The sequence below is a fragment of the Curcuma longa genome, chromosome 21 (assembly GCF_044706935.1).
Source record: "Curcuma longa cultivar G26 ecotype Majalengka, Jawa Barat chromosome 21, ITB_CL_G26_1.1, whole genome shotgun sequence".
NCBI classification, from domain to species: Eukaryota; Viridiplantae; Streptophyta; class Magnoliopsida; order Zingiberales; family Zingiberaceae; genus Curcuma; species Curcuma longa.
In genome coordinates, this window is record NC_133881.1 from 10,739,131 (window position 1) to 10,883,309 (window position 144,179).

A 144,179-nucleotide genomic window follows, 5' to 3' on the forward strand; every position below is an offset into this window, starting at 1 on the left:
GCTGATTTAAATTACCTTATAATTTTGGTTGCCAACGCTTTTCTCATTCCTGAATGGATGACCACGAACTTTTGTGTCAGGGGTCTCTATGATAGCAAATATGATCGCCCTGCACATTTTTTCAAAGTCAGGGGGCAGGGGGCGACCACCCCCAGGCGCCCCCCTTAGCTCCACCCCTGCTCCAAAACACATGAACATGTTAATTCTAATTGGAAGTATAAAGTATATTGGGCAAAAATTAAAAGAGCACCTCTTTTGTTAAATTGTGAAAAGGATGTTTCATTTTAATAATTTTTTTATTAAAAAGACGTCTCAACCCCTTATAAAATGACGACATAAATATCCTTCGATATACTATTCACTTCTGACACGTGCATTAAATTGGGAGTGTGTTATAATAGTTACGAAATCGTAACTACTATATAATTGTAGCAACTATGAAATCGTAGCTACTACAATGTTAATGTTAGATAAGTAGGTTGAATCTGTATTGTAGCATCTATAAAATCGTATAGTTATTACAACATGTATAAAATTTAGGAAATGAGGAGAGATCGTCATGGACTAATAAGTTTGGAGAAGTCAAACTTGGATTCCTTGGTCTAGCTGGTAGTAGAAACTATCCAAGTAACATACTATGATTAATATGAAAATTGATATGCCAAGCACAAAATGGAATCTCAAATTCAGACGAAAACAATGATGATGAATATTTAATTAAAAAAATATTAAAGGCATTTATTTTTGTTTAGGATTACAAATATAAAAATGAGATGAGCTTGTTAATTAGTATAATATTATTTAAATATAAATATTGATATAATAAGGGATAAAATTTAATGAAACATATTTCATAGAGAATGAAATTTGATTACTGTTGCAAATTTAATGTCTGAGTATCAACTTGACTACGCTCGAGTTATTATTATTTTAGCATTTAACATTCAGAATGAGATACACTCCCTGATGAAGAGCTAGAGCTTGTGATCTTGAAACATGATAATAGTTCCAGAGATGATTGGGAGCATCATTGGCGTCTAGAATGGAAAAACCTTCAACCAGGTTGAAATGAAGGTAATTGTTTATTTTTGGGGCACGATCGATTCACTGCTATCTATCTTAAAGATTTTCACTCTCTATAATATTGTTATTTCTCATCCTTTTTCTATCTTGAGGAGGTTCTTCTTAAATGTTCTCTAGTAGTGATCAATTATAGTTTTTTAATTATCTTTTCATAGATGATCATGAAATTGATTGTGTAGGATCATTAGGGTAGCGGATTACACGTTTTATTGAAGAGAAGCTTCTTCTTGTCTTATTTAAGTTTCTATGTATTCTATAATTTTGAGTATTTTTAGTTCTTATATGGTTGGCTTTACTACAAATTATCCCTTTCTTTGCCACAATCTTTCAAAATATATTTATCACCCTTCTTGCCCTGTTGTCGGCCTCCCTGGGCGGCAAGGGCAGTAGCACGTATAGCTTCCTCGTGCTCAGCCTCTAACTCCACATGGCGAGAGATGTCAGAAAAATTCTTAATGCTCTCATTGTGAGTGAGGATTTGTTTCATGTGAGTCCAAGAGTCTGGCAAAGATCTTATTATAGCTTGCACCTGCTGCTCATCAGTGAGATCGTGACCTGCAGACCTCAAGTCACGGATCATGCTTGACATCATCCTAAGATGCTCAGTCATGGTCTAACGGGGATCTTTTCAGAGGGTCTCAAATTTCAAAACAAGAGCCTTTAACCTCGTGGTAGAGGTTCCTCCAAAAGCAATCTTTAAGTTATCCCACATATCCTTGGCAGTCTTATACTTTTCAAACTCGCCAATCAGATCATCCTGCATGTTGCTTAACAGTGTAAAGCGCGTGCTGCGATCTTTGTTGAACCATGAGTTGTAAGCCTCTTGATCTCTTCGGTGTTGCGCAGTGTTGCCTTCTGTAGGCGGGGTCATGGAGGTAGTAATGTGATCAAGCAACTCTTGCTCGTTCAAGAGATATTGGATTTTTCGATGCCATATGTCATAGTTAGTGCCATCTAACTTATCCCCTTTCGTTAAGTCAGCAATAACATTCTTTGAGGCCATGGGTGAATCACTACATTTACAATAATAATGAGAAGGCTAAATTGACAATTCTACACATCAGTCTATTTGATTCAAAATCTACACTATAAAATTAAATATTCTCCATATAATAAGATCGAAAGTAGACTTAGAGTACTACAATCATCTCCCATTTATATAAGAATATTCAATATTATTAGGGTAATTTCGATCAAATAATTTAAAGGGAGAGGAACTAACATCTCTCAATTAATAAGCATGTATATACTAAACATAAATATTTAAATAAAGAATTAACACCAGCTAATCATGTTCAAAAGATATTCTAATAATTTTGAACAATAATTAAACATTCATGTTCAAAAAATAATTAATCATGCATGTTTCAAAAAAAATAATTCTTTAATAAAGGGTTCAACATATGATTTTAAATTTTCGGATCTTATAAAGATTACCTAAATATAAAGTGCATGAAAAATTTGTATTATAAGATCAAACTAACTAATACAATTTATTGCATGGACTTAAATAAGACAATTTCATAATCAGAAAGCTAATAATGATTTAAAGTAATAATAAAATCATGTCTAAAATTGCAATAACATCATAAAAGCTAAAACAATTATTTGGAGGCGGGTGGGAGTCATATCACGGCGCCAGGGAACATGTCGTATGTGACACCGGACTCGTCGTACTGCCAAATTTTCATTATGGTGGCGATGAGAGATCGGGTCAGCATTCCCTGACTGGTCCACGTCCAATAATGCGGCTAAGTCGAGCTCGACCACGAGGCCCGCTCGACAAAATCACATTAGAGCGGCGTCTTGCAAGACGGTCAAGTTCACGTCGCCGACGAGCTGACGCCCTCACTGTGGGCCTGTTCCACCGGAAAAATGCGTCTGGTCATAGGTGGACCACTTCCGCGCACACCTGCAATAGTGCCTGCGCCACGGTCGCCTCCGCGCTCGCCTGGGCTGCTGACCTCTCTGCGCGCCACTGGGCCACGGACGTCTCTGCGCCTGCGTGCGAGGCGTGCAGGGCCACTGTCGGGGACGTGGTCCGCGGTCTGCGCGGCCTCTGTGCTGGGCCGCTTGGCCACCGCGTTGGTTCGCCCAGCCCGCGTGACGACGGGCGTAAGCGTCCGGCCAACCCGCGTGACCGCGGACTGCGCGACCTCGTGGGAGGCCGCGGTCAGCACGTCCGTGCGCGTTGCCATGGGCCGTGAGACCTGCATGGTCGCGTGAGCGGCCGACATGGTCATGGACGGCGCGCCCGTCCACATGGATGTGAGCCGCGTCCCTCGCAGGCTGGCGAGCAACACCTCCGTCCAGTTCGCGTGAAGCGCCTCCGCCATGCACAGGAATGTTGACCGAGCGAGTCGTGGGAGAAGCGCGCAGTGCTGCAACATAATCCCTTGCAGTCATCAGTCGCCGATATCTAATTGGTGCCACAGACTCCTACGTGGGTGTCGGGCCACTGCCAACCACGCTATCCCCATTGTCGTCGATGGCGATCTCCGTTGGTTCAAAATCATCTTCTTCCATTGCAGCAAGCTCGTGCGCATAAAGATCATCCGATGACATCGAGGAGAGAGAAATGCGAGAGCTCTGATACCAATGTTAGATCTTGATGAAGGTGAGTACCTTGTCCGTTGTGGAATCTCGTAGAATTGGGAAGAGTACAAGAGTCATCTTCGTAGTTTCTCGCTCCAAACGCCCTGGGGATCCGATGGTGATTTCCCATGAGAGAAGTCTCGTACCGAGAGAGGGAGAAAAGGGGAGTCTTGCGCAATTTCTTTCCAAGAGAGAAAACTTGGCTTGCACAATTCATTGAAAAAGGATGATACCTCCATGCCTTTTATAGCAAATCAAAGGTTGCATTTGGCAACCTTGAGGCTAGCTCTCACGGACGGCTTCACCCCCAAGCTATGGTGATGAGAGGTCGTGCCTCGTTGACTAAGGAGCTAGCCATCGTGCCTCGTCGCGTCCAGATCAGGCCGGACAACATAGGGGAAAGGAGAAGAAGAGAGAATCGATAATTACCGACGGTCAATCATATGCTTCGCGAGTTGGAGAGAATTGGCAACAACGTGTGTGTGGGAGAGTTGCGGCAACCAATGTGATTTAGGGTAGGGATCCCTAAATCGTGAATTTAGAGACGAAAATGAACTCATCGCTAAATTCGTCGTTGAACTAGTGATGAATCATTGATGCGTCATTGACTCCACGACGAATCAATGATTCGTCACTAATTCAGTGATGAATCCTAGGTTTCATCATTGATTCAATGGTGAACCCAAGATTCGTAGCTAAACTTAAAAGTAGATCCTTTTGTGACGAATTAAACATTCATCATGAATTTACAACGAATTTTGCGATAATAATATTTTGAACACGGATTTTGTGATAAAACCTTTGCGTTGTTAATTTTGAGATGAAATTTATTTTTGTCGCTAATTTTGTTGTTATTTTACGACAAATCTATTTTCGTCTCTATTATTGTTGTTGATTTACGACAAACTATTTTTGTCGCCAAAATTTATCCCTAAATATATGTTTTTTTATAGATGGATATTATTTTAATGATATGATTCAATATAAATTAATCCATTTTTTATTTTTATTTTTCAATATGGGACTATTCCACATTTCTATTGGAGTCACTTTTCATCTATTTTTATTCACAATTCCAACAATCTACAAATGAATGGAAATTTATTGATATACAAAGAGATATAAGTGAAATGTTCACAATTGAATTTTACACAGTATAGGTAGATTTTATCTTTTGAAACTTTCCTTGTAAAGATCTATTTATTTTATTGATTTCTAGTTGATGCAATGTCCCTGGACTGTTCTCTAGTGCTGCTAAGTGAAGATGTATTTTCTTCAATGAGGTCCAAGTCGAGGGTTCGGCATTTTACATTAGAGTTGTCATCAGCCTTTATTCATATTATTGTCTCAGTCCTGATTTTGGTTACGAGGATAATCTTGATTTCGTTTACCTAGTTGAACAAGGTCTCTCTCGATGGTGGTCCTTAGCATAGTGCAATAGAACCACAGTATGCACCTACAAAAAAACCTTGAATTAGAGACGGATTTAGAGACGGAATTTTATTCCGTCTCTATTATTAGAGACGGAATTTAATATTCCGTCTCTAATAATAAAATTTGCGACGGAAAAATATTTCCGTCTCAAATTAGAGACGAAAATTTTAATATCCGTCTCTAATTAGCGACGGAATATTTTAATCCGTCTCTAATTAGAGACGGATGTTTTAATCCGTCGCTAATTATAGAGACGGAATTTTATTCCGTCTCTAATTTCGTCTCTAAAATCGCGTCTTAACCCTTCGGCGACCCCCTTTTTTTTTTTTCCCCGCGCCTCGTTCTTCGATTAGTCCGATTAGGGTTTTCTCCTCTTCCCTCTTCTCCGGCTGCTCTCTCTTCTCCGCGTCCCTCTCCTCCGGCGAACTCCGCGCGTCCCTCTTCTCCGCGCGGCCCTCTCCTCCGGCGAACTCCGCGCGTCCCTCTTTTCCGCGCGTCCCTCTTTTCCGCGCGGCCTCTCCTCCGCCGAACTGCCAGTTCAAGCTTGTTGAAGCAAGTCATGGAGCAAAGTCTCTCCCTGCAGTTGCGACTTGATACCCGTAATATTCCTTTCAAATTTGTAAATGCTAACTTTTGCTTATTAAATACTTTTGGTTTACTTTTTACAAGCTTTGCGTTGAATTGTACATTCTTACCTCATTATTATCTGCTTTAATCATTTTATATAAAACTGTTGAACTTTGTAGTTGGATCAATGATACAATTGTTGTGTCGGATAACACAATTTGGATGACTGAGAGCTGGAGCAGCAGTCATGAAGGCTATGCAGAAAGCTACGTAAGTATTGGATACTGTTTATTTCAGTAATGCAAATTTGGTCAGGCTTGGTTGTGAAAGGGATGATAAATTTCATGTCTATATATTGGATGATTTACTTTACAAGTGGATACCCAATCAAATCTAATCACTTTAATTTTGTTTGTTTATTACTTAGTCTTTACTTCTTATATAATTGATGTTTGTCATGGCAAAGTATGCTGGAAGAAGGCATAAATCTTATGTTCGATCTTAGTAAACTTAGTCTTTACTTCCTATGTCTTTGCCAGTTATTGGCATGTTGAAACTATCTTGATACTATCATTTAGTGCTTTAGTATAGATTTATGAATGATTTTTGCAATCTATCTGTAGCTTGTTTTTTATTGTTTCCTTGAATTAAATCTTGTAACCTTTAAGTTTCCCCTGTCTAACTCATTGATATTTGATAGATCCATGTATTTGATGCAATTTCATTAAAAGAGGTATCATGTCTTTCTTTTTCTTATCCAGGCAAGGAGCTGGCGACTGCAGCTCATGTGTGGGAGTCATGTTAGAACTTGCTCGTGGAATGTCTCAATGGGCTCGCCGGAGTGATTATTCTTGTATTTTTTTCACTTGATTTATTATGTCGTATTAAAACATTATGCATCATTCATCTTGCAACATCCATGGAGAAGCACTATCAGATTTGTAATAGATCTTGAAGCTATGGGTATTGGTGGAAAGTCCAGTATTTTTCAGGTTATTTAAGCTTATATTACTTCCTTTAGTTTTCTGGTTCTATTGTTCTCAGCCAACAAAGGGATCTACTTTTCATTCTCCTTCATAACTTGGTATATGTTCAGATATTAACTGAGTTAAACGTTCAACCATGAATAGGCTGGTTCGGTACCATGGGCTATTGAAACCTTTGCAAGGGTCTCAAAATATCCATCTGGTTTAGTCATTGCTCAGGTAAGTATTTTATTTTTCTCAAAATAAAACTGTTTTCTTTTCCTTGCTTGTGTCTGTCCTTGAATTTTTGATTTTTCATATGTTTATGCAATCTATATGCAAAAAATAACTATTTCTCCATTGATCTCATCATTGTTTTTGCAGTTGATAAGTTCGTTTAACTTCAAGGGCTTTGCCTCCCTTACAAAGATCCAACGGATTGAATGGAACAACAGGTGAGACATCATATACTTGCATACATCTTCCTCTAGATGTCAGTATTAATTTGAACCACTTTTGCAGGGGAATCACTTTGTGGAAACTTTTCTCAAGGTATCAGAGAAATTGCATCACACACAAAAATTGATGGAACCTCATTTTGAAACTGCCAATACTGTAAGTAGCCAACTAAGAACTATTTTGAAACTGCCAAAACTGCAATCTATATGCCAAAACTGTAAATTTCTAATTTTCCTTCTTATAATCTCTGAAGAAATGGGTTCCAGTCATTAAAGAGCAATGGTTGTTTCTTGTGTCAAGTGCTGAACCTTATGTGCAAACTATGTCAAGTAAAACAGTCGACATTTATCACAAATCTAAGTGTACCATATCCAGCCATGTAGTCAAACTACAAGAAATTTCAGATCCTTATTTCCAGGTACTCATGTAATTATTTCAACTGGAATACTCATAGTAGACATGCTTCTATACCAATGTGTTGGTACATGTTCTAATTTTTTTGTTTTCTGATACACCCAGCTATGGATATGATTGCAAAAGAGATGAAGCAGACAAGATTTTGCTTCGGACACAATTGCGTTGCCAGCTATGGATATAATTGGATACATGCTTGCTCCGAAGGTGTTTCTATTGTTCATTCTTGTTACTATTGTCTTTTGTAATATATGTAGCATAATGAAGATATGTTTGTAAGAAATGTAGAAGAAATAGTTAGTGCAACAGTTGAAAAATATTCTGTTGGAGAAAGTATTGTTTTGTGTAAATATGTATTGGTTGGTTATAACTATTTTCACTTGTATCTAATGATAATTATCTCATTATTATCTGGGTTTACTTGTATTGGTTGAATAATGAGTTATTCAAATTGTAAAAGACGACGGAACTTTAAAGTTCTTTTTTTTATTTTTTTATTTTTAAAAACTAGCGACGGAACTTTAAAGTTCTGTCGTTAATAACGAAATTTTTTTTATTTTTTATTTTTAAACTAGCGACGGAACTTTAAACTAGCGACGGAACCTTATAAATTCCGTCTCTAAATTTAGAGACGGAAATTAAATTCCGTCTCTAAATTTAGAGACGGAAATTAAATTCCGTCTCTAATTTTTTTGAGACGGAATTTTAAAGTCCGTCGCTAATTAGCGACGGAAATATAAATTCCGTCGCTAAAAGTGACGTCAGCGACCGAATTTTTCGCGTCCTCCTCCTCCTCCTCCACCGCCGCCGTCGCCTTGTTGTCTCTTCCCCTCCACCAAGTTAGCCAAGCTGCAACATACAATCTTTTTCACAAGATCTTACCTTTCCAGCAGAAGAACCTGATCTTGAGCTGTCTATAACTAAATAATGATGAAAAACCAGATCTTGAGTTGTCTATAAGTACTAAATAATGATGAAAAACCATGAGTTTAAGGGATGCTAATAGTTTAATAATCTGGTTCTTTTGTTTAATTTTGATAAATATGACATGTTAAATATAATAATGGATTAAAATTAGGAAAGATATTGAATATTTTTATGATATTAAACTATGATTTGCCAATGAAAAAATTTTATGACATAAGATCGATCAATAGTAAAAATTAAATATCTAAATTATAAAATAAATAAATAATTAATAAAATTATTCATTCTATATTAAAAGTCATTTGTTTTTCTATATAACCTTGCTTTGGGCGAATTAAGATTTTATTACTTAAAATGATATATATTTTTTATATATTTTCTCGTTTTAATAAAAAATATAGGATGATTTTTTAATAACTTTTTTTTGACATTTGGTCATTTTATATGACTTATTATGATGATAATTCTTTTATTCTATAATAATAAGGTGGAGTTTGTCATTCCAACGATTTTACATAATCGATCTCACGATCATTTATGATGATAATTCCAAACATATAAAAAGCAGATAAGAATGATATATAAACGTGATTAGATTTAAGTATAAATTATAATAAAAAATAAAAAAATATTTGTCATATTATTTTTAAAAGGAATATTAATTAATTTATTTTTTATACAATTGGCCCACAAAAATAAAAAGGTTGGCAGTGGCTTAAGCAATTGATGAAAGTGGATGCATGCTTTAACATGAAGAAAGCTGAATAGGGTTTCAGTTTGGTCTCTAAATAAAACCGAAAAGAAGACCAATTTAATTCTGGAGCCCGCCCCAGAAATTGCAAGCTCAAGCCGTAATTCTCCCATTAGGGTTCTTAAGGATTCATTTCACACAGTGCCCACCCATAATTCCCACTGACCTGCCCCACCTTTTGCTTTTCAATTCTGTGCTAATTAATATTAATTTTCGATAATATATGTGTTCTTCCTCGAAAGAGTTCGATTCCTTTCAGTTCCGTGTTTGATCCCGTTCCTCCTCGCTGTTCGTTCGTTATCTGTGCGAGATTTCTTCCGGTCCTTGTAAAGTTGGCATTTTTGATCGTCCGAGCACCTAAAGCTGGGATTTTGTAAACCCTATCTAGTGTTTCGGCGCTTGATCCCTTCCCTGTCTTGCTTTAGAGTCAAATTCGAGTCGTTCGATGGCTGTCCACCATCCGGGGCCGGGGTCGGCCTCCGGAACGGCGTCGAGCTCCAGCTCCGGGTTCCACTTCCTGAATTCGCCCTTCGGGGACACGACGTACACGAAGGTCTTCGTCGGGGGCCTCGCTTGGGAGACCAAGAGCGAGACGCTGCGCCGTCACTTCGAGCAATTCGGGGAGATACTCGAGGCCGTCGTGATCACGGACAAGAACACCGGCCGGTCCAAGGGCTATGGCTTCGTGAGTATTCCTTGGGTTTGCGTCCTTATGGGTTCTTGCAGTGTGGCGAAGCGAGATTGCTTTAGTTGTTCTTTTGTGTTTGTTTGTTGTGTTGGGATTAGGTCACTTTTCGAGATCCTGAATCTGCAAAGAGGGCGTGTGCCGATCCATCCCCAGTTATCGATGGCCGGCGGGCAAATTGTAATTTGGCTTCCGTTGGACGGCCACAATCTGTTCTTCCATTTGGCGGTATACCAACTTCGCTTTGCTTTTTATTGGATCATTCTCGCATGTCAAATATTTTTCTTAATGAGAATAGTATAAAAAATCTTCCTATGTAATATGCCAATGCTCTTTTGATTACCAGCCAATTCATTGTTTCTCCCTTGTAGTCAGTCATCTTCCTGAAATACAGTCATGATGCTGCATTGCTACTGACAGTATCTTTTGTTTCTATTGCAATAAGGTCGTCTATATGACAGTTATTTTTGAATTTACTAAGCGCATGTGCCATTTGAGGCAATCAAAATCCATTTACATTTTTAATCTCATTCATGTGAGATCATGCACATTTTTTCCTCTTTTATTCAGCTGCATAGTTGCATCTTGGGTAGCCTTGGTGCAATAATAAAGTTGTTGTCATATGGTCATGGGTTCGAGTCGCAAATATAGTCTCTTGTAATACAAGATAAAATTGTATATAATAGACCCAATGTGGTCCGATCTTTCTCCAGCATCCCCGCATTGGTGGGAACTTCTTGCACCGGTTTGTCATTTTATTCAGCTGCATCTTGGTGTATTGACTTATCAGAAGTTGATTGATGACTTAATTGCACTAATCTATTAAAGTAAATAAAATTGTTGAACATCTTTCACTTGCAGCATGATGATTTTTATTTGAATTTCCACAGAAAAATGTATTTCAAGTTTCAACTGAATCTCTTACCATTTTCCCTCATCATAGTCTCCAAAACCAGATCATAGAATCTCATCCTCTGTCCTTGAAAATTTTGCATTAGATTGGATTTTCTCAGTGTGCTCAGCATAATATGGATAGTTCAGTAGGAAAACTAAACTCGCCAACACATAGAGGAATGAAGATGTAGAGATAATTATGAATTTCACAGTGCATTCATTTTTAAGAAATAATCACCCTGATTATAAAGTTCTCCCCAGCGCACTAGTTATAGGCTGTAAGTAGAAAAATGATCAATTTTCTCCTTATAGAATGTTCTTAAAAGAATTTAGTTTTGTTACTTTGTGTTATTTTTGTCATTGAAGCATGTGCACCATCATGGTGGTCTTTAGTCTTAACCTCATTTTTTATCATCCGGTATTGTGAAGGTGCCTTTCAGGTAATTCTCAACGGTGTATTATTTTAGGGGTAAAACCATCAAATATGATCGGAATGTATGAGTGAGAAAGACCATAAGATGAAAAGAACAGGAAATGAAGAGGAAATGGAAGTGGGTATATAGGAGGAACAGTCATTGTCTAGTTCACATGCATTGCCTTTTGATCTGGTCCTGCTTCTTTTGGTCTAGTAACATTTCATTTTCCATGATGATTAATCCCTTGTCTAAGGACTAACTTTATTTCCTCATAATCGCTTAAGCTAGTAGCTACCTATGCTTATTTTATCAAACACTTGATAATTTTTCCAAGTTTCTTTCATATTGTCTTCTGGTTTCTATAAATCCACTTCCATCAAACAAACAAAATCAAAAGGAGATTATGAGTGAAGTTTAAGAATGTGAAGTATGATGGAATGCATGATTATTTATGTTTTATCATTTCCCCAATAGACGCATGAGGCATGGTATTACTATTTTATAACAAGATCATTGGTTGTTTTCTTCCATTTTTGTTTTAGTTCGCCCAAGGACAGTATCACCCTACATTGGAAGTGTGCCGGTTCAGCAAGGACCATTTGTTGGAAGCCCCACACAGCAATTATTTGGCTACCAACAAGGGTTTTCATATCCTCAATATAGGTTAGTTGATTGCCTAAATCTTCCAAAATCATAATTGGTTTTTGTAAAGGATTTGTCCTTTGAATCTACAGAGCTTGGTTACCTTATGGGATAATTGGTCATAAAGAGTTAATTAGTAAGATGAATGAGTGCTAGAAGCATTTAGACTAAGTTGTGGAGTAGGAAAAAAAAATACTGGTAGTATTCTGTGTGTTCAGATTTTTAAGTTGGAATGTAGTTTTAGAAGGGATATGTCTCTTCTCTGCTTCTATCTTTTGTAACATCTAGGCATCATTAGGGAAGAGGAAAACCTGTTTTGTGCATCTCAATAATTTACATAATGAGTTGAGATATAAGATAGAATCAAATATTATTGTTGCCTGACTATAACAAATTTTTGGAAGATAAATAAACTCTGGATCTTATCAGGAAGTAATAATTTCTTGTGAAGTATTAAGTGAATCTAATCTATCCTGTTTTTTGTTTCATTTTTCTTTTGAACAATTTAACAAAATAATAACCCTATTGCCAAGGTAGATTGAATAAATAAATGATAATATCAAAAGCACCTGGTCATGACTACGGAAGGTTATGTTGTGGCAGATCGTAAGCATGTTAATGGTTGTCATTATCATGGCGAGGAAAATGATGAGGCTAGAATAGTGCAATTTATTATTAGATTTAAAAGAGGACAATGGAATCCAATGGTGGTAGTTGATCTTGCATATTACTTCTATTGCACATTACTTGTCTTGCTATACTTTTATTGTTTATGATCACAATAAGTAGTAAAACCACCTTCTAAAGTTGGAACACCATAACATCATGGAGGTTGCGGTCCATGACCATTACTACCCATGTCATATAAAAGACATCTCTATTATGTTTTGTTTGTTTCCTTGTGCATTAATGTGATTCATCTTTGTCTCTTTGTGTATCATCACCTTTATGGATAATACAATATTATCATAATAAAGAGAAGAAATTCCACCGCATGCAAATGCAACACCATCATTATCTCCATACCTATGGTGAGAGATATTATGTATTGGAACTTCATAATATTGAGGAGGTGGTTGTCCATGATCTCTATTTTGTTTTATTCCTCAACTTGTGCATGATTGTGATTCATCTTTGTCTCTTTGTGTATCATCTCCTTTGTGGATAGTACAGAAATTATCATAATAAAGAAATGAAATTCCACCACAAACAAACCCAACGCCAACATTATTAACTCCACTTCAATGATGAGTGATATCATGTGTTTTCATTAGTCTTGGATTTAGATGCTTTTCACCCTCTTCTTCACAAGTGTGGATATAAGTGTTTATAAACATCTATTTTTAAAAAATTTCTGTGTCAGTTTTTGACATGAATGTGAAGGGATCATGATGTCCAACACTCCAAAGAGCAAAAACCTTAACTATTTTAGGTCAATCATCTTATCAATTTATTGACACTCGATATACAGTTATATCACTTGTAATATTCATCATATCTTTTAAATAACTTTTATTGTGTTAACCAAGTTTTCTTTGGTTTCCTTTACCTCTCACTCCTTAAATTCAATTTCTCTAACTAGTGATTTTATTTGCCATCTTTGGATATGTTTGCGTACCATTTTAGCTTTCCGACCTCATTTTATCATCTACTGGAGATAAAGTTTTTATTGTGAATGTACCTTGTTGATATTCCACCACTTTCCTTAGGTCAATCATTTAAGAGATTTGATGGTTTCCTTGCAGTTACAATCCATATGGACCTGAGTTCTTCTATCCACAGGTTTGGGACATAAATCATGATATCATATTTTTAAACTAGGGCTTCTTTGAAAGTTAAAATAGCTGCATCTCCTATTATTACCTCTTTTTCTTGTTTGTCCAGACTGTATATAGCCCGTACATGGGACATCATTATTTTCAAGTTTATGGTCTTCCTGGAGCTGTAAACCCAGCCATTTATCCACATGGTCAGCTTGGCCAGCCTATCTCAGCTGGGCCTGGTTATATGACAATTCAGGGTTACTCAACACCAGCTCACCAGATTGTGCAATTAGGTGGATCAAATGTCAATGGAATGCCTGGTGCACCTCGGCCGGTGATACAAGCACCCTATCAAGCCGGTACACTTTCGAAATTACTGCATCTTTAATTGTTTGATGTCCATTATTTACTAGTATTATTTCAGTTGACTGGCTGAAATGGAGTGCCCTTGTTCAAGTTGAGCTTTCCATTTCCAGATACCTGAGATTTGTGCGGCATTTTTTGTGTTCAATTTTAACTTAGAGAATTGGTCTGCACCTCATTTTCCTTCTATGTTAATTTGTCATTTGATCTTTATGAATATATCCTAAGGTCAAAAGGAGCTAAAAAAACATCTGACATTCTTGTTCCTTGCTTGTATATATGCAGCTCTTGGGAACTTTCTATGTTTATGTGCACATTCACTAATACAGTTTAACATTATGTTTTATCTTTTTAGGACTACCATCCAATGTTCCAGCTCAGCCACACTTCATAGTTCCTGCCCACTCACCACAGTTTGTGCAGGGCAATGGTTCAGATCAAACAACTGTTTGAAATGTGCATCATGATATCATCTTGAGGTACATCACGGATCCTTCTGTGGTTCTTTCTAGTTTTCTGCGACTCATTGGAACAGTTATTTGCTTCCTGAAACAGGTATCCTTAGATTGCAGCAGGACTAAGAAGAGCAGTACTTCACATTAGTGGCATGCATTCTTGCCTTGCAAACTATCATCTTTGCATTCTAGAGGTTAGTTCTAATTTGTACCAACATTTGTGGGTAATTTGATTGATTTCTTTCCTATTTGTTAGTATTTGAGGTTGTGTTGGCGCAAAAAATTATATATGTTTGTCTTTGCTATGCTAGATTGTCTGATAATTTCTAGTAGCAGCAGCATATACTAGGACCTTCAGCCTTTTACCGTATGTTTACTTCTGGCATGCAAACTTGTAATCGATAGTTCATTTCATTGGCCACTTTTATAGTAGCTTCCTTGTTTATAACTATTTAATGCTCTTGTATATATAATTTCACATTTTTTACATTAATTCAGTAGAATACAATTGAGAAAAAGCACACCAAGAGCATGAATAAGCCAATGAGCTTAAGAAAGTAGAATTTGTGGTTAGTAAAAAGTGGGCACCTGAGTAACGTTGGCAAAAGCAAATTTTGATTTAGTTGCATATTCACATGGTAAGAAATATTAACTGGAATAATTGGGTGTGAATATGTTTAGGGAAGTTTTATTAGAATGATACCACAAGGATGGTTTGATTAGAATGATGCCACAAGGATCTTTGTCAGAATGATGATTTAAAAAATTGTGAAATGAAGGACTTCTTTGTGCCAGATACCTTTTACTATACGAATTAGCTCTGTTTGTCTGTTGTAAACCACAATACAAGGAGAAGATTACCAATCAAAAGGAACAAATACACACGTAATATGTGCATTTTGGAGCAAGTTTTGCTGAAATATTCCTTGTATACACTCTAAGTGGATACCTTTCGTTCTAAGAGAAATCTGGTGTCATTGCTGATGTTAATGATCATCTTCTGCACACCATGCTGTGAGCCTCTGGTAGTTGTACTTCTAAATTAGGCTCCTTTTGAGAACCTTTGACTGGGATCACAAAGATCTGTTTAAACTTCTTCTCATGATGCGAGGCTATGGTTAGTTGAAGACCCACATCCTAGCAGTGGATCAGAAATCAACCAAATGTGGTTCTCTCCATAGTGGTAATAACATTTATTTTAAAAACTTACTGTTACATTAGCCAGCGTACATACGTGCTGCTAAATTTTTAAGAGTGAGTTGATAGCATAGCATCCTAGTCATGAACTGAAGTGTCTTTCAGTTCTGAAACTCTGAATGAACTCACATTACTCTTACTGTCTTTCAATGCTGTAATTGTTATTTAAGACCCAGCTAATTGTTATTTGGTTTAGCATTTGGATGAGGTTCCTATAAAATTTCTTGTTAAGTCACTAAGTTTATAGATGCATTCAGAAGGATGCATCCTGGGTTTCTCTTCAGATCTTAAAGAAGAGTTAATCTTGACTTTTGGGATCAAGGTATTTGTGCAATATGTAACTATCAAAAACAGGACAAGTCCTTGCAGATTCATGTGCACTATTGATCAGAAACACAATGCCCATTGATAAAAGAAAACGCTTTTGCTTGTTAAGAATCACAGACAGATGAATTCTCTTTTTGCAGGTTGTCTTTGTCATTGTCGGTTACAGAAGTCATCGAGTTGCTCCGACGGAGGGAGCCAAAAGCATGAGAGCGCAGATCGCTCTGCGTGCAAGAACCGGTGGATACCTGCCCGCCCGCCGCCCATGTCCTATATGCAGCATATATGCACACGTGAATTGAGGAGTCAGAATTGGAGTCTGACAACTCTTTCCACTTCTCCCTCGATAGGAAGATCGAAGCTGATTCCACTGCCAACTGATTTTGAAATGTTCTTAAATGGTAAGATCATCTTCAATGTAACAGTGAACTTGAAGCTTCATACTCCCTGTGGAGTCTATTATTAGATAGATCAGATACTATTAAACAGTGTCATAGAAATAAATAGCTGGTCCTTGAAGGTGTCAAGATCAGCTCCAGTCAGTGTTCGTAAGTCTTTTCAGATACATTTGCACTCTTACCTGTACCACATTTCCGGACCAATTTAAGTCTTTTTTTCATTATGACAGTTTTTTTGCTCTTTTTGGGGAAAAAATTGCACATAGCGCAGGCAGAATATCACTGCAACATGCAAAAGATGGAATAAACTTACTAATATAAGTAGTAACAAGCGCCTTTCGCAATACATTCAAGGGAGAATTTGGTATGGAAATTTGAATTTCCTGTTAGACTGTGAACCAAGCAGTGAAAATAATGATGTAATTCCAACATCCAAATTGTTGAAAAAGTAATTGAATTACTATGAAATTCTGGAAAGCAAATAAGAATGGGGCTAAAAAGATTGATTACTGCAAGATCCTATCAGCAACAAATGATGAGTACAGTTACGTGAACAAGGTAACCACATCTCTCCTATATCCCCTAACTATCAACAGCCTTGGAACATTCTCCACTAGAAGATCCATATACTCCATGTAAAAGTATGCAGGGTGGTTCGAGGGAGGTGGAGGCAGGCTAACCAGCACAACGGCAGCCATCCGCGAGTATCTGAGGATGGTTGAATTTAGCTTTAGGGTTGTGTAAAGGAACTTGTCAACTTGTTGCTCATTTACAACTACTGGCTTCCCATCAGCCATCAAGGATTTCCCTTCTCTTTCGGCTGTCTCCTTCATCTCAGCAAGATACTCGGCAATTCGATGTTGTGCACCAGAAAATGCCTCTGTGGATTCATCTTGTTGGCCCACATTATCGACATTTGATTCCCATGACTTCATTGTTATGACAATTACCTCAGCTTGCATGCGGAGATCATAAAGGAACTTCTTGACATCAGTCTTGAGGACTTCAGCATCTGTGTCCTCTTCAGCAATGCAGAAGACCTGGATCTTGCAGCCTTCGAAACTCTCTTTTGTTAGTAGGAGCTGGGACAGAAGAAGCATGAGTCCACCGTCTCTCACAATCCAATATAGGTCAATTGTGCCAAATTGTTTCTGATACTCGCCGGGCCACTCATCAAGGCCTTTGACTATCACGACTGCCTTGTTGGCGATAATGCAATCATTAATAATGCTGACAAAAGTAGATGGAATCTGGGTGAGGTTCTCCCGACGCCAAATCTCAGGATATCGCATAACTACGATATTGGGCTTAAGGTTGCCTAGACCCATTGTCTGGACAATTCCACGGAAGCCATGAGCCATTGTAGGTGCAACGATAATCTCTGCCACTGCTTCACAATGTTTGTAGTCTATGTAGGTGCTCAGCTGGTGGCAGGCCGTCTTAGCATCCTCGGCCAGGTCATGATAGTCACCATCAAGAATTGAGACAAAAATTGACATACCACGACCTTTTTTCTTCATGCAGTTAGCAAAATCTGCTAGCTTTGGGTGACAAGGAACATTTTCTGGTAGCTTGCCCCATGGCCGACAGAAGATGAGGGGGATAGGGTACCAGTTCTTTGGATGTACCTGGTTGGCTGCAAAAACCAACAGGCATAAGAAACCAATAATGGTAGTGTTTCACTAGAAAGGCAGCACTAGTATTTCGTAAATACTGTAAGACAATTAGTTATCATTATACAATTGTGCAATAAACTGAGCGATTACACATTCTCCCTCAAAATCATAACAAAACCAAACCTTCATATATATGTACCTCCCAGTGATCGAAGACTTCGCAAGGCTAGTTGAAAATAGGCACTCTTGAACCCGTCTCCCCAGTCACCAGCCTTCCCTTGTATGCTCACATAATAATATATGAGACTAGCAAGGGCCAAAGATACCACAGTGAATGGCCAGGAGATGAGCAACATGATCACTGGATAGATCAAAATTAATCTTAGAAATAAAGCATTTACTGGTCAAAAAAGGATTCATGTCCACTGTAAGTTGGTCTAGAATTGTTACTTTCATTTAGATGGTATATCTTATATAACTAGATGCTTCAACAATTGACACCTTATCTGCATAAAGGAACATACCAACGCAAAGCAATGCCCCAACAAGTGAGAAGCTCCAGTGGTGAAACCTCCATCTAGGGCGCCAGCTAGGAGCATCGAGTAGGTCAAGAAGGAAGCAGGATAAGTTGACTCCAGCATAGCATAGAAGGAAGAACATTGTTATAGTAGGTGTGATCAGATCTAGGTTTCCAATTAAGACACAGCTGATACAAATGAAGGCAGTAAAGAGAGTTGCCAAATGAGGTTCTCCTCCTTCTGTGACCTTGAAATATTTAAGAACAGGGAGGATGTCATCATTTGCTATTGCCGCAAGCAAGCGTGGTGCACCTGTCAAACTCTGAAGTGCAGCACCTAAAGTGGAGAGCACAATCCCAACATATATAATTGATGGAGAAGGCCAAGCAACTTCAGCAGTAAGAAGCCTGCACAAGTTTTAAGATGAGACAGGAAATACAGCCAGCATGAATGTAAAAAGAGATATTGTTTCAGGTCAGACACAGTAAATAGAGCTAAGAATATATTTACGTATAAATCTTTGCTAATCCACTTTAAAAACTGACTCAAGCAAAAGAACATCAATTTATCATACAGATCACCTCTAAATGATTGGTATTAAGAGAATCCATTGAAGAACCATGAAGCTACTGAGAAGAATGAGGTTGGTAATTTCAAGATAGAGAGAGAGAATATTGCCTATTCATATAGGTCCTAACCAACACGTTCATGTTTAAATCAAGCAACATCAAGTGATTCATAAAATCTTATTTTAGTGAAGAAAATGTAAAATATTGTTGCTACAACTTGGTATTGTAATTATAACACAAGTGTGCGGTCCTTGGTTTTATACAACACATGGATTCAGTGGAATCAAGATGAAGAATCCATTTCAAAATGTGATGCAACTATAGGCTAATAATTTCATCCAAACATACACGTTTCTGCAATTTTAGATGTTTTTTCCCTTCAAAGAGATGAATTAACACACCAAGTCTTGTCTGTTTTAACATCCCTTAACTAGGCCAAACCAGGAGGAAGACAAAAAAGTTCTTTAGAATGATGACATTACGTTGATCAAGTAAATGATGTCCTCTACCATTTCTACCCATTCTACATAGGGATATAATTGGTTTAATTGTCTAGTTACAAACACAAGTTTTAATTTACTGATGCATTAACATCCTGTTATCCTAGCTTAATTAAGAGTGGAAGGTAGTAATCATATTAATAAAGTTTTAGGATGAGTAAATCTTAAAGAGGTATGTATAAATTAAGTTAATCATGTCCAGGTTCTTTGTATGGGCCAAATTTATTTTTCCATGCTCTTCCTCTCTGTTTTTTTCCTTCATTGGTTGGTCCTCAGTGTAACAATATACCTCTTTTTTTAAGCTCATAATGGCAACAATATATTGGCCATTCCTGCACAGAATATATCCATATAAAGTAAGATACTTTATGCTGATTTATTTCAGTCATCTACCTAATCATTCCATCTTGTCGGAACACAATTTTTTTGTGCTCGCATAGAAACAGCAATTTGAAACAGTGTTTTGCCAGAGTAAGACAAATAATTCAAGACAACTATATTGTGCTATAGAGAAAATGCTGGTACCGGTTTGTCAGCAACTCTTCTCTGGTGGCCAAGGATCCAAATAATATAACGGATATCAAATACAAAAAGGAGGTAACAAGTGTTGCAGAAAGTGTTCCAACTGGTATGGAGCGTTGTGTATCCTTCAATGATGCAGATCGGTTTGAACCAGCCATAATTCCTGTTACAGCTGGAAAGAATAGACCCACCAATGCACTGCAAAACATAACAAGAACAATACAGATATAAATACTTAGTTAAGTCTATAAAACCTTATAGTTATATATTAGATTTTATAAACATGAAAAAAACAACGGTAGGTTTCTACTTTCTAAGCTAAATGGCAAGCTTATTGACAAAGAAAAAAAAAATCAAAGGGACGCCCCATTATTTTGGAATCATTAATAATCAAAAGAGTACCCCACCTCACCAGCCCCCTGTAAAATGGCAGTGTTGTCCTCCAGTACACTGTTCGACATTATTATATCTTGCCATTCAGTTCCATCAGCCAGTTGTATGAACCGGATATAAATCTACTAAAGTTTCATAGCTGGTACAATGTGCATGATAGGTGAACAAGTCTGAGTTATAGCAACATGATTTCGTAACTGCTACAACATAAATGTTAGATGAACAAGTCAAATCCGCATTGTAACATCTACGAAATCATAACTACTACAATGTGAATGTTTTTGAACATGTTAAGTACTATAACGCAAACTTATCTTGTTCATACAATTGACCAACTGGCTCAAGATTTAATGTGTGTGGTAGGAAAATTTAATGTTGAACAATGCAATCGAGGGCAGTTGGGTAAATACATGAGTTGCTAGTGGGGTAGGGCGTCCTTTTGATTAAAAATAAAAAAGGGATGCCCTTTGATGATTTAAAAAAAACGAGTGCCCTTTTGATTTTTGCCCAGGAAAACATAGCCAACTAGCATAATGATATTTTATCTTTCATGCACACATAATTTTTAATTTAATTTTTAATTTGAATACTGAACCCACAAGTTCTTTCAATCTTTTCAGGTATTAACATACTATTCTACTAAGAAAATGTCCAATTATCTGGTGTACTTGGTTTTGAAGCTTTGATATCGCCAAATGAACAACCACATGTTAGTCTCACAAAGCATGTTTCGGTTGACTATATGAGTCTCCTAGTCTTCATCAAAATTCTATGACTTAATCACGATATTTACTTGTATGTCAGAAAACAAGGAACACTCAATACTGAATTTAACTTTATATTCATCAAATTTGGTTCATTATCAGGGATTTGTCGAGTATGCTCAATAGCCTATGTCCCACTATCTTCTAACCGTGAAGGTTATTTGACATTACCAGAACTTATAATGGGGCTCTAACTAAATTTTCAACACAAGCAACAAATAGGGTTCTTTACAAGATTAAATTATCATACCAGGATGAATAAGCGCCACTATTTTATGTGAAATTTAAAACATAAATATGGCTTACTTAAAATTCCAGTATATAGGTCCTTCTGGATCAGGAATTCCAGCATTTGTAGTAAACTGATAATCAGAACTCCAATTGTCTTTGAATGTTTGTGATCTCAATCCCGTTATGCCACCTGCACCAGGCTCCAAAAAGAGAGCAACATATGCATGAGGCAACAACTAAATGAAAAACTGCGACATGTGACATGCAAAGTGAAGACTGGAAAAAAAAACTTTGAAGTAGAGAGAAAGATCATACACATAAAAGAAGAAAATAACACAGCTAGCTTACTTGAATCATTACTCCTTGAAGATGAAAAAATTCCAATGTATATGCAGAAAAGTGAAAAAAGGACGGGAATTAAGAAAGCCGGAGCTACCCTGTTTATCATCTTTACTCCGCCAAATACAACAAAGCACAGAAGGATAGCCACAATAACTCCATAGACTTGCAGGTCACGCAAGCTTGGAGTCGATACCATTGTTACTACTTCAGTTGTTGTACCATTAGCAGCAGTGCTGTTGCTGACGAGTGTAACAGTTTCTGAAAGGAAGGAATATGATTAATATGGATATGCAAATAAGTAAGAAAACAGATAACTGGAACGATCCTGAATAGCATTAAAAGGAAAATATCCAACCAATGTTTTCTATATTGCAGATATGAAAGCCACCAAAGTATTTTCTATAGACACTTTAGACGCTGTCCTATATTGCAGATATGAAAGCAACCAAAATATTTTCTAAAGATCATGGGTAATGTTTCATGTGAAAATTACTATTATTCAAAGAGACACTTTAGCAACTTCACACATTATCTTTATTCTACTGTATAACTGAACAAATATCTTCATCTTTTTTGCAGAATTCCACCATTGTTTCCTTTCAAATTATTCTTGTAAACTTGAATACTAGCATATGAGGACTTCATATTTGTTCCATTTTAGAACTTCACATTTATTGTATTTAATCAGGTATCATCATAGTCTCATGTCAATTTGTGTCTTTCATGGTTATACATGCTTTTTTACTCTTCCTCCACATGAAAAAATTAAGACATTGGTTTTTGACTATGCATACCATACTATTTTCTCATTTCTTCACGCAATCACAGATGTATTGTACTCCCATATAACGCTCCAGTGGCCATACAGCTATGTTAAGCTTTCTACAGATACCATCATCTTATACATTATTTTCCAGACTGATATGACAGATTCATGCATATTCTCATTCTTATTCAACCTCTACTCTAAAAAATTCCACAAGAAACTAGTCAGAATATCTCAGGAGGATGATAATTGAGAAAGCAACGACTGAGGATTTACAATTTTACATACTGATTGTGCTATTACATTATTAAGGTTCCTTTTAATTTTCCATGTTTCTACATATTGGTTGCTTCACTTCTTATTTCCTCTTCCATTTTACTTTCCATGAATAGGAAATGCATTTTACTGTGGCTTTCTAACCCAAACGTGATCACACACTTTCTTCACTACACTTCACCATTTGTCCTTTCTTTTTCTTCTCAATGGGTACCAAAGCATATCAATAAATGTTTCTAAATTTGTACCAATTTATTAGGACTTCCATTTAATTACAAGATCATGGATAGAGAAGAATATTAGTATTTGAGAGGAAAAATATACTAATCTTTAGGAAATCTTAGGACTATGGTAAGGGTACTAAGGGTAGCCGTATTAAATGTTGACATAAAAGCAGTATGAAACATAAGTGGGGAATGGGATAGATTGTCATGGATAGCAAAGTTCATGATAATTTCTAAAAGACGTTGATGACAAGGATTTTGCATCATTAATATTAGATGCTAGTATATGAAACTAGGAAAGTCAAACATATTTCTGCAAATTTTGGACAGAAAAGAAACAAGGGTCAACATGCCCAAAGGAGAAAAAAAAAACTTTATGAAAACAAATGGCATGAACTTTTACAGATTCAAGGCACAAATGATATCATGCAACTAGAATTTATACTAATCAAGGATGTGTTTCAGTGCTAGTATATATAAGCTAGCACGTGCAAGAATCAGGCTTATTTATGCATTAATTCCTCTGACACGTGCAAAAATCAATCATAATTCCTCGACATGTGCAAAAATCTACATGCTTATCTATGCATTGAATTTAGTTTCTCACGCATTCCATGCTATTATATATATAAGCTAGCATCAGCAGTTGGGATTATGGTGTACCAATTGTTCCTGCAGATAATCCATAATAGTTGCTAAAATTGTAATATCCTAGAAATTTTAGGATTTGCATTAACCAATTTAAGATCAAGACCTAAGTGGTTGAGTTAAATGGGTAGAAACCTAAATTTAGGCAAATCATTTAAGTTAACTAGGTTGGACCTAGAATTAAGTTAAGATTATTTTAAATAAATGGGATGGGAAGATTGGTCTCGCGAAGACAAATCAAACGAAATTAGTTTAGGCCAAATCGGAGATCGTTTGGTCAGTGAACCAAACGAACCAAGATTGAACCAAACCGAACCAAGTTGATTTGGTTCGTACCGAAAGAGATTTTGATAAAATAAAATAGATAAAAAGATTCGTTTTGGAAAGACGAATCCAACAAAACTAGTTTGAGTCGAATCGGAGGTCGTTTGATTGGTGAATCAAGCGAACCAAAGTTAAACCCGGTTCGCTACAGTAACCGGTTCAATAGTTTTAATATATCTTAGGTTTTTAACTTGGTTTAGTCGATAAAAACTTGGTTAACGGCGTTAATTTAGGTTTAATCGGCCAATTTACTGTGCATTCCTCGTTATAAAAGGAAATCCGAAGCCTTTCTTTCCTTCCGATCACGACCCTTCCCTCATCTGCCGAAGCCGTGAGCCTTTCTTCGCCGGCATCTTCCCCTCCTCTCCTTCCGACGCCGGCCTTCCTCCCCCTAGTTGCCACCACCGTCACAGTCCTTGGAGCAGAGCCGCTGTCGACTTCTCCCTGCCCGACGTCGTTTGAAGACTCTGCCGAAGCACTGCCGCCTGCGACGCCTTCTATCGCCCGCCACGAGAAGAACCACAAGCCGCCGCCATCTCCTAAGCTCCCACCGGAGTTCCTCCTTGCCAGCCGACGCCGCTCGATCGAGGTTGCCCTCTGGTTCCTGTGAAGCCCGACGCCGCACCGACCGCCGCTGCTTGCCCGGCTCAGCACCGCACGCCGTCTCCACCACCGTCGTCTCCTTCCTCTGAGTGCTACCGCATGGAGAAGACAAGCAGCCGACGACAACTGCCCTTTCCTTCCCTGTTGTGATTCTGCCGAGCCGTGCTTCGTTTGGTTCCCATTTGATTTCATGATCTTGAACAGGGCTTGATTTGGAACTAATCTTAGAGGTAAGCTCTTGAGTTCAAGTAGTTAAATTTTGGGTTGTTGCCGAGTGGGTTGGATCGGTAAATAGGTTAGGTTAAATTGGTTGTTGAAGTTAGATTTTAATCGGATTAATTGGTTAGGTTGGAATTGGGTGATGCATGCCACATGTTCGATTAAATTCCTCTTAGGTTTACATAGTATTTGTTAATGCAATTTAGGATGTTTAAATTCTACATTGTTAGTTAGGTTAAAGGGGAGTGATACATGGTGTTGATCGTATTTAGGGCCAGGTTAGTGTCTGACTCGGTTAGTACGGTTAATTAACAAGGAACATTGTTTAAGTAGGTAAACAATTAACTTAGGTTAACGGGGAAAGAGGTTAACTTCAATTAACCGAGTCATGCTGAATGGACAAGTTAGTGCTAAACCTTGGATCGGTTAGATTGACTTGTGTTGCTCCTCGTTGATTCGGATTAGGCTAACTAGAGTTAGTTGGAGGTTAAATGGGAGGCTTAGTTTGTTGAAAATCTACTAAAAATAAATTATTTAGAGGATGCTTTGTTTGCAGGACCTTGATGGATACGGAGAGATTTTATTGCGATGATTCGTCATTCAGGTGGGTAATTCCTGTGTTTGGTCAACACAGGTTCAGTTCTTTCCCAGTGTATGTTACTTTCTATCATTGTTAATTATATGTCTTATCGTACTCCTGTTCCTTGCTACTTGGATACCTTAGTTGCACTCATAATTATTTCTTGCTTGACCTTACTTCCGTTGACCTTGGATTAATACTCCTGACTGTGTTTCTACTCTGGATATGACATTTGTGATTTTTATTGTTATAGTTCTTTCCTTATGATACTTGAGATCATTATGACCTATACCTACACTTATTGATTAGCCTGGTAGGTGCTAATGACTATGAAATGAACATCTCATCATGACGCTGGACAACGATTGTAAATCCCAATGATGTGGGTCTATGTTGTCTATAGTTGGCCTTTAGTAGCATATTGATATAGGTGGTTATGGCCCCTACTTCCATCATGTTGATGGCGACTGTATGGCAGTGTACGCAGTCGATGGCTGTATGGCAGTGTACGCAGCCGAGTCGATGATCTGATCCCGACACCGGTTAGGGGTGGTACTCAGAGAGTATTAGAGGACAGATATCGGCCATAGGATATGGGATCACCGGACGCGGAGCACTGATCCCTCGCTTTGGATCACCGGACTACTTTGTTGTAGGGCGCGGAGTACTGATCCCTCGATGCCGGCCATACTCAGCCTCAGATGCTTGCACGAGTGCTGTAGCGTGTGGGGCAGTTGCATCATGCATACGCATATCATGTTATATATATGTATTGGACCGTACTGATCCTGCATTTGATTGCTTATCTGTTTGATACTTGATTGTTGCATTCTGTTTGACATGTCATTCATATGACGCATCACATGAGACTATTCTAGTGCTTACTACCTGCAGAGTTATTTAGGATATCCTGTTGAACTGTGGTATGTATCCTTGTTATTTTATTTATCTCTTCATGCACTATTTGTTTCTATATTACCCACTGAGTTTTGTACTCACCTCTTTGGACCCTGGGATTTTTCTGTCTTCCCAAGTAACAGGTAGGAGCTTACAGATGATGTCAGGGATCTGCCGGATGCTTCCATCTCACATCAGCAGTCTAGTGGGTTTAATGTATTCATTTTATGTAGTAGTTCGATATGGGTTAGACCCGACCACGGGCCGGGTCCAAACCGGACCCGGCCCGGAACCGGCCCGGGTCAACGGGCCCGGTTAACCGTTGACCCGGTTAGCCGGGCCAAACCGTAACCGGCCCGGCAGGATGCCGGGCCGGTTAAGGTTCAGCCCATTTGGAACCGACGAACCGCCGGTTTGGTTTTTTTAATTTTATAATTTTTTAATACATTTTTTATATAAAATATATTTATTTAATTCAATTATAAGTTAATTTGGCATTGTTAGGAATCGAACCGGAGACATTCTGAAACACAAACACATATACTTACCACTGTTCTACAACACTTTTTGTTATAAAATTAATATAATTATATATATACTATATTTATATTTATTTAATTCATTTTTAATACGCCATTGATGGGGAACCATTCTCACCGGTCAAAGACGTAGACACTCACCATTTACCCCTAATGACTTTTATACATAATTTCAATACGATATTATATATAATATAGTTCCATTTACCCCCAATGACTTTTATACATAATTTCAATACGATATTATATATAATATAGTTATATATTTATTTCAATATATATTATAATACGCGATTGGTGGCGATCGAACCCGAGAGTTCTGTATGAAAAATGGATACAGAGACCACTATACTTCTCTGACGTGAGAGAAAGGAATACGCACCACTAAACTACATCAATTTTTCTCTCTTTTTCAATATTTCTTTTATATACATTTTAAAATTTTAATATAATAATCTCGAACCGTGGCGAACCGTCGCGAACCGTGAACCGAACCGTGAACCAGCGGTTCCGAACCGTGAACCGTAACCGTCTTGAGCGGTTAAGGTTAAGGGTCGACCTGCCATGAACCGTCGAACCGGCGGTTCCGAACCGTCGAACCGGCAGTTCTGAACCGTGGTCGGGTCTAATATGGGTGGAATAGCATTTGTTACATTCGAAATGGTTGTAGATAGATTTGATACACTATGGTTCTTGTCGCGATTTTTCTGTTGCGTGATTTTACATCTGACGTGGACTTCGTGTATACGGTTCCTTCGGCTTTCTCGAGGTGCACTAAATTAATTTGATTGCATGTGGCCGTGTAGGCCTAGTATGTAGAGTTTATTAATTATTATGTTTATGTATCAGTGTGTATGATCGGACGTGTAGTCCATATTTCCGGCCGTCTGTGGCCGATGTATATGTATCTGTATTCAGGGAATTGTCATGGATACTGGGGAGGTACTGTCGAAATTTTTCGAATGACTCTCCCGGGTCGTGACAATTTTATGGTATCAGAGCCAGGTTCGGTTCGTTGGGATTTTACATGTAGAGTTTATCTGATACCAATTTAATGGTATCAGAGCATTTCGATTCTTTCGGGATTTGTCATGTGGATTTTTGTTGCATGGTAGCCTATCTGATACCAATTTAGTGGTATCAGAGTGGCGCAGCTTTCGGGAAGCGTATGGTGGACCCATAACCCACGGTTTCGAGCCTAGGTTAAGTGTTTAGGTTTAGAATTTTTCATCACATTAGCTTAGGGTTTAGTTTTAGGTTTAGGTCATTTTCGGATTTGTCGTTGCTTGATCTGTCTGCATTTTGTTTTTTTTTTATGACTTTATGATCGGTTTTCTCGGAGTTAATCGTTGCATGTTGGACTTAGTGTTAGCATTTAATCAGATTTCTGGAGTTACTTGTTCCAGTTGTGAGATGGAAATGGCATGGCAAAGATCTCCAGGCAATTATCGGTAAGTATTTTAGTGTATTCCTTTAGTTTGGTAAAAACTGATACTGATGGTATAGCAAGTACATCTTATTAATTTTGAAGTTTATAATAGTACCAATTAGCATAGATTTTATCATGATACAAAATATCAGTAAGTTCATCCGACGACGTCAGCAGCATTTCAGAATCAGCTCCAGCCGAAGCGGAGGCAGATTGTATTCCCTTCAGATATCCAGTCAGCCAATACAGAATTCGGACACGTTGATGTGATAATTAGAGTGGCGCAGCGGAAGCACAGTGGGCCCATAATTCACAGATCTGAGAAGCGATCATGGGAAGCATAACATCCTGACACTACAATAAGTAGATAGGAAATTTGGGGACCAAATTTTTATTAGTGGGGGAGAATGTAATATCCTAGAAATTTTAGGATTTGCATTAACCAATTTAAGATCAAGACCTAAGTGGTTGAGTTAAATGGGTAGAAACCTAAATTTAGGCAAATCATTTAAGTTAACTAGGTTGGACATAGAATTAAGTTAAGATTATTTTAAATAAATGGGATGGGAAGATTGGTCTCGCGAAGACAAATCAAACGAAATTAGTTTAGGCCAAATCGGAGATCGTTTGGTCAGTGAACCAAACGAACCAAGATTGAACCAAACCGAACCAAGTTGGTTTGGTTCGTACCGAAAGAGATTTTGATAAAATAAAATAGATAAAAAGATTCGTTTTGAAAAGACGAATCCAACAAAACTAGTTTGAGTCGAATCGGAGGTCGTTTGATTGGTGAATCAAGCGAACCAAAGTTAAACCCGGTTCGCTACAGTAACCGGTTCAATAGTTTTAATATATCTTAGGTTTTTAACTTGGTTTAGTCGATAAAAACTTGGTTAACGGCGTTAATTTAGGTTTAATCGGCCAATTTACTGTGCATTCCTCGTTATAAAAGGAAATCCGAAGCCTTTCTTTCCTTCCGATCACGACCCTTCCCTCATCTGCCGAAGCCGTGAGCCTTTCTTCGCCGGCATCTTCCCCTCCTCTCCTTCCGACGCCGGCCTTCCTCCCCCTAGTTGCCACCACCGTCACAGTCCTTGGAGCAGAGCCGCCGTCGACTTCTCCCTGCCCGACGTCGTCTGAAGACTCTGCCGAAGCACCGCCGCCTGCGACGCCTTCTATCGCCCGCCACGAGAAGAACCACAAGCCGCCGCCATCTCCTAAGCTCCCACCGGAGTTCCTCCTTGCCAGCCGACGCCGCTCGATCGAGGTTGCCCTCTGGTTCCTGTGAAGCCCGACGCCGCACCGACCGCCGCTGCTTGCCCGGCTCAGCACCGCACGCCGTCTCCACCACCGTCGTCTCCTTCCTCTGAGTGCTACCGCATGGAGAAGACAAGCAGCCGACGACAACTGCCCTTTCCTTCCCTGTTGTGATTCTGCCGAGCCGTGCTTCGTTTGGTTCCCATTTGATTTCATGATCTTGAACAGGGCTTGATTTGGAACTGATCTTAGAGGTAAGCTCTTGAGTTCAAGTAGTTAAATTTTGGGTTGTTGCCGAGTGGGTTGGATCGGTAAATAGGTTAGGTTAAATTGGTTGTTGAAGTTAGATTTTAATCGGATTAATTGGTTAGGTTGGAATTGGGTGATGCATGCCACATGTTCGATTAAATTCCTCTTAGGTTTACATAGTATTTGTTAATGCAATTTAGGATGTTTAAATTCTACATTGTTAGTTAGGTTAAAGGGGAGTGATACATGGTGTTGATCGTATTTAGGGCCAGGTTAGTGTCTGACTCGGTTAGTACGGTTAATTAACAAGGAACATTGTTTAAGTAGGTAAACAATTAACTTAGGTTAACGGGGAAAGAGGTTAACTTCAATTAACCGAGTCATGCTGAATGGACAAGTTAGTGCTAAACCTTGGATCGGTTAGATTGACTTGTGTTGCTCCTCGTTGATTCGGATTAGGCTAACTAGAGTTAGTTGGAGGTTAAATGGGAGGCTTAGTTTGTTGAAAATCTACTAAAAATAAATTATTTAGAGGATGCTTTGTTTGCAGGACCTTGATGGATACGGAGAGATTTTATTGCGACGATTCGTCATTCAGGTGGGTAATTCCTGTGTTTGGTCAACACAGGTTCAGTTCTTTCCCAGTGTATGTTACTTTCTATCATTGTTAATTATATGTCTTATCGTACTCCTGTTCCTTGCTACTTGGATACCTTAGTTGCACTCATAATTATTTCTTGCTTGACCTTACTTCCGTTGACCTTGGATTAATACTCCTGACTGTGTTTCTACTCTGGATATGACATTTGTGATTTTTATTGTTATAGTTCTTTCCTTATGATACTTGAGATCATTATGACCTATACCTACACTTATTGATTAGCCTGGTAGGTGCTAATGACTATGAAATGAACATCTCATCATGACGCTGGACAACGATTATAAATCCCAATGATGTGGGTCTATGTTGTCTATAGTTGGCTTTTAGTAGCATATTGATATAGGTGGTTATGACCCCTACTTCCATCATGTTGATGGCGACTGTATGGCAGTGTACGCAGTCGATGGCTGTATGGCAGTGTACGCAGCCGAGTCGATGATCTGATCCCGACACCGGTTAGGGGTGGTACTCAGAGAGTATTAGAGGATAGATATCGGCCATAGGATATGGGATCACCGGACGCGGAGCACTGATCCCTCGCTTTAGATCACCGGACTACTTTGTTGTAGGGCGCGGAGTAATAATCCCTCGATGCCGGCCATACTCAGCCTCAGATGCTTGCACGAGTGCTGTAGCGTGTGGGGCAGTTGCATCATGCATACGCATATCATGTTATATATATGTATTGGACCGTACTGATCCTGCATTTGATTGTTTATCTGTTTGATACTTGATTGTTGCATTCTGTTTGACATGTCATTCATATGACGCATCACATGAGATTATTCTAGTGTTTACTACCTACAGAGTTATTTAGGATATCCTGCTGAACTGTGGTATGTATCCTTGTTATTTTATTTATCTCTTCATGCACTATTTGTTTCTATATTACCCACTGAGTTTTGTACTCGCCTCTTTGGACCCTGGGATTTTTCTGTCTTCCCAGGTAACAGGTAGGAGCTTACAGATGATGTCAGGGATCTGCCGGATGCTTCCATCTCACATCAGCAGTCTAGTGGGTTTAATGTATTCATTTTATGTAGTAGTTCGATATGGGTGGAATAGCATTTGTTACATTCGAAATGGTTGTAGATAGATTTGATACACTATGGTTCTTGTCGCGATTTTTCTGTTGCGTGATTTTACATCTGACGTGGACTTCGTGTATACGGTTCCTTCGGCTTTCTCGAGGTGCACTAAATTAATTTGATTGCATGTGGCCGTGTAGGCCTAGTATGTAGAGTTTATTAATTATTATGTTTATGTATCAGTGTGTATGATCGGACGTGTAGTCCATATTTCCGGCCGTCTGTGGCCGATGTATATGTATCTGTATTCAGGGAATTGTCATGGATATTGAGGAGGTGCTGTCGAAATTTTTCGAATGACTATCTCCCGGGTCGTGACAAAAATTGTATCAAGTATAAACCATATCAAACTGAGACCTTGGACATGCTTGCATGAGTGACAAGTGCTACAGGCACATCCTACTGCAGAATCCCCTAATTGAGCAAGTTCTCACATGGTAACTACTAACTACTGTCAACGTCTTTGGACTGTGTATTAAGGTTTGGCTTTAACATCGAACCTTAGTGGAATCAACATGGAAAGTTGCCATGATGATCCATAGGCTAAATGGTATATTACTAAGAATTCAGGCTCAAGGGTCACATGATTGTTGTTAGAGCAAACAAGCCAATCACTCTCAGTTTAGTCCATCAAGTTAAATTTGGTGTAATGGGTCTAATCTCACATTGGTACTTTCAGGTTTAGAGTTATCATGAGTCTTAAATATATTCATATAATAGGTATCATTAATGAAGGGCAATACGATCTCCTCTTTTCCCATAACAAAAATGATAGAATAGGGTAAAAGACAACAAATATTATTTCAGCAGAGTGCAAAAGGAGGAATGGAAAACATAAGATTGGGAGTAAAAACTTTTAACGAGAGGACTGCAAGAGAGGAGCAGTAAAAATAAAAAATAAAAATTGGATAAATCAGGTAAAATGAATAGGTGTGAAGGTTCCATAATGAATTATTCTACATGTATTACAGATTATAGAACTAGAAGAAAATAAATATACAAATTTGGTGCAATAAATAGGTAGACTAGAAGTTTACACAGTCGAATCAGCGCACAAAATATGTTGCTGAAGCTAGCATATACATGAAATCATAGAGGTGACCTAGTGATTAAGTTCAACTGGCTGCTTCCTAAATTTTATTACAGCAAAGGGAAATTAATCTAGAAAACATGTGTTGCTTGCAACATTAGATAACAATATTATTCAAGATAAAATAATATACTGAAGGGCGACAGAAAATATTAAATATAAACAGGGCTGAGGATCCACATATTACTTCTCGATTTTTTTTTAAAATTTAAGAAAAAAAAGAGCAATTGGCATGTCATTCATCGCATGGCTAACAGAGCATATACAGAATGACACAATGAAAAACCTTCCTGTGCAAACACAAGTGTCAGGTTGACCAGAGCTTAACTTCTCAACATAAACTTATTTCCAGTTGGCCAACCCTAATTCGGAAAATCTACAAGTGCATCTTAACATGATCTCCAAACTAACTATTTTCTTTTAACATTACAATTTACTGAAGATGAACTTGAATTCTTGAGTGAAACACAAGGAATCAGTATTTTAATATTACAAAAGTACAGGTCCCTGTTATACATAAAACAAGTTTGCAAAAAAATAAAATTACACAATGGTTACAAATTTAGCTTTATATGTTTAGTCTTTTAGAGTTGCCAATCCAACTAAATGAACATTAAGTTGCAATTATCTTTAAATGCTTTTAATTTTTGAAAGACTAGCACCTAATCAGTCACATAATGATCAATCTGGCGGCTGTGTTATATGTTTAAGTAGTTCCCTAAACCTCAACTTGTGTATCTAACAAAGGGTTTTCTTTTCAAGCTTTTTTCCTCAGCCAGCAAAAAATTTGAAGTGAAACAACCTAAATTTACCTCTAAAGAATCCAGCACCAGGCACGGCATCCAAAAAGGTTTCCACAGCTCCCAAGACATACCTGAAACCATATTAAAAGTGAAGAATTACAGTATGCAAGCAAGAGTTAAAAAGAACATTTGGCTTATTGACCAAAAGGAATAGTATCAAATTATCTTTGGCTTAACTCCTACCATGGAACCTCCAAGTTGATTTATATTTTTAAGGAACGTGCAACATATTCCATGATCCTAAAAAAGCAAATAGTTAATCCATTAATTTGATAGATCTGAAGAACTAACCCAAAACTTCGTGAGACAAGTCAGCAGTCATAGACCCATTTAGGAAATAAGATCATTGAATCAATCAGGAAAATCACAATACCCCCATTAAGTTGATAGACTTGAATAACTATATCCCAAAGTACTTAAGCTCAAATTATAGTAGAATAATCTAGGGCATCAACCCCCTTCGTTAGCCTAGAAGCTCCAATAGAGAAAGTTATTGCCAATCTAGGATAAGTTTGATGGATATAAACACTGCCCAAGGTTTAAAATTTTAAGCCGTACTAGAGTTTTGGTCTCTTATCAAAATGATATGGCTTCGGTACCTTTCGATGCTTATTTGTTGACTAATTAATAATAACAATCAACATTTTATTGTAATTAATTGTTTACTTAATAATTAATTAAATTACTACTACATGCTTATTCTTCTATTTAATTTTTAGCTTCAATCATTTGTAAGCTGCATATTTATTTTGCTTTATAATGACTTACACTTATAATTTATACTTTTTTGCAAGTAGAACACTAGAATGAGCAATGAAAAAAATGAGAGCTTCTCTAGTCCTCTATAAACTGGAAATTCTGTGAAATTGAAGAAATTTCAGATTTGAAGTCCGAGAGGTTTTTATTGTTAAAGTTGTAATTTTTTTAAGAAGTGAATATGTTTTTTACAACAAACAATTGTAAACTATTATTGGGAAATATGAAATTGATCTGCATGAGTATTCAAATTTGCTGCATATTTTGTGATTACCTTACATAACTGAATCTTAGGATTAGAGAAGTGCCCAGACAAATACAGAAATCTGAATAGACTTACATAGCACCAGCAACTGCAGTGCCAAGAAAGAAGCATAATCCAATGCTAACTCCAACTTCTGGTCCCAATGCCCTACCAATGAGATAATATGGTCCTCCACCCTGAGTGTTCAAAGTCAAATGTGGTTTTGAGGATTATTTAACCAATAATCATATACTGAATAGACAGCAAGCATGTATCGAAGCTTGAGCATAAAAAGAAAAATTATCATAGTTATAAATCAAAGAAAGGAATCCAAAATGAACCAACAGAACATCTAAGACATGATATAACATATTCAGTCATGAGTCATGCTTAGGTTGAGTTTCATGCTTCATAAATAACTAAGGCTCAACAAAAAAAATTCACTTTTCCTCAACCAAGATCAACTACTAAGACTCATGTGACTTAGTTTTGAAGCTTTAGTCCTTTTCCACTTAGTAATTTCATGCATATTGAAGAATGCCAATCCCGTAAAAAAAAAAAAACTTATTGGCCTATGTTCCAAAAATGCTTACTGCCCTGCGAATGTAAGTTTGTCAACCAACGAACCCCATGAAATTAGAAAAGAAATGCTTACTTTCATTGCCCCATTTGTTGCAATTGCACTCAGTGATATTGATGTTAAGAAAGTGCAACATCCACAAAATGCAACCAATAGAAGACCCTCACCAATGCCAGCCATTCCTACAATCCTATAAACCAAAGATCGTCATCTCAATAAGTTTAAATGAAACTGAGAACAAATGTATGAAGACTAAAAACCAAAAATAGGCATTAAACAATGTGGGCAATTTCGGTCATACTTGAGCAGGAATAATTAAACAATAGTAAAACAACATCAGAGCAAGTACTATACTCCCACCACTTGTGTGAGCATGATATTTTCAAATTGATTGATGCATCAAGAGCATAGAAATTTCATTCAAGTTGTTCACCAAGCTCAACATCAAATATATATATCTATTAAAAGATCCTCAACTGTTAGAATGACAAGTGTTGTTGCTTTGATTATGCTGATGTCTGCATCTTTGAAAAAAAATCCGCAATGAATCCAAGTGATGCATTAAATATGCATTTAACAAGTGCTAGGTCTGTGAGTATTACCAATGAAACAGTAGCAATGAACTCCACCTTACCTTACATTATCAAAATGAGAAGGTTGATACTGGACAAAACGTGATAGATCATGCAAACTCAGAATCTGAGTACAAAAGTCAGCTACTGTTCATTAAAAGGTGAGGTTTAGGCATCCACCGCAGACCAAGGTCTGTGCAGGAAAGTCAGGTAGAGGGAGAGAGATGGGACAGAGAAATGATGATTTGGGATGAGGAAGAAGGAAAGAGGGAGAAAAAGAAGGGCAACAGAGATTATGGCACAGAACACACTAAAATATGATTGTGTATGTTCACATACAGCTTAAATAACATGTGGATGTAGGCGTTGGGATTTGGATTAAAATAGTACTAGTTGATTATTCTAAACAGGGCTCATGCGCATGTTTGACTTTAAACTGGAGAAACAGATGTAGAATGCCACTTGAGGGCTTTTTATATACCAATATCATAATACAAAAGTCAGCTATCAATTGTTTGCCTCATGTCCGTTGAAAATCATAGCTTATTTTTGCAATGGGAGCACTGATGAAGATAATCATCCATATTCTAAGTCTAATCTATTCTTAACAATATGTTGAGATTGATCGTCTGCTAATAATTTTTGGTCAGTCACTGAATCAGCTGTATTTAATTCTTGTGATTCTTGGATTCGCTAGTTAGATACTAGTAATATAACTATTTTGTAACAATATTGATTATTTATCCAGTAAATTTTCTCATTGAAAAGAAAGTAGTATGATTGTATGATACAATTTATGATGAACTTTACCAGGAAAAACGGATATAGTATATGATTCCCAATATATTCTGCAAGCAAGGAACAAAAACACCCATCAAAGTCCCTGACTTGGGGCCAACAACCTACAAAAAGAAAAATTAAGAACCACCAATATTTTAAAGAGTAATATAGTTGTAATCATCTATAGCTAACAATTCGCCTGATTTGAAATGATGAAGAGTCCACAATGAAGAAGCAGAAAACAGTTGTGTGCATAGATTTCTCAGACTACTATAATATATTACTTTTTTTTTGGCAAAGCACTGCACCTATAAAGTAATCAACAGGATATCACTAAACTACCAAATGGATCATCTTCACTAGAATTAATTTGTAGGGATAACAGAATAGTGAGGTACTACCACCCAAATAACAAAGTAAAAGGTTTACAGGCCATATCAGTGTCATTGATAAAGATAAAAAGGTGTTTGAAAGCTTAAATCATTAAAGAGGAAAAAGCAAGAAAGCAAATTTTCAAAAGAAATTTCTCTCAAAAGATAACCTGCAAACACGGTTCTATTCCAACTGATGTGTTACATGTGTAACAAAAAAATTTCAGGGCAAGCTAAAGATTTAATACAGGACAAAAGACAACTTATGCAAGACACTGAACATTGCCATCAACATTCCCCCACATAGATGTGAATAGATAGGACAGTGTGACCAATGGAGGGGCTAAATGTGGCCAACTTGGATCTGGTGGTGTAACTCTATCCCACCATAACCTCATGCAGCGTATTGATTCTATTCTCCAAGATGTAAACACAGTCCCAATATTTTCGATGATGTTTCTCCTCTAAAGGTGAATCATGTGAGTTGATACAGGACTCCCTGCACTGTCCATGCTACCTTTTTTCTCATGCATCATCAGTGTCGCTTGTGGATGCAGTTCTGTTGATCAACTAACAGAACAATGCTGAGGAGACCTCGTTGCAGCAACAAAAGCACATCGGCAGGACCTACCCTAATACTTTTTGTCATGAAATTATTTATGTCAATAGCATGTGGAGCTCCTTATGTGGATTTGTTTGCCAAAGGGAGTCATTTTCCTCAGGTCCCAAGCACATTGTCTTCAAACAGGAGTCTCCTAGGTCATTGCCAAAAATAAAAATTGATGACCCAAGTGTTTGTGGATGATTAGAGTACTATTACACTAGAAAATAAGTAAGAGACAATAATAGAGTGTTAAGATTGATCCCAATGCACTATTCCAACGATTCACAAGCAAGACAAGGGATAGCCTTTTCGTGGCATTTGTCCTTTACAGCATAATCATGATTTTGGTGAGTCATGACCATGGAATTTGAGTGTTAAGTCGAGTGGAGCGAAGCAAAGCACACTAACTTGTGTGACATGTCTATTGTTACACAAAAACTACCAAAAATGGGCATTTTCTATGCATTACTAGTTTAATGACTTGAGTGGTACAACCACGGGCCAAGATCTTCTTGAATGCATTGTCTGAGAGTTAATACAACAGCTTTGCATTTGAAAGAGTCCCATTAAGCACAAGGTACAGAGGAACCATCTGTTGGGTTGCAAGGGTGCAAACATAGTCCCACATCTAAAACACATGGGAAAGATCATGGGTTTAAAAGGATGGAAAGTATCTCCATTGGGATGAGGCCTTTTGGGGAGAGCCCAAGAACAAAACCATGAGGGCTTAGGCCCAAAGTGGACAATATCATGCCATTGTGGAGATGTGGACATTCATTAGACCCTACAATTGGTATCAGAGCGAGGCCGCTCTTCACCGGACTAACCGCCGTATGAGCCATGATCCAGATCTAACCATGTGGGGACCCTCGAGGAAAACAAAGGAAGTAGGGGAGACTCGGACTATGAGGGACATGGCAGCCGGACCATGAGGACATGGCAGCCGGACCATGAGAAATGGTAGCGGAGCTTCCAGTGGTCCTTTGTTTGAGGGGGGGATTGTTGGGTTGCAAGGGTGCAAACATAGTCCCACATCTAAAACACATGGGAAAGATCATGGGTTTAAAAGGATGGAAAGTATCTCCATTGGGATGAGGCCTTTTGGGGAGAGCCCAAGAACAAAACCATGAGGGCTTAGGCCCAAAGTGGACAATATCATGCCATTGTGGAGATGTGGACATTCATTAGACCCTACACCATCATCGACCAAATATAGTTTTTGCCTAAGAATTAATGTCCATTTAAATTTCATTTTGGCAACAATAATCACCTTTCGCAAATAGAAACTACCTCAGCATCTGCAACAATCAAATGCCCAAACAACAAACAAACATCTTTGGTTCATATATTCTCATGCTTAGGGCTGAGTATTCGGTTAAAACCAAACCGAACTGAACCGAACCGAATAAACCGAAACCGAATAAATCGAATCTTTTCAAACTAACCGAATCGACCAAATTTTCAAATAAAACCCGAACAAATGAAACCGATAAAATATCGGTTAATTTGGTCAAAACCCGAATTAATCAAAATTTTCAAGTATTTAGGAGATTTACCGATTAGTTAGAGATTTATAAGTTCATTTTAGAAATTTACCGATTAATTTATTTATTTTAGTTTATTCAATTTAACTGAATAAATAATTTTAAAATCGAACAGACCGAATTAACTGATATAACCAATTTTTTTTAGAAAAAATCCAAAATTCCGAAATAACCAAACCGAATTTTTAAATTCGATCGGTTCATTCGGTTTGTTTGATTTAACCAAAATTTTGCTCACTTATACTCATGCTAGTCTCCTCAGACTTAAGTGATCACTTCTACAAGTTGCATTCTCCTAGTCACTTTGATCGTATGAGACATGATCGCACACCACTTGTGAGACATGACCAAACACCAACTTCATCCACGTGAGGAGAAAGCCACAGTTTTTTTACAAGCCTCATGTTTTACCTTTTAATTGCCACCATCATTGCCTCCTCCCCTTCACTAACAATCGAGCAAGTCAACATTATGACAATGACATCCATATATCATCACATTATTACACCCTAGACTTTTGTGAATACCTCCAACAAAAAACATAACCATTTTGTTTAGTCATGCTACATCTTGCACATGTAGTCATCACCTCTATCCACTTACAAGTATGATATAAAAATAAGAGCCAAATCTAGCTTAAAAAGATAAAAAAATGCGTCGACCCTCTCCTTCTAGTGGAGTGGAATAGGCTTAGTCTATCTTATGATTTATTCATATTTCAAATCAATTAGATGGCAGTGAAAAAAGTTATTGGGTATAAAACTGAACCCTAAAAACTTGAACAATTTGGTGCTTGAGGATAAGCACCTTATCTGAAAGGGGAATGATGCCAAGTGCTTTCCAGCCACATCAGCAACCAATGCAATGGAAATGGAAGACATGGAGAAGATGGGACTAGACTGATTCAAGAAGAAACATCCAAAGGAGGCTTAAATATATGATGTTAGCAAATGGGCAGAAGCTAACATTTGCATCAAAACTTAGGAATATCCAACCCAGTATTAGGATACACCATGTAATATAAATTCAAAGCAGCTTACCTTTGCATCAAAAATTAGGAACATCCAATCAAAGCATTAGGATACAACATGTAGTCATACCTTCTGCATTACAAACAAGCTTATAAGCATTAGATATCATCAACGAAACCACAATCATCTTCAAATTATTCTACTGAGGTTCTAGAATTCCATCTTCCTGCAAGCTCTAGAAGATGTGTTCTCTTCATCCTACAAATGACATATTTGGCAGCTCAGTTCCTTGCTCTTCACACATGGTGAAATATTTGACAGTGTGAGATTGACATAGATAGTCGATATTTCTGGAAATGTTAGAACATTCTCTCAGGCTGATTTCATACTTAGGGGTTAAAGTGAAAGAAGATCTGTTGCTTTCTTTCAAAGTTATATGGGAAAGGGTTGAATTCACGTTGTCATACTAAGGTTTACTTCATTAGAGCAAGATATACTCTGTTTGAATACCTAAATCTACCAGTACTTAGAAATTATGCTTACAACTTTTCTAGCTACATGAAAGCAAATGCAGAGCAACTATAACCAAAATTCTGGCTTAAGTACCTTTGGGCTCCCAAGAACAACAAATACTTCATCACCATCTCTCGGGCTGGTGGGAGTTGGAACATGTTCCCCTGTCATACTGTAATGAATTAATCAATTAAAAATTGAAGAAAATAAACATCAATGTATTTAATTGTTGATCCAAAGTGTAAAATGTGTATTGGTCAATTTTAAAATACCATACAGACCAACACATATCAGTTCAAAAGGTTTGGTATTAGCAGTGAACTGAAATTTAGACTCTGCTTCAACCAACATATCAAACATACACATGCAATTGTAATTTACAGAAAACACCAATTTGGTATTTTCTTGAGTGTCAAAATTGATGGGAAACAATGTCAATTTTATCACATACCTTTTGAGTCCCAATATATTAACAAGAGAATCAAAACCAAATAGTTCCAACTTTGATTCCCTTGGGAAGTTGTTAGGCACATCAGGATGATGGGAGGGCCCCTCCAATGTATTTGGAACATTCTCTGTATGTGATGCTGTCCTAATTGGCCTACAATGTAAATAAAATGTATGTTTTTCATCAATCAACTCCCAAAAGATCAACAGAAAACTTATGCTTGCCATATACACAGGAAAACTGAAGATACAATTATTGTAGATAAGTTGCTTCTGAAAATCAATATTATGAATAGCACCAAAATTTATTGAAAACACTATACTGAATAAACCAGCATGCAAAAAGGAAATACATTGTTTGATCACAGCACTATATAGGAGAAGTTGATTCAATGGAGAACAATCAAAAGGTCACAACAACAACAATCATGGACGTGTAAGGAATTACCCTAATGACACTAAAATATCTCACTTTAATCCAGGTGAAATGGGAACTCATAAGAAAATTCAAGCCAAAAAAAATTACTAACTCCCAATGAATTCTTGACTTAAGATTTATGAAAATTAAATAATATCCTTTCAGATGGGTCATGGATGGCAACCTGAGCCTAGCCAATGATAACATCAAAATTTAATAATAAATATGGCTTGCAGACACTAGTTATGATTCAAGCCAAGAGATTTCAAAGGGGCACCATTTTCAGCTAAGAATATTCTTAACCTAGAAGGAAAAAAAGAATCACACATTAACCTAAACCAATGGTTAAGGTGAGTAAGCTCACCTGAAATTCAATTGCACCCAACAAGTTAGAAGCTTAAGTGAAGAGCGAAAAAGCATACACTGCATTTGGCAAAATATAGAATCCAAATCACCAAGGTTAAGTCCACTCTCATTTGTCTGTATATTCCTAAAAGAAGAGTTCTTCAAGGATACTAAATACAAAAGTGCTGAAGTATTAGGACAGAACTACAAGCCAGTGAATCAATCACCAATCCTCTATAGAAATAATCCTTGGGCCATAAATATTAGTAGATATGTGTATACACCATGAATGGTTCAATACTGATCAGATACAAAGTGGCATTGCATGTGGGCACTTGATACATATTGTCAATATCAAACTGATACCAGTTTCACATGCTCACATATTCTACATGATACTGGCCAATATTAGTAGAAAAAGGTATGATCAATCCAGTACTTGGATGGAATGATAAATAAACAATGCTAATTATATTACATGTGCATCAAACCCCTCAAATAACAGCGCATCTTGTCCTTATATGCTTATTTGCACACACTTTAAACCATTTGTTGAACTTTAATTATTTAAGACTGGAATCTGAATTGAAATCATAATATGATATAACTTACAGTTGTTGACAGGTTTAAATGAAGGATAATACACACAGCTAACATCACCAGCACTATCCCAATGAAATGGATAGAACCAAGATTCCTGATGCTGCCATAAAGACATACAACATAGTGTACCATATACCATGTTGTGAAAAGAAATTACATCAAAACTACTTTAAACTAAATCGTGTTCATCAAAATCATGCAAGTTTCTTGTTGAAGTTTACCATTTTAACTAATATCAATAAGTAGAGAGTGAAGCCAGCCATTCTGAAATGAATGAGAGAATTAACGAAAACAATAATAATTGCTAAATGAGGAACTCACTTCAAAGGTATCTCTGGGAGAGATCCCGACTCCATGGACTGTATCTGGACAGCAGATCCTTCATGAGAAACAACAGGTCTATACTGCCGTCGACCGAGCGAAGGCATTTCATCATCTGCACTCTCAATTTCACCATCCTCTATCATCCTCTTTATTGAATAATAATTTACCAGCCCTGAAGCACATAAATAAATCAGGAAACTAGACACAATAATATCAAAATCAACTATTTTTTCTAGCAGAAAAAAAACAGAGAAAATATGCAAAGAATTATAAATACAAAGAGCTTGTCCAAGTCAAGGATCTAGGTGTGCCATGCAGGTTGTACTTCATTTGATGAATGAAATTTGGTTATCATGTTGTCAAAAGGGCATGAGCCTCATACCATGCAGCAAGCCACAAGATGAACTGAGGCTACCCAAGAAGACTGAGCTATTGTGGTTCTATGAATTGTGCATAAGAAAGTGGCTGCAGTCACATTTTCAAAAGATCAGGGGCTTGAAAAGCATTGATCCACAATCTGGTTTATGTTATTTTACAGAACAAAATATTCTACAATTGTCTAAATTCAAAGACAATGCTTCATATATGGACAAGACCATATAAGATCACCTATTGTCCAACTCCAATGCTTACCTTGTCTAAACACGAGAGATAACAAATTTAGTCTCATTGAAAAAGGAAGTGACTAATATCTATTCACTATTTTTTTATTAATTCTTTTCTGAAACCTTCTTTCTCCAATTTATCTGGCCCATAACTCTCAGATTGAAATGATACAAGATGTCAACTAGTACTTTTGTTTATTTAAATTCGTTTACTTATTCCACCACTAGAAGCACATTGCCTTGTGTCTTAAGTTTTCTGAGATGTTGGTCATTTCATATTTCTTAAGCTTTGTTATCACTTCCCCATAACTTAATGTGTTTATGTAGCATATCTCTGACAAGCAAGTAGCTTCAACTAACATATCATCAATGAGTAGTATTCAGCCAAACTCGTGTACAAATATGTCGAGCATATTAACAGCAACTTAGAAGCAAAGTCAAACTTATTCCAAAACAAAAAAAATAATATTAGGATTGGTTAAAAGAAGGATCTGATTAACGATGCACACTTGGAACGGCTATTAATATCTATCAAAACATTCACTTTCCAAATCATAACAAAATCTTCATCATCATCTTAACAAACTCAGTTGTCTTTGTCAAGCTGTCCAAACTGGGTGGTAGTGATTTGCACACAGACCTATATGTGTAATTCAAGGAAGTAACATAATGAAAATCAGTTCAGTCAGACCAAAGGTTTATTGTTCATTGTAGCTTCTTGAGTTCTTGTAACCTCGACAGGATACCCGTGTGCTAAAACAGTTATGTAATTCATTGAACACTTAGCTAACAACACATGCTTTTGAAACAATAAAGTTGCCTTATTGCAAATCTGAAGACAAAAAGGAATTAAATGAATTAAAATCCTTGTAATCATGCAACAAGCAATACTCACTGCTAAAGGAACACAAGTTACATGTCAGCAAAGGAATTCAAGTAACTATAAAATTTTCAACCATGTGCGCTAAAGAATTCATATTATATCATGATTTAATAAATAAAATTTTGTTTAAGATATTTAGCTGTAAAGTGCTAATTACATTGGTATAATTTCAAATTTTAGCAACCACTATCAATTGATATTTACTAGCTTCAAGGTGCACTACAGTTGAGTTCAGAGTAAATGAAATCGAGAGGACAAACGATTGTGGATTATATTTTGATTTTTGATTATCAAATTTCCTTCATGAGTGTTGCAATAATCAATAGATCTTAATACCCTTCAAGAGACTTCATCGACGATTAGGAAATGGAATGTATTCCCAGTGAAAGTCGTTCAATCCGGATCCGGATCTGATCTGAGAACACTAGATCATCATCAAAAGAAGAAAAAAATAATCGTTGACGCATCTTTGTCCATGATTCTTTCATTCTAAAGGGTGGAGGAAGAAAAGGGAGGCGAAGGAAGGATTACAGTGGAGTCCAGAGTAACCGTAACTGAGAGGACAAAAAGTCGTGGTTTCTTGAATCTTACCTAGGAGCTGGAACGTGACCGGATCTCCCTCAAACAGGAGGCGCCGTCGTCCAGATTCCGCAGTAGAGCCGGCGGCGAGGAGGACGAAAGACCGCCTGGATCGGCTTCGGGAAACTTGGACGCGAAGAAGGTAGCGAAGTGTGAGACGGCGGAGAATTATAACTATCAACGCGCCCGATGTCGTTCGATCCCTGAACCCGATTCGACATGATGCGGATCAATTTAACAATGGCGGTCTCCGAACCCGACCGTGTTGAATTCAATTTGAATCTTAGGGGGCGCTTGGTATACATTTGGTAATGGGAATGGATATTATTTCCATTGAGGGGTTAATGGCAATGGGAATGATTACCGAATTTTTGGTGCTTGGTATAGATACTGGAATGGGAATGAGAATCAGTCCAACGAGTTCGCCGTCGATGTTGTTGTACTTGAAGTCGTCGAGCACGGTGACGCGGCAGTCGTGGGAGGAGAGGAGGCGGAGGTGGAGGGGATGGGCGAGGAGAAGCAGGTCGCCCCATCCCTTTTTCTCCCACATGTACTCCACAGAGAAGGGTCGGGTGAAGAAGGCTTCGTCGAAGATCGGATAGCAAGCGCTGAACCGATCGAGGACTGGCTCATAGGCGGGATCAGGGAGAGCTGCGAGGCGCACGACGTCGACAAAGCCCGGGGTGAAGAGCAGCGAGTTGCCCTGCTGCGCGAGGAGTAGCAGAGGAAGGTCTGGCCGCTGTTGAGGAGGAGAGTGTGCTTGGTGAAGGAGGCGTTGGCGGAGACGTCGATGAAGGCGTTGACGGAGGAGATGGAGATCGCGGTGGCGGCGGTAGTGGTGGAGCAGGTGACGAAGGGGCTTCCGCGGACGAGAAAGAAGCAAAGAGAAGGGGGAAAAAGTTGCGCAGATGGGAATGAGTTTGATAACCAGGGGAGGGGTAGGTTATGAAATCAGGGATATCAAATCCTTATTTTGATTTCCATTCCCGTCTACCAAGCATTAAGAATGGGAATGAAATAGATTTCATTCCCATTCCTCTCTCCTAAACCCGCCTACCAAGCGCCTCCTTAATTATTAAACATAATCAAGCACTTACAATATAACTTAAATGAGTTATATGTCCCCGAGACAACAGTGCATCTGAATTGTGATCTTAGGATTCACAATTTGACGTATTTATAATTTTTTTTTCCAAATGAGGAACACAATCAAAGAATGTTGGCAATCTGGATTGGCTACCGTATGCGCTTCCCGATTTACCCTGGTGGTCGGTGAAAAACTTCCGTGGGACCGGACTGGCCACCCCAGGGATTGAGTCCATGAGACTGACTGGGATTTATCATTTTTTTTAATGAGTTATATATAAAAGGAATCAAGCACTTACATTATTAATGGTTCTTTTTCTGTAAGTTGTATACAAATGTGGGTATCCAACTGGGAAAAAATCTATAAAAAATTATTTGGATAGAATTGAAGAGCCGAAAGTTGAGACCGATAGTATTAAAGTGACAATTAACGATTCATAACTGCCTCATTAGTTGAAGCAACAGGTAATCCAGGCTCCTTGAGAATGAGGGAGTTAATGTTTCCTTCATTAGCTCTATTAATTAAAAAAACTCGATCAGATTAAATATATAGAATAAGGCTTACAATAAGAAACCTTTCTTTTTATTCTTTGCTATGAATCAAACTATGCAAAAATCACCAATAACTGATTCAGTATTTCTAGAAAGATAGATTTAACTTATCCATCCTTCATGTCTGTGCAGCACAAAATCACACCAGAACATTACACGAGGATCTTAAATTTAACTCCTATGTACCTCTTTCTCAGTATCTCAACAAACCTACATTTTCACCATTCAAAGAAATTGGGTTGTTTCTTATTCGATCCCGGCATAAGATGGGCTCATGTAAGATAAGACAAGAAAGGAAAAGTGAAGCAAAAACATAGGCAATAAATATCATCAGTTCGTAAAACTGATTGGAGGATAAAACAGAAAAGGCTCGAGAAGAGTTCATGGTGAAAATAAGAGCTCTGACTGTTGTTTCTGCACATTTGGAGAGGAAGACATTAAAGTCAAGGCTTCAGTCACATAAGACATGGCACTTAAAGCTGCTTTGAGGACCTCCTGTGAGCAGCCGGGCTTCACAATGCTTCTTACCTATATATGATCAAAAAATAGAATAAAAAATAAGCAGGAAATTTCAAAGTTTTTTCTCAGAATTATGGGTGAAGAATATTCCTAAGCGAAAGGTAATCAGGTAGAATCCAGTGAAATAGAACAGAAAAGTTTCAGTAAAAATTTATTCGAAAGTAGTTCATGATACCAGTGTAAAGGATAGATAAAAAAGAATGACCATAATGCAAAAGTAACAAAATTAAAATGTTCATTAAATGACATGAAAAAAACAACCTCATCAAGGTATTCCTGAAACTTTTTGATCCTGCCCATGTAGTCTTTATCTTCAACACACAGTGTGATAGGTTTAGCATCGGCACCAGGTCCATCAAATTGGAGAGGTCCTGGGTTTCTATAAATATCGTCCATCAGAAACCTTGAAAAGTTGTTTCTTAGTGACCTGGAACACAAATTCAGGTAAGGTTGATTGAAGAGAACATGCTAATGCATAATTCTCAAATGGAGGAAGAAATGATCGCTGAGATCCTCAACTACTTTGCATTCTTTTTCTACAAATGAAGATTCTACAAATTATTTAGCTTATACTATAACAAAGTGAAGATTTGTTGGAATATCTGGTTAACACCGGCCAGATGCATTTTCATTCAACAGAAGAGAAATGCCTAATCAGCAAATGACAAAATAGAAAAGTTCCGATAAAGGATCTGCAAGATTGGATATACATACTCATATGCTTTTCCTTTCAAGTCAACTGTGGCAGGATGGATGACAGGTTTTCCAATTGAGGTGACTCCGGGATGACATGACCAATGTTTCTTCACAGACATCATTGCCTAGCAACAAACAAAGCACCTCGTCCAATGAGTCTATATACATTATTTAAAGGGCAATTAGTATTTGCTTCAATTGCAGTTCAGCCCTTAAATCAGGTGTCAATTTGTGTACCAAATTTTAAAAAATCTGTTATCAATTTGGCCAGCAAAGCATTTCTTCAAACAGATATCAGCAGCTAGACCCATAAACAAAGCAAGCGTGTGCCAGAGGGCTTTCTTAATAGGAAAATAAACTGACATTGTATAAAGTGTAACACAATTTGAGTCAAAATATTGAAAGAGTTTTTCTAAGTACAAACTACAATTTGAGTCAAAATATTGAAAATAGACAAAGATCATGTTTGGTTCTCGATTTGGTTTCAGTAACAAATTGATTAAGTAGAAGATCTTACTGTAATTGGAGCAGCGCCACATTTCCACTTGTTCACAGGATTTTTAAGATTTGTAATGGTAGCCATGTACCCATTCAAACCAGCTGCTAATATGTGATAGCACACATGGCCAAGAACCTAAAAAGAGCATTAATTTGATAGATGTCTCAGTTCAGATGATGAACTTAAAGATACCTGAGCTGAAAATGTGAGACTTACAAAGGCATAGTCGCAATCAAATTTTGATGGTAAGGATCCTCGAGCTTGATATCCAAAAAAGTGGCAGATAGCATTGAACTTTTTCCCCTTGTAGGTACCTTCTTTCTGCAAAAAGATAATAAAATAATAAAAAGTTAAACTGTTTGCATAGAGGATGAAAGATGCAACATAAAAAATGAAATAAAGGAATATAACCACTTGATAGAAAGAAAAATGTTAGTCAGCCCGCCAGAAATTCTCTAAGAACTGGAAGTCTTGAACTTAAGATGAACTTACCAAGCGTCTGTTCATTTCGGTCTCAACTAACTGTGCAAGAAGCTTCTCTGTCTCAATCTAGAAAGAAAAGCATTAAGCGTAAGAGATGAAAAAGACTCGTTTCATATATTTTCAATCTGTCAAAATGTTAGATGTTTACTTGGGAAAGCTGTGCAGAGTCATCAGATTCTGGATGCAAAAGTAACTGCAGTGTGCAAAATGTAGTTAAATAGTTGTAGGAATAAATATAAACATCTAAAAATGTTCCTGTTACAAGAAGCAATTCAAGAGAAGACCTGTCTCCTGATGAATGGTGGCAAGAATTCAAATAGAGCAGATGCCCAAGGTGAAAGTTGAGATGAAATATCATCAACAGACACTCCTCGGTGATGAAGAACATGAATTTCCTAATCCATTTGACCATAAAATAAAACAGAAATAAGCTTCTGGGCTTCAATCTGATCAGCAACGGAAGTATAATAAAGTGGGTTTATTTTACTTGAAGCAATGCATATAATTCTGGTATACTCTCCACAAGCCCCTCCGGAATAAGGACGACACCGTGATTTTTGTCTGTATCAGAAATCATTGGTAAATCAGTAAAGGATACATAGATCATTAAATCCAGAGATAGTCCTCATGTTACCCTTCTCTGCCCTGGCTTGGACTGAATCACATATTTGTTTTGTAATATCAAAAATTGTAGATTTAGATGATGTGACCTCCTCCCCTAGGATGACCTGGAATCAGTAAACAATAAACCCACATCAACATGTGCAAAAAAAAAAAACAAAGAAAGTTGGCAAGCATGGATAAATGTCATTAAACATAAGAACTGACCAGATTGGGATGTGACTGGAGAGTACATTCTAAAGCCACATGGGAAGCCTTGCGGCCCATCAGGCGAATAAAGTAATAATACTGAAAAGTAATTCAGATCTTCAATATGTCGAAGAAACAAAAGAAAGCTAAGCAAGTAATAACAAGCTTTCAAATAGCATAAAAATTGAAAAGCATCATGATCAAAAGAACAAAGGATAAAATTCCGTTAAGCTACAGATTACTCTATTAGCTTGGAATGATACCAGTTTAATGCCGATTCATATCAATGCAACATAGGGGGTGGACCATGTACCCTCCTATTTATCATTTTCCCCTGCCCCTGCCCCTGCCCCTGCCCCTGCCCCGTCCGACCTCCACCGCCCTTGCCCTTGCAGTCTGCTCCCTAAACCATTAATTCATCCTTGCCAAGTGCAAAGATGGCTTTTACCAAGCCCCTTCTGCAGAAACCATCCACTTTAGCCCAGTTCAAACATAAACGTATGGGTCCAAAGGAGCTTGAAGTCTCTTCCACAATGGCTTTTACACAACTAAACAGATGAGAGGAAGTAGATGTTTCCTCGTAGAATTCCTTCTCTGAAAGTAGATAGGTTGTTAATGAATTTGTGGGCCCTTCTTAACTTGGGCTCTTTTTCAAGGTAAAAGTAGGTTACATGCTTTTTGAGAATAACCAATATCATTCTGCTACCAATACAACTATGGTAGGAGGATGTGAGGGTATTCGACACTTCTCTTCGACGATCAAGGCAGGGGAATTAGAGAAAGATGTTGAAGGCAGGCAAGTTGGGATCAAGGACTCATCAACAGGGAAGATACAACGGCATGGAAAGTCATGTACAAGTTCCCCTTGGAGCTGATTTGATAGGGAATTTAAGCAATGTTGCTCGTCACAACATCCTCAGTCATGATCCCTGTATCACCAAGAATATTAGCCTACAGAAAACTCCTTCCTCACCATGATCAGATCTGCAACTTGAATCTCTATTGCATGATCATCTACTTCGTCTCCCTTGCCAACTGTAGCTATGACCTCAACCAACTTGACTTCCACCACCACAAGATCATTGAGGAAATCACTGAATTAGTGATGAGTCTCTACTAAACACCTCCTTGACATGGCCACCATTACCTTGCTCTCATCTGATGTCCTCTGTTTCCAAATTACAATCCCAACGTTTGCCTTCATAAATATTAGCCTCCTGAAAGTGTTTGTAATCATCAACACTGACCTAGAGCTAAAAAAAGGTTTTCCGTTCTTGGATCCTAGAATCATACCTGTCTTGCCCTTGTTGGAGGTTGAGTTGCTTAATAAAATCATGAATTGATCCTCCAATAGCACAGACTGATCTTTTATAATTGAGTGTGCTTTTCCATAACATTGGTGTTGTCTTCCTTCTCATTATGTGCAAGAGTTTCATCTCCTTATCAACAACAGACCTCTACATGCCATTTCCTACACAATGGGACATGAAGGAGCATCAACTCAACCCCTCCAATGTCATTTTGAAGCTCTCCCCGTTAATGAATGATCCAGGCTCACATCCAGTGCATTCAGTGGACTAAGCAAACCATAGTAGAAATTCCACTATCAATACAGCGGATCAACAATTCTCATTGTTTCAACCACCAGTTGTGGAGAGCTACTGAAGAAAGCAGCTTTGTGAATTTGACGGGAAGAGCAGTGATGTATGCAAGATTGCAAGAGATGAATTCATCTAAGAGCGAACAAGTGATGGAACCAAAGGGATAGAAAGCTAATTCCTTCACTGTTACTAATGCAATCTCAGAATTCAAGTGACACATTGCCTTATGGGAATGGACATCACAGGGGAAAAGCACAGTAGAAATGACAAAATGATGGGTTTAAAAACAGGGTATAGCATGTATACAGTTTTTATGATTGAAAAGAATCAAGAACCTAAAGTGAAAACTAGATTGGATTCTTTTTTTGCATTTTTTTAGTGCTATATTCAAACACAAGGAAGAACAACCAATCTAGGTTATCACAAAGCTTAAATTTTAAGCAACAGGAGTAAGGCAGTACCTTTTCAGCTGAGAGAGCATCTGTGCATACATTGCTAATCAGTTGTGAGTTAACCTGTAAATAGGATGACAAAAGTACATTTTGTTAGGAAATTTCATTGAGCAATATGAACCACAACCAGGGAAAGTGTGAAGGGAGAGCTCAATGTTAATTGGAGAATATATTTTGAAAATAAAAAGAATGTTATGTGAATTCCAGTTGCAATCCATTTTAGAATAGTTTACCAAGAGCATAGTATCATGAAACTAACAACATAAATAACAAAATATTACATAAGTAATTAGTCACACAAAAAAAAGTTACCTTGCATATTGTGTCAAACCCAACATTTGTTTCAACAAATTGGTTCTTTAGATCTCCATTTAAGGTTACAGGAACCCCAACCACCTGCCAACAAAATTTCTATGCATTTTAGTCATAGAAGGTATAACAAGACAAACTTTTCCTCACAAAGGTTCACCAAATTCCCAATCATATCTTCATCAAAAGTGTTAAATTAAAGTCTTTAGGTCACCAAACAGATACTAAAAAATATTAGTTAATTTGCCAAGTCAACAAAGTCAAAATCAGAACCTTTGTTGGGCATTTTAACTCAGCAAATGTCTCCGCAAGCTGAGCAGCATCTGTGTTGGAAGTAACTCCTAGAGAAGTATAACAAAAACAAGGCAATCAACAGCTGATCCTGGTTATCTGAACAGATATACTTTTGCATAATTAGACAACACCTCCAATAATGACGAGACCATCTAGCTTCAATTCCTTGCAGGCCAAAATGGTAGCATTGACTTGCTCAGTTGATCTTATTTGATCTTTTGTCCGGCCAAGTAAATCATAGCCCCCTAAAGCCAGGGAAACATTATAGTTAGAGTAGATGTGTCAATATAGGAGATGAAAAATTGTCAATTCATAGATATCCTTCAAAAACCTTGATTTTTATAAGTTGATAGGATATCATCAGTTATTTCCAAACTTTTCTTTGCAAATAATCCTTCGGTACCTCCTGCAACATACAAGGAAATGAGAATCAAAGAAGGTAACAGGATACAAAAACAATTCAGCACAATCATAAAACCATTTAAATCATCCAAGTAGCTACCTAGTAAACACAAGCTAGTAAAGGAAAACAAATATGATTTAAACATACAAATTGGAAATTGAGAAAAAATAATCTGTGAGGAAAAGCATCCACTTGTAGATGTAGGTTAGGTCCAACAAACATCTGAAAAAATATTCATACTCAACAAGGTTATGTACAGAATAACCTCAAAGAAATAAAATAGCATGGACTTAAATACATTCATTGATACATAAAATAACCTCACAAACAAGTCTATTGCATGGACAGATAACAGTGTCTTTTGAGGCTTCAACTATGGCAAGATTCTTTTTCTAGTGTAATGTAAAAGTAGGGAAGAGGGAAACATAAAAAAGGAAAGGGAGAGAGAAGATTGTAGCAGTATGCTTTTATGATAGTATCCAAGAAATTAAATTATTATTATTAATAAACAATTTAACGTGATGCACCAGTGGATCAGAATTTATTAAATGAAGGCTTGGCAGTACTTGCAGAAAGTCCAAAAAGAAAGCGTAGGAGACATGTAAGATTGGATAATAAGTACTAAATTGGCAAAAAAGTAAAATACCAAGTAAATCATGCTATATACCAACCCTACAACAAGTAAATAATTTATATTTAGAGTAAAATAGCAGACAAATAATCATTTATACTTGACCAACAAGTATTGTATGTAGAGTTAAGAGGCAAATCCTACTAAACCACCAGTGTTGAGGTGTATAATCATCTGAGCCTGATGTTATTCAAGAAAAGCTAATTTATAGTTTTAATGAAAATCCAATAAATAGCAGATATACTTACCAACAAACCCAAGCAATGTACTGTTAGGGTTATGAGTTTTGATAGCATTATAAAGACCCCAAATGACGTTGTGACCTCCAGGGGATTGCCTGCCACAAAATACTATACCAACCCTACAACACAAAGCAGAAAAATGGTTGAAACATTAAAAAAATCTAAGACAAGTTGCGAAGTGTGCAAAGGTATCAACAGAAAAGGACAATACAAAAAATTGCTTTATGTCTAAAACAGTTATAATGCCCAGACACGTCCATCCCAAGAGATGAAGAAGAATCAACTAATTAAATAAATTTATCAACTTTAAAATTTATCAACTTTAAAATTTATCAATTCAAACTTATGCCTCAAAGCTGCCAGTAAATTGGCAAGCATACAATTCCATTTTTGCCAATAAATTGCAGATTGACCTCAAAGCTATCGGGGAGTTGATAGTAAAAGCATGATTTAAAATCTCAAACCATGTCGAAGTTTCGATCTCCAATCAGAACGATACAGTTTTGGTATCGTATCGTGCCGATATAATTTTGATATTTTTTAAATATAAAATATATTAACTAAAAATAAAAAATTTAATCTAAATATTTAAAAATAAAATAAAATATAATTTTTAAAAAATATATATATTAAATTAATGAGATAATTTTATTAGATTTTAATTAAATCTATTTAAATTATTCAATCATAGTTAGAAATTGATTAAAATTATTAACATAAAATTATTTAATTAAATCTCAAACCTAACTCCGGATATTCTGCTTGTAAGTCCGACGAGTCACGCAGGCCGAGATGCGTCACCCTAGCCCAACAATGGTCCTGGATACGTCGTTGTGATCGTGCGATGCTCCCGGACACATCGCCGATCCCAAGTGATGCATACAAGCTTGTCGTCGGGCTCATGCGATGCATCTGGGCTCATCGTCGGGCCAGCACAAAGAGTTTAACGCGTTGCGCAGCCAAGACACATTGCACAAGCCAAGACACGTCGCCCAAGCCGACGACGGGCCTGGACGCTTCGCCTGGATGGCGCAATGTGTCCAGACACATCGTCAGGCCTGCGCAACGTGTTCAACACGTTCTAGCGCGCCGACATCTTATGTCGATGCCGGTCCGCTAGCGAAATAAGAATTTTCACCTATTTTGTCCTAAATGACTTGAGATTTCAATCTATGAGTAAAAGTACCCTATCAATATTTTCAAAATCAGACAACATATGACTCAACAAACTGACAAACAGGTTACCAATGATTTATTCAACTGGTAAGGCAAAATCAGTCACCTAATCCTTGTTCATCCAAACACACAACCCGCAAGGCTTCAAAAAAGGCACATTTATTGCTATGCAGCAAGAATATCTCCCTACTTGACCTACCAATTTCCTTCATCCTAGTAGTTCCTTCCAGTTGTGTCCTTCTAACCATTCTAAATTGATTGAATCATCAATTCACAAATCAATCTCAATGATCCTTTGAATCCCATTAGCTTGCCTCTAAGAAAAGATTAGGCTAGAATTAATTTTCTACTTTTCTTACAACATACAGTCCTATCCTCTTTGAGTTGCTAATTCTCTAAAAGTTCCATTTTCCTAATGTAGTGCATAATTTGGTGCAGTTGGATATGGGGTGAAGTTGACAGGTTCATAATACAATATGCCTGAAATAAAATAACTCATGTACTTTTAAGTGAATGTCAATGTTTAAAAGAAGAGCATATGTAGAAATGCACCTAATACTTGGTTGCTCCACTATGATGTGTGCATCTAGAACGTTGGCGGTTGGCCTTAAAAAATGTGCCAATGGTTGTCCATATGTGTGTGGAAATACTTGGCTAATAACATGTGCATCAGTGGGATTAGCAGCAGTTGTTGTATCTCCAAACTCAACTCTAACTGTAGTGCCCTGCAGAGAGGATGAAAGAGAGATCTCTCAGACTACAGTGAAATGTGAATAGTAACAATCAGAATTTGTAGGCAATCAAAAGAGCTATATTTGAATGCTGGATGAGTTGAATCCAATAGCCAATGTTAAGTTCACTAAAAAAGAATAGTTTCTCTTCATATATTGTATAGGGATAATTACATGCATATATAGGACTCAATCTGAAAGGGTTACACCTAAAACATCAACGTGGGTAATGAGATTGCTGAACATTTGATGGCATGAGATAAAAAAAGGTATGATTCTCATTGCATATGATCCAACAACCCATTGTAAGGAACTGACACAACTGGATGTTGATTGCAGTACATGTCAAAATCTGCAAAATACTCATTTGTCATAATTTTTTAATCTGTATCGATATTCTTGAAGAAAAGTAATATAGGCAACTACTAACAATGAGTATTTGCTACAAATATTTACAATGTTTCAATAAAGCATCCATGCAAAATGGCAGCCTAGCAATTCCACGTATATCGTCCAAGCTTTCAAATGCGAGAACTCCCTAGTTGATAGGTTCAAAATTTAAGAATTCAAAAGTGGAGAAAAAAAAACATAATCATTTCAATTCCGTTTAACTATCCATAACATGGAGGCCAAAGCGACCAACAATTTCATTCAACTAATTTTGACTAAAATCTGACAAATGAATCCTCAAAATCAAGCATTTGTCACATGATTGAACAAATATTAGCAGATATAACTGCGAAGAGAATATCCATAATAGATTTAAAAAATCCAGAAAGATTTTCTCCCAGGCAGAACCTACGACACTCTTAAGAATACTTTCTTTATCTCCCTAATAGTCCTGAAAACCCTGTCAGTAAAAGAAACTAAATCCAAAATAAAGGCCGGCAAATAAACCACGAACGAAGACTTCTCTGTGCCCGACGACAACAACCCAAACAAGTGAAACCTCGGTTTCATGTTCACTCGTTTCAAGCGAGATACAGTATCGAGCGCGTAAAGCATGCGAGGAAAAGAGAGATCTAAAAGGAAAGTTTCATCCAACACTATCAAACTCGTAAACAACCAAAACCCACAAGATCCGTTAGGAATAAACAGCATCGACAAAGATCCAGCACTTCCCCGCATAACCCTACACAACAAAGAGAAAAACGTACTGATCCCTAGTAGAACAGAAACACAAGCACGGATCACAGATAAACAAGCCAGGTGAGCAAAAATGGCGGCGAAAGAAAGACAAAAAATCATAGTTCCGAAATGGCGGAAGCAAGACCTGAAGGCATGGCGGAAGCTCTGGTTGGTACAGCGCACGCTGCTTTTGCAGATCCGAGAGTTCCCTGGGTACGCCGTAGTCGGAATCCATCCTTCCCCACCAACCTCTCGCTTGTCTTCTCTTCTGTCTCTCTCTCTCTCTGCTGCGGCTGCGGCTGCGGCTGCTGCTTGTCGTGTTATAATCGACGCGACGAAGCGGCAGGTTTTCTTTAAAGTCGAACGAAGACATTGTATTCCATACATATCACCAAACAGATTAATCTCTAAAACGACTGGTTTATTTCTGTGGGCTCTATTAATCCGACCAAACGAGATTCAGAATTCAGTTGTAGTTGTTGGAGCAGAGATGGGTGATCTCGCCACCGAACCCTCTGATCCAATCATTGGAGAAACCCTAGGCCTTTGGTTTATTCGATCCGTTTTAAGGGGAAACAAATGGGAGCCATCACACTCCTGCCCAGACACGTACCCGCCAAGATAGAATCTTCATGATTTGACCTATTGTTTCTGATTGGTTCGTCTCTGATTCGGTGGGTGTTTAAACAAGAGTGTTGTATTATCAGATGTATTAAAATAATAAAGGTAAATTAAATATATATATATATATATATATATATATACACATTAACTTCTTCAAATTATCAAATTTTAAAAATTTGCAAATTTTTCGGGATTAAGATAGAAAGATATTCGATTAACTCTACCAACTCTTTTAAAGTTATTTTATCAAATTAAAAATTTGAAAATGTTGATAAACAGAACAAATTAATTTTATGACTGTGGAATTTTCAAACTGTTAAAAATTTATCAATCAATAATTAATGATATAGATTCATTGACTCAATCCCCTCTTATGTATATCCAATGAGTTTTTATCTTATTCTCCTTATTCTGTTAAGGATGAGAATAAAATTATCATTATTTTTTCTTTTTCCTACTTCTTCCTCCAAGTACAGGATAACTCCAAGTGATTATGAATTTTTTCTATCAATTAAGGCTCTCCCTCGCTGCTCCCATAGGGATAGTCTACAAGGTTTATAATTACTCCTTTTACTACAAGATTGATACCACTCAGATGAAGAATAATAAAAAAAATACTCGATATATTAGTAATTTAAATAAAGAAGAGTTAAAATAAAATAATAGAAAATGAATATATTTTTTATTGCTAATGAATAAAAATTTGATTACAATCATAAGCTATACATTTCTTTGGCAAAAGGTGGAATAAGTCACTCCAGCGGCCTACACAATCAGCCCCCTACAACTATCTGTGAGAAGATAAATCAAGAAACTGTAATTGGTCATGACGGAGGAAGATATTGCCTCGGAATCATAGGCTAAACATGTCTTTATATAGTAGTATAAAAAACTAAAATGATCCTAAAATCATATTATAAATCCTAAAATTAAGCATCTAGATTTAACCTTAGTCAATCCTTTATTCAAAACATATACATTAAATACAAACATATTCTATCTTAATTTTGACTTGATTTAAATAATACAACATAGTCTTCCTTAAACCAAATCACTAATGTTAGTCATCCCAATCACCTTCTTCAACTTGAGAAAAGTCTCTATCTTCATTGGTTTTGTAAAGATATCTGCAACTTGACATTTACTAGGGCAACACTGGATGTTGATTTATTTTTCTGCAACTCATTCTCTAATTTTATGATACTTGATATCTATATGCTTGTTACGACCATGACAGACTGAATTCTAATTAGATAATACAATTGTTGACTTGTTATTACAAAAAATTATCGTAGGGTTATCTTGTTTGTGTTGTAGAAAATTTAAAATTTTTCTTAGTCAAATTGCTTGCGTAGCATAATTTGTTACTGCTATATATTTTGCTTCTATTGTTGAAAATGCTACCACTTGCTATTTTTTAGAAGACCAAGAAAATATAGCTAAATCTAGATGAAAAGCATATCCAGATGTACTCTTTCTAGTCTTAAGATCTCCGGCCCAATCACTATCTGTATATCCAACAAGTTCTACAGTTTTATTAGTAAAATACAAAATTACATCATTAATTGTATCTTTGATATATCTGAGAATTCACTTTGCTGCAATCCAATGTGACTCCTTTAGTTTTTTCATAAACTTGCTAAGTACTCCAACTCCAAAAGAAATATCTGGCCTCATAGCAACCAAATATCTTAGACTCCCAATCAAACTTTTATAAGATGTAATATTCATACTCTTACCAGTTTTATCTTTGGATTATATTTTCAATCACGGGAGTAGGAATCGGTTTGGAGCATTCCATTCTAAACATTTTTAAAATATCATAAGCATATTTCTTTTGTGAGACAAAAATCTCATCATCCATTTGAATAACTTTAAGTCCTAGGAAATAACTCATTAAACTCATATCCGTCATTTCAAATTTACTAACCAAAGTCTCCCTAAATTCTGTGATTAACTTTAAATTATTTTTGATGAAAATCAGGTCATCAACATAAAGGCAGACTATGAGTGTATCACCAAATTTAATATGTATAGCATACAAAGCATGCTCATAAAGACATCTCAAAAAACCATTTTCAATAAAGTAAGAATCAATACAGCTATACTATGCTCTCAGAGCTTGTTTTAAACCATATAATGCTTTCTTTAACTTGTAAATCTTATTCTCTTCCTCTTTTTCACGTATCCTATAGGTTGTTCCACATATATTTCTTTTTCCAAGAAGCCATTGAGAAAAGTAGATTTCATATCCATTTGACACAGTTTCCAATTATTTTAAGCAAAAGTGAAATAAGCATGCGCATAGTATCAAGTCTACCTACAGGAGCAAAAACCTCAAAATAACTAATACCTGCTTTTTACTTGTAACCTTTTGCAACCAACCTTGCTTTAAAATGATCAATTTCACCATTTGACATATACTTTATCTTGTACACCCACTCTACTTCAACTGGTTCTTTTCTTGGAGGTAATTCAGTCAATTCCCAATAACCATTAGTTTCAATGGCATGAATTTTCTCATCTATTGCCTTCAACCAATGAGTCTTTTTAGCAACACCCTCAAAAGATATAGGATCGCAATATGCAAAAAGAGCAAGCTGAATAATTTCTTCATTAGACAGGTCATTATTATTACTTAATGCATAATCTTGCAAGCGAGCCGGTAATTAGCACTCATGTTGTGATCTCCTAGTTGGTGCTTCAAATTGTATAGAAACTTGAACATTATCTTCAGTAGGCTGCTCATCCAAAAAGTCGTTGGGAATATCAGGAACAACAATTAACTTTTCTTTTTCAATAGACTAACTCCAACTACTATGTTCATCAAAAATCATATCACGACTTATAATAACTTTCTTAGTTTCAGGATTATATAACTTATAAGCCTTTAATATATCACTGTGACCAATAAAAATACACTTCTCACATTTATCATCAAGTTTCTTTCTCAACTTATCTGGTACATGTGCATATGCCAAACAACCAAAGATTTTGAAATGTTTGACAGTCGGCTTTCTTTAACTCCAAGCTTCCTCAGGTGTATCTTAAACACTTCATGTTGGACGCCTATTCAACACATAAATAGCACAAGATATAGCTTCTGACCAGAAATGTTTAGGTAGATTTTTTGATTTCAACGTATATATTATCATGTCCATAACAGTTTTATTTTTTCTCTCAGCCACCCCATTTTGTTGTGGAGTGTATCTAGCTGTCATTTGATGTTGAATATCATGTTTTTTAAAAAAATCATCACAAATAATATATTCTGTACCTCTATTAGTTTTTAAGATTTTGATTTCAAGTCCACTTTGTTTTTCAATAAATAGCTTAAATTGCTTGAAATATCACATGCTTCTGACTTTTGATGTAGAAGATAAACCTAAGTTTTTCGACTCAAATCATCAATAAAAGTAATAAAATACTTATTACCTCCAAGTGATAGAACTTCCACTATGCATAAATTTGAACAAACAAGTTTTAACTGTTTTGTGGCTTTTCATGACTTTCCTACAGGAAAAGGTTCTCTATGCTTCTTGTCAATTAAATAAGTCTCACAAACATGAGTAGGCTTCATAATATCAGGTAACTCTAAAGCAACCTTCCTTCTCGCAAAATAGCTTACTCTAGAAAAATGAAAGTGCCCAAAACGTATACGCCACAACCAATTATCATCCAAAATCTCAGAATTAAAGCAAGAAAAAAATTTATGTTGAATTTTCAAAGGAAATAATTGATTTTGAGACATCTTTACCTTTGCTATCAACTTCCCTTTTCCATCTGTTATGGTGTAATACCCCTAAATAATGCATATTTTATAACCATTTTCTGATAATTATCTTATACTTAATAAGTTTTGGTGAAGTTCAAGAACATAAAACATATCAGATATAAAATTTTGAGAACCATCTTTCAACTGAATATAAATTTTACTTTTTCCTAAAATGGATATTTCTGTCTTATTTCCAAAAGTAACCTCTGACTGAATTGATTCATCTAACTTCGAGAATAGCTCTTTTTTCCACACATATGGTTACTACCTCCAGTATCCAAAAACCATACGTTCTCATCTACAAGTAAACTATTACTAACCAAAAGTAAAGTTTCACTTCTCACCATAATTTTCAACAATGTTTATCTAGTTGTCACGATTGTTGAATTTCTTGTATCTACAATATATAATTTTGTGCCCATATTTTTCACAATTATAGTAGTGAGCCGGAAACTTATCTTGCTTGACATAATCTCCACCTCTTCCTTGATTTGAGTAATTACCTCATCCTCTTCTTCTATATCCTCCTCTTCCTCTTCCACTTCCACGACCTCTATTGAATCCTCCTCTTTGACTAGAGTCAGCTGTATTAAGAGTAACCTGACTCTTTAAAGCTTCTTCATTTGTTGGTATTTTCGTCTTTGCTTTGATCCTATCAATATGACTTTCTATCATACCTTTTAATTCTGCAATTGTCAGCAGCTCAATATCATGTGATTCTTGACTTGAGACCACCACATGATATACTTTAATGGTATGGTTCGAAGAATCTTCTTAACTACGACATCATCTCCAACTTTATCTCCATATAATCTCATTTTATTGACAAGATTAGTAAGACGTAAAAAATATTGCTCAACTATTTCTGTAGAGGTTATTTCACATCGATTGTATAACACTCGTAGCGATTGCAACTTTGATTTTTGTGCTCGATCAACTCCTTTGTATGACAATTTTAAGATATGCCACGCCTCCTTTGCCGTCTTGGCATTTGCTATCATGCCAAAAATTGAATAATCTACTGCACAAGTTGATCTCAACGTTGAGAGAGTTTGCATCAGCTCCTTCTAAAAGACTGGGATCAATAGAGCTCCAAAGATTTTGAGCTTTCAAATGTGTAGATATCATTATCTGTTAAAAATTATAATTGAGTTTCTCATCTAATTTGGGATTAGACCAAACAACATTAAAATTATTTGTCATGTTTACTATTAAGAAAAACTAGCTAGAAGGTAATCTGGCTCTGATACTACTTTGATAGCACTCAGATAAAGAAAAGTCAAAAGAAAACACTCGATATCAGCAACTTAAATGAAGAAGAGATAAAATAAAATAGTGAAGAATTAATGTATTTCTTATTGCTGATGAATAAAAACTTGATTACAATCATAAGCTATACTTGAGAGGTGTTCTAAGACAGCCTTATAGTTATACTATTTATTGGATAAATAGAAATTCATAATTTGAGTGCATATTCTCTATGTGTTTGATTGAATCTTAAACTCATTTACTAAATGTCTGCAACATGATTCATAGCATGAGAGATTATATCATAACTTGTGAACATCTCTACATGTGCAATTATGAATGTATTGAAATTATCTCTAGTCGATGAATTGATGAACATGAATATCATCGATTTTGTTGAGACTAGCATGTTTTAAATTCCTTGATTTGTCAAACAACATTCTCACTGGCTAGAAACATTGGATATTGAGAGTTAAATATAGATTCTAGTTAAAGGTAATTAGTTCATTGGAGTGACTTGTTATGAGACTTCATATGGTTCAATACATATGTCAACGAAGATCTCAGTGCAGCATAAGTGTGAGTTTCCTTTGACTTACAGTATTTAAGTCACCTTGGTCATGTAGGCTTATACTTTGACATCTTAAACAAACATATCCGAGGAGGTGTGGACCCGAGATAATTAGGTATAAGTCGAAGTGCCCGAAGGTATTTAAATAGCCCATAGATGATTCAACACTTTGTGTAAAAAGAGACGTATACCCTACAATCGCTTGTTAGAATTGTTACTAAAAGTCTTTGACTAAAGCATCACATGTCAACAGTATGACACTCTTGGACTCTTGGACACATGTACGAGTAACTTGAATCCATAGGATAAAAAAGTAAGTTTGGGCTAGATATGACATAGTCAGCCTAGTGGAGACCAACACATATAAACCATATCTTTAACTAAGCAGTTATAACATGGTGAAAGGAATGAGACATGTCTCATTGTAGCTGCTAAAGGGTTTAGAAATATTCTAAAATTAATTGTTAATTTTTTGTTCAATTAAGGGTCATGATGTACTACTAGGTGTCACTCATGATCGTTCCGTAATTAATGATTAATTACAGACGACCAACATAATCGGGAACCTATTATTAGGTCACATGCACTATAAGTTTCTCTGAAGGATTTAAAATGAGTTTGAGAATTAGATTATCAAATCGAGAGAAATAAAGTCCGATTGGATCGGACAAAAGCAAAATAATGGACTTCGTCTTATGAAGATGAAATGAACCAACTTGGTTTGATTCATGATGGAAGACATTTTGACAAAATAGAAGAGATGAGGGGCTTCGTCTTGTGAAGATGACATGAACAAAATTAGTTTGGGGTCAAATCCGAGGTCGTTTGGTTATTTAATCAAGCGATTTAGTTTTGAACCAAATTGAACCCGATTCGCTACAGTAACTCTATATTAAACCTTAAGTCGGCTGTGTTTTATTTTGGCCTGAACCCGATCTATGAAAACCCAAACCCATTTTTTCCCTTCAGTTTAACCGCGTGAGAACGCTTCTCACGTGAGCCCAAGTTTTGGTCCTGCAAGAACCGGTAATAGGGGAGAATATAGGGATTGCGATAAAAGCTTCCGCCGGCCTCCTTCTCACGTCGGTGTGTGAAGGTGGAGCGGCCAGAAAACCCTAGCCGAGCTTCCCTCTCCTCCTCGAGTGTGGTGGCAGTTCTACCATGCAGAAACCCTAGATCGCGCACCCTCCTCCTTCTTAATCGATGGCTAACTGTGTGAGCGCGAGAAGCAGGGCAGCCTAGCTTTAATCAGCCTCCCGAGTGTCGCATTTCTCCCTCTCAAGTACGCTTGCCGCCTTCTTTATGAGAGCAGTCGAAAAAACCCAGGATGATCAAAGCCCTAAGCGTGCAGAGGAATTGAAATCGCAATCTATGTTGCTGACCGCGGGTGTAGACACGTCCAAATCGCGATCTGTCTTCCGATGGGCCGCTGGCCTTCCATGCCCAAATCACGATTTTACATCCCTGCGCCGAGCGATGATTCACGATCTTCTCCTCAGTTGAACATTCCCAACCGTGAGAGAAAATAATGGATCACGATTTATGCCTGTGGGTGTGTCGGAAAACCCTAGTCAATCTCATGGCTGTAGAAAATTCAAGCATACAAAATAATACATCACCTTTGAAAACTCACTCTTGTATTCATAAGATATGTTACAAGAATGAAATTTCTCTCACGAGAGGGGAAGATTATCCCTCTTGCTTGAGAATAAGAAGAGTAGAGAAGAAAAATAACAACCTTTTTGTTAAATAAAGAAGAATAAGACATCCCATTTTATAATAGATGAGATGATTAATTAGCCGTTGTCAACCAACAAATAATAATTATAAAATCAGCCAAATAATGACAAATAAATCAATTAATTAATGGCTTGGTTGTCAGCCAATTAATGATTGATAAATTAGCCAAATAAGGATTGATTTTACAACTAATCAATAGTTGGCCGATTGGCAAAATAAAAATATTTTTCTAGTTGGATAAAGATTGAATTCCAACTAGACAATTTTCTTTCTTTCAATACTCCCCCTCAAGTTTGGCGAATAGATATCTATGGAGCCCAACTTGATGATGACATTCTGCATTTGATTAACTGTAGTTCTCTTGGTAAAGATATCTGCAAGTTGCTCATGACTTCGCACATAAGGAGTAACTATAGTTTTGTCTTGGACCTTTTGACGAATAAAGTGGCAATCAACTTTGATGTGTTTGGTTCGCTCATGAAACACCGGATTTGAAGCAATGTGGATGGTTGATTGGTTGTCACAATATAGTTTGATGGGAGTTGTGACTATAAAACCCAGCTCTTCGACTAAAGCCTTCAACCAAACTATTTCACTGGTTGTGGTTGCCATAGCCCTATATTCTGCCTCTGTGCTTGATCTGGACACCACTGATTGCTTCTTGCTTTTCCAAGATATTAGATTTCCTCCAATAAACATGCAATATCCGGTAGTTGATTTTCTATCTTGAGTGTCTCCAGCCCAGTCTGCATCACAATAGCCTACAATCTCTGAACTATTGTTGTTCTTCATACAAATTCCTCTTCCTAGATATCCCTTGAGATATCTGAGGATCCTTTCAATTGCCTTCCAATGACTCATCTTGGGTGCGTGCATATGTTGGTTGATTTGCTAACTGCATATGCAATATCTGGTCTAATAATAGTCAAGTAGATAAATCTACCAACCAACCTCTGGTATCTCTGTATGTCAATAAAAGGTTCATCTTTATCTTTCCCTTCATCATATGTGGAGAATGGACTGTTGGCTGGTTTTGCTCCTAGCTTACCTGTCTCTTGTAAAAGATCAAGAGCATATTTTCTTTGGGATAGAACTAGCCCTTTAGGAGAATAGGCTAATTCTATACCTAAAAAATATTTTAATTTTCCTAAATCTTTAATTTCAAATTTTGACAATAAAAAATTTCTAGCTTGATTAATATAATTCATGCTACTTCCAGTAATAATTATATCATCTACATATATAAGAACTATAGTAGTTTCCTTATCATTAGTTTTAATAAAAAGAGAAGAATCACTATTACATTTTTTGAAATTAAGACTAATGAGTGCAGAACTTAATTTTGCATACCAAGCTCGAGAAGATTGTTTCAACCCATAGATAGTCTTTCTTAGTCGGCATACCTGTCCTTCTTCTCTCAGATGGTACCCTTGAGGTAATTGCATATATACTTCATCTTCCAGCTCCCCCTGAAGAAAAGCATTTTTGATATTCATTTGGTACATTGGTCATTTTTTGTTGGTGGCCAATGATAAAAGAACTCTTATAGTGTTCATCTTAGCCACAGGAGCAAATGTTTCCATATAATCAACTCCGTAAGTTTGAGTGTAACCTTTGGCTACCAGGCTAGCTTTAAAGCAATCTATTGAACCATCGCTCTTATGCTTGACTTTGTATATCCACTTACACCCTATTGTCTTTTTGTCCTTGGGTAAAGTTGTAATTTCCCAAGTTTTATTTTTTATAAGGGCATTTAGCTCTTCCTGCATTGCTTTTTTCCATTCTGGATATTCATTTGCCTCATTAAAATTTCTAGGTTCCTGTATTTGATCAATGCCACTCAAGAATACTTGATGACTTAAGGAAACATTATTAGTAGTATAATAATTAGTAATTGGATGAGATATAACCTTAAGATTATAATAATCTACCCATTTAGATGGAGGAAACCTTTGCCTTGTTGATCTTCTGAGGGACGGTAAAGATGGTGTACCACTAGTTTCATTTTCTGATAGAGTTGAGACAATTTGAGATTGATCTTCCCTTTGCTCAATTCTTGTTTCAATCTCTAAGGGGCTTGGTTCATCATTTTCTCTTTGTTCATTAGTGTCATGTCCTCCTTCTTCAGAGCCTGGAGTGTTTTCATTCTCACTTGATTGTAGAGGAAGAATGGTTGGCTCTTGTGGAGTATATAGGAACATTTGTAAGTCTTTTTCCTGTTCTTTTTCCTTTTCCTGACCTGCAAAGTAAAACTCATTTTCTACAAATATCATATCCTTTGATGTGTATACCTTATTAGTAATAGGATCAAAACATATATATCCTTTCTGAAATGAACCGTATCCTATAAAAACACAATGCCTACCCTTTTTTATCAAGTTTATCCCTAAATTGTTCTGGTACATGTACATAACAAACACAACCAAATATTTTCAAGTATGAGATGTCTGGTTTAATGTTGGTAAGTAGTTCTAATGAAGATTTTCCTTTGAGTATTCTAGAGGGTAAATGGTTAATAAGATGGGCAGTCGTACTAACTGCATCACTCCAATAACTTTTTGGAATGTTAGCATGAAACATTATGGTTCTTGCTATTTCTAATAGGTGTCGATTCTTTCTTTCTGCTATGCCATTTTGTTGTGGAGTGTATGGACAGGATGTTTGATGAATAATTCCTCTTTCTTCTAGATAGTTTTTAAATTCATGACTCATATACTCTCCTCCATTATCTGTTCTAAGTATTTTGATGTTAGCATTATATTGTTTAGAAGTATAGTTAAAGAAATATTTGAATGCCTCAAATGCTTGCCCTTTAAATGTAAGCATGTAGGTCCAAGTGTATCTTGTTACATGGTCAATAAAAGATATGAAATATTTAAAACCTCTTCTAGACACAACTGGAGAAGTCCATATATCAGAATGAATAAGATCAAAAGATTTTTCATATTTTCTTTCAGAAATAGGATAGTACATGTGAGTCTCCTTTCCAAAAATACAAGCTTCACAATATTTTTCTTCACAATTTTTAGATGGGAATAATTTTTGTAGAGCTTGTTTATGTGGATGACCTAATCTAGCATGCCATAACAAATAACTATCTCTTTGGCATGTTGTGTGTGCATGATTATTTTGATCCAAAAAATAAAGATTATTTCTTCTAGATCCTCTACCAATCACCTTGCTCGTTTTGAGATCCTGAAAAATAACAAAGTTAGGATAAAAAATAACCTTACAATTATGATCTTTAGTGATTTGGCTAATAGATAATAGGTCGGAAGTGAATTGAGGAACATATAAGGCATTACTAATTTTTCCAAAAAATTCTACCTCTCCTAATTCCTTAATTTTTAAATTATGTCCATTAGCTACTTTTATTGACATATGATTATCCAGTGGTTTGAGATTATTAATTCTATTTTTATCTCTAACCATATGAAAATTACAGCCGGAATCAATTAGCCAACTTTGAGAACAAAAAAATTTAGAAGTGTTCGAGTAGTTACCTTGATCATTTAAGGATGTTTTTACTTGCTCGAGCAATTTTGAGATGTCATTGATGGCGATTTCCAGTGTTGCAATCTTGGTTGAGTTATGGGATGATTGATCCTTTTTCTTTAAGTGATCAGGTCTTAGGTGGGGATGAAGCCGCCAACATTTTTCCTTTGTGTGATTTGGCTTCTTGCAGTATCCACATATTTTTTGGCTTCTTGTACTTTATTCGCCTTTTGTTCTTCTAGGTCTACAGTGAAGACATGACCCTTTGATTGTGAAGCTTCAAGTCTCATGCTTGCTGCAGTTCTTTGAATCATAGCTCTGACCTCTTGATAGGGAGGAAAAATTTTCATCCTCAAAATCTCTTGACGTAGAGGAGCATATGATTCTTCTAGAGACATAAGAAGGCCAAATATCATATCCTCCTCTCTTTGTTGTCGTAAAATTTTTAGATCGGTTATAATTGGCCTCAATGTATTATATTCATTCCATAAATCTTCGTAGTCACCAAAGAGTTGAGAAATAATCTTTTCTTCTTTTTTTATATCTGCAATTTGTTTTTTAATCTCAAAGATTCTTCCCAAATTTGATTCTTGTCCATATAGATTACTCATCTGCTCCCAGAGAACCTTCGATGTTGGGGTGCAAGTAACCATTGTTCTATGAGTTTTATCCATAGAATTTGACAAGAGAATAAATACTTCATCATCCTTCTCTTTCCAAGCTTCAAAAGAAAGATCTGACTCATCAGGAGGATCATTTGTAATATACTTCAACAGCTTCCTTGAGTTTAAGGATCTTTTAATATGAGTTGTCCAAGAAAAATAATTTGATGAATTGAGAATGATGGATGAAAAGAAAAATTGCTGAGTTGAATTTGCTTGTAGATCTCCCATATTGAAATCAACCTTCCTGCTCTGATACCATGTAGAAAATTCAAGCATACAAAATAATACACCACCTTTGAAAACTCACTCTTGTATTCATAAGATATGTTACAAGAATGAAATTTCTCTCACGAGAGGGGAAGATTATCCCTCTTGCTTGAGAATAAGAAGAGTAGAGAAGAAAAATAACAACCTTTTTGTTAAATAAAGAAGAATAAGACATCCCATTTTATAATAGATGAGATGATTAATTAGCCGTTGTCAACCAACAAATAATAATTGTAAAAGCAGCCAAATAATGACAAATAAATCAATTAATTAATGGCTTGGTTGTCAGCCAATTAATGATTGATAAATTAGCCAAATAAGGACTGATTTTACAACTAATCAATAGTTGGTCGATTGGCAAAATAAAAATATTTTTCTAGTTGGATAAAGATTGAATTCCAACTAGACAATTTTCTTTTTTTTCAATAATGGCGGCCTTCTCTTCTCCTCCCTGTAAACAATCCATCACCGATCTCTGGCCACCAAGCTTGTGAAGCTATCGGTGCCGGAGTTCTTGGTGAAGAACTTTCCAGCAACCACCGATCAGAGCCACTATGAAAAGGTTCGTCCAGTTGTTGCTAGCCACTGGAGCATCCTCAATGGTAGGAAATTGTTTCCAACCATTTGAAGCTGCTGCTAGAAGCCAGGGGTTTACTGCTAGTGTTTTGCTGCCAGAATTTACCGTTGATGAGAGCTTATGAAGTAACCTGAGAACATTGTATTAATGTTGGAAAGGGTTCCGACCATTTGTCCTTTATTGACAATCAAAGGTTGATCATTAAAAATTACACTGCGAATATGATTGTTGGTGATAATTAGAAAACCCTAAAAATTTATCGTAATAAATATTGTTGTGTGTTTTGGTTATTAGGGTTATTCTCTCGTATCAACCGTTGTCGATCGTCGGCTAGTATCGAAGATGGTGATACGATTTGTGACTTAGGAAGTTGTCCAGATGAGAACTTAGCGTGGATCATCAATAGAGGCAGAACTTCGATGAGGGTCGCTCGATTGATGTCATTTCCGTTGATCGTCATACGCCAAGTATGCGTAGAATATTTATTATTCTAAAAAAATTTAAATTTCAATTATGTCTTATATCTGTTGTATTCTGTATGCATGTGTTGCAAGTGTTGTAATAATTAATTGTAATTATTGTATTTTCTTCCGCTACATACGTTTGCGAAACGTTTACAACATGCGCAACGCGCCGGACCGATCCCAACATATACATGCCTTTATATAGAAGTATGAAAAACTAAACTGATCCTAAAATCATGCTATGGGTCCTAAAATTATGCATCTAGATTTAACCTTAGTCAATTCTTTATTCAAAGCATATCCATTAAAACAGACGTATTCTATCTTAATTTTGACTTGATTTAATTAATACAACAAAGACGCTTACCTAGCCAACACTTAGATCCAACTCTACCCAAACTTTTTTGATTCAACCCACTATTACTCACTTGCCCGACTGTTGCTAAGCAGTTTTTAGATGTCAACCAAACCTCCCCAGATGGTAATCTTAATGTGACCAATTTATCTTCTTTTGCTATCAGTTTTGCTACAATATCTGCTGTTCTAGCTAATTGTCCACCATTTTCAAGTATAATTTCTATGTTATATATATAAGGGCATATCGGTTGAAATGGATTCTTATTTTTTATCAATAAAAACTCCTTCCTAAATTGTACAAGCTTCTTCCAAAGCATATGACTCTCTAGATGTATATGATGATATCTAGACAGATGGATCTTATATAAATCGTATGATGAAGTATCACATGAGTGGATATATAAGAGATGGATTTTATATAAATCGTATGATGAAGTATCACATGAGTGGATATATAGGAATCCAAATCTATTGAATCACTTATGTTATGATCTTCTACATCCTAGGTCTTCCTGTTTTGTCATCTAGCTTATGTTCTTTATGTAGCATTAAGACCTAATGACTCTATGAAATTATGTTGATACTTCCACATATTATGGGTAATGTAGGAGACATCTCTCTTTCCCCCCAGGGTATCTCTTAATCACCATTGCTTTTCAATTCACCTCTGACTATCAAATTAAATGTGAATAATCCTTCCTTCTCTCTTTGAAACAAGGGGTGCTTTCGGTTCTATGCATGCTTCAAATAATTTTGTCTTCTCCATATTATCATATATCTAGAGTCAATAATTTTCTATGATAAACTATTGAATTCAATCACTTGTTGTCGTTACTCAACAGTTTTCTATTGAGGTATATCTATTAGGGCCTCTTATATAAAAAATAATAATATACGTAGCAAAAAATAGGATCCATTTCAATGATCCATATGAAAAATTCGTACGAAGTTCTAACTAAGAGCTATACCTTTGTTGTATGCTCTTAGCGTATTCTGCTAGTCCTTGGTTTGTCAGACCTTTATACGATCAGAATGGTTATGCCTCTCTAATAGTATCCACATGAACATGATCTCGATCTCAGAGATAAACCACCTTAGTTGTGCTAGCAACTTGGAATGGTTCACAAAAGAAGAGGACCAAAAACACACATTGTGTGTTTCGATCAAGAAGAAGGAGAGGAGGAAGAAGAGGGATGATAGGCACTCTCTCTTTCAAAATTGTAAAAAGCCTTTTTGTATTCATCCAATGAATACAAAGAGTCTTTTCCCCTTGAACTTGCCCTCCTCTTAATGCCCATAAATCACAATGAATACCAAAAACTCTTGGTATTCTTTTTGGCTCTTCATCTTCTATTCATCCAATGAATAGAATGTCTCTTGGCCTTCCTCTTTAATAATATTTCATTAAATCGAGCATTATCTAGTATTAAGTGGTTGAGTCTAATCTAAATGAGTTTAACTCGGATTAGACTCAATCTCATAATTTAATTGGATTCATTTGAGTTTAACTCAATTAATCTAATTTCGGATCACATTTTAGTCAAACTAAAATTAAGTTATCTTTGAAATATCATGTTCTTTGTGTGTGACCCAATAGGTTTTTGTAACGTTGACAATGTATCTAAACTACTTTAGACACATAAACAATGAGCGACATCTAGCAATGCATCATTGCTACCTAAGTGACGAGAAAGTCGAGATCCGACCTAACATTTTCGTGTTTATTATAATGCATGACTTTATCTTTCTATCTTCGATATTGAGATTGATTAATGAGGCATATACTATGTCATCCTTTTATCAATCTTTGTGTTTCTTGATCCCCGAGTAGACTCACTTGAACAAATAAGCTCAATATCTCATATTGACTCATTTGAGTATGACCATGCATTCTAGTAGTCCTTACTCGATCAAGGTACCCACAGATATCACTCTCATCATATAGGAGGAATAGATCACATCTACATCACTCACATCTCTCCGCATAATTCATTGCATACCCAATGATCGGCTTTATAATTCACTCTATTACGGATGACGTTTGACGATACCAAAGTATACAACTCCTTATGTAGGAAACCGTGGTGACTTCAAGTCTAAGGATTATTCATACCAATAGTCATTATGAGAAAGTTTTATATCACTCATATAACAATCCATGAAACTTTTTCATGACGAATCAATGCAGTATATATTCTCTAATATATACTCATGTGTCAATGTGATATCTCATATCCATGACTTGTGAGATCAAGTCATCAATTTACCTACACGCTAGTCTTAACATATTAATATTGTCCTTGTATATTAATGTTTGACTAGGACTAGGAATAGTTAAGAGTAGTATTCTCTATATCATCTCACTATCATTCAACCAATTGATATGATATAGATTAGAACCTACTACCTAATGACATTATCATACTTTATTCATTTGGCACAAACATGAAATAAATATAATAATCAAAACTTTACTTTTATTAATAAAATATGATATAAAAAGTTCCCTAGTCAATCATCTTATGATTGGTTCTAGGACTAACACTAACAATATCCCGTAGAGGTACTCAAATTAGATCAGTGATTGATTTTTAGGTTTCGTTGTAAACCTAATTGGTTACTTCCAATTATGTAAATCAATAGTTCAAATGACACTCAAAGGTAGGGCATTTTCCATTGATATAGGATCTTCTGTACCAGAAATAATAGTATCTCCAATTATAACCCCTCTGGGATGTGAAATATATCTCTTTCACCATCCCCATAGTGTATGAGACAAATGTATGCATTTCGATCAGGGTCATATTCTATGGTTACGATTCTACTAGATATGTCTTTTTCATTTTGTCAAAAATTGATTTTACGATATAGATGCTTATGACCTCTCCCTCTATATCATGCGGTAATGATTCCTCTGGTATTAAGACCTTTAATACTTTTAAAGTTTTTTTCTCTATAAGAGGTGGAATAGAATAACCTGATTCAAGCGTAATGATCATACGTCTATACTGCATTGTATGTTCCATAATATGCCCCCTTCTTCTACCATTTCTTGAGAGTTGATGACTATTCATATCTGTTATCTTAACACCAAAGAAGAGTTTGGCCTAATGCTTTATTTTTGTCCTAGTTGATCTTGATTCGACATTAGAAGTATATTGATTATTCTCCAATAATCGAATACTTTATTTTATAAATACTGCATATTTGATTCCATCCATAAATCCATGTTCTTCCCTATGAGTTCCAGTATTGCTAAGAATTCTAGTTCTTATTGTTCATATGTTATGGTATAAATATACCATACCAATTTGTTATGCATGGATGATGAGATTCCATTAATACAAAGCTAATTCTAATAGGCTTATTAAACGTTTCCATTGGCATGCATCTAGTAGGAATTGAACCTACGAATTTACTAATTATGAGTTGGGTGCTTTAACCATTCAACCATGGATACTTAACTTAACACATCATATATTATAAATATACAAATTTCAATTGGGATGTTTAACTTAACACATCATATATTGTAAATAAATAAATTCTAGTTCAAATACAATCTTCGCCATAGGATGTCTAAATATCAATGAAGAGACATTAATTCAAATCTTGGATCATCGATTTGGTAAGGATATTGAGAGAGATCAAGAATTCTCACTATTTCTTAGATTCATAGATCAAATTCAACTCAATGAGATTTTCCACTCACATTTGTTTCCATCAAGAACACTTTATGAAACTTTTTGACCCCCGAATTTGGAGTATTCTACTTTCACATGATTCGTAGGGTTCAACAAGCAATCAATATTTCATGATCAAAGGTGTAGTACTACTTATAGTAGCGGTCCTTATATCTCATATTAACAATCGAAAGATGCTCAAAAGGAAAACTCTCTATTTGATGGGGCTTCTCCCCATACCTATGAATTCTATTGGACCTGAAAATGAGACATTGGAAGAATCTTTAATTTTGGCCTTCCAATATCAATAGGTTGATTGTTTCGCTCTTGTATCTTCCAAAGGAAAAAAGCTTTCTGAAAGTTGTTTGATGGATCCACAATAAAATACTTGGATTCTCCCAATAAATCAAAAATATATCATGCTTGAATCTAACCAAAGTTCACAGTGGTGGAGGTTGGGGAAGCGGATCAGGAAAAAAGAGATTCTAGTTTTAAGATATCTAATGAAACAGTAGCAGGAATTGAGATATTATTTAAAGAGAAAGATAGCAAATATTTGATTTTTTGTATCCAATACAAATGATCCGATCTGCAAAGACCATGATTAGAAATTATTTGATTGTCTTTTTTTGAGGGAGAAGCGAAACACAATCAACTTGAATTCGGGATAACTATTCAAAATCTTAGGGAAAGACTTGATTTCTTATCTCATGTTTGTTTTTCGTGAAAAAGACCAATTGAAGGGGAGGGTTTCTTCAAACAACAAGGAGCTGAGACAACTATTCAATTAAATGATATTGAGCATGTTTTCCATCTCTTCTCGAGAAATAAGTGGGGTATTTCTTTGCAAAATTATGCTCAATTTCATATGTGGCAATTCCACCAAGATCTCTTCGTTAGTTAGGGGAAGAATGAGCATGAATTGTATTTTTTGAAGAACGTAAGAGAGAATTTAATTTAGTTAGACAATGTGTGGCTAATAACAAGAATCAATTTTTTAGCAAGGTACAAAATGTATTGTCAAATATTCAATATGATTCCATAAGGTCAAGATCTATTTTTGTTCAAGTAATAGATTCTAGCCAATTGAAAGGATCTTCTGATCAATCCATAGATCATTTCGATTCCGTTAGAAATAAGGATTTAGAATATCCCACATTGATTGATCAAATAGAGATTCAACAACTAAAAGAAAGATCGATTATTTGGGATCCTTCTTCTCTTCAAACAGAATAAATAGAGGTCGAATCAGATCAATTCCCGAAATGCCTTTTTGGATCTTCCTCAATGTCTCAACTATTCATGGAGATCATCTGCTTCATCAGAAAGAAATAGAAGAAATCCTACAAGATTAATTCATTCTTTTTTCTCTAATAGATGGGCAGAACTTCATCTGGGTTCGAATTATATTGAGAGGTCCATTAGAATCAGAAATTTTTGAAGAAAAAATAAGAAGTTTCTTTTGTCCGTTCCAAACAAGCGAAAAATAAGGAAATGGCTGATATTTTCAAAATAATTACATATTTATAAAATATCATCTCAATTCATCCTATTTCATTCTTGAACAAAAATCTAATTTTTGATTTATTTCATCTATTCCATGAGCGGAACAAAAGGCGATCAAGTTACACCATGATTTTGAATCAAAAGACAGATTTCAAGAAATGGCAGATCTATTCACTATATCAATAACCGATCTTGATCTGGTGTATCATAGGAGATTTGCCTTTTCTATTGATTCCTATGGGTTGGATCAAAAACATAATTCTTAAATCAAGTATTTAACTCCAGAGATGAATCAAAAAAGAAATCTTTATTGGTTCTACCTCCTCTTTTTTACGAAGAGAATGAATCTTTTTATCAAAGGATCAGAAAAAAATCGATCTGGATCTACTGTGGGAATAATTTAGAAGATCCAAAATGAAAATAACGGTATTTGCTAGCAACAACATAATGGAGGCAATCAATCAATATAGATTGATCCAAAATTTGATTCAAATCTTTGTGTATAAGAAATGCATCTAATCGATTCTTTTTAATGAATATTATCACAACTTCGAATATGGAATTCAAAGGGATTAAATAGGAAATGATACTTTGAATCATATAACTATAATGAAATATACGATCAACCAACATTTATCGAATTTGAAAAAGAGTCAAAAAAAATGATTTGATCCTCTTATTTCTCGAACTGAGAGATCCATGAATCGGGATCCTAATATATATATGGATACAAATGGTTCAGTGGGAGCCATAATTTCCAAGAAGATTTAGAACATTTACTTTCTAAACAGAAGAACCATTTTCAAGTAGTGTTCGATCAATTACGTATTAATCAATATTTGATTGATTGGCCCGAGGTTATAGACAAACAAGATTTGTTTAAGTTACATTGTTTCTTCTTATCCAAGTCATTTCTCTTTTTGTCTAAGTCACTTCCCCTTTTCTTTGAGTATTGGGAATACCCCCATTCATAGGTCCAAGATCCACATCTATGAATTAAAATGTCAGAATGATCAACTCTGCAATTAGTTGTTAGAATCAATAGGTATTCAAATTGTTCATTTGAATAAATCAAAACCCTTCTTATTGGATGATCATGATACTTCTAAAAGACTGAAATCCTTAATCAATGGAAGAACAAGATTACCATTTTGCTTCAAAAAGATACCAAAGGGGGTGATTGACTCATTCCATACTAGAAATAATCTTAGGACGACATCCTTTGATAACACAAATTCATATTTATCAATGATATTCTATGATCAAGACAATTAGTTGAATCCCATGAAACCATTTCATAAAAGTTCATTGATATCTTTTTTTTATAAAGCAAATCCATTTGGATTTTTGAATGATTCAAATTGCTTCTGGTTCTATTGTAATAAAATATTATATTTTTATGTGAAAATTACCCATATCAATAATTATGGTCCTACATATGGATAATTCCTCACTATCTTGTTCATTCATAACAAAATATTTTCTTCGTGTGTCGGTAAAAAAAAATATTTATGGTGAGAGAGACTATTTTGTCAATCGAGTCACAAGTATATTACATATTTATACTTAACTATTTTACACAAAGTAGTGATGAAAGGTATAACTTGTACAAAATTTTTCATTTTCCAATTTGATACAAGCCATTTGTTCGTAGAGCCATTTACTCATTCATAGACATTTCTATTGGGTTGCAAGGGTGCAAACATAGTCCCACATCTAAAACACATGGAAAAGATCATGGGTTTAAAAGGATGGAAAGTATCTCCATTAGTATGAGGCCTTTTGGGTTGAGCCCAAGAACAAAATCATGAGGGTTTAGGCCCAAAGTGGACAATATCATACCATTGTAGAGATATTTTGATTTCATCGGTTCTAACAAGTGGTATCAGAGCGAGGCCGCTCTTCACCGGACTAACTGTCGGATGAGTCATGACCCGGATCTAACCATGTGGGTTGAATCTTAAATAAAGGAAGTGAGTGCTCTCGTGTTTGAATCAAGAGGACCAGACATCAGGCAGGAAGTCCTAGTAGGTCGGGTGAACCGAGGGGCAGAAAGTCCTAGTTGCGACTAGGCAGGAAGTCCTAGTAGGTCGGATGGACCGAGGGACAGAAAGTCCTAGTTGCGGTTAGGCAGGAAGTTTTAGTAGGTCGGGTGGATCGAGGGGTAAAAAGTCCTGTTGGGTCAAGGATTCAGACATAAAAAATGATGTTTGAGGCCCCGCCTGTGGTCCTTTGTTTGAGGGGAGGATTGTTGGGTTGCAAGGGTGCAAACATAGTCCCACATCTAAAACATATGGAAAAGATCATGGGTTTAAAAGGATGAAAAATATCTCCATTAGTATGAGACCTTTTGGGTTGAGCCCAAGAATAAAACCATGAGGGTTTAGATCCAAAGTGGACAATATCATACCATTGTAGAGATATTGATTCCATCGATTCTAACAATTTCTACAACACCTCTAACAGAGAAACAAATAGTTAATTTTGAAAGAACTTATTGTCAGTCTCTTTCAAATATGAATCCATCTAATTTAGAAGAAAAGAACTTTCATGAGATCTCAATTTCAATTCAAATTCACATCAGAAGAAAAGAACTTTCATGAGTATCTCAATTTCAATTCAAATATATTTAAATTTGATTTACACACTATGTTTTGAGAATAATTTCCCATCTAGAAAGAAGGGAAAAAAAGAGTCTTTCTCTAAAGAAATACATTGAAAAAGGATAGGATAACCCTGAAAAGCTATTTATTAAACGTCTAAATAACTACATCATCTTAAATACATTTTTTTTGAAGTTTCACTCTTAGTAAGTATAATCCTAACTTTCTTTTTAATTTTTATCTATTTATGTCCATATATTTATCTTAATTATTTTATAAAATTTTCTTTTAAAATATCATTAAAAACATTTGATTCTTGAAAATGGAAAGAAATATATTCTTTAATTTGATTTTTATATGAAGAATATAACTATAATACGAGGTAAGATTTTACACTTCCCAAGTGACCAAATTACGTCATAATTGAAAAAAAATGATAATTATAATAAAATATGATAATTATAAGGTAAGGCTAGAGTTATTTTGGATGCTTAACTATTTTTAAATCAAATTATTGTTAACAAATTTAATAAATTTATTTTACTTTTAATGATTCATAAAAAAAGTATAAAATAAAAAAATACCGTGGATTATTCACTTTTTCAGAAATCGATTTTTATATCGAATATCCTACATCCATAATATTAGAACTATTGAGATAACTAAACTACTATATGGAGAGGATTTTATGCTTTTAAGATATAATTGAGTTGGTTACGATAAAATAAAATTATAAAAAAGATAAAAGTTCGAATCTCGATGAAATTAAGATAATATCTTCTTCCATCGTGGTCAATTATAATTTTTTGATTTACCTCTTCACAAAAAAAAAGATAAATCCCAGTCAGTCTCATGGATTCAGAGAAGGTGGCCACCCGGTAAGTTTTCCACCGACCACCAGGGTAAATCGTACTTCTTTACAAGATCATGTAGCCGCTAAGATGATAAATTTTATATTTTACATAAAATAAAATTTTTTAATATATGAATTGATAGAAAATTATTCATCTCTATAATTAATTGGATGAAGTTTAAATACCTAAATTAATAATAAAAAAATAAAGAAAAAAAATAAAATAAAAGGCTAAATTGTAATTTAAGATATTGACTTTTTTTTTTTAACAATAAAGGACAATACGTGTATCCATGTGGTGCTCGCCAGCTGCGAGGCATTCTTCCACTGAGATTTCATCTGTCGCTCGGTACGCTTATCTTCTACGCCTTCCAAATTTTAACCTTTTTTTTTTTTTTTTTTTGAACTGATTTTGTGTTTATTTTCTTTTTGAGGGAGCATGTCGAGCGAAAGAAGGCTGACGACCAGATCTCGTAAATTTCTCTATTTTTTTTCTCGTGGATTTCCATCGGAATTTTGATATGTTAGGGTTTAGTACCTTTTTTATTTTCATTTTCCGAAAACCTAAAAGGTTTCGCTAAATCTCATGTGATAATTCTTTTTAATTAATTAACCAATATTTGCCTTTTAATTTCGATTTTCATATTTTATTTTACCGAAAAATTGGTCGTTCATCACCAAAAAGTGACCTTTTTGAAACGCGATTGTTAGCTCACACTGTTTTCCTTCTTTCTTTTCTGCTTTTTTTTTTCAACTGGTTTAAGGTTTCAGATTTCCTCTTCGAAATCATGTAGCTTTTAAGCTAGATCTCTAAGATAGTGCGATTTTGATGTTGTTTTCCTTTTTTTTCCTGTGTTTTTTTTTTGCAGGAACTGCAGAAAATATTTAAGAAATCTGCTTGAGGATTTTTGTAAATGTACAGAACGCCTAAGAAATGTTTCAGGAGAAGAAAAAAATCCGATCTTGTTGCATTTTTCTTGACGATGGAGATTTCCCTCAATTCACGTTTGCTGCGAGACTCTCACTGTTGGGACTGTAGCAGTCGCGACGTATAAAAGGTGTGGATCCATGGAAAGGAATCAGTCTCCGCTCTTCAATGCGAAGCTTGTCGATCACGAGAATGGCGTTCGTGTCTATGAACCACCAGGCAGTGCCAGTGACACTCCTGCGTATCAACCAGTGGCGGGTGGTGGCTGGAGTGCCAGTGCCACTCCTCATCCGTTCCAAGCAGTGGCCGGCGGCAGCGGTGACCTTTCTCCCGGCAATAGCTCCAGGGAGTCATTCAAGAGGAAGCGTGGTCGTCCGAGGAAGTATGGTCCTGATGGTACGCCGATTCTTGCTGTGTCCCCGCTTTCCAGAAGTCCTGCTCCTCCTCTGAGCACTACGACGTTCTCTCCGGCGACTAATATGGCAGCAACAGTTGCAGCGGAGGGTGCCAAAAAGGCTAGAGGCCGCCCACGAGGTTCAACCAACAAACGACACATAAAAGCACTTGGTAATCTACATTCTTTGTTGCAATTGGAATTTTTTTTATTGTATTTCTCTTTTTATCTTATTCTACCAACACAAGTTCAAAGCTTTATATATTTTTTTTGCATCTTATGATTTCTGGTGGATCCAAGCAAGATTAGCATATCCCAAGTGTTTTCTCCTATTTAGTTGCTTTGAAAGGCAAAGCATACTTATTGCCTTGTGCTTTTTAAGGTTACAAGCACTATAAGCTGTAATTTATGTTATAGGTTGGTTTACTGTTTGGAAAGGTTTACAAGTTCTCACTGAAGTCGATGTGGATGCTTTCTTGGTAGCAAATGAGGGAAATCATTTGGATTTATCTAATTCTTGGTATTCTATTTGGTTGAACATGGTTCCAATTGCTATTCCTTTTTCATCATAATTATGTTGTTTAGTAATCTTCAGGATTGAGGCTTTACTCTCGTATGATTATCTATTTGGCTCTAGAAATTGCAGCAAATGCTGTTGTTGCAAACTTTGATAACATCTAGAATTGCTCATCTTTTGGGTACACTATTGGTATTTGTGTTTATTACAAGGAATAGCTCTTACAGGTTCAACTGGGACTGGATTTATGCCACACGTCATAGCAGTTCAAACCGGGGAAGTAAGTTTTATTTTTTTTGTTCGTTAAGTTAAAACTAGTTTGATACCATGTGCTCGCATTGTCATGGATAATATATCATTTGTTTTAAGATCATTTAGGCTCCATTTGTTTCACCTAAATTTTTCTGAAGAGTAACTTATTGAATAATGTTTAGGTTGTCTTCATTGAATCAAATTTCTTGTACCAGATGTTTTTGTGCAATTTAGAGGAGTGCTGTTTAAAGTTATCATTTAAACATGTTTTAATAACAAATTTATCAAGTGCATCTTTTTGAGATTGATTAAATTTTTCTATTTTTCTTTTTTTTTATACATTTACTCCAAAATAGTCTAGCAGGTCTATAAGCTACTAATGTGTTTAAAATTAAATAATAATAAAATCTAAAACCTAATGATGCTTGCAAAATTTGAAACTAGAATTATTAATGGAAACCTACTGAGCAAAATAAAAAAACGAGATTGAAACTGTGAAGTAAAGAAACTAGGCATACATTGAGTTGTTGTATTGTTAGTGTCATTTTTGAGGTGTACGATGTAAAAAACCTATAACAAAGACATTCCTTGCACCCCTTGTGATTCTCGAAAATGTTTTCAAGCTATCAAATAAGTAAAACATCCAATAAAGATATTTTATTAATTTTTTATTCTCTTTATATATATATATATATAATAATTAATTTATAAAAAAATGGGCCCTCTAAATTTGGGGCCCTAGGCATAGGCTTTAATGGCCTATGCCTAAAGCCGGCACTGGTTTAAAGTTATCACATGTTTTGATCAAATTAGAGTGCCTAACATTTACTCCTAGTCTAAGGTCTATAAGCTAAATGTGTCTATTAGCGCTAATAATAAAAAAACCTAATGATGCTTATTCAGGAATGGACCTACTGAGCAAACAAGATTGAAACTGTGCCAAAACATTGAGTTGTTGTATTGTTAGTGTTGTTTTTGAGGTGTACGATGTGGCATTACATTGTTCCACATATAATTGGGTTTAAGGTAGGATTCCCTGTCACTGCCAAATGTACAGTAGCCAGTAGGTGAAAAAAAATACATTTTGTGATTTAGAGGTGCTACTCTAATTTGGTCTCAATTATTAAGAAGTCACAGCCAATCTCCTGTAAAACCAGTCAAAGTGGGATGCATATGTGTGAGATCCATAGGGAAACCGATCTTAACTTAGATTGAGTGGAAAAGGAGGTCTCTTGTGTCTATTCAAACGTTCTCATGAGGCATAAATCAGTGATTTTGACAGAGATAGATACAACCAAAGCATTATTATGTTTTTTATGGGCATCAACATTGAATATTTGTTGCTGAGCCTGCTATAGATTTGCAGGTTAGATGAAATAAACCTCTCAACTTTTAGAGATCATGTTGCTTGTAATTTCAATGTTTTTCTAGCTCAGAGGATGTTAACTTGCATCTATCTGCTTGTACTTTTCAGGATGTATCAGCCAAGATAATGGAATTCTCACTGCAAAGCAGACGTGCAATTTGTGTTCTGTCGGCAAATGGTGCAATTGCAAATCCTTCTCTCCGTCAGATTTCTACTTCTGGTGGTACTGTTACTTATGAGGTTAGACTTGGAACCTTCCCTCTCTATCCAATTTAGTATTGCAACCTTAGATGTTGTTTTGATGTGCACTTTTCGACCACCACTTCTTATCACCTATAAGCTGATACTTTCTATCGGGCAGTTATATATGTGAGAAATGGTTAGCTACTTTATATTATGTAGATCTCCTGCATTATCTGACGCTACTATTAAAAATGATATATTACTTGTTTGCATTTTTCATGATGACCTATTAACAGGGTCGTTTTGAAGTCTTGTCACTCTCTGGATCATTCCTGCTGACCCACAGTGGAGGTCAGCGGAGCCAAACAGGTGGTCTCAGTGTTTCATTAGCTGGTCCAGATGGACATGTTATAGGCGGCGGACTGGCCGGTGTGTTGATAGCAGCTTCACCAGTGCAGGTAATTCTTGATATTCTCCTAGTTAGAATACCTGTTCTTGTAGTACATAACATAAATGTGTAGGTCCATTACTACTTGTTTCTAGTTCTATTTTTTCAGGAGAATGCAAGTTGATGAAAACTCAGACCATCTCTTGTTTTAGTGCTTCCTTTAATCTTTCTAATTCAGTGCCCCTATGCTACATGATCAGCATGTTTCCCAATCAACTTTTGAGCATTATTTTGCCCTAACATGCTCGACCATTCAAAGACCTCATGAACATTCGTATCTTCTGGGTTTGAAACTTCTTGCAGGTTAGGGAAATTATGCAACATCTTGTTAACCAAAACATTTCATCAGATCCCTTTGTGAACATCTTTTAACTTAGCCCTACACTTTTTCAAGGAAGAGCGTATAAAGCCAAAAAAATGCCCTAAAAATTTCTCGTTAGGTAAGTTCAACAACTTTGCGTTTTTGCTCCATAACCAACTTATTTCTTTGTCAGTAAACCCATATGTTTTTGTTTTTGCTCTGCCATCAATGATCTTTTTTTTATGTTTCTTTTCATCCAACAACATTGGTATTTCTAAACATTTGTTATTAAAAAAAATTAAAAACACTGTCTACTGCATAATATCTACAACATCTTATTAGTTTCACGAACTGTGCGATTGTCGTCTTTCTGGGCATGTTTCTTAGTGCAAAGAAGGGAGGGGAAGAAATAAGCTAAGGGAAAGTCATGGTGGACTCATCTTTCCTTCAGTTTTCTACTAAGGCTACAGCCTATATATGTATACATATTCCTTTTCTCTCAAGTGTTTCCTACCTCAATTCTTCTCCCTTACAATTTCTCATACTTGTACGAACTTGTCGATATCCTAAAGGATCAAAAACATTGCAGGTGATTGTGGGCAGCTTTACTTCTGAAGGGAAGAAGGAAACTGGACACTCCGGTTCAAAAAACTTTGAAACACTCGCTTCGCTCGCCGAGAGCTTCTCACCTTGAGCACTGCACCTTGCTACTATCTGTAGAGTTTCCCAGCCATCCCCAAAATAGCAACATACCGGCGGCATTCGCAAAATCTGAATGCAATTTTACTATGTACTCATCTCTGTATCTGCTGTAAATTTATAGTGCCCAGCGAAGATATCACCTGTGTGTTACAAGTATCAATTTGTACATACATGTCTTTCTTTCTGAATATATGACAGGATTTGTCTTTAGTTTTCATTTGAATTCTTGTGTAGTCTTGGTTTGGTTCTATGAAGCATACTCGAATTTTTCTTAAATCCAATTGTTTCTTTTAATTGTAAATATTATCAGAAGTTGTTTGATTTTTGAGCAATTTACCAATGCATCAACCTTGTGACTAGAAACTATAGAAGGAAAAATTCTCCCAAGTCTTAATAGAGCTATTATACACATTTAAATTTCACTTATGCTTTGATTAGTATACAAGAACTTGCCATCAAATAGTCTTATGATCAAGTTCTGTTTCAACCTTATGAGTCAGTTGTTGTTCAATTCTCAGAAGGACAACCTTAACATAAAGAGGCAGCAAATTCAATTCTGTGCTCTCTTCAACAGAAACCTTAATGAGAAAAAACCAAGACAAACAGTTTGCCAAAACCACCCTTTGGAATTTGCAGGATCGACTTTTCTCGACAGGTGCAATGCATAAAGCCCTTCACCAACATGTGCAGCTACTGATAGAATGAACACAAGTCTCACTATCCACAAGGATCGGAAGACGAAAAGGCCAAGGGCTTGTGTCCATGCTAATGGTCCAATGGGAGGTAGGAAAGCCGCAAAAAACAGCGTAGACATCCCGATGATGACAGCGATCCATACATAGATAGTCGGGCCATCCAGTTCTTTTCTTTTCCTATCTTGCCAATATGCAATCGTGGCCTTCAGGCCCTCGTCCGGACTAACAATTGGTAAGTAGCCTAGCTCTTGCCTTGCTTTCAGTATAGAGAAGTAATGAGTCACACCAACCTGTTCAAGAGTACCATAAATAAACATTATGCTCTCTTTTTAGGCCACAACTTGTTTTTGTTTTCACAAAGAACTGCAGAAATGAGCTTCTATTCATTGAACTTGTTACTGAATCAGGTAAATGAATGCCATGTAACATGGCAAATCTTAGAAAACTAGGACATAACATAACAAGGTCCATGGCAACTAATACTGAAGTATGCAAATTGATACATCTAACAATTATTCAGATATACAGCAAGGACTAGTAAATCAAAATTTTGCTGTTTCCGTACATATTGCTAATATGTGACGCAACCTGAAAACTAATATGTATCTTGTTGCCTAGGATTTATGTTATGGATTTGCTAATACATTGACACAGGAAAATGTAAATAGTAAAAGTGAAGAAGCAACAAGATATACATTACTGCAAATAGTCAAAGTACTTTGCTTATGTAAATAGTACTGTGCTTCATATAAGCAATGAATCAAAGGTGAGTAGCAATTCAATTATTGGTGCTAACTTCCCAGGGCTGAAGTTTTTTCGGAAAAAATTTGAAGCAATAACTGAAATATCCAACACATGCTAGTGATTAACTTTACTCACCTTGTAAACCTCAGCTGGAAGAAGCAGAGGCTGGGGAAGCCATCTATGGTTGAGCCATGGATATAAAAGTGTATAGATGACCCAGAAAAATCGAGCCATAAACATTGCATGATGGACATCCAGTGTCATTTTTGGCATGACATAATCTAAACTCCGCAATAAAGGCTTGATGATAAATTCAAATGTATTAACAGGTGAGCCTGCAGAAATAAGCAAACAGACTTTCAAGTAATAACTCATTATATTTGAAGAAACAACTATCAAAGTATGTTGAATAATTAATTTGACATTAAAGTATAAAAGATGGCTGTATGACTGGAATCCACGCTACAAACAAAGCACAATGTGCAACAATGATTCCCTCAAACTTCTCATTATCTCAATTCTGAAAATAACAGGCTTACCATGTTATTACCAACAGGCTTATAATTAGCCTAAAGGGATTAAAAGAAAGCTGCACATGTATGTGGATTTATTTAATAGTATGTCCAGTGTCAAAATACTGAAATTCAACAACGAACGTTGCCCTAGTATATTTAGAATATAAATTATTTAATTGCATTCCAAGATTTCCAAACTAAATACACATATATACAAGATACATTCCTTACCAACTTTTCTATGATAGCAAACTATTTGATACTTCAAAAATGAGTTACTTTTTCACTTAGTAGTATCAACCATTCCTCGTCAAATCAGTGAGAACTTCTCAGTTGGGGATGCCTAACACAAAATACATCTTAGGCACTAAAAATCACCATGCAATTTGCAATAATTATGACAAGGCTAAGCATAGTTCGGTAGAAAGGAATGCTTTGGGATGGATTAATTTGGTTAATAGACTCACAATTCCACCTACTCTGCTTTTTTGGAACAATAGGAAGCATTATTGTGAGTTTGGGCCTTTATGCCACTAGCAAACTTTGTTTACAGTTATATCCTTATCAATATCAAATCTTTAAAACATTTTGTTAATCCTCAACCAATTCAACTTGTCTAATTATATAGTCTGTTAGTTGTTTTTAGATATGTTAATACAATCTCATATTATTTTCTTTTTAAAATATTTATTGGAAGTGCTACACCTAATTGCTCCTATTAGCACTATGTTTTGCAAATGCCTACACATTTCTCACCTCAACTAAAACAACTTTTTTTCTGTTGTTTGTTTTCTCATCGCACAACATTGTGAACTGTAAAATATAACTATTCTATCTAAAACAGTGTAAACTTTTCTTTTACCCTAAGTAGAACGCAATGTTCACATAAGACTCCAAAAGTTGTTCTCTTTTTCAACCATCCACTCTTTATAACATTAATGATATAGTCCTCGGTCCTTAATATCGTATTGTTGTTTATTGTTGTCAAATCATGCTTATTCCAAGTGTTTAGGGTTAGTTATATGAATCATATCCCTCCAAATGACCTCTAGGCAAGGATACAACATCAGCAATATTCAAATTGATTATTGTTGTTGAGTAATAAATTTGAAAACCTAAAATTCTTACTTGCAAAAAATTCATGATTCATTTAATTGTTCTCTCAGCCAGTTTCTTCTTACTGAAACTATGTTTCATATATGCCTTTTAATTAATACCATCGGCTTAGTTTTTAAAATTTGTCTCCATGACACAAGCTTTGAGTTTATACTATTTAAAGTCTCATTAATTAGAACAATATTATCCGCAAGCACATAATGGGTAGGATCTTAAACATGTCCATGTATTTCATAAGCAATTATGCAGCGAATGGCCATTTAAGTGGAAGCAATTAAATAGCAAAATGACCATTTAAGTGGGGTTAAAATTCTAAAACTCAAGAACCTAAGTTTCATAAATATGGAAGCTTTTCTTTTTAAAAATCTTATACTACCTATTAATTAAAAATAATAAATTCTTACTAGTTATTGGTTAATAACAGGAGGTTCAGTGGGGTCAACAGACCTCACTGGTCGAACTAAGACCACATCCCTATCTAGCTGTGATTCAGATTTTTTGGTGACTAAGAAAAGTATCATTCTTCGTACCATGTAGTTATAAGACTAAGAAGTCAAACAGCATAACAGAAACAAATGCACCTAGGTAAACATGACGACATTAATGACTAAATATATAAGACTTTAATAGCTCCATATGAATGTCCATGAATTTCTAGTTACCATCAGATATGAAATACGGTTGCCCAGCAGCCACAACACGCCCTTCTCTGCCAGGGATGTCATCTAAAAGTCCCATGCTTGCTAATATCAGAGCGAGAACAAAATTGTCCACATAAACCCAGTCTGTCTTCACATTGGGACTACCTACTTTGAACAAAGCCAACCCCAACTTTGCAAGCGAAAGAATTCTTGGAAAATGTCTCTCCTCACCAGGTCCATAAATAGCAGCAGAACGAATTGCACAAGTATAAAGACAAATACTGTTTTTCTTCCTGTAGCAAGAAAAGATGTCATAGAAGAGCCATTACCAAAGTCAATGTCAAGTTAACTGTTATGGATTAATTAGGTACTGGTGTGTAATGATGGTACAGAAGTATCAATTTGATTGGCAAAATATAACTGGACAAGGTAAATTGTATCAAGCATGTTAGACATCCAACTTCACACCCTGTCACATTCGTTTCAAGTTACTTTGTTTCAACAATGAATTAGTTTAAAGGTAAAACTGAATCTAACACAAGAAAGCCTCAAAAAGTTTAAGTTGACTAATATGCCATTAGTCACAGGAAAGAATAAGAGACATACAGGAGTCCTTGTTCAAGGAGAAGCAGCTCAAGAAAATATCAGATTCCCTGAATTTATAGTTAAGACTTACATTTTTTTCAAAAGATGGACATTCATTTATATAACCAACTATTTTCTAATCCTAATTTCTGAAGATTTGAAATTAGGATCTTATAAGATATGAAACTGTGTTAGTCGCATAACATGTGTTATTTAATTGCATCTTATATCATTAGACAAGTAGAAGACATTCAATTAGGGTCATGTTTTGTTTAATCCATGTGCAAAGTAAAATGAAATGAGTAGGATAAGTGATTCCTTGAATAAAAAATATGTTATCAATAAAAAAGGAAAATAGCAATTTTATTGAATCAATAATCTGATTGTTAGAAGCTAAGTTCACATGTGTATTTAATGTGATAAATTTCATTAATATGATCTCATATGCATCCACGTATCCACCCACATAGCATATGCCTAAAGCAATTACCTCAGCACAAATTGGTTGCATGTAAAGTCGTTTATAAGTGTTAAATAATCAAAACACAACCATCATAAGCATTTACTGAACCTAGGATTGACTCAACTACCACATTAAGATTCAACTTGATTTGGATCATCCTAGAGTCATTCATTGTATTTTTCCTTCAATTATAAGTACTAGATCTTTGCCTAAAAAGTGTCTTTCTATATGAGATTATGATTGCTTTAATAGTTTCTAATGAACAAAAGTTTATCGTACGATAGCAGAAACATGAGATTTTGTTCAAAAGCTTACTTGGAGGGGCGCCCATTACTTTTAAGAACCAGCTGTTCTGCTATAGATTTACTTCGACCATATGGATCAACATGCTCATCAAGTGGAAAATATGGTAATGATTCATTCCCATTCACGATCTCTTTTCCTCCAAATATAACATTGTATGTACTGACATAAACTAGCCTCTTGATACCAAACTCATGGCATACGTCCAGTATGTTGCAGGTTCCATTTATGTTAACTTCATCAGTGCGCCCGGCTTGGAGCATTTCTTTCCCAGACATTCCATATGAAGCGAGATGGAAAACACAATTAGCACCCCGCAAAACTTTTTCAACATCTTTTTTCTTATTCACATCCCCTGAAAAAATTCAGGTACTTTAGTATTCATTCATGTGCTTCCACGGTCATCCCTGTAGCATCGAAACAGCATAGGCCAGTGCCAAGAGCAGCTCTTGGGAACTGAGATATAAATTCTTATTTTGCCTAACCTATTATTTAGGTTTACCTGCTGCCCTTTCATGACAATTAAAAACGAAAATGGAACACTGATGCCATTTCATTACTTTCGAAACAAAATCAGATTTAGAATTCGCTGTTCCGATAAAAACTCCATGTTGGACTAGATGAAAGATCATAATTCAGAACTCAATGCCCCGACCCTGAGGAAGTAAATAAGTCGACCTCTCTATTGCTACCATCAATTTCTATAAAACTGGTTACAGGATGATATGCAAGTTAAACTAAGGAGAACGGAGAGAATTTGACAACTGCAAAAAGTACGAATCGAGAGGTAGAAATTCAGAGCGAGAGAAAAAAATTGAACCTTGTATGCAGCGTACGCGAGCATTACGGAGATCGGCGGACCACGGGGAGGAGCCGCGGAGGTCGAGGGATCGGACCTCGGCGGCACCGCGGCGGGCGAGCTCAAGGCAGAGGGCCGCCCCGACGAAGCCCTGCCCACCCGTCACCGCGAAGGTGTTCCCCTCGATGCCCTCGTTCTCGCTCAGATGCATCATCGTCTTCCTCCGTCCCTCACAGGCGCTCCCTCTCCCAGGTTCATGACTTCAAGCAGAGAGAAGAAGGAGGCGATGCGCTGTATCTGCTGGCATACGGTACAGGGTGTCAGTGTGCAACTCTTCTCTGTCGTCGGTGTGTCAAAATGGAACGGGCCACCCCCATGGCCAGTAACAAAGAAGGTAAATGACGGGTGCTCAGTTATCGTTTCATTTTATTTTTTCTTTTATGCTTTTCCATTCTTTTCCTTTTTCTTTCATTTTTTATTTCCTTTCCGTTATAATTTTTTTCCACTTTAAATTTCTTTCCTTCTACCTCCAATCCACGTACTCTTTAGTATATAATAAATGATAAATTTGTATTTTATTATTAAAAAAATAATTTGATTAATAATTTATTTAATTATTAAAATAAATTTGAATGATAAATATATATATTACCATAAATAAGATTGATGTACGTTTTTATATATTTTTTTGTTTGATTGTTTTGCAAAGGACTAGATTTAAATTGAGCCCAAATTTTATTTCGATTTGGTTGGTAAAGTAAAATATATATAAAATATAAATTTTAACTTATTTTTTTATATATCTGATAATTGCAATGAGTGATTTTGTTTGGTTACAGTAAATATTTGTATTTTTAAAAAAGTTGCCGATTATTATTTAGTTAGTTTGCGATTATTATTTAGTTAGTTTGCAATACGTGAAACGTGTGTAAAACTCATTAAAATATATAAAAAATATAGATAAATATTATCATCAATGGTAATTTATCAAATGGCATAGGTAGGTAGTTATACGATTTACCCAAATCGCATAGGTACTTTAGAGATTGTCTAGATCGCGTAGTCTAGCGTGGGTTTAATTTTTATTTTACCTTTCTTAAAAATCCTTTGCGTGGTCACGTGTGTGATTGTCTAAAACAGGGAATAGTTTAAATGACAGTCCGAGGTGTCTCACCAAACCACTCATGTATTTTTTTATAAAAAAATTCTGACACCGTCTCGCTCTTACTTCATTGGCGAAATCGAAAACCCTAGTTCTCACCGTTGAAATCAACCTAAATCCCTACTTTTACTTCACCGATCCTTCTCCATTTAGTGTTCATCGGTGCTTTCACTAGTTTCACTCATGCCTCATGGACGAAACCAAAAATGGTAGCTCTCAATGCTTCACCGGCGACCGCATGATCTCCCTACAGTACAAGGCTTACATTCCTTTAGCTTGTGTTTGTTCCTCAAAAGAATCAGATCCGACTAAAAGTTACAGAATCATTAATATTCGAAATATCAAAGAATCCATCATGGTGATATTAAGCAAAATATGTATACTTAGTTTAACTTAGTTTTATGAAAGTTATGTAATTGAATAGGCTTAAACAGTATCATATAAGTAGGTCATCGAGCTTAGTTAAAAAAAATATATTATCTCAGTACCATCATTAACTAAGAATAATATTTATAAATAGTTCGATCTGTATAATTAATTACTAGGACTACTGCTTAGATTATTATATTTAGTTTGTATTTAAATTTGTTAATTATATTGAGATGAATTAGCTAAAAAGTATAATTTATTTTGATATTTATGTCGTACTTCCTACCATTGAAGAATTACTTAAGAAAGTATGCCCATCTTTTAAATAGTTTAACTTAATTTAATGAAAACCATGCTATTTGATCATTATTTATAAAACTTGATGCTTTATTTGTATACGGTAGGAAATGCAAACATCTACATCAACAATTGACAAAAAGTTAAAGAATAATTTATCATATATGAAGCAAAAGTTACATTGAATGAATACATCAAGTCATTTTATAGAATTTTTTTTGTCAAACTTCCTCAAAGGGTAAGGGCAAGTGAAAGGGGCGCTCAAGAGTGAATCTTCATGAAAAATACATTAACATTATAAGAGTACCCTTTTTATCTTTTTTTAGCATACTAAAAATTCCACTTAAGGGATTACTAGTTAACATATTTGAGAATTCAAAAGATAAAATTTTCAAATTTTGTAATGTGGTCGTGGTCTTCACAACTAAAGATGTAACACTATTGGTCGGAATCTTAGATAGAGACATATATGTAAAGAAGTATTCCAATGTTGTCTCTAGAGAATTGTAAAATGATATTTTATTAGGAAAGAACTAAATCAATCTGGATTGGAACACCTAATAAAGAAATATTATCTCCACGTGGAATTAGATGTGGATGTTAAGTCATTTTGTAAATGTTATATTTTGTACATTTTTCTTCTGTTTTATTTGCTTTTTCTACTTATAAGTTACCTATAGGAATTATAGATATTGTTGATGATATTAGCAACCTAAGAAATTATAATTGGATTGAGACAATATATAATTATATGACACATCAACTCTCAATATTTGAAGAAGTGTTTGTTGTAAAGACTCATAGTAGTATCGTCGCACTGCCTTATATGAAGGGATTTGCTAGCTACTTGCTAAAAGTCTTGAATATGTAGTTATTTGTTTGCATAAATAGCTAATAGCATCCAGTGATTTATTTATAGCATATGCTTGATTTCTTGAGCATATTCCTATTCAATGGCCAAGCACATCATAGGACCGAGAATAAGCAAGTAGAGGTCCACTTATTCACATATTAATAAAATAAGGGTTAAGTTAGAATGCCTCTCACCTCTCCAGGTAAACATAAGGTGTATTTGAAATAATGCTATAATTCTATTATCTATGTAAAAGTTTGTTAATTGAGTATCTATTCTTATTTATTATTCAGATTATTATTGATATTATCCCTACTCTCGAGAAAGTCCATTTACTTGGAACCCCCATCGCTAGTCAATTTGAGTCAACACCACAACGGGACAACACATCCACTACACAAATCGATATAGACTCACCGGATGCAACTAGATGTTCATTTGGTATTGTAAAGGAAAAAAGCTATCGAACTCCTTACTCGCTAGAATCAAGATTTAGCGACATTAAATAAAAAATTAGTTGCCATTCTGGAAAGGCAAGGATTATCTTATTCAATCTGGCACCATGCAGGACATCCTCCTCCTAAAGATTCATCAACTAATCTGATGAGAAGAGGATGTGACAAATTACTATGACCTCAGGGGCACTCCTAAAGATACACCTGCATAAGTAGCAATGGTCTTATGTACGAAGAGGATCAAGACGCAAATGAAAGAGGTTGAGGTGGGGGGGGGGGGGGGGGGGGTGGGGAGGGTAAAAAATCTCAAAAATAAGAGTAAAATTTTGAAATGCAAGAATACAATACTATATTAATCACCAACGAGATTGATGAAGAAGAGGAGACCGAAAAAAAATACAAGGAAAGGGCATGACACTCAACCCAATGAGGTTGGATGCTATTAAAGTAAGTAAAGAATTATGTAGTAATTCTTAAATATTAATTGCAATCCTATTTATATGAGCTTGTTTTGTAGGCATTAAATATATTGAGTTATTCTTATTTGCAGTATCTTAAAAGTAAATTTAAAGAAGCTAAAAAGGAAAAATGAGAAGCAGATGTGACCTATCTCATATCAGTACTTTAGAAGTTGCGATGACCTATTTATGACTTTGTATGGGAGGAAGACTATTACGCATAGGTCATACTAGAAATCCATTTATTGCTCAACCAAATTTGAAATAGAAATTCTATTTCATATGATAACCTATTAATTTGTTTGAGATATTATTACACTAAGTATGAAAATATCTTGAATTTTACAGTCATCACGCGTGTTACACATTATCAAAACAAATTCGGTTGATCGTAAAGTTAGTTATATTTTTATACCAATGAATATGACTAATGGTGCTTATTATCATTTATTGGTCATGAACGCTGACACAAAAATATTCTACCATTATAATTCGATGTCCTACAATAAAAAATATGATAACTAATTTACAGAGTTGGTTAGTAATTATTCTTTAAAATATTCTTATTGCACTATGACACATAATTATATTTTAATAATTATTGTCATTCAATTGTGTGTGACAGGTATCTAGATTGGGAAAAAATTTCAACGGTAAAGTAAGAGAAATGCACGATGGTCTATATGATTATCTAACATTTGATGATTGGACTTCTACTAAAGTGGATTGTCTCTAACAAATAATGTTGTAAGTAAATTTACTACATTAAAAATTGCCTAATTTATATTACCATTTAACTAAGTTGTTGAAATTTTTGAAATTGCAACAATGATTGTGCCTTCTTGGTAATGCACTATTGTCGACATTTGTTGTATGATATGAAGATGAATTTCACGCAAAAGGACATTTATGCAATTAGAGTATAGGTTGCAGTCTCAATTCTAAAGGGCAAGTTTAGTAGATTCGAACTAGAATGAGTGAATCATCAATCTCGTTAATGACAATGTTTAATATGCTTGTATCTCTTGAATATCAAATGCGGGGCAGACTTGCTAAAGAAGTATCTATTGAATATCAAATGATGTAGTATGTTTATGTTGTAAAAAGATATTTCTTATACTATTTAGTTTGGAACTATTTTAGTCTAAGTTAGTGTTAGTACATTTTGTTAATGTTATTGGTGTAAATTGCTATTTGATGTGGCAAATATTGTATAAAATCTCATTATTATCATATTGTTATTGTGGTTATTGTTGTCTACATAATTGAGATTGTGGTTTACTGCTAACTATTATTTTGTCTAAATTATTGAGCTCTTCTTTTTGTTGTTGTTATTGTAGAATTCAATAAAACTGTTATTGTTGTTGTGTTCTAATTGATCGACATGGGTAAATTGATGTTGTTTATAGTATGCTAGTTGTTTTTATTAGATTATTGGTGTTGTTTAGATATTGGAGTAGGTATGATCAAAATTGATATTTGGTATGTTAGAAAATGATCTTGTACTTATTTATGAAAATATTTGTATCTTAATATATGTTGGTAATAAATTATTAAAGAGATTGTATCAGACAAGTACATGTGTATAATGGTATTGAATTTTACATATTAAGGAATGTGTAATTGGTGTTGGTTTTGAAAAAAACAACTTTGCTTTCAGAATTGTGTATCGCATTGATGGTTAAGGCCATTGATATATTTGGGAGAACTAAACAAGGACATTGATCCTGCTTTCATGTTATTCGGAGTTCTATAGGTGCATCAGCCAATTTTATGATGAAATCGGCTAATAGGCCTATACATGTCCAAACATCTTAAATTGAAGTTTTACTGACATAGTGAAGCTCCATGAACTCATTTGTATTGTCAAATAGTGTGTATCATCATCTTACAAATTATAATAAACCTCCAAGCTCATTTATCATGCCAGAAATGTGTACGGGAAAAAAATGAACTCAATGCACTGTATCATGGTTATGTTTGACGACATGGGTGTACTGAGGAGATCAAGACAAGCACATAAGACTTTGTTTGAGATCATTTGGAGGTATGTAGGTGCATCAGTCACTTTTATAATGAAACCAGCTAACAAACCTAGGGCATTGTAAAAATCAACAATAAAATTTTTTCGGAAGTAGGGGAGTTCCATGAACTCATTTATATTGTCGGATATTGAGCATAAGCATCTTACAATTTATAATGAGTCTTCGACCTCATCACTCATGCCATAAACAAGTTTAAAAAATATCTAAGTTTGATAGAGTGTATCGTTCGTGTGTGTGATGACATGAGTGTACTCAGGAGACCTAGCAGAGTACACAAGACTTTGTTTGGAGTCATTTGGACAACTCTAGGTCTATCAGTCACTTTTGAGATGAAATCGACAGATGCACCTACACATGTCTAAACATCTTAAATTGAATTTTATTGACATAGTGGAGTCTCATGTACTTATCTGTGTTGTCAAATAGTGTGTATTTGTTAGCACACCAGTGGAGTTTTGATGTGTGGTCAAATAAGTCTGAAATTAGATCCTGTGGTATTTGACATGTGTGTCTAAGTGTACAGGGACTTAGGAGATCACACGTGATATCCATATAGCGAACCTTGGCAGAAAACGCAAGCGATTGAGAAGGATGATGGACTCAGTGCATTCGAGGTACGAGGAGTTGCGGAAGAGTACTCCATCATAGCGAGAAGGGCGCACGGGAGTGAGCCAGAAGGGCTCAGTGCATCCAATTGACGAGAAGTTGGGAGGAAGACTGCACAAGGTGACCAAGCCAGAATGAAGAACGGAGGAGGAAAATGGTAACACAAAGTTGACCATTCTAGGTGCTCGGATCCACTCCGGGAACCCCGACGTCCAAGCGCTCGGATCCATTCCGAGCACCCAGAGTCTAGGTGTCCGGATCCATTCCGGGTCGGATAACCCCAAGCCAAGTCAGCGCGAGTCTTTGCTGAAGCGGTTGAGGATGAAGTACACCTCAATGGAATCCAAGCGCCCGGAGATGTTCTAGGCACTTGAATGCGAGGAGTCATGCAGATCCGTTGGCGAACTGTTGACAGATCGGATTGGGATCAATGAATCCAGGCGCCCGAAAGGCTTTCAAGCGCCCGAAAATACCACACCAATACAACGGTCAGATTGAGGTGAAGGCTATAAATAGATTGAAGCTCAAAAAAGAAAATACACACTCAAATTATTTATTTCGTTCAGTTTGTTTTAATAGCTTTGAACTCAACCATTGTATGAAGTTTTTCTACCACCGGATCATTTTGACGAGGAGACTCTTGATTGGAGCTTTCATAGTCTTGGACTAACAACCCGTGGGTTGTAACCGAGTAATCCCTTGCCTCATATTTTAGCTTGTGTTGCATTTATATTTTAATTAGTGTGTCCTTGCTAAAACATTAGCAAGAGAAAGAGTTAATTATATTTGTAGGTCACTATTCGCTCCTCTTCTCTAGCAATCCAAGAAAAGCTTCCATTGCACCAACAGTTGGTATCAGAGTCAAACCGCTTAGAAGGACTAACCGTTAACTAAGCAACTAGATAGGGAGGAATGGCCGAAGCAAACATCCACTCACCAAAGTTCGAGAGTGAATTCACCATTTGGAAGAGAAAATGGAGGTATTTTTCAAAACTGATTTTGAAATAATGCTATGTATTAAAAATGGTTTCAAAGTACCCAGGAATGAGAATGGAGAAGAACTCGATGAATTGCGATGGACCAAGAAGCAACTAGACGAGTTTACAGTCAATGGTAAGGCAGAGTTCCATCTCCTAAATATTTTATCTGTATAGGAACTCAACCGGATAGGCCACTATAACTCGGTGAAATTAAAGACCTCTGGGAAAAGTTCCTAGAACTTTATGAAGGGATCTCAAAAATAAAGCTAGCTAAAAGGGACTTGCTGAGGAATCAACTAACTCATCTCCGATTATAAAAGGGAGAAAAGGTGGCGCAACTACACATGAAGATTAAAAAGATAATCACCTGTCTCAACAACCTCGAAGAAATTGTGACAAATCGAGACACTCTTAGATATGCATTGAATGTATTTCCAAGAACCCAAGAATGGTCTTCAATAGTAGACTCATATTACATCTCGAAGAACTTAGCGGTATGTACATAGAAGATTATTTTTGACCTTAGAATTACATGAATCTTGATGTATAGGGTTTAAAGACATAGAACTACCAAACAACAATATTTCTCTGCAAGCTAAGAAGGGCGACTTAGATTCAGACTCATCCTTAGAGCTGGATCAAAACTAACCATGTCAAGTTCAGGGGGAAAGAACTAAAAATATTTTTTCAAAACTCTGCTTATTTTTAAATGAGTATAAATTCAGGGGGAGTCCTGAAAGCAAAGGAAGTTAATATTTGAACATTCATGTTGCATTTGTATATTATTTGCATGAAATATTTTTTCATGAGTTAAAAGTTGAACTTAACTTCTTATCTATTATAAAGTTATTTTCTTAACTTGAAACTCGAGTTGCTATAATTAAAAAGAGAGAGATTGTTGGTGTGGGGAGCACTAGATGATCAAACCTTGATTTTGATGATAGAATGAGGTTCAAGTTAAGTGTGTGTTATGGACTAACAAGTTGATCTAGTGTGCAGGGAGCACAGGAAAGTCCTAGTTGAGGCTAGGCAAAATAAGTCCTAGTTATGGCTAGACAAAGGCAAGTTCTGATTTGGAAGATCAGGTAAAAGTCTTAACAAGGTCAAGTACACTAGGTGTAAGTTCAGGCAGGTCTGGAGGATCGGAAAGCATGGCAGAAATCCAGGCAAGTAAGGAGGACCAAGGCTTGGTGAAAGTCTAGGCAGTCAAGAGGATCGATAGCCTAGCAGCAAATCCTGGGGGCCGAGGACCATTGTTAAGCGGAAAGTCCAACAAGTTCGGAGCAAGTCAGGTAAATTCTTCCGAGTGGAGTGGGTAAGGACGTGTTTCCGAAGTGGAACTGTAAGTGTCGGTCTAACCCAAAGTTTTATTAGAAACATGAAGTTAAGACCAATCAACAGTTTAAAGAACTGTTAAACCAATCTGTTACTTTGGATTTTGGACTAACTTGTAATGCAGATTGGAGAGGTGAGAATTTCAACTCCGGGCGACTTTATTAGGAATCCAATTGACCGAACGGTCCGGGCTCCTGGAAGGTTGAATCCAGGAGACTTGGGTTCGGATAATCGCAGCGGAAGTCAAAGTTCATTCAGATCCTCCACGTCAGCATAGAGTCAACTGGAAGGAGAATTCAGGTGACTAAAAGTGCCGAGTCAACTACGAAGATGGCGGATCGACGGTCTGCGTGGAGTCGCTTGCAATGGGAATCCAGACGACTAGAAGGCCTTATAAAAGCATATCGAATAGAGGGTTCGAGGTATCATTTTAAGAGTTCTCAATAGAGAGTCGACGGCACCCTGAGTGAGAAGGAACACCCTAGCAGCCGTCGTAACGCCGGAGTCGCGCCGTAAAAGTTTTATCTACCTCTCCGGTTGTGGTAACGATTTAAGTTCTTGTATTCTTTAATTTTACTATAAAGTTTTATCATAATATTATTTTTGTAATCGTTACAACTCTTCTCCGTAAGGAAAGAGTCACATAGTGAATTGCTCGTACGTAAACGATCAAGGATCTTGGGCCTTGGAGTAGCAGCCAGTGGCTGTGAACTAAATAAAAAACAAAGTGTATTCTTGTGCTTGTCCTTATTATCACTTTCATTATTTCCGCTGCAATGACTTTGATTTACGAGCATAATCGACACGTTTGAAAAACAAAAAAAAAACACTAAAAAGATAGCGCGCTATTCACCCCCCTCTAGCGCATCTACGATCCTACATCAAGAATTAGCTAGTTCAAAACATTTTGAAACCCTCTTTTATAAGCTGTTGCTCGGGCTGATTTCCGCCTACTAATCAAGTGACAACTTCCACCAGTTGAATGTCATACAATTTAACCACTATCAATCGACTGGTATACATAATCAGTCGATTGATGCTATCAGTCAAATCGATTTGCTTTTGTTTATTACTACAGTACTATCAGTCGATTGATCAAACCCATTAGCTAATTAATTATGATCAAATTAATTTTTAACTCTCTGTTTGCTATAATACATGAACAAACCCATCAATCGACTGACATGTTAAATTCAACCTTTTAAACTGTAGAACGACTCGTTCTACGCAGTTTGACTACTATTAGTCCACTGGTATAATCCGTCGACTAATGTCATCAGTCGAATTGATTTACTTTTATTCGTTGCTACAGTGCTATCAGTCAACTAATCAAACCCATCAACCGATTGATTACGATCAAATTAATTTTTCAACACTATGTTTGCTATAGTAACATGAATAGTCTACGATCAAACTTATCAATCGGCTGTCAATATAGCAAATTATTGTTCATAGTTACTGTAGCAAATTATTGCTCATAGTTATTATAGCAAACCTTATTTTCAAGATTTGGCGTCCATCAATCGATTGATACACCAATTTTAACATTGCCAAAATTGAATTCTCACTTTGCATAGTATCCGATTGGCCTTAACTAATTAAGATTTCCTTTGCCCAACATCCAATCAACTTTAATCTGTTGGGACTTCATCATTGCCTAGCATCCGATTAATCTTGATCTGCCGAGACTTCACGCCTCATGCCAATACTATATTGGACTTCCAATCGCCAAGTATTCGGTCAACTGTGAACCACTTGGACTTTCCTCTTACCAACTCCCTGTTGGACTTCTGACTGCTAAGTGTCCGATCAACCATTGACTCACTTGAACTTCTCACTCAACCAACTAATATACTAATTGATTGTCAAGTATCTGATTAACTTTTACTTATTTGGCATCCAATTAATATATTAATCAGATATCGAAATCCAACTCGAGTCAACTCGAGCTTGATCAATTTAGTCAATCTTGATCAGAGGTTGATTGCAATAATATGAAAAAGGGACGCCCTTTTGATAGCTCCAATAAAAAAGATGTCCTTTTAATTTTTATTACCTCTCAAATTATATAAATCATCAAAAGAATATTTTAAAAAAATTATCAAGAGGGTTTCATCATATATTTTATATCTAAAACATCCTTATTATAGTGTTATTATAACAATAACTCCCTAGTTGTTATAATATAAAAAATTAATTATTTTATTTTAAATAAAATTACTATATGCAAAGTACTATTATATCAAATATTTTTTTTATCAACTTATCAAAATTACTTAAATTTTATTAAATTATTATAAATTAGTGAAAAAATCACTTTAAAATAATGGTAGAAGTATCTACTACATAGTATGTCCTATGAGGATTTACCTAATTTGAGATAACCTTTTTGTAAAACAATATGAAAGAACTAGAAAATAATAAAAATTAAAAAAAATATTTTTGTCTATTTACCCTCGTATAAAATCTTTTACATATATATATATATACAAGTTGGCCAAAAAAAGGCAATAAATATTTGATATTTATTACATCAAGATAAATTAGGAAAATAATAAACTGGTAATCTTTTCTAAATAACATATTCCAGCATATTCTGATATGTTTTCGATTTCTGAATATGTTTCTGAAATAATATATTTCAACACTCTCCCTTAAATTGGAGCATGAATATTTAAAATGCACAACTTAAGCTGATAAAATTGAAAAAGTGATTTTTCAAGTGGTTTAATAAAGATATCCATAATTTGAGTATTTGATTGTGTAAAGGTAGTTGAAATTTGACCCAATCGAATTCTTTCCCTAACCACATGATAATCCATTTCAATATATTTTATTCGCTCATGAAAAATAAAATTTGCTGCAATATATAGTACTGCTTTGTTATCATTATGATTTTGTTGGAGAGGTCGTTTGAAAACATCCATGAGTATACTTGATGTTTAGTTTGATAGAGTTTATTTATACTCTAAGAAGCATATAAAACAAATAAAATTAAACAGTTGTGAGTTCCATTTCTTAAGGTCTATAAATTTATGAACGACTTGTATAAAAATTAATTATAATTTGTTTTGTATATTCGAATAAATAAAATTATAGTATTTTAAAAAATAAGTTTGATAAGAGTTAATATGTTAAAATCATATTACATATGTGCGCCTGTAGCTCAGTGGATAGAGCGTCTGTTTCCTAAGCAGAAAGTCGTAGGTTCGACCCCTACCTGGCGCGTATTTTTGTTTTTATTTTAAATTTAATAATTAGCTTTTTTTTTCTTTCAGTGAAACGGTTAGCGGCCGGATCGACCGGATTTCTTTTTTATCAGACGGCTCATGCAGATTGATGTTTAGTCCCACATCTCAAATTTCGAAATTCTCAGATCCATATAAAATATACTTATACGGTCAGAAATTCTAAAGACTATGGGATGGAGGGATAGATCGAACTGATCCAGGAAAATTCCTGGGTCTATTGCTGTAGAGATGCGGATGCGTAATTGTGATCTGTTAAATTTGATTGGTTATCCCATTCGTGGGAGGGGTGGAGCCCTTCCATCAGATTGTGGATTCATGACCGTACTCTTACAGCAATTCACTTGGCCTTACAAGTGGGTTAACAAGACGGGGTTTACATTCCCATGGGCAAATAATTTTTAAATATCAAATAAAAGATTTTATCAAAATCGATCACTCTTTTTTTTTTTTTTTTTTTTTTTTGGATGCTTCTGACAATTACAATAGTTTTTTTGTTTATGGTAAATTAATCAAATGGATATAATTTAATAGAATGGATATATCTCTCGATTCTAAAAGCAATTGTTAGATCACTAATAAATAAGATTTTTTTTTTAATTTGTAAGTCTTGTAAAAAGTATCTTAACCAAGTTAACTTTCATATAATTATTATCATCGTTCTATACTCTGCACCTCTGTAGAAGAATTTGTAAGTCTTGTAAAAGTATCTCAACCAAGTTAACTTTCATATAATTATTATCAGCGTTCTATACTCTGCCTCTGTAGAAAAATGAGAAATTGTTGTTTGTTTCTTTATCTTCTAAGAGATAAGAGAGGAACAAAGAAAAACACAATATCTAGACATTGATTATCTTGTAGTACAACTTTCCCAATCAGCATTATAATAGCCAATTAACTTAAGATCATTTTTTCTTAAAAGAAAAAAAAATACTTGTCTAGGTGTTCCCTTTATATATCTTAGAACTCGAATAGTTGCATGAAGATGTGATTTGTATGGATTATGCATGAATTGACTAAGAAGATGCATTGAATAATTGATATATGGACAAGTAATTGTTAAGTAAATAAGTTTTCCAACAAATCTTCTATATCTTCCGAGGAAAGGAAGGATCTTTAAGTATTTCTCCATCTATCAGTGTGAGTTTAAAATTTTATTCCATAGGACAATTGATTGGAGCAGCTCTAAGAAGATCCATCTCATCATGTATATCTAATGTGTACTTTCGTTGTGATATGGAAATTCCTTGTTTCAATGTAGCCATTTCTATTCCCAAAAACTATTTTAACCTTCCAAAGTCTTTTATTCGAAAGTGCTCATGTAGAAAGCTTTTAAGAGTCCTTATGGTGTCAGGATCATTTCCTGTGATTATCATGTCATCAATATAAATCAATACAATTGTGAATGTGCCTCCATATGCTCATGTGAACAATGAGTAATCTACCATAGACTGCTTAAAACCTGCCTTTTGAATGGCTGTAGAGAATTTTGAATACCAATTACAAGAAACTTGTTTTAACCCATAAAGTGACTTATTTAGTTGACAAATGATGTTCTCCCCTATCGACTCTAATCAGGTGGTAGAAGCATGCATACTTTTTCATCTAGATCACCATGGAGAAAAGTATTTTGAACATCAAGTTGATGAATAAACCAATCACTCACAGCAGCTATAGCTAGTAGACAACAAATAGTGACTAACTTAACAACTGATGCAAAAGTCTTATTATAATCCAATCCTTCAACTTGTGTATAGCCTTTAGCAACAAGTCTCTCCTTGTAATGCTCAATGGATCCATCTGATTTGTACTTGATTTTGTATACTCACTTGCAATTAATTGACTTCTTTCCATTAGGTAAGGAAGTAAGGGCCCATGTACTATTTTCTTCCAATGCTTGAATTTCCAAACTCATGGCTTCTTTTCACTTAGGATTTTTCTGAGCTTGGGCAAATGTGTTAGGTTCCACAAGAGTATAGATATGAGTAGCAAATGCATGATGAGAAGAAGATAAATTTTTATAACATATGAAATTTGCTAAAGGATAACAAGTACCTTTACGTGACTTTGCCATTGAAGATGATGATAAGTTTGGGAAAAGAACCTTGGTTTGGGCACAATGGAAATCATGTAACCAAATTGATGGTTAGCAAATACGGTCTGTTTTTTACAATGTAAGTTCATTGGATTGAATTATGAGAGGTGATATATTAGAAGGTTCATCAATAACGTAGTCACTGTTTAAATTTTCTAAGTATTCTGGAATGTGAGATGTAACTTTTTCAAATGAAGTATCATGATCATCAATTGGTAAAGGTAGCACCAAAGAACTATCTTCATCATTTTTCCTAGAGTAAAAAGGAAATATGCGTTCATGAAAAATAACATCTCGTTTAACAAAAATTTGTTTAGTTTCCATATCATAGACTTTATATGCCTTTTGACCAATAGGATACCCAAAAAAGTACATCTTCGAGTTCGTTGATCAAATTTATGATTTGATTTAACATTAGTGGCAAAACATAAACATTCAAATACTCGTAAATGATGATAAGTGGGTGGTTTATTGTAGAGAACCTCATATGGTGTTTTCTTAAAGAGTAGATGTGTAGGTATGCGATTGATAAGGTAAACAGAAGTAAGCACACTTTCCCCCCCAAAAAGTTAGTGGTAAGTGAGATTGAAATCTCAAGGCAAAGCTCTAGCTATACTCAAGATATAACGATGTTTTTGCTCAACGACACCAACGACATCATTTTGTTGAGGTGTAAAACTAATAGTAGTTTTATACATTATCTCATGTTGATCAAAAAAATTTCGCATTGAATAAAACTCACCTCCTTCGATTTACTCAAAATCTTTTAACCTTTCTATTAAATTGAGTTTCAATGAAAGCAAAAAAATTTTTTAACAAAGATTACGTCTCAGATTTATAACACATACGAAAAATTCATGTATACCTAAAAAATCATTGACAATGGTTAAGAAATAATAAGCTCCTGAATGGGAGGTAACTTGAAAAGGTTCCCAAATGTCACAATGTATTAATTCAAAAGATTCACTAGTAGAAATGGAACTCATATCAAAAGGTAGTCTTGTTTGCTTGACTAAAGGATAAACATTATAAACTTTATTTGAACAAATAGAAATTTCATTAACTGATTATGTAAGATGTTTCATAGGTTGCATAGATGGACGACCTAATCATTTATGCCAAAGATCATGTTGTTAAGATGCATTATTGACTTTAGAAATTAATGGATTTGATGGTGTAAAAGGGATGTAATAAAGACCGTTATGTTGTCTCCCCAAACCAATCATCTTTTTTGTTGACAAGTCCTATAAAAGATAAAAATCAGAAAAAAAAAGTGATCGAGCAATTTAAAGATTTGGTCATTTTACTAACAGATAATACATTGACACAAAATGATGGAATACAAATAACATCTATGATAGTAAGATCTGAACTAAGTTTTGTAGATCCAATAGAAGTAATTTGTGCTTTATTTTCATTAGGTAATCCAACAGATGAATATGAAGATATTTTTGTGTCTTGTAATAACTTAGATGATGAAATCATATGATCAGTGGCACCACTATCTACAATCCAATTCCTAGAAGTTTTTGAATTAGTATAGCATGAGGAGCAAAAGGGAATAGTTGAACCTATAACATTTGCCTTTGGTTAAGTTTCACCATTGTTTAAGAGAGCCAAGAGTTGTTGATATTGTTCGTATGTAAAGCTTATGTTGGTGCAAAGAGCACTAGGTCTGACCCTAGAATTTCGATATTTGACAAAATACCTAGGTCTGATCTGTTTGATCAAGGGTTGATCCAAACAGGACCTAATGTTTGAATGTGAATGAAGTCTAGTCAGGTCAGTTTGACCAGAAGATTAGCGAGAAGCCCTAGTTGAGGCTAGGCAAGAAGTCTTAGTTGGAGGCTAGACAGGGAAAGCCCTAGTTAGAGGCTAGGCAGAGAAAGTTCTAAATAAATCCTAGTTGGAGGCTAGGCAGAGGAAGTCCTGATCTAGAGGATCAAGCAAGGAAGTCCTAGTTGGAGGCTAGACAGTCCTAGTTGGAGGCTAGGCAGAGGAAGTCCTGATCTAGAGGATCGAGCAAGGAAGTCCTAGTTGAAGGCTAGGCAGTCCTAATTGGAGGCTAGGAGAAGTCCTGATCTAGAGGATTAGGCAGGAAAAATCCTAACTAAAGGTTAGGCAAGGGAAAATCCAAACTAGATGTTTGGTAGGTTAGAAGTCTACCTATGGAAGTGACTAGTCATAACTGAAGGTTAGGCAAGAGAAAATCCAAACTGGATGTTTAGCAGGTGATAAATCTACCTATGAAAATGACTAGTCCTAATAGGGAGTTAGGCATAGGTAAGCTAGTAGGTTAGACTTACAGGGTAAGATTTAGGTAAGCCTAGTAGGTCAGACAGACTACAGATAAACTTAGGTTGTTTGCGTGTTTGTATGTTTATCTTGTAGGAATCAGGAACCAAAAGCAAGACGAAGGAAGTATAAGAGGAATACACAAAAGCAGCCGAATCAAGTCCGGGGTTAACTCAGGTCAAACCTGAGTTGATTGGATTCGCGTGCCCGTATGTTATTCTAAGCGCCCGAACGGTCCAGGTGCCCTTGGATGGTCCAGACACCTGGATCAAGAAGAATCAGCTCGGATAGAGTCAGAAGAGATCGGATTGGATCCGATCGGATCTAGGCACTCGGATAAGAATCCAAGCGCCCGGAAGGCTCTATATAAGGAGACTGAACGTGCACCACAAGGAGATCATCTCTCTACGCCTCATTCTTCATCCTGTGGTATTGATGAACGCGAACGGAGCCAAGCTTGTGCAACCGAGGAAGTTCCAGGAGGAGTGTGTGCGACGCTCAAAGATTTCCAGATCGGCTACACGAGATCTTGCTATTCTTTTTCTTATTGTCATGTATTTAATTTCTATTCTTGATTGGATTGTAAAATGACTTTCTCCACTTCCGAATGAAGGTTCGAAAAGGAGACCATTAGTAGACGAGCACCTTCTGTACATAGGCATAGGACATACTAATCCTGAAGGGTTAGGAACCAAGTAAAATCCGCGAGCCCCTTGTCTTGTTTTACTAATTCCACTATAAGTATTTTTGATAGAATGAACAAACGAAGAAAAACGAAGCATGCTCTATTCACCCCTCCTCTAGCGTGCACCCAACGATCCAACAGCTTGGAGTCTCTTACCGAGAATTATTTGCAAAAGATTTCTTCTTCTCTTTATTCTTCTTATATCCCGGAGGGAAACCATGCAAGTGGTAGTATCAATAGTATGATTATTTCCATTACAGTTGCTACAATATAACTTCGTTTTACTTTTATTTGATAAATGATTCCCATAATGACTCTTAAGTGTGTCCACCAATATGACATCCTTGGAGACAATCAAGTCTCTTTGTTTTTCTTTATTTAAAGCCAGGGAATAAACTCTCTCAATAGTAAAAAGAGGCTGCATAAGAAGTATTTGATCACGAATAGTAGAATAAGATTCCTTCAGACCCATAAGAAATTATATTATCTTTCCTCTTTGTTCTCGTTCTTCTACTTTCTTCATGACACCACAAGTGCAAATTGGAAGATCATTATAAGAAGAAAGTTTATTCCATAGGCATTTTAATTTAGTGAAATAAACTGCAATAGAACTTTGGTGTAGCGAAGCGATGCCTCTCTTGATTTGAAACATTCTAGGTGTATTATTTTGAGAGAATCTTTCTTTCAAATTAGTCTAAACTTCAACAGCTGTCTCAACATAAATCACGCTATTAGCGATATCGAATTCAATAGAATTGAGGATCCATGATAAAACCATATCATTGCACCTTTTCCATGAGAGAAAAGTTGCATCAATCAATATTGGTTTCTTGATGCTTCCGTTGATAAATCCGTGTTATTTTTAGCGCTGAGAGCTATGCTCATTGAATGACTCCAAGTGCAAAATTGTCACCATTCAAATGTTTGGTGACCAAAACAATTCCTTGATGATTTGAGTATTCAAAAAGAAATAGATCAGAATTGTCAGCAATAATATTTCCTCCGACTTTATTTAATGAAGAAGAAGTTGAATCCATCGTATTAGGCGAAGAAATTTCCTAGAACAAATTGCTTTGATACCATTTAAAAAAATATGGAAGAATAAGAAAATAATAGAAATCTAAAAAAATATTTTTGTTTATTCATCCTCGTATAAAACCTTTTATATATATAAAAACAAGTTGACTAAAAAGAAAAAAAGAAAAAAAATATTTGATATATATTATATCAAGATAAATTAGTAAAATAATAAATTGGTAATGTTTTTCGAATAGAATATCTCAACCTATTCATACAGTATATTTCAACCTATTCTATTCTTATATGTTTTCGATTTTTTTTTTATTTCTGTTTTTGAAATAGTATATTTCAAACTTTTCGTGAATGAACGAATATGTCATTCTATTTGTCACTACAATTTGCCCAACTAATTATCGACTTCAATGAACCAAAAGAAGATTTAAATAGAATAAAAAATTAAAAGTATATATTTTTATTTTTTATCATTATTAAAAGGATGTTGTATTTAAAAATCATGTTATTCTAATTTTAATCTAAAAATTATATTTTAGTAGTTATAGTGCCATATACTATTGCAATTTTAATTATTTTTTTATTTTTTAAAATTTAATTTAATAAAAAATATTATATATAAAGTACTTTTAAATAAAAAAATATTTATAATGCCATTTAAAAATTAAAATCATTAAACCAATTATTATTAAATAACTACTATAATAATTATAATATTAATTAATTAGTATAATAATTAAAAAATGATTTTAAATATGTTAGACAGTTGATTTTACTTTTTTTTAAGTAAAGGATGTCCTTTTATTAATTAGAAATATTTTTTAAATTTTTAGTCAATAAAAAATAAAATATTATTTTAAATATTTTTAACAATAAAGAATGTATTTTATTTTTTATTAATTTTAACAATTATGTGAAAAGTCATGGCAAACCTTGGAATTTGGCATGGCCTCGAATCTATTAATTGGGGCACAACGTTGTAAAATGGACCGCACATTTATTGGCGATCTTACAAATTACGACAATTTTTTGTTATTATGATCTTTCAATATTTATTTATCAAATCTATCCTTAAAAATAATAATAATAAATCCCAGTTAATTTCATTAATTATCTCTAAAGGTGATCGATCTGATCCCATGAAAATTTTTCATCAACCACCAGAATAAATCGAGAAGTGCACGCAATAGTGAACCCAGACGCTCAACATTTTTTGATTACGTTTTCCATTTAAATTTTTTTTATAAATATGTCATAATTAAAGATTAAATTATAGGTACCTGAGTGATAATTTAGATATCTTACTACAAAAAAATGATAATCCCAGTAGCCACATCTCTGGGGGTGGTCGGTCCGGTCCCACGGAAGTTTCTCACTGACCACCAGGGTAAATCGGGAAGCACATACGGCGGTCAATCCAGATGCCCAACATCCTTTGATTGCGTTCCCCATTTGAAGGAAAATTCCTGCAAATACGTCGTAGCTGGAGATCGAACCGTAGGTCCCTAGGTTACAACTTGAATATCCTACCGTTGTACCATTGTTCCGGAGACTAGATATCTTACTACAGTATCATTGTTCCGGGAACATTAAATCTACATTCATCAACCATGATCTCTTAGAAGATGTAGAAAGTTCACGCCCTGTTCAGTTCCGCATTCACCGTGATTTACTCCCCCTCATACTTGTGGGGCCGAGGTGGGAGGCCGCTAGGTTGGCGGTTCCAACCTTTTGCAGCATTAGAAGATGTAGAAAGTTATTACAGGGAGGAAATCTAAAAAATGTTGCTTATTTAGGAAAAAAAATCCCCGGTAAATCAATGTCGCCTTCCAACCTCTATAAATATGAAGTACCATCAAAATCTCTCTCCCTTCCCCCCATTAACACACCTCACTGCGCAGCACACTGTTCTAAAATGGCAGCTGTCAGCTTTATGTCATGCAGAATTGATTAAACGACCTTCTTCTCCACTTTATTGCAATTCCATCCTCCTTTTCTCCTTTCGTTCTTATACCAGCAGCCCAACTCGACTTCGCCCCTTCTCCCTGCTCCGATGGTTGGGCTGTTGGTGGTGTAGATTGACCCGCTGCCTCGCTGTAAGGTGGAGATGGATTCTGGACCGATCGACCCCTCGGCTGGGTGCGGAGGCGGCGGCGATGACTCCCTGCGAGGTCTCGTGTTTGGTAAAAAGATCTATTTTGAGGACGGAAGTGGCGGCGGCAATAAGGCGCCGCCGGCGAGGAAGGGGAGGGGGGTGCTGCAAGGAGGAGGAGGAGGAGGGCAGCAGCAGGCGCCGCCGCGGCCGAGGTGCCAAGTCGAAGGGTGCGAGGCGGATCTGAGCGGCGTGAAGGCCTACTACTGCCGGCACAAGGTGTGCGGGATGCACTCCAAGGCTCCCAAGGTCATCGTCGGCGGCATCGAGCAGAGGTTCTGTCAGCAGTGCAGCAGGTCTCGTGCTCTTGCTTATTCAGTCTTCCTCGTTTGTCTACCACGCCAGCAGCGGCATGACCTAAAAAGCCCTTTTTTTTTTTTTGACTTCATGAATCTGGTTTTCAGAGTTTTGAATTCCCTGAAAAAAAAGAGAGTGGCATTTTTAGTTTTGTCTCTTTACTCGTCGATGGATTTTGCTTTCTTGCAATGGTGCTCATTGCACTGATTGCTACCTTCCACAACTCTCTTCTAATAGTATTTGCTTTCCAGTAAGGTTCTGTTTTTTTCTTCTCCATAAATTTGTATCTTTATGCTCAAGAAGCTCTGTTCATCTTCGCATTCTTGCCACACTTCAATGATGAATTATTTGCAATCACTGCTATGCATGTTAGAGAAGAGTTTTTCTCTTTTAAGTGCAAGCTACATTTATCAATCAGCCAACTTGAGCTTGTTTGAAAAGACTGGAATGAAAGGGAAAGATTTTGTTCCAAATCTAAAGTTCGGGAAAACTTTTTCTTGAATTGGGGAAGGGTAGGGAATTGTTTACGTTAATTATTGAAGATATTGATTGGTTTTGTTTATATTCCAATTTCTGTATATTATTTAAACTATGAACGTCAAAGATGATCTCCCCATTTTTTTGATACTCTAACATCATCTGTTTTTGGGTGTTCAGTTTGCTTGAAAATGTTACTCTAATTACTTTCCTCCAAAAAACACATTTTGCTGGCTGAGTGCTAGAGCATAGATCTTAACCAGCAGCAGAGATATTAAGAACTCTTGTAATTGTTGAAACCCTAGACCTTTGATGATAGTGCATGTCTGTTAATGATCGTTGGAAGGTGATATTTAACTGAATATACGACAATCATCAATTGAAAGATGTGGGTAAAAATGACTTTGCTGCCATACATTCACAGGTTTCACCAGTTGACTGAGTTCGACCAAGGCAAACGCAGTTGCCGCAGACGGCTGGCAGGGCACAATGAGCGGCGGAGGAAGCCGCCGTCTGGTCCCTTCAATTCTCGCTACGGCCAGTTTCCACGGTCCTTCCATGGTTAGAATCATCTGATCGATATTCTGTGGCATTCCATTTATGTTGTCGATCTGATCTGAGTTCTCCGATTGTTGCATTGAATTATGAAGCAGAACCCAGCAGATTCAGAAGCTTTCTGATGGACTTCAGTTACCCGAAGCACGGTAGAGACATTTGCTCTGATAATCTGGCGGCGGGCAACCAATGGCACGAAGTGGTGGATGCTCCATCAAATGCGGTTGTTCCGGTGCTCAGAGCCCATCCATACTCGCAAGGCTCGCCGGGCCAGATGCTGTTATCTTCGCCGGAACTTCCACCAAGCGAGTGCCTTGCAGGAGCTTTAGACGGCAGCTGTGCTCTCTCTCTTCTGTCATCGACTCAGCCATGGGGCAGTAACGCTAGCAGAAGCCAAGTTCCATCGATTTCTTCATCCGGCAGCTTCAATCCCTTTTCCAACAATTACATGGCGGCCAACTCCTGGGGCTTGAGGGATCCGGGAAGCAGGAGCCACTCACAAGAAACCGAACCCGATCGAGCTCATTTTTCAGGTGAGCTCGCGTTGGCTCTGCAGGGGAGTAGGCAGTACCTCGAACACGGTTACGGTCACTCCGATCATATGATCCATCACTGGTCTCTGTAGATTATATGATCTGTCGTCATCCACTTATTCGTGGCAATTTTGTGACTTGAAATGTCGATCCCACTCTGGCCATGGAAACCATAACATCGATAGGTGTTTTGCTATATATCGCAATGCTTTCTTCTGGTTCAAATGATAGGAAAGCTTCAGTTTCTTCTTTGTGAACTTGCCTCTAAATTGTGAATCTATTCAACATTTTAAACGCTGTGAAATTCAAGGACATTCATTGTTCTTGCAATAGCGTTGGCAGGCAGCAGAGCCTTCAGGGTAGGCCCCCACGATGCTTCGCCATTAATCTTTAACTTAGCAAATCGACATTGAACATCTGGCTCTTGTAGTAGCTTTTCTCAGGGCACATCTGAAGAAAGACCGGCACAGTGCATTGGTTGGGCCTTGGGAATCGAGATTCTCGCTGGCACAAGATCTAGCAACATCGAACCGAGTGCCGAGAGACAGGACAATGAAGTGCTACCCTGGATGGTTCTTTAATGGCCTTCAGAGGTAAACTTGCGTGCACCAGATGACTGTGCTCCAGAGATTAATTGCCATAATTAAGCTGTACAAAGTTTGTCAGCGCCCAGAATCAGCCCCCCAAAGCTGCATCTCACTTGTGACTTGACAACTGAACTGCATCTCTTCGAGAATGGGAAAACACCCCTCTGAAGATCGAACTGGCACTCTGCACATTTGCTTCATGCAGCATGCAAAAGATTCAACGTCTGGTGTTTTCCTCTGTCAATCAATGATCACTCATACTTTGGTTGCTTTTTATGGCGTTGATGCGATGAAACTGCCCTTGTAATAGCTAAAATCTAACTCTAAAGACCTCAAATGATAAAAATAGTAATGAAAGTTACTCTGAAATAATGGAGTTGTAGTAATGCTCTTATTACGTTGACAGATAGATACGTGGATTGGATTATAATATCCTTAATGAAACCCATTTCAATCACATTTCAGTTACATTCCAAATTGGATTCACAATGAAACAAATGCTCTTTGATCCTTCTCTCATTTACTGCAAGTAGCACGCGACGAAGGAGAGGACGGCGACGCCGAGGGCGGCTCCAGCGGCCGGCAAGGAGGCAGCGCCGGAGGCGGGGCCGGGGGCGGGGGCATCGGCGGCCAGGACGCCGGTGGCAGTGGCGGCCGCGACGAGGACGGCACAGGCGATCTTCTTCACCTCCATCTCGTCTTAAATATGAATTCTTGGTTGGACACGAGGAATAAGGCAATTAGAGACGAGGAAGAGAAGAAGAGAGTTATTGAAACTGCGCAGGCCTGAGAGATTTGGAGGCGAGGGAGGGGATTTTATAGCGTGTTTTTGTGGCTCGGAGGATTCGTCGGGAGCGATAAACATGCAAGAAATTGATCGATCCTTTTGAGCTCTTGTGATCATCCATGAATACCAAAAATACAAATAGTTATCAAGTTAAGTATGCATTATCTTTTTTACTTTTTAAAAAATTATTATTTTTTTCAATGTGTCATATTTTTTATCAAGTAAATCTAAAGAAAAGCCAAGCAAATATCCATTTTATTTTTAAATTTTAAATGGAAAAACTTGGATAAAAATTAAAAGGACGTTTTTTTTATTTAATTGGAATTGTATGATTTTTTATCTAACAAATGCGCATCTCATCCGCTCGCCCGTAAAATGATATCGTTATCTTCATGCATTATTTAATTTTTTTGACCAGATTAAAATCAATTGATTTTAAAGGAAAATTAGACGGAATGCGAAATTCTTTTTGCTGCTTTGAAATCTATTCAAAATCCTTGTCCGTCCTATTCAAGAGCGGAGGGAGGCAAGTAACACGTTACCGGATTGTAGCTCGGGTAATTTTTTTTTTTACATTTTAAGTTAATAATTGATTTCCTCTTAATAATAGCTTGAATTTGTTTTTCAAGTATATAGCTCAGGTGTCAAGAAAGAGAACGTTTCTTTTTTTTACAAAAGTCACAGAAGGAAACTTATAAAAAAATAAAATATTTAATTCTGATGTGATTTTTTTCTTCTGTCATAATTTTTTTCATCCTCTTCGTCCTCTTAGAGGCGCAGCTGCAACGTAGCTGGCGTTAATCGCATCGTTAATACGTATGATCGGATCCACTGCCATGTGGTTGGCAGTGATGGTCGACCACTATATGGTGATCGACCACGTGGTCGACCACCACTCAGGTTTGGGGTTTGACGATTGGCGTTAACATTAAAAAAAAAAAAAAATTATGGCCCACCGATTAACGCGTTCAGAACTCTGAACGCGTTAAATACCTCACTCCTCCCTCACTTTTCCCTCACTCCTCCACGTCTTTTCCTCGCTCCGCCACGTCCGCTGTTAACGCGCGATTAACAGCGCGTTGCGGATGCTCTTAGTCATCCAATTTTTTTCTTGCTCTTCACGGTTTCACCCGTCAACTCTTACTATTACTATTGGGAGCAATCAACGCCTAATGATCATTTCCTCTTTTTCTCTTCTGTCACTCACTAAAAAAAAATCCTCATTACCGATGAATTTAAAAAAAAAAATCATCACAAAAGGATTTGCGACGAACTCTAGTTCGTTGCTATAAAGTCGTCGTCAAATTTTACGATGAAAATTTTATGTTTCGTCGTAAAATTTAACGACGAAAAATTATTTTTATCGTCAAATTCGTCGCCAATCGACAACGAATTCAATTTTCATCGTCAATCGACGACGAATTTAGTTTTCGTCGTCGATCGACGACGAAGAGTTTCAGAAGTGGTTCTAGAATCAACTATAATTTTTAATTAATTAGGGATTATGATGTACTACTAGGTGTTACTCATGATCGATTCATAATTAATAGTTAATTATGGACGACCAATATAAATCGAAAACTTATAAAGGTCACACACACTATAAATTTTTCTAAATGACATAAAAGAAGTTTGAGAATTGGATTCTTAGATCGAGAGAGATTGAGTTCGGTTAGACCGGACGAAGACAAATATGAAGATATTTTATTTGAAAGGAAATGCAAGTGAGCCATGTCTTTTGAAAATAAAGTGGGTCTTCTTTGATTTAATTATAAATTAAATTGATTTTGTTTAAATTAAAGGTGGTTTGATTTTGAACCAATTCGGTTTGGTTGTGAACTTAAGTCAACAATTTGGACTTTGGGTTAATAGATGTAAATTTTTAGTTAGTGAATCAAATCTGTTAGAGATCTATAAATACAACTTTTATAAAGAATTATTAACAGAGATTAAAAATCTAATTGATAGGTTTTAAAATTTCCCTTCTCTTCCTCTTCGCCGCCCAAGCCAAAACCAAACCTTGGAGTTCTTATTGCTGTTGGCTAAAAGGACCATCCAAGTTCACCACTGGCTAAGGATCTTCTCTAAGATCAGTATCCTCCCAAGGGTCGGTCATCCAGGAGCTAAAGGAAGCTATAACCGACGGTGGAAGCAAGGAATATGAGGAGAAACAATGGTTGTTTATTCACTGAAAGGTATCATTTTTTCATTTCGTTTTGACAATTATTTTGTGGCAATTATTATCGTTGGAACACTCACACCATTTAGTTTTGCTGCTCCTTGATAGCAAACCATATGATCTTCAAATGGTGGTATGATCGCTTCCGTTCAATTTGATTCGTATCGCCGGGTTGCTTCGAGCTGCCGGATATGTAATCGAACTGTAGGTCCTCTCTTAGATCATTTGTCTCCCTCCTTAGACTAGTATTGAAGTAGAGACATGACACGTGACTTAGGAAAGTTATCTCGAGGAGATCTCGACGCCGATACGAGTAAAGACAACCTTGCTCAAGATTGCTAGTTGATGTCGTTTCCGCTTCGTGTTATCTAAAAGGTATAAATTTGTTTATGTCTTATCTATGATTATATTTGCATGTATATATATCCTTGTGTGATTGTTATAAGTAGATAGTAATAAAATATTTATTACGCTTCCGCTGCATGTTTATGAAACATAAAATTTAAAATTATGCATATCGAAATCCAATAGTTTAGTGAACCAAAAGGATCAGTTGACCAAACGATCAGATGAAGGCTATAAAAGAAGCCTCGGGATCTAAGACTGTATCAATTCTGAACGACCATTCCTTCTCTCCTGGTACTCTACTCATGCAAGATCATCTGCTGCTACACCGTGAGGCTCTTTGACAACCTTCGTCTACACTACATTCTTGCATTTTAATTTTAAGAGGTAGTAGTGTATTACTACTCTCTTCATTTTTGTATGAGTTTTCCTCCTCTGAAAATTTTCAGAGAAAAGAACTTTAGTGAATTGCCTTGGAGTAGTAGTCTTTAGACTGGGAACCAAGTAAAAATTGATCTGTGTATTTATATATTTTTATTTCGCTATGATCTTTGATTTCTAAAAGAACTTGAAAAGAAAAATTTTATAAAATACGAGATTCACCCCCTCTCTCATCTCTTTCGATAACCCTAGATTTGCTATGGATATGTCACGAGTAGGGTTGCAAATTAGAATTTATAAATTTATCGAAAACCCACGATAAATACAAACAAATGAAGTATAGGGGCCTCGAGTCGTATTTTTCCAAGGACTAGTAGAAACTTGTTTAATTCGAGCTTACGTGTCGTGTTTTTGGGTTTTCTATATAAATGGGGGTTTTGTTTTGAAATGTAAATGCTTTTAATGAATTGTAAATGAAAATGGAATGAAGAATGCAAGTTTTCCCACTCTAAAATATAGACAAACGAAACTGGGTATGAACCAAACTTAGGAATGCAAATCAATTCAAATACAACCTAAAAGCTAAAACATGAAACGAAGCAACAACTAGGCTACGGTGACAATTTGAGTTTTAAGGAAACAAATACAACTTGCAAAACAATTATGAAATCTAACTATCAGCTACAATTAAACCAGCATTGAAATCCACACTAGACCAAATCAAAATATGGCAATTGATACCCGTAAACCATTTGGCACAGAACAGTAACGAAATTTGGCACGGAACAGTGAAGGATCAGAAACTGAAATCAGTTTAGAATTGCAAAGAAAAGCTCAACTAAGCTAAGAAAATCCTAAGTAAATTTGAATCCAAACAACAACAGCTAAACACGAACTGAATAACTAATTCAACAAGGTTGCTAGGGATTAAGAAACTTCAAATTTGGAAATTGCAGAAACAACAAAATTTCAGAATCAAAAATTGCAGAACGAAGAACAGTAAACATCCTCCTTCCCTTCTCCGTTTGCTCCTCCTCAGCTGGGTGTCAATCCAGCAGGTAAACCCGCAATTGCGGCTTCACTGATCCTTATGGAGTCTTCACGTCGATCTCTTGAGTGTTTACTCGCTGCCCGACCTCTGAAAAGCCCGGAAAAACCCTCTCCGGCCGAAACAGTGCCTTGCGCGAGCTGTTTTGAAATGGCAAACTGGAATCCTCAGCTTCCTCTTGCTCCGATGGTGTTGCTGTTGATACAAGTGAGCTCCGAGATCCCAGGAGAACCCCTCCACGAGCCCCGGACTCGGTTTGTGCAGCAGGCCGGAAAACGCCGGAAACAGAGTTTGGAAGCGCCGGAAAAACCCTCTCCGTCGCGCCCTTCCAGTCGCCGGAAAATACCCAATCGGCCGGCTTCGACTCCTCGTGGATCAAGGATCACAATGGGATAGGTTTGGGAGGACGGGGCTGGCCCGTGCGCGTACGTCGCGTGAGCAGGGGAGGCGTCGCGGTCGCGCGGGGACGATGAACAGTGGCGCAGCCACTGTTCACTTCCTAAGTTTTGGCTTTTATACCGCTGATTAACCCATTAATCTCAGCCGTCCGATCTCTGATCAACGGTGCAAACTTGATCTAGGCTTTAGGGCAGTCTAGGGTTTCCAAAAAATTCAGGGATTTTGATCGGGCTCGATCTAGGTCATGTCCTCCATGTTGGCTTGATCAATTTGGCAAATTTGACTCGATTTGACCGCGGTTGAGCTCGAGTTGGGTCCGATTTAGCCCTAAAATCAATTAAAATCCAATTAATGCCAAAAATTCACCATTAAATCATAAAAATTATATCAAGCCTCAAATCATGCAATATAGGACAATTAAAATCAAATCGATTCAATAAATAATTATTTTCATGTAAAAGCCCAAAAATAAATCGATTAAAAATTAATAAAACCCTAACTCATCAAATTCCCCCACACTTACCCTTGAGCGTCCCGCTCAAGTCAACAAAATAAACTAAGATTGTACCCCCTAGATCATTCTCAATCATGATTAGAAACAATTAAAAGAAAATTATCTAAGCTTGTAAAGTCTCAAAAACTTAAATCCATGGACTAACCCTTGTATTTGGTTAACCGCATAGTAAGTTTCACCCTTCATGACTAATTGAGAAAAATGCATCACACTAAATCTCACGAGGTTGTTTTCAATAGATAAATCAGTGGCTCTCACCCTAATTCTAATTCATGATCAAAAGGGAAATGGAGCTCACTCAAGCAACTTAAGTTTCATGCATTACCATAGGCTTGCTTGTTTTCTACTCTCCACTACCATTCATGATTTGGAATCCACATATACTAGGCTTATTGAAGATGTAAGGAATCATGAACTGAAACAAATGAAATAGGAATTTAGAAGTGAAAATTTCAAGAGAAAAGAAATTTCAAGAAAATAGAGTAAAGGAAGTGGTAGACATGGGTATAGTTAAATGCTAATCAATGAACCCTTGCCCTTTTTCTGAAGGCTTTCTCTTGTATTCCATTTGTTCAAGTGTGTTTTTCCATGAAGCAATTCTGATCTAAACTCATTGAGGTTCCATTCCTTGATACAAACTCCTTCTTCTTCTTCTTTTTTTTTCTTCAACACCCAAATGTGCCATTTTGCATTTTCCTTCGAATCAAGCCCAATTCTTTCACATTTAGATTTCACAAGAGATAAGAAATAGCATCCAATCATCAGAAATCAAAATTCACTTCACATGAATCCGCAATTTCAATGTATCATTGGCACGTTTAATTCTGAAAATTACTGAAATTGAATTTGAAACTTTGCTTGTTCTCTCTTGTTTCTTGCTGTTTTGCCTCCATTCTTTTTGCATAATGAAGCTTGATTGATAATGCTAATATCCATGCAAATCATGAAATCCAGATTCGGATCAGTAGCAGAAAAAGATTGTAAACATGGCTGAAAAATAAAAGCTGAAAAACTGTTTTTTTTTCTCAAAATGAAATCTTGCTTTTCTCTCTTGTTTTCTTGCTCTTTTGCCTCCATTCTTTTTGCATCATGAAGCTTGATTGATAATGCTAATATCCATGCAAATTTCCGTGAAATCCAGATTCGGATCAGTCCCTCAAAAATTGCAAAACTGGCTGAAATAAAACTGCATGCAAAAACTGCTTTTTTTTTCTGTTTTTTTTTCTGTTTTTCTTGATTCTTTTGTGATCTGTTGCAGCACCATTTATTGCCACTTGATATCTGAATTTGTTGTTTAGAAAGCAACTGAAATGAAGTAGGTTTTACTGGGATTCATCAACCGATCAAATTCTTGATACCTTCTTTGATACACTTGATACAACCTTTTTTTTCTTTCTTTCTTTTTTCTGTTTTCTTTCTCTTTTTTTTTTCTGGTCTGATGCAAATCTGATGTGTATCATTGTCTCTTGCACTTTAATCCCACTCCTTCAATTGAGTTCAAAAGACTTGTAGAATCAATCCAAGCAACAAACCCTTTTTTTTTTTCAAACTCTTTTTTTTTTTTTTTTTTTCTTTCTTTTCAAACTATGATCACTGATCATAGATGCAACATTTGCACTTCTTTAAACCATCAATAGCTTCTTAGCACAGTAGCTTCAGTAAATGGTTTACAACAGCTCTCAAGGGCTTTAGAAATCCACACCAACTCATGAAGATAACACTTCTTTTTTTCTTCTTCTTCTTTTTTTTTTTCATTTGAATTCTTTGCTTTTTTTTGGTTTCAATCCAACCACTTAGCATTCTGAATTCTTTGCTTTCTCAACTTCACTACATTTTTCAGCAATATAGATCAGTCAATTGCCAATGAAATTAATCCACATGAGGCTTTAAAAATCAAATTGGCACATACACCCCCTATTGGCACACCAATTTCATTTTTTTTTTCTTCTTCTTCTCCATTCTTTATTTTTTCTTCATTCTCAAATGAATCTGATCAACTTATCATCTTGAAACACTTCAATTGCAGTCCAACAGTAGGTCAATCACAAAAAATTGAAGATCCAAAATCTTGTAGCATTAAATCCAAAACTAGCTCCAATTTTGCTCCAATTTTGAAAATTTTCAAAAATTTTCATGATAAAGAACACCTCCTCCCCCACACTTAAATCTTTGACCGTCTCGGGCAAAGGAACATTAATAACATTCAAAAATACCCATGTCCAAGAGAGCATGAAAATATGAACCGAAAATGGGGGTGAAAAATTTCAAATGAGAAATGGCTAAACATGGATAAAGCATAAAAGTGTATGGTTTATGGGGGGAATTTTTAAACCTAAATAAATGTGGACCCATCATAGATATTGTAGCCTTGAAAGAAAACAAGCAAGTTCTAGTGTGGCAATCACCTAAGTGCATCACACAAAATGGCTAACCTCACTAGGTATAAAAATCACATTTTCTCAAGTTCATCAATCTAGGTTCCATTACTAAGGGTCATGCAAGCATTCAAAAGTGTTCATCCATGGACTTAATTCCTAGAATAATCAATCAAATTTAATTCTCTTTCAAGAGCTTCTAACATGATGTAAAGAAGTCCTAGGGGGTACACTTTCAAGGTTCTTATTCCCTACCCTAAACCATGCATGCAATGGTATTTTTTTTTAACATGCTCATGAAAATGAACTTATTACTGATCTAAACTGAAAATTAAAAAGAAAAACAGAAAATGGTATTAACAATGAAAAGAAAGTTGGAACAAACTCCCCTGAATCCTGGCGGTTGTAGAAGATTCAGTAATAAAATCCACGCCGGTAATGGAATGGATCGGGGTGAGTTTAGCATCTTCAGAATATGGCCATGAATGTGCTGAGTTGCTTTCTTAAAATTCTTCACCTCCTTGGATGGTGTCTCAGGTGGTCGGAGGTGATTCAGATGGAGCATCCACTTGGGAAGCTCGATTGTTGCTTGAATTGTTGTTGCCTTTTTCAGCATTAATGGAGACTCTATCAACCGTGGAAGTGCACAATCTGATGTTTCAAATAAATCTGCAAGGCCAAAAATAGAACCAATCTTCCACACGCATGTGGAGTAAGAAAGAGCAGAAATAACAATATCAAAATGTGTAGGGCATGCATAAAGAAATGAATCACATCCAACAAAATCAAAAATTGGTACCTCTATGACATTTTCTGAATGATGGGCATGAATAATATCCATGGATGAATAGGAGGTACCTGAAGCATGACAAATACTGGAGTGATCACAAATAAGCCCTAATTCCTGATTATGTGGCTCCACAACTTCATCCTCCTCAGATGAGGTTTCCTGCTCTAACTCAAGTGAATGTATACTAACTGGAAGTGATTCTTGGGGTATTGCCTCCATGCAATCCCCTACACTCATACATGTATCCTCAAAATCCTCTGATACCTCAATCACTAATGGTGGTCCCTGGGGCTCAGTGCAATCCCCTACACCCATTTGATCATCTTCAACTGCACATGCATCAGAACTAGGTTCCAGAACAACTTTCTGAATAACCAATGTATCCTCTCCATCATCCAAAATGAAATCAACCTGTGCCTTTGTGTTTCTTGAATTTTGTTCACAATTAATTGCTGTAAAATCCATTTCGGGGCTGATTTGTGTGGGAGAAGGAGTTGCTGAAATTTCTTCATAAAATTCTGATTCTTGAGTGCTTGATCTTTGAGCTTGTATTTGATTCATGCTATTTACAAGTTGTTCAAGTTGCCTCTCAAGATTTTGAAAAGTAGATACATTTTTTTGACTTTGTTGTTGTAGCAAGATTAGTTGTTCTTGAAAGATTCCACTAGAACTCCCATAGTCTTCTTGGTTTGAATTTGAATCTTGAAAATAGGTGGGCTGCTGAAAATTCTTACAAATCTGTCCACTTTGAGAAAATGATGATTGACATTGATTTTGGGCTTGAAATGAAGCATTTTGATGCTGAAAATTCCCTTGAAAATTCCATGAATGTTGCTGAAAATTATTGCCTTGAAAACCTTGATTTAGGGGCTGTTGGAAACCACCATAAGGCTGTGAAAATTCTGGTTTGAAGGCTTTGAATGGGCTCCTCAAAATTTTGAAATGGTTGAATGATGAAATTGTTGTTGAAATTGAGGTTGTGAAATACTGAAATTGGGGCTGAAAATTGATTGTAATTTTGTTGAAACTGCCCACTCTGAAAATTCTGATTTTGAGGTTGAAATTGTTGATCCACATGTTGAAAACCTTGATATGGCTCCTGCAAATAAAAATTTTGTTGTTCAGATTGTTGATAAGATGGTTGTTGATAAAAAGAATTTCCATACATTTTAGAAACCAACAATGATCAAAGTAACAGTAAAAGAAATTATTCATAAGCTCAAATCAAACAATTCCTACTAGTTATTCCCCGGCAACGGCGCCAAAATTTGACAACCCTAGATTTGCTATATGTCACGAGTAGGGTTGCAAATTAGAATTTATAAATTTATCGAAAACCCACGATAAATACAAACAAATGAAGTATAGGGGCCTCGAGTCGTATTTTTCCAAGGACTAGTAGAAAATTGTTTAATTGAGCTTACGTGTCGTGTTTTTGGGTTTTTCTATATAAATGGGGGTTTTGTTTTGAAATGTAAATGCTTTTAATGAATTGTAAATGAAAATGGAATGAAGAATGCAAGTTTTCCCACTCTAAAATATAGACAAACGAAACTGGGTATGAACCAAACTTAGGAATGCAAATCAATTCAAATACAACCTAAAAGCTAAAACATGAAACGAAGCAACAATTAGGCTACGGTGACAATTTAAAGTTTTAAGGAAACAAATACAACTTGCAAAACAATTATGAAATCTAACTATCAGCTACAATTAAACCAGCATTGAAATCCACACTAGACCAAATCAAAATATGGCAATTGATACCCGTAAACCATTTGGCACAGAACAGTAACGAAATTTGGCACGGAACAGTGAAGGATCAGAAACTGAAATCAGTTTAGAATTGCAAAGAAAAGCTCAACTAAGCTAAGAAAATCCTAAGTAAATTTGAATCCAAACAACAACAGCTAAACACGAACTGAATAACTAATTCAACAAGGTTGCTAGGGATTAAGAAACTTCAAATTTGGAAATTGCAGAAACAACAAAATTTCAGAACAAAAATTGCAGAACGAAGAACAGTAAACATCCTCCTTCCCTTCTTCCGATTGCTTCTCCTCAGCTTGGTGTCAATCCAGCAGGTAAACCCGCAATTGCGGCTTGAATCCCTTATGGAGTCTTCACGTCGATCTCTTGAGTGTTTACTCGCTGCCCGACCTCTGAAAAGCCTGGAAAAAAACCCTCTCCGGCCGAAACAGTGCCTTGCGCGAGCTGTTTTGAGATGGCAAAACTGGAATCCTCAGCTTCCTCTTGCTCCGATGGTGTTGCTGTTGATACAAGTGAGCTCCGAGACCCTAGGAGAACCCCTCGTCGAGCCCCGGGCTCGGTTTGTGCAGCAGGCCACGGAAAACGCCGGAAACAGAGGAAGCGCCGCGGGTGAAACCCTCTCCGTCGCGCCCTTCCAGTCGCCGGAAAATACCCAATCGGACCGGCTTCGTACTCCTCAAGGATCAAGGATTGCAATGGAAAGGTTTGGGAGGACGGGGCTGGCCGTTGTGTACGTCGCGAACAGGGGTGGCGCGTCGCGGGGGAAGATGAACAGTGGCGGCAGCCACTGTTCATTCCTAAGTTGAGCTTTTATACCGCTTGATTAATCAATTAATCTCAGCCGTCCGATTTCTGATTCAACGGTGCAAACTTGATCTAGGCTTTAGGGCAGTCTAGGGTTTCCAAAAAATTCAGAAATTTTGATCAGGCTCGATCTAAGTCATGTCCTCCATGTTGGCTTGATCAATTTGACAAATTTGACTCGATTTGACCGCGGTTGAGCTCGAGTTGGGTCCGATTTAGCCCTAAAATCAATTAAAATCCAATTAATGCCAAAAATTCACCATTAAATCATAAAAATTATATCAAGCCTCAAATCATGCAATATAGGACAATTAAAGATTCAATAAATAAATCAAATCGATTCATTTTATAATTTATTTTCATGTAAAAGCCCAAAAATAAATCGATTAAAAATAATAAAACCCTAACTCATCATGTACTGTTTATTGATTGTAATTTTCATATTATGTATTATTAAGAACTATTAAATGTTAAATGTTAAGGATTTATAATTCATGTCGACATTTTAAGTTGTTTAATTTTATGTTAATTGGATTCTTATGGTTTTCATTTTGCATGTTATGTATTCATTTCTATAGGTAATTTTCATGTACCGTAGGTGATTTTCATGAGCTTGAACTTGAGCTTGATTATGTGCCTAATGAGCTCGAACTTGAGCTTGTTTAAGGATCTGAAAATGATATGTTAATAAGCTAAACTTAAACTAAACTTGTTTAACTTTTAAAAAAATTATTTTTGAACTGAGCTTGAACCGTTCATAAATTATTTAATTTCATTACGAATCGAACTCAAACTTAAGAACTAAAGCTTGAATCTAACTCAAGCCAAACTCGAGCTTAGAGGAAAACCTATCGAACCGAGCTTGAATCTCATTATTCAGCTCATCTCAGTTCTTTCTGATTTTTACCCAAAAATTAGTCATTATATTTTACCAAAATGGTCGGTGAATTGATGAATAAAATTTATGAGTGAGCTATCTTTCATAAATATTGAATTAAATCAAATGTTTTCAAAAGTTTATTTATTTAAAGCAGTCAAGTTATTTTGTGAGCATCTTAATGGGGAAAAAATCAATTATTATTATTTTATAAAAAATAGCTATTCTTTTTTTTTTTATAAAGGTGGAATCCGTCACATTAGTAGCCTCACACGATCGGTCTCATGATTATTTATGAGGAGGTAAATCAAGAAACTGTAATTAATCACGCAGGAGGGTACTGTCAAAAAAAAACTATTCAATTAATGATCATTTGATAGTTTTTTTTGTATAAAGGTGAAATTCATCACCTTAGCGGCCCCACACGATCGATCCCACGACCATTTATAAGGAGGTAAATTGAAAAACTGCAATTGATCATGACACAGGAGAGTATTATCAAAAAAAAAAAAAACTATTCAATTAATGGCCATTTGTCTTGTTTTCTTACATCTTTGGCTAATTCAAAATATTAGAAGTCGAATTTAAGTAAATTACTCATAAATAGGAAAAAATCTCATAAAAAACTGAATCCATGCTGGCCGTTCCCATTTCTGCGAACGTCCTCACGTGTACTCCCTGCTCCACACCCAACCCAAATGCAGTTCCAGTCAAAACTGGGCCGCACCATCCCACCAATAGCAGGTAAATTACCAGGCCACAGCTACTCTGCCCTCCGATGAGATCCAACGGCGAATGCATCATGCCGCACGTTATTTTCTACGCGGGGGCCCGTTCATCACGTAACACAAATTGACCCACGGCCCAGGCGAGCGAGGACCTATAAAAGCCTTGGAATCCCAACTTGTTGCACTCCTTGCTCGGCGTTCTCCTCTCGCTGATCAGCTCCGAGAAAAGAGGCGGAAGAGGGAGGCCCTGTGGAAGCTCGAAGGGTAAAAGTCCTGCTCCTTTCTCATGCCTGTGATATTTGTTATGATCTTATGTTGGTTTCGATCATTTCTGATCGCCTTATCATTTTTGTGGTCGTCGTTGAGAGATCTGAGCGGATCGATTGTTATTTTTAGGTTTCTTTTGTGGTTTTAGTTGGTTGATTTGTTTTCTGCGAAATCTGTTCCCGTATAATATGCTTCATCATCTTTTGAGCCATTCTCGTGTCCCGATATATAATTCTCCTATAGATCGGTTTTGTTCATGTCTTTTAGCGGTCATTTTTTTGTTTGATTCGCTCAGACTGAGAATTGTTTGCTTTAGTTTTTAGCGAAGGTTGGTCTAATCGTACTTTTCCTTTACATAGATAAGCAGATCTGCAGTGTTTTCTCTGCGTCGTCTTGCCACATGTACGCGATTTAGTGCATACACTGTGTCCTATCTCGTTCTTTATTTGAATTGGGCGTGATTTTATTCGCACTTAGATCTGGAAGGGGCACTATCGATCTTAAAACTTGTTGCTTGTTTAGGTCATGATTTTTTTAATCTATCATATTAGTATTGTAGTTTTAGAATTTTACGTTCCACTTGTAATTCAAGTATGTGGATTCAAGGTACAGTGTCGGAGTTATCCATGCTAGATAGTATTAGATGTATTGTAGTATAAATTATAAATATCTTACTGTTTATTTTTAAAGATTGCTTAATTTTTTGCATTGAATATTAACCATAGTTTTTCCATTTACTGTTCTTGGATTGTGAATGAGAGTGCAGTTGAATTTTATATTTGTCAATTCTCTATCTCATCAAAATAACAATCTATATCATGTAACTGTTATAAATTTTGCCAGTTTTGTTTTCACTCACATAATTTTTTTTTGTAGGTTTCCTATTTGTATATTCTATGTCTTGTTGCACATGGTTCTGCCCTTCATTAAAAGGATTATAGTGTTGTTTAGTTTCCCATGCCACTAATGTGATTTATTTACTTAATGTTTGTAAATTAAATTATTCATACTTTAAGTTAATGTTGGTTGGGCAGTGTTAACCACTTCTACACTGATCAATTTGTATATTTCTCAGCTCTGTATGTTTCTTAATCTTTTTGGTTAAGTGCCCACTTGTTATGTTTCCTCCAGCCATCAATGTGAACTCTTATATGAAAAAGAATTGCCATCTATTTCTTGTATAAAAGGAAAAGTTAGAACCAGACTATCTCCAATTGTAAGTTTGACTTTTAATGGAAAACATTGGTTTTAGGGTTTTACTTGGGTTAAATAATTGAATGGGAAGCTCAAGTGCATGGAAAAATTTTATGTTTTGAAAAGGTATTATTTGATTGAGGATAAAAGTGGCAATCACTAAGACTAGTAATTCTTTGTTATGTGAAATTCACACCCTTGAATTTACATACTTTTGCAATAAGTAAACTAAGGCTCTATATGCTAGTGATCTGAGTGTTTTTGTGCATTTCTCTGATCTTCTTCCTCTCCTTCTCCATCCTTTCATCCCTCGAATCTTTCCACCCAAATATAAACCAAGTTTAATAGATCACTTCTAAAATAAATAGTAGGTCCTAACTCCTAAGTATTAATATTTGTAAATATTAAGGTTTGTGAAGAATACACTAAGATTCGAAGGATTTGTTCGAACAAAAGCAAGATCACACAAATTCTTCCATTATTATGAATAGTTCAACTTCTACTTCACTCCGTTGGGGTTTTAAAGCATTTCTTTTTATGGTTATCACATCACCTTCACTTTGTCATGCCTTAATTTCCTTTTTTTGAAATGAAGAAATAGCTAATATTAAACTCATCAGTATACTTTTTCAGCTGCATTTTGTTTTACTCGTGATTCAAAGCAGCAGATTGTTAAATGATTTTATGTTTTGTGTTCAAAGTGTCTTTTTTGGTTTCCAACTTTCATTCTGTTAATATTGTATTGTTTCATATTCAACAAAGAGCTTTTAGGTTTATTTTCTTTGTCCTGTTTGCTTTTATCATAAGATGATCAATTTTTTTAAAACTTCATATATATATATATTTATTTATTTGAATGTATTTTTTGCACAATGATACACTCCAGTTTTGAGTCATTGAGAGGTATTGCAGTTTGTGGTGCACCAGTTATGATATCTACATTTATGAAATTGCCCATCTTAAAGATGCTCGTGTCTTTCCATAGTGGTGATCTTGATCTTTGGACTGTGCATTCACGATAGAATAGATAATTGATGCTTTTGTGTGGCACTTCCTTAACTAAGAAATTTAAACAATATGAACTAGAATTCTATACAGCTATATCTTATGCTTGAAGATATTTTTACCTATCCTGCTGTGGTGGAAATGTGAAGGCGATACATAATTCATTTATCTGTGTAGCTTCACAAACATGGTAGCTTAAAATACTTAATACTTCTGTGATTATGCATTGTCGTGGTCAGATATTTTACGATTTATAAGTGCATGATGATACATTCACTACAGTATAGAAGATGATCTGAGATTATTGATCAGTTAGTTTTGTCTGTTTCCCTGTTCTTTCTTAAGTGTGACTTTACACAGGTTTAAGATAGTTTTATTGATCATAACTACTTTCCCCCATTCAATGTGATACAATAGGGGTGTTTATGAGTTGTATTCCTTGTACATTTGACTGAATTAGATTGCAGAGATCAATGGTTTGCTACATGTTTTTTTTGTATCACTTCTGCTACCTCGCTAACTCATTGATTATACTTTGTGGGCATGGAATTTGTTTACATTGTTAATTTATGCTATTGTTTCTTAGCTTTACGTTTGGAAAGCTTGACAGACTTTGATTGTGGATGATGTATAGGTCCTTTGTTTACAACATGGTGGATCAGGTTAATCACCCAACTATATTACAGAAATTGTCTGGCCAATTCCATCTTAGGTCCAGATTTTCACAAGAAGTGCTATCTCAGAGATGCAGCTTGTATAATCCTGCTGTGTACGAGAGACGTTTCACGACTGTAAACTACCTGAATGGGGGGTTTCAGGCACCAAGCACACATGTGGGCAGTTGGAATAATGGACTCCCTGCTACTGTGTCTATGTCACCTGTTTTTGTCCAGGCTCCTGCTGAGAAAGGATTTAAAAACTTTGCTATTGATTTCCTCATGGGTGGAGTTTCTGCTGCTGTTTCCAAGACAGCTGCTGCTCCTATTGAACGAGTGAAGCTGCTGATTCAGAATCAGGATGAAATGATCAAGGCTGGTCGGCTCTCTGAACCTTATAAAGGAATTTCGGATTGTTTTGGCAGAACAATTAGAGAAGAAGGTACTTTGTCTTTGTGGCGAGGAAACACTGCTAATGTTATTCGTTATTTCCCAACTCAGGTACGTTCGTATGTTTTATGCTTCAATACGAATCATTTATATAACTATTGATTTACGGCTAAGTAAACTGGATTTACTTTGTTTCTGTCAGCTCTAATCACTGATCTTTTCCATTTTTTCCTTTGCTAGGCACTGAACTTTGCATTCAAGGATTACTTCAAGCGGATGTTTAACTTTAAGAAAGACAAAGATGGATACTGGAAGTGGTTTGCTGGCAACCTTGCCTCAGGTGGAGCTGCTGGTGCCTGTTCCTTGTTCTTTGTTTACTCTTTGGACTATGCTCGTACACGTCTTGCAAATGATGCCAAGGCAGCTAAGAAAGGGGGAGAAAGACAGTTCAATGGCCTTATCGATGTTTACCGGAAGACCTTGCAATCGGATGGCATTGCTGGGCTTTATAGAGGCTTTAACATTTCATGCGTTGGGATCATAGTGTACCGTGGTCTTTACTTTGGCATGTACGATTCATTGAAGCCAGTACTTCTCACAGGAAATTTGTCGGTAAATCTCTTCTATTTGTGCACTTTATTTAAACCTTTCTAAACTTTTGGTATATCAATAGTCGTGTATAGATCTACTTTGTAATTTAATTTTGCACCTTCTATGATAAATTAACGGCAACTCCCACCACATACTTACAACCATCAAATGCCTTTTGTACTGATTGCAGGATAGTTTCTTTGCAAGCTTCGCATTGGGTTGGCTGATCACGAACGGTGCTGGTCTTGCTTCGTATCCCATTGACACGGTTAGAAGAAGAATGATGATGACCTCTGGAGAAGCCGTCAAGTACAAGAGCTCTTTGGATGCCTTCTCGCAAATTTTGAAGAATGAGGGTGCCAAGTCTCTCTTCAAGGGTGCCGGTGCAAACATACTTCGTGCCGTTGCTGGTGCTGGTGTGCTGGCTGGTTACGACAAGTTGCAGTTGATCGTCTTTGGCAAGAAGTATGGATCTGGCGGTGCATAGTGAAGCTGCTCCTTTTTTTTTCCAGATAATGACGAAATCTATTCAAAATTTTTAGAGTTGAATAATTTTTGCTAGTGGGAGATTCTCCCAACGTTTTTCAGTTCGGAGGTGTTATCGGTCCGCTGGAAGCTCAAGCTAAATTATGTTTCTTTGGATATCTTTCATGGTTGTGGCAAAGGCGGGGTTATGTATTTTTTGCCTCAACTCCTCATCAAAAGTTTCAATAATCTGTTACTCTCTTCCCCAACTGTTTTTCCTTATTTTGCATGTCATGCTGATCTGTGAATTGGGATAAAACCTTTGTTTCATCCCGTGTTGTTGGATCACATTCGAATTCATTAGGTTTTGAATTGACAGTAAATGACATGAAAATTTTAATATACTAATAATTATTCAATTTTCAATATAATTTATATACCTAAGTATTGTATAATGTTGAATATCAAAATCGCGTAGCATCAAGTTGTTTCAGAGTTGGATACCAAAAAATCTGAATACGCGACCCAAACCGGAATTCGGAATGCTATATACATCAATTTGAGTCCAACCCAAAACTGGTAGTGAATATCAGTTTTTCTTCACCCTCGGACGCATGTACAGACTCTAGTTGCCAAAGTTTGCAACATTGGAAAATTGCATGCCGACCAAATTAAATCACACAAAGTACTCCATAAAGTAAGATGGAAATTGCAAACAGAAGAAAAGGCATTCAATCCCAAAAATAGTTATTTTGACTTGCACACTCAAACCCTCGTTAGTTCGCACACCAAATTATCTCTAGACGTAATCTAATTATCAAATCCAATCATCCACTGCCCAATTGGCAGTCTCTGCCTCAGGTGAAAACTTTCTCCCGTTGAATTGACAGACCTGGTGAAAAAACAAATTGTGGCCTTCAAATGGATGAAGCAAATGTAGTCGTCGCGCACATTGGTAGAGGCGTGCAGATTTCACAATATTTGGAAGCAAGTGTCTTCCACTCTGTAACTTGTTCATTTGCTAGCTCAATAGGTTGCAAACAAACCCAAAGCCATAATTTACTCGTACATGCAGCCTGTCTCCATGACTAGTCATTTTGATCTTAGCAACCGATGCTGCCCATGATGTGGCTAAGCTCATTGATGACTTCAGAAGGTACAGCATATGATCCTGAAAGATAAATGGGGTGATACTCCAATCCTTTCCACTCTGAGATCAATGCAAAATGTGGGCGCCTATACATGCTACTGATGATTTCGAGGACCTTTGTGCCTTCTCTCGCAGCAACCAAGTGAGTGAGACCAGCTCCATGTGCCCCGACAACCACCGAAGCTTCTTGAATTGCTTCCAGTTGCTCTTTCATATGCATGTGTGCAAACAGACCGTTCACTACATTTATTCTGCACCTATCTTGGCTAGCAGCCCATATCTTTATCGCATTGAAAACCTCCTGTTCATTGCTTAACCTAGACTCAACTTTTCCACTATGGCGAGGGTGTGCCAGATAATCTTCCCGGCGTACAAAAAGGACATTATATCCTGTAGATGGATCCCTTGGTAAATCTCGCTTCCCCATAAGGCCAAATGCAGCTACAAGCATCTCACCAAATTCAGATAGTCGGGCAGTTCTGTGTATGTCAGGGTCTTGACGAAGTTTTTCAGCAGATATGCCTTGGCAGTTTATGTGTTGTGTTAGTCCTTTAAACAAAGCTGTCTCATACCCTAGTGGTGCAAAAACTGCATGTCTAAAGCATACGGGACCTGAGAAGTTTTTAGCATATCGAATGCTAGAAAAAATAGCTTCCCAGGTTTCTTCCAGTTGAGTCTGTTTAAGTGTCGCCGACAAGTAATGACCAATTAGTTATGTAAAGGAGAGAATCAATAAGACAAATAGGTGTTAAAATGAGCAGGCCAATAGTAATTTTATCTTAACACCTATAACAAACAAAACTAAAGTTGAGGAAGCTACGCCATCCAATAAAAGTATTCAAGTGGTTGCTGAGATTTCTAAGAAGACATATAATCTAAGTGAAGTGAACAAACTTAATGAAACTGAGAGGTTCAAGGATCTTCAGAAGTAGGCAATTTGAAGTGATTTTCATTCGATTGTTAAAATTAACTAAAATGACCAGGCTTATCATTCAGTTGATGATTTAAAATGTGGAATTACTGAATCACCTTAAATCCTCATGATCTTCTTATATTCAATTTTGAAATGTGGAAGGTAAGGTAAAAATTGAATTGTCGCATAAACCCAAAAAAAAAAAATAAAAGGCAGTACAGATGCAATTGTCTTGTGCATTCATGTCAATGGAAAATGAATCAAATTGAGCAATCACTAACACATGATAACAGAGTTTTTTCCCTACAAATTAACTATTTATTTGCTATTGAAACTAACCCTCAATACTAATTTATCCAACTCACATGGCCATCAAATGAAAGTTTTAGGAGCAAAATGAACCAATTGTCAAAAATTCAAAAAGATTGAATCCAAGTACAGAAACAAACCTATGCCTTAATATTCATTGTTTATTTCTCTTCTATGCGAAATGCACAAATATATGAACGTATACTATGATAAACAAAAATGTGAGAAAATGTTTATTAGGATTTCAGTCACTGTAAATTCAAAATTCTGGGAAACACCATACTCAAAAAGTGTTAAATAAGGGTAGAGAAAAACAATATACCTTGCAATGGCCATCAACAAAGACTAAATTAGGCCGATAAGACAGGCCAGTAACTCTGGAACTGACATATGCACTATACCAGTCCGTAACTGTATGGAAAACATTGGCATACTCAAAACGTGTCACCAGCACTGTTGGTTCCTCAATCCACTGTCGAAAAAGAATTAACAAAGGCAATGTATCTAGTAAGTTTACAAAGAAATATTAGACTAACAAACTACACGAACACACATCTTAGTTTGTTTCAATTGATATTGATATATGACCATCGTCCTTTATTTTCTACACTAATCAAAATTTGTTTAAATAAAAGATTTTCCCAAATCTGCATTCAGAACTGCTGATAAATAGTGAATAGAAAGAAACATCAACTATGTATTGCCAAGCATAAATGCTGTCAATAGTTTCTCTTTGCCAAAATAAGCAGTCATCTACTTAGAAACATCTTACTCTTTTATGTAATTCTCATAAAAAAATGTGATTTTGGGGAAGCAATTCCACAATTTTAAGGGAATACAAACAGAATGGTTATTTTATAAGATTCTAAACATGTTTTTGCTCTAGTGCATCAAAGCTGCATTTGCATGGTAATGGAACAGTTCAGTTGTTTGTGTTCATGAGTGAATTTTTGATATTCAGACTATAAAATACATCGATGTAGAACATGATCACTACTTCAGATATATTTCATAATTTGGTTTATTGTCACATTATAAGAGGTTGCTACGTTGTGTTATTGAAAGAAGAAATTATATCTCAAAAGCCTACTAATCAGTTGACAAACCGGGGAAAAAATTAAAAATGTGTAGGCTAGTCAATGTTTCTAGGGAACCAATAGGTCAAGTAGTGAAATTGTAGGTTTGATTGGCATAAGACATTGACACCAATATTCACATTGATCTGCTGAGGGCATTCCTTCTTTATCAGAACAAGAGGTCATAGAAGAATCAATCAGACGATCCTTTTAAGTAGAGAGAATTAACAATCTCTTACCTGAGGGCAATCCAACTTCTGATGGCCAACGAGCCGCATCGATCCCATTAACATCCGCATCGTGTGGGAATGCACCTCGCCTCGCTGGACATACTTCTCCAGGAATTCCTCATCCACTGCCCTCATCCCCTCTTTCTCCAATCCGCCTCCATCGACCTCGAACGCCCCAGACTCATACTTAGGCAGCTCCTCCTCCTCCCCGCGGCCGATCACCTCCTCCAAACTCTCCCCGCCGTCGGACATGATAATCCGTAAGGGATCCATTCGGATCTGAGCCCCCTCGCACACGGAGCTCCTCAGAGTCTCACTGTAGTGGCACCGGAACCACCCGCCACCGTCCTCCCCGGCGCGGAGTGCGTCGATCCGGCGGGAGAATCCGTGGCCAAAGTAGGCCTCGCAGGAGCGTAGGGGCGTTTCGGGTGAGGGGATCCAGGGGAGGAAGGAGGGGAGGGTCGGCCATTGCTTAAGTGTGGGAGATCGTTGGCGGTCCTTGTCTAGGGTTTGGGTGGAGATGGCTGCGTCAACGGCCGGGCTGCGTTGAGGAAAGTGAAGAAGGAGGTAGAAGGCGATGGTGGCAGCGTTGAGAGAGAAGAGGAAGAGGAGGGTGCGCACCAGAAGTCGGCGCTGCCGCCGGCTCATCTCGTTGCGCCGCTCGCTCTCTTCGCCGTCGACGAGTCAAAATGTTCACGTCAATGTCCATACGTCGACAAAACATCATTTTAACCCCTAAAACTTTCTAATTCAAAAGCAATGATGGTTTAAGATGGATATTTTGCATAAAGAGACTTAAAAATTTTTGTATTGTTTGCATATGATTTCAAATTTACAATATACCATTGTGAATCTTAAAATTTATAAAATTAAAAGAGTGTATCATTTACAAATTCGTCAAATGAGTATCCCATTTCCAATTAAAGTCAAATTGATGTCTCATTTAGCGTAAACTGATTAAAATACTTTTACATTATTTAATCATTCAACTGTATAGAAGTTAACAACTAGCTTTCACAATGTATAGAAGCTTGTTGCTATTTTCTACAATAGTGATTTTATATCATTTTGATTTTACTTTTCTCTGAGTGATAATTTGATTAAAATAATATTTTAATAAGTAAAATAAATAATAAAGATTCCATAACACTCATTATATTTTATGAATATTATTTGCATATGATTTCAAATTTACAATATACCATTGTGAATCTTAAAATTTATATAAGGGTAAAAATTAAAAGAGTGTATCATTTACAAAATCGTCAAATGAGTATCCTATTTCTAATTAAAGTCATATGGATGTCTCATTTAACGTAAACCGATTAAAATACTCTTATATTATCTAATCATTCAGCTGTATAGAAGTTAGCAACTAGCTTCCATAATGCGTAGAAGTTTGTTGTTATCTTCTACAATAGTGATTTTATATCATTTTGATTTTACTTCTCTGAGTGATAATCTGATTAAAATAATATTTCAACAAGTAAAGTAAATAATAGAGACTCCATAACACTCATTATATTTTATGAATATTATTTAATCACAATCGACCGTATAGAAATTATCATGTAGCTTCTATAATATATAGAAATTAATTATTAACTTCTACTATATATAAAAACTAGTTGCTAACTTCTACAATAGTGACTTTATATTATTTTAATTTTACTTCTTATGATAATCTAGTTAAAATAATATTTTAACATGTAAAACAACTTATGGAGACTCCATAACTTTTAGTGTATTTTAAATTAACATTATCTAATCACAATCGATTGTATAGAAACAAGTTGCTAGCTTCTACAATGTGTAGACGCTAGCAATTAACTTCTACAACAGTGACTTTATATCATTTTGATTTTACTTCTTTGAGTGATAACCTAGTTAAAATAACATTCAACAAGCAAAACAAACGATGAGAACTCTATGATACTCATTATATTTTAAATGAATATAATTTAATCATGATCAGGTGTGTAGAAGCTAGTATATAGCATCTACTTATTAATTTCTACACGTAGAAGTTAGTAGGTAGCTGCTATAAAAGAATAAGATAAAAATAATTCAAGTAGTTTATGTTGGATGGGACATCCATGACTTTAATTAAAAAATAGAAAGTCATCTTATTTTTTTATCCTTTATATAAATATAATTAAAAATCAAATAGCATGAAATAATTGTATTAATATTTTTATTTTTTTCATTTTTCATTTTAAAATGTTACTAGTATATTTTATATAGAAAATGTAAAACTAATAATGGAGAAGGGAAGAAAATAAAACTAAATAATTGTTTGATTATAATAAAGATAATTCAGGTTTATGATTAATTAAATATCCCCTAATTTAAGTTCTACTTCCGAGAGATTTGAATGTTTAAAATGACATATGCTTAATGCTAAAACTTTATAATGCTAAAAAAATAATTGTTGAATGTTAAAGAATTAATTTACTAAATCTATAATATTTATTTAAAATTAAATAATTTATTTATTTATAAAAATTTTATATCATTTATCTTTTAATCAGATGGTTTTTTAAATGATAGAATAGAATAGATTGACGACTACCAAAGTTTTGTCATTAGAGAATGAGAGATCAAAGCGATTTACTAAAGGGTACATGTAGATTAATTCTCAAACAGGCCCGGCTTTAGGCATAGGCGGGTAAGGCCTATGCCTAGGGCCCAGGATTAAAAGGGGCCCAAAAAAATTTAAATTATTTAGGGATAATATATAATAAATGGTTAAAATCCGATCAAATCTTGCCGCGTCCCGATACCGATATCCCCTTTATCTCTCCTGTCCTCGATTCGACGCGTTCTCCTTCTCCTCGTTCGATGAATTCTCCCGTTCTCTCAACGCCGATCTTGCGACAGCCGTTCGACTCTTCATCTCCTGCCGTCTGCCGAGGCGATCTCCCCGTTTTCCTCGTCGACGCCGGCGAAACCTCTTCTTCGACGCGAGGGCCCCTGAGGCGCAAGACAGCACGGAGCACCTCCGTCCGGTCCGTTCGACGATCCCTCTTCTAGTCTTCTTCGACGGTTTTCCTCGCCGACGCCGGCGAAACCTCGAGGCTCGCCGCTCGCCCCTCTGGCCGTCTTCCTCGCCGGCGAAACCGCGAGGCTCGCCGCCTCGCCCCTCTGGCCGTCTTCCTCCGTTCCTCGCCGGTGAAACCGCGACTCCGCGAGGCTTCAAGCTCGCCCCTCTGGCCGTCTTCCTCGCCGGCGAAACTGCGAGGCTCGCCGGTCGCCGCTCGCCCTTCAGCCCTCTGGCCAGTGGCCCTCTTCTTCAATCTTCGACCGTCTTCCTCACCGGCGAAACCGAGAGGGCCTCGCCCCTCTGGTCGAGTGGTCTGTGGTCGTCTTCTTCGGATTGCTGTTTACAGTTCGTCTGATTGCTGTTTACTCAAACAGTCAAGCCGATCCGGTAGTTTCTTTTACTTTTTTCAATATTATTGTTGTTGAGATTTAGCTTTTAGATAGTAATTTTTTGTGTTTGATCCAGCTGTTCTACGAGTCTTTTGACGAATCGTTCGAGGGCAGTGGATCGTTTGACAGACTACCAAGGTAAATTATTTCTGTTTATTTTTAATTGTTAGTAGATAGTTCATTATTAAAGTAAATATTTATTTCTGTTCTATTATTAATTGTTAGTAGATAGTTCATTATTAGAGTAAATAAATATTTATTTCTGTTCTATTATTAATTGTTAATAGATAGTTCATTATTAGAGTAAATAAATATTTATTTCTGTTCTATTATTAATTGTTAGTAGATAGTTCATTATTAGAATAAATATTTATCTTTCAATTTCTATTATTATTTAAATATAAATATGTCTACTAAAAAAATATGATTCTGGACATACAAAACGTATGAAAAAAAGAAAAATAGAAGAATTTAATGAATCTCAAAACGGTGCACTTGATAAATTTGTTATTAATAATAAAAATCAAAATTCAGAAAATAATATAATTGAAATTTTAAATGAAAAATCAATTGAATTAAAAGATAATACTAAAGAAAAAAAGAAATTTGTCTTAATTTAAACGAAGAATATAATACTAATTCCGAAGAAAAAGGGTGAGAGAAAATTTTTTAAAATAATAACAATCATTTTAAAAAAAGTTTCGCCTAGGGCCCTCCGTGAGCTTGAGCCGCCCCTGTTCTCAAATCATGCATCATACTTTGAGAATGACCAAAAGGCACACTAATTTGGATGGCCTTCCCGTTCTACCCCTCACACCAATATTAACTTTCCATATGTCGATTTTCAATGCATCCAAGCCAAAGTTTTAGAAAATATAATTCAAAAGTAATTTTTGTTATTCGAATGCACATGACTCACGCTCTCTCTCCATTGTGTGACATTGAGTTCTGTGCTTATTATACCTCTTTTTGCAGTTATAAACGCAACGCTATATATCATGCACGTGCAATTTGGTGGGATTGCAAAAGAGTAAGAAAAAACGGAAGTATTGTCGTAAGGCATTGAAGAGGCAACGCCGAAGGACAAGGACATTGAAGAACAATGGCATTGAAGAACATCGACGTTGAAGGAAAATTTTGAAACAAGATTGAATATTATAAAAGAAGATATATAAAGATTTAGTGATGCATGTATAGTATTTACTACTGTTTGTAAAAATTGATCTGTAATATGAAAAAATAAGTGCACACAAATGGTGTTTATATTGTCCATCCCTGTGTGGGGAGGATTTATGCAACAACACCAGTATTATGGTGCCCTCCATTACTTATTTCAAGCTGGAAATGCTCCACTGTTATGTTAACTTTCAACTAGAACATGGAAATGCTCCAGTCTCTGTTATTTGTTACTTAGAATCAAAGTTTGACACCATATGTATTTTCTCCTCGCTCAACTCTTTCTAGAGATTGTAAGGTTGCAGAAATCCAAATAATCTAGGTCCAATTACATCCATTTCAGGTCTCATGTCACACCCTGGGAGTATCATTCCCTCACACCAAGAGGTACCCTACTTGGTGATAATATAATAAAAAAAGACCTAAAGAACTACATAAACAGAATAATCAAAAAATTCATCAACTACATATATATCATATGTTTCATGGACAACAAAATGATATATAAAAATAAGACAAACCAGGAATCAATATATATATATATATATATAGTGCTAGTCTCGACAGAATTGATGATGTCTATGCTCATCAATTCCTCGACTAGGGATAATTCCAATATATTCATAATTACACGTGTAGCAATGCTCACTAGTTGTGATCCAATCACAAATTTGTTAGGTCCAAAAGGATGTTCGTATCTCCACAATGACATGATATTGTCCACTTTGGGCCTAAGCCCTCATGGCTTTGTTCTTGGGCTCTATGCCAAAAGGCCTCATACCAATGGAGATACTTTCCATCCTTTTTAAACCCATGATCTTTCCCATGTGTTTTAGATGTGGGACTATGTTTTACACCTTACAACCCAATAATCCCCCCTCAAACAAAGGACCACTGGAAGCTCCGCTACCATTTCTCATGGTCTGGCTGCCATGTCCTCATGGTCCGACTGCCATGTCCCTCATGGTCCGAGCCTCCCTACTTCCTTTGTTTTCCCCGAGGGTCCCCACATGGTTAGATCTGGATCCATGCCTTATTCGACGGTTAGTCCAGAATTTTTATACATTTTAAAACCCAACAATGATCCAAGTAACAGTAACAAGATTATTCATAAGCTTAAATCAAACAATTCCCACTAGTTAATCCCCGGCAACGACGCCAAAATTTGACAACACTAGATTTGCAATGTGTCACGCGTAGGGTTGCAAATTAGAACTTATAAATTTATCAAAAACCCATAATAAATTCAAATAAATGAAGTATAGAGGCCTCGAGTCGTATTTTTCCAAGGACTAGTAGACAATTGTTTAATCCAAGCTTTCTTGTCGTTCTTTTTGAGTTTTTCGAATATAAATGGGGTTTTGGGGTTTTTGCAATGAAATGTAAACTCAAATCAGTAAATGACTTTAAAACCCTAATGCAAAACTCGAAACAGCATGAAATATGAAATGTAACTATAATGACTAAGGAAAGAAACCAAACTAAACTAGTGAGACAAATTGATGTTCAAATAACAAGCCTAACTTGCACTTCATCTATCCAAATTCACTTAAGAGACAGCTAAAACCCAAGCTTAAACCTATCAAACACAAAAGCTGATACTAAGTTTCTGATACGGAACAGTAGCTGTGGTGGCACGAACAGGGAATTGGCATGAAGTTATCAGACCGAAATCAAACATGAAACTAAAGCTAAGGAAACTAGATTAAATCCAAAATCAGCCAATCTAGCATTAGGAATTAACCAAACTCTGCAATTAACTAGCAGTAGAATAAAAATGAAGAAATCAAGAACAGTAAACATCAGAAAGTTCAAAAATGAAGAATCAAGAACAGTAAACATCCAATCCTCCTCTTCTCCTTCAAATCCCCTCAGCTGGTTGTCAATCAGCTTTTGAATCCATTTGGAAGCTTCGGATAGGTCTTCGAGTGGTTTGCTAGCTGCCAGCACCGCTAATTTCCTGGAAAAACCCTCTCCGGCCAATAAACCAGGCTGTGCAGTTACGTATCAAATGACAAACTGGATTTCACAGCTTCAAACTTGCTCCGATTGATTTGATGATGATTCTAGAGTGTTTGCCGAACCTCAGAGAACCCCTCCAAAGATCCCGACGTCGGATTGTGTTGTGTTTGGCCGGAATGAGCTGAAACAGGAATTGGCCGCCGGAAGAACCCCCGCCGTCAAGCCAAATCCAGCTGCCTGAATATACCCAATCGGCCGACTTCAGCTTCTTCAAGGATCAGGGAACGCGATGGAGTCGATTTGGGTGGACGGGGCTCGCTGTGCTGCTACGTCCGTGAGCAAGGGAGCGCGTTCGGGACGATGAACAGTGGCGTAGCCACTGTTCATCGATTAAAACCTATGTTTTATTCTTTGATTAATCATTGAATCTCAGCCGTCCGTTTTTGATCCTGTGGTGCAGACTTGATCTGAGATTTAGGGCTGCTTAGGGCTTCCAAAAAATTGAGGGATCTTGATCAAACTTGAGCTAGGTCATGTCCTCCATGTGGGCTTGATCAATTTGGGCAAATTGGCTCGATTCGACCACGATTTAGCTCGATCTTGGTCCGATTTGAACCCTACAATCAATTAAAATTCAATTAATGTAAAAAATTATCATTAAATCATGAAAATTATAATCAAGCTTCAGATTATGCAATATAGGACAATTAAGATCAAATCAATTCATTTCATAATTTATTTTCATGCAAAAATCCAAAATGAATCGATTAAAAATGCATAAAGCCCTAACTCATCAGCCAACATGCAACCCAGCCATTCCCCATTCTCTAGTGGCATGTGTTCTCTACTTTCCTCGACAAAACCCTCATCTCAATCATTCGTTATCCGCAACTCTGCTCCCCCTTGTTAAGCTTTTACCTGTGTTTGTAGGTTACCCTGATTGGGGAGATTTAAAAACTGCTTTCCTAATAGGTTAAAGAGGGTCTTGAATATTGTGATCCTGAGTCTATTATTTTCTGTTCCTTTTCTTGTTAAACTTTTACCCATGTTTGCAGGTGACCCCGATTGGGAAGATTTAAAAATTGCTTTCCTAATAGGTTAAAGAGGGTCTTGAATATTGTGATCCAGAGTCTATTATTTTCTGTTCCTTTTTTTCTCCATACCTGTGACATTGTTAAGCTTTTACCCGTGTTTGCAGGTGACCCCGATTGGGGAGATTTAAAAACGGCTTTCCTAATAGGTTAAAGAGGGTCTTGAATATTGTGATCGCGAATCTATTATTTTCTGTTCTTTTTCTCCCTCGTACCTGTGCTACAAAATGTTTGATGTAAGAGTACGATTTAAACAAATCCAATCAAGGGATACATGCCTTCAACCATTTACTCTCCTGAAGCATAGCCTGAACTTAGAAGGGTTATATTTGAAACCCATACTTTCAACTCAGTCGCTTGATCTTGAAATAAATTTAGTTGTATATGTTTAATTGTTGGGTCCTGGGCCTATCCCGAGATGAGTTTTTATGCTTCGAGTCGTTTAACCAGGTCAATAGTTAAAGGGTAACTAGCCCATTATCGGGATCGGGGCCAGCATGTAACTAGCCCATTTCCGGGATCGGGGCCAGCATGTAACTAGCCCATTACCGGGATCGGGGCCAGCATGCAGCCCAAGCCATTCCCCATTCTCTAGTGGCATGTGTTCTCTGCTCTCCTCGACAAAATCCTCATCTCAATCGTTCATTATCCGCAACTCTGCTCCTCCTTGTTAAGCTTTTACCCGTGTTTGCAAGTGACCCCGATTAGGGAGATTTAAAAACTACTTTCCTAATAGGTTAAAGAGGGTCTTGAATATTGTGATCCTAAGTCTATTATTTTCTGTTCTTTTTCTCCCCCATACTTGTGCTACAAAATGTTTGATGTAATAGTCTGATTTAAACAAATCCAATCAAGGGATCCACGCCTTCAACCAACCAGTTACTCTCCTGAAGCATAGCCTGAACTCAGAAGGGTTATATTTGAAACCCATACTTTCAACTCAGTCTCTTGATCTTGAAATAATTTAGTCGTATATGTTTTATTGTTGGGTCCTGGGCACCTCTCCCTGTCCCAGATGAGTTTTTATGCTTCAAGCCGTTTAATTGGGTCAATAGTTAATGGGTAACTAGCCCATTACCGGGATCCCGACCAGCATGTAACTAGCCCATTATTGGGATCCGGGTCAGCATGTAACTAGCCCATTACCGGGATCCGGGCCAACATGCAGCCCAGGCTATTCCTCATTCTCTAGTGGCATATGTTCTCTGCTCTCCTCGATAAAACCCTCATCTCAATCGTTTGTGGATAGGAATTTGTGTGGCTCGGGTGATCTGTGTGTTACTCATGTAAGCCAAATGACTTGGGTGTAGGTGAATTGAACACTTCAATCAAACACTAAGCAAAAAAGTCTAGCTAGGCTAGGAGACTCTGTTAGATTTGAGAGGTGTCCTAAGGCAATCGTCTTACGGTTATACTATTTATTGGATAAATAGTAATTTACCATTTGAGTGCACATTCCATATATGTTTGATAGGATCTTAAACTCAAATATTGGATGTCTGTAATACGATTCATAGCATGAGAGAATTTGTGATTGGATCACAACTAGTGAGCATTTCTACACGTGTAATTATGAATATATTGGAATTATCCCTAGTCGAGGAATTGATGAGCATAGACATCATCAATTCTGTCGAGACTAGCACGTTTTGAACTCCTTTGTTAGCCAAGCAGCTGATCTCACTACTGTCGACATTAGATGTTGAGAGTTAAATGTGGATGCTGGTTAAAGGTAACTAGTTCATTGGAGTGACCTTCTTTGAGACTTCATATGGTTTGATATATATATGTCAATGAAGATCTTAGTGCAGCTTAAGTGTGAGTTTTCTTTGACTTGCGGTATTCAAGTCACCTTGGTCACGAAGGCTTATACTTTGACATCTTAAGCAAGCATCTCCGAGGAGGTGTGGATCCTGAGATGATTGGATATAAGACAAAGCGTCCGAAGGTGTTTGAATAGCCCACAGAGGATTCACCGCTCCTTAGAAAAGGAGAAGTATACATTACGGCCGCTTGTCAGGATTGTTACTAAAAGTCTTTAACCAAAGCATTATATGTCAAGAGTACGGGACTCTTGACACATATACAAGTAACTTGAATCCACAGGACAAGAAAGCAGCTTGGGCTAGGTGTGACATAGTCACCTAGTGGGGACAAACATATAGACCATGTCCTGAACCAAGCGAGTATAAGACGGTGAAAGAAACGAAACATGATTCAATGTAGTTGCTGAAGGATTTACAGATGTTCTATAATCAATCATTGATTTTCTGGTCAATTGGTGATCATGATATACTACTAGGTGTCACTCATGATCATTTCGTAATTAATGGTTAATTACGGACGGTCAACATAATCGGGAACCTATTGGGTCACACGCACTACAAGTTCTCCGAAGGACTTAAAACGAGTTTGAGAATTAGATTCTTAGAACGAGAGAGAAATAAAGTCTGGTTGGACCAGACAAAGGACAATATGATGGAATTCGTCTTACGAAGACGAAATGAACGAAATTAATTTCGTTCAAATCAGAGGTCGTTTGGTTAGTGAACCAAATGATTCAGTTTTGAATCAAATTGAACCAACTTGGTTTGGTTCATGATGGAAGGAATTTTGGTAGAACGAATGAGATGAGGAACTTCATCTTGGGAAGATGAAACGAACAAAATTAGTTTGGATCAAATCAAAATTTGTTTGGTTAGCAAACCAAAACAATCTGGTTTGTGACCATACGGGTCTGAACTGAACCTGATCCGATTTAGGCCATATCAACCGGTTCAGCCAAGCCTAATCAAGTGATTGGGTTTAGGCAACGGGCGCCGATTCAGCCAAACTAAAACTTAGGGCACTGTAGCTTCCATAAAACCCTCAATCATGATTTTTTCTACAGTGCATCTTCTCCTGCACCGCCTGCAGAGTCTCCCTAGGAAAGCTGTCACTGAGCTGCTCGCTGGCCATCAGAGAAGCAATGGGAAGAAGGTCTGACCACCGCGCCACTCGCTGGTCTCCTCGTCGGCCGCCGGAGAAATGATGGGAAGAAGGAAATCTTGCCGCGCCACTCGCTGATCTTCATCTTCCACTGACACGACGCCATCTCTCTCGAAGAATCACCGCCTATCTCCTTTGCTTGGGGTCGACCGGAGAAACGAGAAGCACGTAGATGATTTGGTGACATGATTTACGCTTGG

General features: G+C 36.3%; 9 protein-coding genes and 1 non-coding gene across 15 annotated transcripts; 5 read left to right on the forward strand and 5 right to left on the reverse strand.

Annotated features, from left to right (window-relative positions):
- Window positions 1-9,279: 9,279 nt before the first annotated feature.
- LOC141814764 (uncharacterized) lies at window positions 9,280-16,556 on the forward strand. 2 transcript variants are annotated; one of them, XM_074702709.1, is made up of 8 exons: window positions 9,280-9,880; window positions 9,982-10,108; window positions 11,733-11,853; window positions 13,578-13,614; window positions 13,717-13,954; window positions 14,314-14,437; window positions 14,514-14,607; window positions 16,078-16,556. In XM_074702709.1, the coding sequence occupies exons 1-6, from the start codon at window positions 9,641-9,643 to the stop codon at window positions 14,409-14,411; spliced, it is 861 nt and encodes a 286-aa protein (XP_074558810.1). In that variant the 5' UTR covers window positions 9,280-9,640; the 3' UTR covers window positions 14,412-14,437; window positions 14,514-14,607; window positions 16,078-16,556. The 2 variants fall into 2 exon arrangements, with proteins under 2 accessions (XP_074558810.1, XP_074558811.1); XM_074702710.1 differs by lacking the exon at window positions 16,078-16,556 and adding an exon at window positions 14,725-14,735.
- A 113-nt stretch (window positions 16,557-16,669) lies between these two features.
- LOC141814731 (cation-chloride cotransporter 1) lies at window positions 16,670-44,706 on the reverse strand. 4 transcript variants are annotated; one of them, XM_074702676.1, is made up of 14 exons: window positions 44,592-44,706; window positions 42,510-42,684; window positions 40,827-40,976; window positions 40,469-40,547; window positions 36,403-36,494; window positions 35,096-35,210; window positions 34,537-34,637; window positions 33,450-33,511; window positions 21,794-22,045; window positions 21,521-21,635; window positions 20,061-20,255; window positions 18,473-18,873; window positions 18,148-18,309; window positions 16,670-17,968 (listed from the first exon to the last, which is right to left on the reverse strand). In XM_074702676.1, exons 2-14 carry the CDS (start codon window positions 42,653-42,655, stop codon window positions 16,878-16,880), a joined length of 2,961 nt encoding a protein of 986 aa, XP_074558777.1. In that variant the 5' UTR covers window positions 42,656-42,684; window positions 44,592-44,706; the 3' UTR covers window positions 16,670-16,877. The 4 variants fall into 4 exon arrangements, with proteins under 4 accessions (XP_074558777.1, XP_074558780.1, XP_074558778.1 ...); XM_074702679.1 differs by lacking the exons at window positions 40,469-40,547; window positions 40,827-40,976; window positions 42,510-42,684; window positions 44,592-44,706 and adding exons at window positions 39,699-39,790; window positions 39,932-39,984; XM_074702677.1 differs by lacking the exons at window positions 40,469-40,547; window positions 40,827-40,976; window positions 42,510-42,684; window positions 44,592-44,706 and adding an exon at window positions 39,992-40,081.
- A 1,606-nt stretch (window positions 44,707-46,312) lies between these two features.
- LOC141814294 (pyrophosphate--fructose 6-phosphate 1-phosphotransferase subunit alpha-like) lies at window positions 46,313-56,479 on the reverse strand. The gene is made up of 19 exons (XM_074702231.1): window positions 56,337-56,479; window positions 54,885-55,057; window positions 53,163-53,275; window positions 52,212-52,286; window positions 52,012-52,125; window positions 51,860-51,927; window positions 51,590-51,673; window positions 51,287-51,340; window positions 49,243-49,323; window positions 49,049-49,142; window positions 48,902-48,975; window positions 48,699-48,809; window positions 48,563-48,607; window positions 48,424-48,480; window positions 48,148-48,252; window positions 47,950-48,066; window positions 47,451-47,557; window positions 46,998-47,163; window positions 46,313-46,745 (listed from the first exon to the last, which is right to left on the reverse strand). The coding sequence occupies exons 1-19, from the start codon at window positions 56,424-56,426 to the stop codon at window positions 46,599-46,601; spliced, it is 1,875 nt and encodes a 624-aa protein (XP_074558332.1). The 5' UTR covers window positions 56,427-56,479; the 3' UTR covers window positions 46,313-46,598.
- Window positions 56,480-78,933: 22,454 nt separating this feature from the next.
- Window positions 78,934-83,927, forward strand: LOC141815300 (AT-hook motif nuclear-localized protein 10-like). 2 transcript variants are annotated; one of them, XM_074703231.1, is made up of 7 exons: window positions 78,934-78,968; window positions 79,054-79,092; window positions 79,489-80,114; window positions 80,686-80,738; window positions 82,185-82,316; window positions 82,556-82,717; window positions 83,598-83,927. In XM_074703231.1, the coding sequence occupies exons 3-7, from the start codon at window positions 79,688-79,690 to the stop codon at window positions 83,700-83,702; spliced, it is 879 nt and encodes a 292-aa protein (XP_074559332.1). In that variant the 5' UTR covers window positions 78,934-78,968; window positions 79,054-79,092; window positions 79,489-79,687; the 3' UTR covers window positions 83,703-83,927. The 2 variants fall into 2 exon arrangements, with proteins under 2 accessions (XP_074559332.1, XP_074559333.1); XM_074703232.1 differs by lacking the exon at window positions 79,054-79,092 and having other exon boundaries at window positions 78,935-78,968.
- A 172-nt stretch (window positions 83,928-84,099) lies between these two features.
- Window positions 84,100-89,867, reverse strand: LOC141815058 (uncharacterized). Its single transcript, XM_074703022.1, has 5 exons — window positions 89,593-89,867; window positions 88,785-89,127; window positions 87,443-87,714; window positions 85,285-85,484; window positions 84,100-84,695 (listed from the first exon to the last, which is right to left on the reverse strand). Exons 1-5 carry the CDS (start codon window positions 89,783-89,785, stop codon window positions 84,261-84,263), a joined length of 1,443 nt encoding a protein of 480 aa, XP_074559123.1. The 5' UTR covers window positions 89,786-89,867; the 3' UTR covers window positions 84,100-84,260.
- An 11,419-nt stretch (window positions 89,868-101,286) lies between these two features.
- TRNAR-CCU (transfer RNA arginine (anticodon CCU)) lies at window positions 101,287-101,359 on the forward strand. The gene has a single exon. It is a non-coding gene; the product is annotated as a tRNA-Arg (tRNA).
- Window positions 101,360-109,505: 8,146 nt separating this feature from the next.
- LOC141814917 (squamosa promoter-binding-like protein 17) lies at window positions 109,506-111,753 on the forward strand. Its single transcript, XM_074702875.1, has 3 exons — window positions 109,506-109,934; window positions 110,837-110,973; window positions 111,066-111,753. The coding sequence occupies exons 1-3, from the start codon at window positions 109,594-109,596 to the stop codon at window positions 111,590-111,592; spliced, it is 1,005 nt and encodes a 334-aa protein (XP_074558976.1). The 5' UTR covers window positions 109,506-109,593; the 3' UTR covers window positions 111,593-111,753.
- Window positions 111,754-112,607: 854 nt separating this feature from the next.
- LOC141814207 (arabinogalactan protein 23-like) lies at window positions 112,608-112,781 on the reverse strand. The gene has a single exon (XM_074702153.1). The coding sequence runs from the start codon at window positions 112,779-112,781 to the stop codon at window positions 112,608-112,610; it is 174 nt and encodes a 57-aa protein (XP_074558254.1).
- A 12,499-nt stretch (window positions 112,782-125,280) lies between these two features.
- Window positions 125,281-129,982, forward strand: LOC141815014 (ADP,ATP carrier protein 1, mitochondrial-like). Its single transcript, XM_074702974.1, has 4 exons — window positions 125,281-125,348; window positions 128,185-128,707; window positions 128,837-129,208; window positions 129,378-129,982. Exons 2-4 carry the CDS (start codon window positions 128,201-128,203, stop codon window positions 129,672-129,674), a joined length of 1,176 nt encoding a protein of 391 aa, XP_074559075.1. The 5' UTR covers window positions 125,281-125,348; window positions 128,185-128,200; the 3' UTR covers window positions 129,675-129,982.
- A 375-nt stretch (window positions 129,983-130,357) lies between these two features.
- LOC141814798 (beta-1,2-xylosyltransferase RCN11) lies at window positions 130,358-134,000 on the reverse strand. The gene is made up of 3 exons (XM_074702747.1): window positions 133,340-134,000; window positions 132,347-132,496; window positions 130,358-131,478 (listed from the first exon to the last, which is right to left on the reverse strand). The coding sequence occupies exons 1-3, from the start codon at window positions 133,976-133,978 to the stop codon at window positions 130,756-130,758; spliced, it is 1,512 nt and encodes a 503-aa protein (XP_074558848.1). The 5' UTR covers window positions 133,979-134,000; the 3' UTR covers window positions 130,358-130,755.
- Between the last annotated feature and the right edge of the window lie 10,179 nt (window positions 134,001-144,179).

Coding starts and splice junctions, on each gene's coding strand:
- LOC141814764 (XM_074702709.1), top strand. CDS start 9,641: ATGGCTGTCCACCATCCGGGGCCGGGGTCGGCCTCCGGAACGGCGTCG. Junction 11,854..13,577: donor TTTTCATATCCTCAATATAG/GTTAGTTGATTG, acceptor GTTTCCTTGCAG/TTACAATCCATATGGACCTG. Junction 13,955..14,313: donor ACAAGCACCCTATCAAGCCG/GTACACTTTCGA, acceptor TTATCTTTTTAG/GACTACCATCCAATGTTCCA.
- LOC141814731 (XM_074702676.1), bottom strand. CDS start 42,655: ATGATAGAGGATGGTGAAATTGAGAGTGCAGATGATGAAATGCCTTCG. Junction 35,211..36,402: donor TACTATATCCGTTTTTCCTG/GTAAAGTTCATC, acceptor TTTGGTTTATAG/GATTGTAGGAATGGCTGGCA. Junction 33,512..34,536: donor ACTGCAGTTGCTGGTGCTAT/GTAAGTCTATTC, acceptor ATATGGTTTCAG/GTATGTCTTGGGAGCTGTGG.
- LOC141814294 (XM_074702231.1), bottom strand. CDS start 56,426: ATGGATTCCGACTACGGCGTACCCAGGGAACTCTCGGATCTGCAAAAG. Junction 52,126..52,211: donor ATCAACTTATAAAAATCAAG/GTTTTTGAAGGA, acceptor CCCTGGCTTTAG/GGGGCTATGATTTACTTGGC. Junction 49,324..51,286: donor ATGCTCTCTCAGCTGAAAAG/GTACTGCCTTAC, acceptor ATTACTTTTCAG/TATTATTACTTTATTCGCCT.
- LOC141815300 (XM_074703231.1), top strand. CDS start 79,688: ATGGAAAGGAATCAGTCTCCGCTCTTCAATGCGAAGCTTGTCGATCAC. Junction 80,115..80,685: donor ACGACACATAAAAGCACTTG/GTAATCTACATT, acceptor TAGCTCTTACAG/GTTCAACTGGGACTGGATTT. Junction 82,718..83,597: donor TAGCAGCTTCACCAGTGCAG/GTAATTCTTGAT, acceptor AAAACATTGCAG/GTGATTGTGGGCAGCTTTAC.
- LOC141815058 (XM_074703022.1), bottom strand. CDS start 89,785: ATGATGCATCTGAGCGAGAACGAGGGCATCGAGGGGAACACCTTCGCG. Junction 85,485..87,442: donor ACCGTATTTCATATCTGATG/GTAACTAGAAAT, acceptor TTATTTCTGCAG/GCTCACCTGTTAATACATTT. Junction 84,696..85,284: donor TTCCAGCTGAGGTTTACAAG/GTGAGTAAAGTT, acceptor ACTCTTGAACAG/GTTGGTGTGACTCATTACTT.
- LOC141814917 (XM_074702875.1), top strand. CDS start 109,594: ATGGATTCTGGACCGATCGACCCCTCGGCTGGGTGCGGAGGCGGCGGC. Junction 109,935..110,836: donor TTCTGTCAGCAGTGCAGCAG/GTCTCGTGCTCT, acceptor ATACATTCACAG/GTTTCACCAGTTGACTGAGT. Junction 110,974..111,065: donor GTTTCCACGGTCCTTCCATG/GTTAGAATCATC, acceptor ATTATGAAGCAG/AACCCAGCAGATTCAGAAGC.
- LOC141814207 (XM_074702153.1), bottom strand. CDS start 112,781: ATGGAGGTGAAGAAGATCGCCTGTGCCGTCCTCGTCGCGGCCGCCACT.
- LOC141815014 (XM_074702974.1), top strand. CDS start 128,201: ATGGTGGATCAGGTTAATCACCCAACTATATTACAGAAATTGTCTGGC. Junction 128,708..128,836: donor TTCGTTATTTCCCAACTCAG/GTACGTTCGTAT, acceptor TTCCTTTGCTAG/GCACTGAACTTTGCATTCAA. Junction 129,209..129,377: donor TTCTCACAGGAAATTTGTCG/GTAAATCTCTTC, acceptor TACTGATTGCAG/GATAGTTTCTTTGCAAGCTT.
- LOC141814798 (XM_074702747.1), bottom strand. CDS start 133,978: ATGAGCCGGCGGCAGCGCCGACTTCTGGTGCGCACCCTCCTCTTCCTC. Junction 132,497..133,339: donor AGAAGTTGGATTGCCCTCAG/GTAAGAGATTGT, acceptor CTTTTTCGACAG/TGGATTGAGGAACCAACAGT. Junction 131,479..132,346: donor TTGTTGATGGCCATTGCAAG/GTATATTGTTTT, acceptor ACACTTAAACAG/ACTCAACTGGAAGAAACCTG.